Source organism: Scardinius erythrophthalmus (genome assembly GCF_964197995.2).
Source record: "Scardinius erythrophthalmus genome assembly, chromosome: 3".
NCBI classification, from domain to species: domain Eukaryota; kingdom Metazoa; phylum Chordata; class Actinopteri; order Cypriniformes; family Leuciscidae; genus Scardinius; species Scardinius erythrophthalmus.
The window spans coordinates 8,168,960-8,313,138 of record NC_138223.1 but is presented as its reverse complement, the minus strand read 5'-3'; the positions used below and the strand labels follow the sequence as shown (position 1 = coordinate 8,313,138).

Genomic DNA, 144,179 nt, shown 5'->3' with positions numbered 1-144,179 from the left:
TATGACAGAACTGTCACTCCTTTCCCAGCAAGTCACTCTCTGGACTGACGCGATGACAGTTTTAACGTGGCTCAATTCCGACTCGTGTCGCTACAAGGTCTTTGTAGGAACTAGAGTCGCAGAAATTCAAGAGCTCACTGAAAACTCGACCTGGCGGTACGTCAGCACCACTGACAATCCAGCCGATGACCTTACTCGCGGCAAACCCTTGCTCGAGCTCAGCCAGTCGAACCGGTGGAGCCAAGGTCCACCATTCCTCCGACAACATCCAGACTCCTGGCCAGTGCTTCAGTTAATAGAAGCCCAAGAAGCTGACGAGGATGAACTTCGGAAGACAGTGTTCTGTGGAGCCACCACCTGCTCTCCGACCACGACACTCAAGTCTGATATAGACAACTGGGACAGTCTTCTCAAGGCTACCCATGAGAGCCTTCACGGGGCGGCTGATGATCAGAGCAGTCCTACCATGACAGCAGCTGACGTCCAAACAGCAGAGCTCCATGTCCTCAGACAAGCCCAGAGTGAGTCCTTCCCTGAAGAGGTGGAAACTCTTGCTGCTGGTAAGTCTATCTCGAGACTGAGTCGCCTGCTCATGCTTGCTCCAGAGTATGATGAAGCTGTTGGCCTGGTGAGAGTGGGAGGTAGACTACGCAGAGCAGAAGATCTTGACCCAGATGCGATGCATCCTATCATCCTCGATCCCAAATCTCATGTTACGAAGCTGCTCATTAAGAAATATGACAGTGAACTGCTACATCCTGGTCCCGAGCGGGTTTTCGCCGAAATGAGGAGAAGATATTGGATCCTCCGGGGTAGAGAGTCCATCAAGCGTCATCAGCACGGCTGTGTTGAATGTCAGAAATGGCGCGCTACTCCAGTGGTGCCTCAGATGGCAAACTTACCCCCTGCCAGACTCCGCTTATACAAGCCACCTTTCTGGTCGACTGGAGTCGATTGTTTCGGCCCTTACAACGTCAAGGTGGGCCGGCGCACAGAGAAGCGGTGGGGTCTGATTTTCAAGTGCATGACGACGAGCTGTGTGCATCTTGACCTACTGGAGAGCATAGACACTGATGCTTTCCTGATGGCTCTCCGCCGCTTCATCGCTCGCCGTGGCAAGCCATTTGAGATCCTGTCTGACAGAGGAACCAACTTCCGAGGTGGAGCTGCGGAGCTGCAAGCCAGTTTTGCCGCTTTAGAAGTTCCTCTTCAAGAACAGCTGGCCAGACAGCAAATCGAGTTCCGTTTCAACCCCCCTGGGTCTCCACACTTTGGGGGAACGTGGGAACGAGAGATCAAGTCGATTAAGTCAGCTCTCCAAGTCATCCTTCAGGACCACACTGTCGCCGAACCTGTGCTGCAAACTGTGCTGATTGAAGTGGAGGGAATACTCAATGCTAAACCGCTTGGGTACATCTCCTCCGATGCTGCGGATCCGGATCCCGTCACACCAAATCTACTGTTGATGGGACGCCGCGACGCATCACTCCCGCAGGCTGTTTACGCATCTAGTGACCTTCTCAGCAGGAGAAGATGGCGCCACAGCCAGATCCTGGCGGACCATTTCTGGTCCAACTTCATCCGTCGCCACCTCCCGGACCTTCAGAAGCGGTCGAAGTGGCACAAGGACACAGACAATCTGACTGCTGGCCAGGTAGTGATGGTGGTTGATTCGCAGTTACCCAGAGCCCAGTGGCCCATCGGGAGAGTGGTGAAGACCTGTTCAGGTTCGGATGGACGAGTTAGGGCAGCTGAAGTTAAGATCAAGGGACAGACCTACCTACGGCCAGTCGTGCGCCTTGTGCGGCTGCCAGCCTGGGAGGATGAAGATGACGCCAACTAAGTAGACTTTCCTTTGGGATTCAAATTTATTGCTAAATTTGGGGGCGGCTATGTCGGAAAGTCTTTTATTTCCTGTCATTTTATTTTGAAACTGTAGTGACGTCATTTCTTTCCGAGCGCATCACATTCTCATTTCCGACTCCGCATTCTGTGGGATGGTGGCTCTCGTGTGCGTAACCTAAGCGAAAGTAAGTTTCATCCTGCACTAAGATGTAAATATTGCCATCGGACTTGTTTAGATGTTGTCTACTTTCACCTGTTTTCCTGTTAAGTATATTATACGCTTGGTTTTGATACTTTCGTGTGTATTTCTTTAGTTAATAGGTATCACGTGGCTATGTTATAAGCCGTGTTAGACTGAAGATTGTTTCCTTTACATTATTTCAGCCTTAAGCTATATTCTCGAGTGCCATATTTCAGTTCTTATGCCCTTTAGTCCTACCGTTAAATCGTGTTTTGCTTCTGTGTCGCTGTCAGACGCAACTAGAGTGTAGTTCGGCACTCCCAGGCCATGCGCCCCTTACGTGCTGGGCGCATGGGGTGCAGTTGCGCCCGCTTCCACTAGAGGGAAGCGAAGACCACCAAATCTATTTAGTATCTCTAAATTGCCTCATTAACCCTTTGTATGCCTGTATATTAGTTGTTTGACTCTTTTCAGGTTATTCGACCAAATTATTATATTTAAGTATTCCTATTCAATGTTTATTATTGTATTGGATATTACTTTATACTTTTGTACATTGTGATTAATATTATTTTATTCTTTGTTTCTTTTATAGACCACACACACACATACACATACATTTGTACAACAATGCCTGTACCCAAACTTCAATAATAAAGTTTGCTGGAATAATTTCTCCGTGCCCTTCTCTCTGACCGGAGCCCTGTCAAAGGAAACTGTCAGACCAGTATTATCCCCTTCAGAGTGTCCGACTCTATCACAATATGGCAGATGTATACTTAATTTAATCACTGTTAAATAACTTTTAATTCGTTGCTGCCAACTAGGGTGGCAGCAGGGGTGGCAAGGCTTTCCTTTATTTGCCACCCTATGCCACCCCAGTAGATCTGCCCCTGCGTTCAACAGAAGAAAGAAATTCATACAGGTTTGGAACAACATGACGGCGAGCAAGTGATGACATAATTATCATTTTTGGGTGAACCATACCTATATGGGATAATGATGTCTGTTATCACCGCAGTATATTGCAGGATAAACCTTAAACAAAGAATATTCTGGATCTGGGAAATGGAGAGAAATTGAGATAAAAAAAATGATGGGGAAGACATTTTTACCAGAGGAGACATTGTCACAATAGTTTGCAGGAATCACATTTGAGGAAGTTAAATAAAAGCAGTTAAAAAGATTACTATTGATTACCACAATGGCTCGATAACTTCCTCCGACCTCGGTTAGCAGCACCATAGGGTTAGCACGTAAGTTGAAAACAGTTGACCATAAATTCGAACGCGGTCGCTTTAACCAGTTTGCGTAACCACATCTTAGTCCCGCCTCCAGGTCTGCAGCCATTGGCTCAAAGTCTACGTTAGGGGAGTTTTAATTGGATGCTTAAGATGCCATTTAAAAAGTCCGGAACTAAATGCAGCTATAAACAACCGGAGCGTGTCCTTGTATACAGTTGAGGTTTTATATACATTTCAAGAGTACATGTTTTAGAATAATTTTTTTTTTGTGCTACAGTCATGCCGACATCCCCCGTGAAGACACGGATTCCGCTGACAAGTTTTGGTCATCTTATAAGCGAAGTGAAGGTACACAACAAAGAATTCATTGTTCAACATATCGCAGCCATGCATGCTGTCATATCAAATCAATAAAATATAAAGTATAAATATATAAATAAATATAAAGATATGAAATATATCCCATTGTCCTTCATAAAAACATGAGAAAGTGTCTTTACCATTAACCCTATATCAAGAGTTGCTTACAAATAGGCCTAGGCTACATCTAAATAATACACTAAATACAGTATAATGAAAATGCCATATGCATATTATGCTTATTCAGTACCATGGCATACATAGAAGTATGATATTATCATCTACCAATTAATGTATTTTCATAGTGAGAACAGAAAAGCGTGCCTGGGGATCTCCTTTTGTCATTGGACATGGTGTCAAATCTTGATATTCTGTAATGTGTATTTTTATGACAGAGACAGCTCTTCGGGATTGAAGCACCAACCCCAACAGAACTGACTGGATGGAGGAAACATTTTAACAGCTACACAATACAAGGACGCAGAAACGTAAGATCAGGTTTCTCATTACTGAAGAATTAGTATTACTAATTGCCTTGTCAATAAGAGCATGTCAGATTGTTGATTGATCAAAGACAACAGTAACATCCGTAACAACTCCTGCTCACGTCACCACTTTGTCATTGTGTAATTTTTTTCTCCCACTTATTCCCTTTTCCAGTTTGTTCTTGCCACATATGGTATTCTTGCACTCACAGCTGCTGCCTACATGCTGAGACGCAGCAGCAGGAAGGAGGAACATGAAACAGCGTCTGCCTCCTCATAAACCAAAATGGAAAGTCTAGGGGGGGTTAAAAATACAATAAAATATTTATGATCACTATATGGGAGGACTGTGGTTAATGAAGCTCATGTTTCACATGTCACCGGCCAGATGTTTTCTTTCTTTATCACGCATACAGATTGTTGTTTTAAAAAATGATTAAATTTGCAATGTTTTAACCCATTAGTCATTTGCCAGTAGAGTGCAGTGTAAGCTTGTTGTCAAGTACATTTCTTGGAAGCGCTTTGCTTTATCGGTTCAACAGGCAAATTTCGTGGTTATTTTACAGCTGTTGATTTTAGGTTAGTGAAACTAGGAGCGCAGATGGGGGACGTTTTCCTGTAAAATGAAATGTTCAGAAATTATTTCAGAAATAACTGTGCTGTTGTAATATGTCTTTTTTCTGCTTTTTGTTTCATTTTAAGTTAATAATGGTCGTGCATCATTCTGAAAGTGAAGCGTAATTTAAATCCTGCCGATTTCATTAGCCTACAATATTCCATTATTATGCCAATCAACTCATGACTGAAAAACTGAAAACCCTTTCCTTTAACAATCCAAATTTCTGCCATATGATTGGTTTCCTCTTTTAGACAGGGTATACTATTCAATTTGCATCCAGTGATTTTCAAATAGTTAAACATGAAGTGATAGTTAAAGTGCTAAAGTGAAACTGAAATGAAAGCACACCTGAATACAGGTCATCCGTTGTGATGATTTTTTTTCTCCTGTGAAGAAAGAGCAGTATTAACCAGCCGTAGTAATTTGTGAATGTGCAGGTGCTGTGGTACATCAGGCAGTTGATGTCAGTGGCACAAATGTGGGGATCATTTCAAAGGTAAAGCTGCTTCAAGTGGAAATGTATGTTTGGACTCATCTGCAGTACAGAGCAAGGTATTATTATTATTATTTTTTAAATTTGCAAACAAAACATGAAAAATATATAAATGAAAATATAATGAATGCTTAATTATGTTTTAAGCAAACACATACTTGTTAAAGATATTTTAATACTGGGAATGTATTTGGAAGTGTTTTCCGATGTTTCTGATGCCCTGAACCTAATGTATGATGAATTGTTCCAGGGATCTCTTAAATTCTGCCTTGCCTGTCAGGGATATATTTAACAGATGTTTTTAGAGATGGTCTGATTAAAGAGTCAGAAGTAATCGTAAAGACATCTATAGAGTACAGCATCTGTTTACAGTCAAAAGTGTATGTATGTATCCATTTACCAGTGAATGCTGCTCAGTTAGTTGTCAAAAAAAGACAGACCAGACATTTTAACACCTGTTTACATTTTACTTCACTATTAAATTAGTATTTAGGTATTTTCCCCAGATGCTATAGGCTATAAGATTGACTTGCATTTGCACTAAAGGATGATCTGTGTTCTTTTAGTTTATTTATAGTGTAATTTCTGCAGTCTATGGAAAATAACATTGCATTTCGTAAATGTGTGGCTCATATTTATCTGTCATATGTAATCCACGGTGTCTTTAGGCTAACAGTCTTAAACAATAAAAGTAAGCCAGGGATAAGACACGATATTTTTAACCCTTAACCTGCAAAGCCATATGAGTTGGAGAAGATCACGTGATTTAAAGTAAACCAGTGCGTCCAAAGTGAAAGTGAAACAAAATTGCACGCTTAATAGCAAGCAAAAATAATTAATTAGCAAGTATAGCCTAATTTCAGTCAGTGATTATTCTGCAGTTGTTTGCTTTTATCAGGCTTTTTATGTGCATTATTTGCTCAAATCGCCACGATCTTCGCCATTTTGAAGGCATTGAAAGAGAGTGCTGCTAAAATCCAACCGCATTCCTACATCTAGGATTTCTCTCGGCACGTTACCCACTGAGTCCAGAGAGGGATGTAAATAAGATACGTTTGGATACATTGAGACACAATGTCCTTCATCCAAACAGTTCTAGGAATAAATGACATCTGTCAGTCTCTGATGTGCAACAGGCGAGACCGCCTTTTTAAAATGTTTAGTGCAAACTTTCGCTTTCGGTATATTCTTTTGTAATGGTCATCGGGTGACAACTAAAAATGTAGCATCGCAGGAAATCTTTACACAGTTCTGGAGAAGTCTGGCTTAGTCACCATCAAACTGCATTTGCGGTAAGTTGGCTAGTGGTTTTATATCCGAGACCGGACAGCATGGAGGTGTTTCTTTCACCTTTAATTTCACAGTGACGTTCTCCATGTAGGCTATTAGACACCGTTTTATGAAAACATTTGCAGTAGAAATGTAACTTAATGGTTATTCTGAAACTCGTATGCCTATACGTGACAGATAATCGAAAATTCGTTTTGCCTGTTTTACTGGAGAAACGTTTACTTTTCATTTGGAAGTTCTTTCGAGAATACATATAGCCTAGGCTACTTGTATTTCAGATAAAGGCAGGGGCTTCACTTTTCCTCTGCTAACGGTTACAACCGACGCGTTTGTCTATAAAGAAGCTAACATCAAGACATTCAAAGAATTATGTAGCCGGTCAAATAAATTAAAGATTAAAATATGCTTAAAATATGCTTAAAAAATAAAATGTATTGATACAAATACATTTTTAAAAAATATGTAAAAAGTTCAAATCTAGCTAAGTTATTCTAAATGGCATCGTTCATCATACATTTTTCTTAAAATGTTTGTAGCCTACCATTTTCTACTGGTTTTTGATTTACAAATGTGGTGTCACCATTGCCTAACCATCAAGTAAAAAGTACTAAAATATACTTGCACTTTGGGTGCAGTAGTCATCAGTGTATAAAGTAAAAGGCTAATTAAAATTATATCAAAATTATATTCTAAGGGTTACCCCATTCGACCTGAACAAAATGTGCCTTTAAAAAAACTATGTCAGAAAGTTATTTGATACACAGTCATGAGAGGTCTGCTTTTCTGTTTTATGGTATTTTTTATCACTTGGCATCTAGTTTGTTGGTTACGCCACGCTGACTTTGATTTGGCTCACAAAACTAAAAGTATAGCCTTTATTAAAAAGATTTTTTTCTTTATTTCTTTTTTGTCTCAAGCATCATGTGCTTATAAATAGTCGAATTCTGTTTGGTTTCTGTTTCCAAGAATTTGACTTAACCCTCTGGTGCTGCTCGTTAGTCAAAAATGACAGATTTTTTTTTTCAGTGATAAAAGTACTATATTTTTGTTCAATAATGTTTTTTATTTACTATTTCGTATTTCTAGGGTATTTTTATGGTACCAAAATATATATGTAATAATTATGATCCATTTATTACCTGATAATCTTTTTTTTTTTTTTAAAGACCTGAAAATTAAATTAAATCTTGAATGCTTTTGAGCACAGACTTAAGTTTGGTTTCTTTTAAAAGAAGACTTGGCAGATTATTGTTTAAGTGAAAAAAGTTTTAAAAAAGTGAAAAAAAATTTTTTTTAAGTTTAAGTTTATTATTATGAAAAATGCATAAAATACTGTTTACAAATTTTATATGAATATATATTTTCCAAAATATGAATAAATCTAAAGTTGCGTTCCTAATTTGAGGTTGATTACTCAAACAAGCTTGGTTTGGGTGCAGTACCAAACGTTTCCACAAAATGAAATTCGCTTCCCATTAGTTTCCAGTACAAGTGTGACTGTTTTTTTCAGGACCATTTAAGCTATTCAAATCATATCCATGACTTTTTGTGTGTGTGTGTGTGTGTGTGTGTGTGTTCACATAGGACGTGCCAAAACTTTTCCCAAGTTTTGAACCATTCTGATAAAGTAAAAAATTCGAAAAGAAAAAAAAAAAACGTAAAATTTCCAAAAGTGTTAAAGCCAATCTTTGGTTATCCACTGTACATTCTCACACGTACTTGCACACTCACAGGCTTATCTCGAATGTGTCCGGACATGAGCTCTTCCCAGCTCTTGATGTTTGAACTCTTTGTTAATTTGCGCAGGCTGCAGAATCATTCATCTATGCTTTGGGACCATGGAGGAATGGTATGAGTGGGCCCCGATTCAGAATGGTCCAGCACAATGACTCTGACCATACAGTTGCGCCACAGGGCCCATCCAAGCCGGCCGAGCCCCCTAAACCCTGCTCCGACCCCCCAACACACTTTCAGCCCTTTCGGGACCAGCAGGAATGTGACCTCATCACACAGGCTGTGGATTACTTGAAAAACAGTGGATTTTACTGGGGTCCCATGGAAGCAGATGAAGCTCATGAACAACTGGCCAAACTCCCTCTGGGGACGTTCCTGATCCGGGACAGCATGCAGGCAAATGTTTTCTTCACTCTCAGCTATCGGGCTCCTGAGGGCCCGACCAGCGTGCGGGTGCTCCTAAAAGGAGGAGGATTCAGTTTAGCAGGGAGTAAACACACTTTCTCTTGCCTTTTCCAGCTGCTTGGATACTATATTGCGTCCCCAAAAAAGAGTCTGAGTATGCCGTATCGTGGAGATGCGGCGCAGAGCCTGCAAGAGCTGGCAAGAAGAGCTGTGGTACAGAGTTATGGGAAAGATAGTATTCACCAACTGCCTGTGAGCAAAAAACTTAAAGAATTTCTGTGGCTGTACCCTTTTAGTATATGAATGTGTGTTGTTTATTTGAGAATTAAGTTAAAGATGTTGGCTCTTTTAAGACAGTCATTTCATAGGATACTGTGCTTTTCATTGACCCAACTAGAACATGTATTTACTATTTATGTGTGTAGTGATCGTTTAGACTATTCTCTGATAAAAAAGCACTACAGAATGTTGTATTTGACATAATGCAGTTCAGCACAACTCCACCTTTGGCCTTCGACTGTTTTAAGACAATCACGCTGGTACTGGGTCAGTTTGTATTTGTGTTAAATGAATAATTTGACAACTAGTTACTTTTATTATTGTATTGTTTGTCTTTATGTATGAATGTAAACCACTGACCACATGATGTCGATATCAGTATGAACATTTAATGATTTTATATGGGTACATATATACAATATGTAGACTATAATCTATAGTATGTATTGTATAACAATGTCATTCTGCTATGCAGAAAAATGCATTTCACCTAAAACCTTTGGATTGCATTTTATTAATAAAGATAAATTATTTGATGTGATTTACAGCTGTTTTTGCTGTCATCTCTCTCTCTCTCTCTCTCTCTCTCTCTCTATTTCCCTTTCGCTTTGGTTTCTTGTAACTCAACCCCCCCCCCCCCCCCCCCCCAGGAATCAGGAACCTCTCACATTAGAAATTAGTTTCAGATTTTCTTACTTATTACTACACATTTTTACTCTCTTTATCTCTATAATTTTACAAGTTTACTAAATTATTTGTTTAAATATTACATGATCTGTTTTTATATTTTAAATTCACCAATTACTGCATGCCATCATGTTGTGCTTGTCAAGCCGAGCAAAACTGTGTTCATGTTGCGTGTTTTTGAGTGTATGGCCACAGCAGAAGCTGTGGAGCAGATGTGGGATCATAGATTAAAACCACAAACCATACACAGCCATACATACACAGAAACCACATCCTCTTATACAAAAACAGGAAAATGTGCCTTTTCCTTTGTAGCCTACCTATATTACTTTGACAATTCCATGGCAGAATAAAACAGGAAGACATAGTTTGTTCCAGTGAAAGATCTTGTGCATTTTTAGGACAGAAAACTGAAACAAAGACATCCATTGTGATTATACAATACTGAATACATCACATGCCGAAGAGGACGTTGATTTTTGACAAGCCAAACATTCCGTAAAACTTGTATAATTAACTATGCAAAAATAATTTCTAACGTATCCAGCATGTTTTATATTTACCGAAAAATCAAACATAGTTCACCCCTCAAGCATGTTATCACGTCTGTCAAAAACTTAGGCTGGCTGTTGTTTGGAATATTAGAAATAAAAACATTGACATAGCACACTCATGGGAATCACATTTTTCTATTACAAACAATTATTACCTTATGATCCATCGGTTTTCAATTCCACCTCATTTGAATATCACGACATCGACGTCTGTCAAAAAATAATGTGCACAATAGGCCTACACTACCAGATGTTGACTAGATGTGAGGGTGAATAAAGCATGGAGAAAAAAGTCCTATTGAAAAAAGTTTAACGTGTTAGTTTTGACAGACACTTTTTATGCACAAACTATGCATTTAGGATCGTTTAACATGTTGGTTTTGATAGACATTTTTTATGCACGAACTAAGCATTCTAATATTCCTGATTTAAATATTTTAATATTTACCTTCCCCACCTTCCCCAACACCACCTGCCTAGATCTGCTAGGCGGTTCTCCCCACTTTCGTCTCAGCAGCTCGCATTTGTGATGTGTACCGTGGTTGATAATAAAAGCATAATGCAAAACTTCCAACTAAAGCTTCTTTATTACTAAAGAGAATATATACACAAGGTTAATGTAAATTCACACAGTAACACTTAAATCACAGAAGAGAACTGACAATGAACTGAATGGAACAGGGAGTATAAATACACAGGGAAACATAATGATTAACAACTGAACATAATCTGTAGACTAATTTGGAAACAATCAAAGCTAAATTGAACTGAAGCACAAGAAACAACCACAGGAATGAAAATACAACTAACCAAAACATAATCCTATTCACCTTATTAATGTGCATGCTTCAGCATTAGCCTTCACTCCACCAAGACTAAGCCTGTGTAAATTCTATTTTTATCAATAAAATGCTATCTATTGTTTTATTGCTGGTACAGGAAGGCTCAAAATATTCTTTCCTCCTCAACGACACTTAAGATTCATTTGGCATCCAACCATCAGCAGCCAGTCTTTCATCAGAAGCCAATTTACTGAGTAGCAACATTATATATGGTTCAACCAGACATTTCAGTGAGATTTACCAGTGTTATGATTGGAAACGCTGGCCAAAGTATCCTTTTGCATGCCTTGGCATCAGCTCTCACTTTCAGGTTCATTATTCAGAAACAAAAGAACAAAACTTTCTTTGTGCTGTGTGTTATTGCTGCCCTTATAATAAAAACAAACAAATAAAAAACCCTGAAAGATAGAAAGAGAGCAAGATAAATAGCTCTTGAATGCTTAAACCACACTTCCTTCTTGCATACACACACACTTCTTTTGTATCTCAAACATGACTGTCTACATTCAGATTTCAACATAAGAAGTCAACATACATATTCTACGCAACCAAATTTACTTCTTAACATTTTCTTAACAACAAGTGAGAAAGATATTCATTGAGGGGGGGGGGGGGGATGTAGGGGTTGATTTCATCCATCGGAAATGGATTGAACCATGACAAGAGAATGTTTCACACGTTAATAGAGTCAGGTGATTGAAGGGAAGAGAATAAAAAAGTGAAAGCAATTTGTGAAAAAGGAAGTAGTGTCAGAGGAGGAAAAAAACAAAAACATGAAGACAAAACATTTATTTTAAGAAGAATAATGTGCACCAGTGAATCATGCATTTTCCTGTTGACATAATTTAGAGGGGAAAACAAGAACTGTTGGCTTCAACAGGGTTCAGGCTCCAGGGTTCAGTAATATATATATACAAATCGAGAAATATTATAATCTCTACCACAGTAAAGCATAGAGGAAAAGCTGTCATTGGTGTAATTCACTGTGAAAAGTAATTTAATGCTTTGGAGTACAGGATGATATTGCTGAATGGCCTACTTCCCATAAATGAACAATTTGTTATCAAATGAGGAATGATTAGATGTTATTTTACAACGAGACAATTCTCCTGCCCAAACTGCACAGACAACCAAGACATGGCTTGAGAACAAGTCCATCAGGGTCATGTTTTGGCCTTGTCAGAGTCCAGATTTGAACCCTATAGTGAATATTTAATCTCACATTAAACCCAAAAGAGTTTACTGGGAGACATTGTTCATGACCTGTTCATCCTGTAAAAAGCTGTCTGCAAGTTGGGGAAGTGCCAAGTTACTTTATCTACAGTTTTTGTGCCATTATCCCTAATTTTTTGACCAGTGATTTGTGATTAAAATGCTTGAGACCATTAAAAGACCACATATTTTGGCATGTTTGGCTTGGCTTGTTGTTGTTTTTTGCCCAGAAATATGTGTGTGTGTGATATTTGTTTATATTGTGTAGAATGCCTCTGATATCCAGACCAGACGGAGGACCTGCGCCTAGACACGACCCCAACGCATGATGTAGTCAGCCGAATCCAGGCCGTATCCAGACCAGACGGAGGACCTGCGCTTAGACACGACCCCAACGCATGATGTAGTCAGCCGAATCCAGGCCATATCCAGACCAGACGGAGGACCTGCGCCTAGACACGACCCCAACGCATGATGTAGTCAGCCGAATCCAGGCCGTATCCAGACCAGACGGAGGACCTGCGCCTAGACACGACCCCAACGCATGATGTAGTCAGCCGAATCCAGGCCGTATCCAGACCAGACGGAGGACCTGCGCTTGGCCACGACCACAAAGCATGATGTAGTCAGCCGAATCCAGGCCGTATCCAGACCAGACGGAGGACCTGCGCTTGGCCACGACCCCAACGCATGATGTAGTCAGCCGAATACGGGCCGTATCCAGACCAGACGGAGGACCTGCGCCTAGACACGACCCCAACGCATGATGTAGTCAGCCGAATCTGGGCCGTATCCAGACCAGACGGAGGACCTGCGCCTAGACACGACCACAACCCATGATGTAGTCAGCCGAATCCAGGCCGTATCCAGACCAGACGGAGGACCTGCGCCTAGACACGACCCCAACGCATGATGTAGTCAGCCAAATCCGGGCCGTGTCCAGACCAGACGGAGGACCTGCGTCTAGACACGACCCCAACGAATGATGTAGTCAGCCGAATCCGGGCCGTGTCCAGACCAGACGGAGGACCTGCGCCTAGACACGACCACAACGCATGATGTAGTCAGCCGAATCCGGGCCGTGTCCAGACCAGACGGAGGACCTGCGCCTTGACACGACCCCAACGCATGATGTAGTCAGCCGAATCCGGGCCGTGTCCAGACCAGACGGAGGACCTGTGCCTAGACACGACCCCAACGCATGATGTAGTCAGCCGAATCCGGGCCGTATCCAGACCAGACGGAGGACTTGCGCCTAGACACGACCCCAACGCATGATGTAGTCAGCCGAATCCGGGCCGTATCCAGACCAGACGGAGGACTTGCGCCTAGACACGACCCCAACGCATGATGTAGTCAGCCGAATCCGGGCCGTATCCAGACCAGACGGAGGACCTGTGCCTAGACACGACCCCAACGCATGATGTAGTCAGCCGAATCCGGGCTGTATCCAGACCAGACGGAGGACCTGCGCCTAGACACGACCCCAACGCATCCCTGAAGTGTCAGCAGAGATTGTGTCAACTAGACTCTCATCAAAGGCCTCATCGACACGACAGCCATCAGCACTGATCCTCAACAAACCCGTCTCCATCCCGGTGTGATGACTCCAAACCAATCTGACATCTTACCTATGAATCATAATCATACACTGTTCATTCCGAAGGGGGTGGATTGGAATCCACTGCTGCTTCAATGTATATGTAATGAGTGATTATAATCAAGGTATTAATCAATATTTTTCCTTCTAAATATCAAATGAGTTGAATGACTTCTCTGGAGATTTTACTTTGTTATATAAGTTACCAGTGTGATTACTGAAATGTTCTTTTCATCTATTCTTTAATGTCTGTATTTGATATCTGAATGCAGTAACAGTGCTTGCTCATTTAGACCGGCTTTCAGAAATGAAATATGGCCTTGGTTTGTGTTTGAGAAAGGTCTTCAACGTGTTAAAACATATAAGGGTCATTGAAGCCAATAGTTTAAGGGACCATTTCTTTGTTAAAGCCTTACTTTCCAGTTAGACTAAAGTGTTGCTCTCCTTGAGAGAAAGAACGTATTATCTTGACTACAACTCTCCTGTTTATAGTTAGAGCCAGACCAAATCCAACCTTAGAAAAGTGTCGGTGTGTGTTAGTCTTCTTGGTTACAGGTTAAGGAACCACTGGCATTATTGGAGATTGACTGAGTTGTTGTTCTGGACATGCTGGTGTCCAGCAACCCAAATCTGCAACCTGGAAGGTCACGACGTGCCTAACTTCAGAGTCCGAGTGTCAGCTGCATAATCGATGGAGATATGCTTCAGGCTATCTGTATATGTGTGGAAAATTGCTATGTTTATCTATTTATTAGCCAATCAGAAACTGCAACCTGAAGCAAGGACGTAGCTTAGACCTTGGTGAAGGGTATAACTGCTGTGATCTTTGTAACTGTAAGCGGGGCGGCCTACAAACTCCTGTATGAGTCTTGAACTGACTTCTGCTGATGAAACTGCAAACTAAAACTTTTCTTCAATTTAGTTCTTCTTTCAAACATCTGGTCCTTGGCTTCTAAACTGTTACCCCCTGAAAAGTTTGTTGTCCTGAGGAGAACTTGGCCCCCCGACTGAGCCTGGTTTCTCACAAGGTTTTTTTCCTCCATTCTGCCACCTGATGGAGTTTTGGTTCCTTGCCACTGTTGCCTTTTTCCACCTTTGTTGCCATTGGCTTGACTTGCTTAGTTGGGGACATTAAATTTACATTAAATTTAAAATTGAATTTAATATTCAACAATGACAAGTGCCTGCATTGACACTATTATACAAGAAATAAACTGAGCTGGGCGATATAAATACATACACACACACATATATAATATATATATATATATATATATGAACATAAATTTATATATAATTTTTTATATATGAATATAATATATATTTTATATATATTTATATAGGCTATATGAACTAAACTTTTTTTTTAAACAAAAATGAAACATCACTGAACTTACTTGCTGGACTGTGACGCTATTTAGTTCTGGAAAAAAAACGTTTTTGCATTATTTTCCTGTTATCTCTGTAAAGCTGCTTTGAAACAATCTGTAATTTAAAAAGCGCTATATAAATTAATGTGACTTGATTTGACTTGAGAATTGTGGATGTACATTGGCCACAAGGGGGCAGGCTTCCCTCTACACTGTTGATCTGTCAAGTTATCTGGTTGTAATTCTTAAGTGATTGAGAAGCAATTTGTAAACAAAGTTCAAATGCATATTTACAGATGTTATACCCTCATGTTTAGCTATTATATTTATAGTATTGTTTTATTGTGCACATCATTATTTATTACCTTGGGATCTGCTCAAGAAATCAAAGTAGGCTACTAAAGTGCCATCTTAGCAAAAAAAAACAAAACAAAACACTGATTCTGAACTCTTAAAAACCTAGGAGCAGCGAACAAGACCAGCTCTCATATAGAATCAAAAACTGGGGAAAGGTGGAGATATGTTGCAGTATGACAGATTTTAGTGAAGATTTATCTGCAGTTCCAATTAGGAAGAGTTTGTACATCTTGAGTTTCTTTTAGTAACAGTTATAGTGTGTACCATATGTGAGTTTGCATGCCTGACCACACCATGGCACATGTGCACAGGCCCTTGACAGAAAAATCTTAGTTGTGATAAATAATAATCTGAGAAATCGACTGTAAAAATGACCAATCCACCATAACCAAATAGGGTGTGTGATGTGTTTGTCTGTACACGTTTACAAATGATCAAACAAAAAAAGCAACTGCTGCACTTCATCAAACAACTCTACAGGACTGGTTCCACCAGAATATTGTGATTTCCCAGAAATCATAAAGCACCATTTCCATGACGGAAATCAGTCAGCACCTCTTCTTTTATTACAACTGAACGACAACTAGTTTGGATTCCTTTACCTAAATGATAGTAATTTAACCAGGCAGGTTTTCAAAGCTACCAAGCCAAATGCAATTAAATAAACGAGAAACGGATTATGCAACCAAACACTTGGAATTAACTGGAATACTTTGTGGTACATTGCTAGCGTTTTCATATGACAGGCAGGATTGCTTTAGGCTGTGTGTTTCTGTTGGAGTGATTTTATCTTGTCAATGGTTGGAGAGACACCTCAGGGTTTTCCCAGAGCAGAGAATGTTACGCCATGTCATTTGCATAAACATCACACAATATTTGTCTATATAAATAAACTTCTAGCTATGGAAATGTGATTAACTCTAATATATTACACTTATCTGATCGGTCTTACCCAAAGCGTTTTAAACCTTGTCAAAGGGTTCAAACATTTCTACGATTAACATATCTTCAAAGAATGTGGATAACCAAACAAACACTGGAACGAAAATACAACTAACCGAAACATAATCACATTTCTGATCCCCATTGACTTCCATAGTATATATATATATATTTTTTTTTTCATAATGGAAGTAAGTGGGGACCAACAACTTTATGGTTACCAACATTCTTCAAAATATCTTTTTTTGTGTTCAATAGAACAAAGTAACTCATACAGATTTGAACCAACTTGAGGGTGAGTAAATGATGACAGAACTTTTACTTTAAATTGACATTGCAGAATTTCAGTGGATCCGTGTGTTTGGTTTTCATGCACTTTGCTTTTGGACTTTCCTAGATTTTCTAGAAAGTCTCAATTAATCTTTCTATTTTTAGCTCGGTTCTGATAGCTAATATTCTAAAAACTCGAAGAACGTTCTAAGAGCATTTAGAACTGATCAAATGTATTATCTATGACAAAATATTTTTTTCCATGTGCGATTTCAACTCTGAGAATGTTTTGATTTGACCCAGATGAGTCATGTTGAGAACAAATCTGCATTCTTTAAAAAAACAATAAGATGCCCCCTTTCAGTAAGGTTACCTGATGCCCTCTGGTGGATAGTACAGTATTATGGATGTACTTAATCTTGTGGTTTTGTTTCCCCTCATGAGAGGTTCCTAAATCCATGATGGGAACCTAGATGCACTCAATGAACATTTTTCACTATTTAAATACAAAAAGATTTATGTTGATTTCCTCAGTATTGATTACAAACAGATCAGGAATTATTTTGTGTGTATTTTAACATGTTTATACAAGTCTTCAGATAAATCAGCAACATCAGCAAGTTTCAATCTGTTAAAGGTACACTGTGTAGTTTTTTAAAGTATTTCATTAGCTAAAATCAATGTCTTTATTCATAAATATGTCCTCATTGGTGTACTATTACCTCTGCCAATGATCTGAATTATCCTCGTAAACGAAGAATTTCTTATCTTTATTTACATGGGAAGGGTAAGTCCATGGAGGCTTCCATGTCTTTCCGCCATCTTGAAAAACTATAACAGCAGAGAGGGACAAAAAGCATAGCCTACCTCAACGCGTTTCCACAACGCATATTCGTTCAGAGCCAGCGTCACGTGACTGAAACCAGCTGAAACCGACAAGGAGATCAGTGAGAGGCGCTTGTCACTCCCCCGGCAAATTTGAAAGGCTGAACTGCACGGTACATCATAATGCAGGATCATAGTTATGCCAAGCCACAGGAGAAGGAATCCTCCTTGGCAAAAAAGCCAAAAATTGAAAGTAAAAGGAAATGTGACCGGCGATTTAAAAAAAACGAGGGTTAATGTCGGGATAACTTTTTCCAGGTGGAAAGAGCTAATGAAGGAGAAAGGGAGGCAGGCTAATGAAGGTGCCTGCTTTCTTCTCGACAGGTAAGTCAATACGGTCTAAATTACAAGCTTTTCTTCATTGCTTGGTTGTGTAATTCATTACATAGGCAGCATAACAGTAGAACATATAGTTAAACTCGATGAAGTGCTATTGGAAAACATGTTGTCATAGCTTCTTGGTACATAACGGCTACCGTAGTTGCAACATGCATTTGAAAAAGCGAGGCGCTATGGAGCACTATTCGTTTGAATGTAAAATACAATTTCACTGCTAGATGGGAGAAATTCCTACACAGTGTACCTTTAATTGTAAAAACAATTAAATTGAATTGGTTACAAAAAGAACAAAACTTAATTTAAACAAATCGATTTATTGATGAAAATATAAACCTGGTTATTGTGTTGTGGAGCTAACACTTTTGGTTTATTAGTAGCCTATACTTTGTATGACTGACAAATATGCATCACATTAAATGTAAAGTTTATTAGTTTGTTACAGTTGTGTAATGGGTTTATTTTATTCAAATGAATGTATTTTTTACGCAATTAAAATGCATACATCTTAAATATTAGGGGTACATGTTTGTTTTTCGAGTGTACAGTTGTCTTCCTACCTGTCCTACTTCCAACTGTTCTCCAGCCAAGTTATTCTTGCTGTTATTCCCTGCCTTAATATCTTTGCGTCATTCTGATTGGTGCATCTGCAAAAATATATATTTTTTTCCTGTTGTCTGCTTATAAGTCTATCTCTACCCCATTCCTTCACTTTCTCTCTGTAACATGTCAGTTTTGCTGCCATGGAGTCTATATGCAGATAATGATCTTAGTCATTCTCATGCAGAGAAAGAGAGAGAAGCACTGACCAGGTGAAAACAGTGTAAACTTCAATAGTGTAAAGAGAGAGACGGCAGCATTAGTGGGTTTGACACTGTCTCTCCTCACTACCCACATCTTTTAAAAAACAACTGACACTTTGCTAAGGTGTGCATGAATGTAGGATTGTTGACTGAAGGTGGCAGTTCTAGAGACATTTTTATTGACATTTAAGCAAAGGTGTATGAGCTAAATTGGGGGGTTTGAGAGAGTAAATATACGGCTGTCAATCCCACCAAGTGTGTGAATCTAACTTAGACTTAACTTGGTAACCACATCTGTGTTAAGTGATTATTGAGATGTGGACTCAAGACATGTGACTCCAATAACAGTTCTGAAGACCTGCAAGTATTTGCAATACCTTGGCAAATATTAGAATACCTGGGACTCAGACTTGAGGTGAGTCATACCTTTACAGGCTAAACATTGAGTTTTTACAGCCCACAAAAACTGCAGCAAAAATAATCAGGTACAGCTTGGCTCATCTTTGTAAAACTAACGAAGACAGGTACACATTGATTTTTGTTGTTGTCATTTTTATAGAAAAATACTGCAAATTGGTCAACATCGAATTATATGTTATTTGATCGTAAAACACTTATGGTTTTTGCAAGTAAAAGCTATGAATTACCATACAAATTATGGTGAAAAACAGCTAGGGACATTTCCTGTGTGATATCACATTTGATTATATGTTATTTATATTCTAATTTTTGGTATGAGTGATGGACATGTTTTGTTACATTTTAAGCAATTTATGTTGACTGCATTATTTTAGAGTCATGTGTTAGCCTGTTTTGTTTTTGTGTGTGTGACTCTCCGTCTGGATAAATGTATTAGCCAAGTATGGACAAGCCACTTACGATGAACTCTGATTCATCATGTGGGTTTCTGTTTTACCAAATGTATTATTAGGGTGTTTTATCTGTACTTTTTCAGGTACAATGCAGATTTTCTTAGTTTAATAGATTGTTATATTAACGTTATATCACTTATTGAAATGTAAGTTGCAAAATATACAAGCACAAATTTGTCATTCTGTAATACCTGAAACAATGTCACCATTATTTTTTCAACCACAGCTGCTGTTTCTTTTTTTCCCCATACATTTAACAGGATATTTTTTAGTGTGTGCGTTTAACAGAGGCCAGCTATCAAAGAGCTGTGCAAGTAAAACCTGACACTAGAGGCTGTAGTCTTTAGCGTCCTTGTTAGCACACCCAACTCCCATGACGCTGGTTCGAATCCCGCTCAGAGTGGTGTGAGTAGGACTAGCTACATTGGTGCTGTGACCCAGATGGGAGTGAGGTTTAGGAGGGTGAGTGTTAAGGAGGCCTGCTAAAGAGCTGTGGAAGTAAAACCTCACTCCCCTGGCCTCAAGAGGCGCACTAGCGACTGACGCTAGAGACTATGGTCTTTAGCATCCTTGTTAGCACGCCTGCCTCCCATGCAGAGGTTGTTGGTTCGAATCCTGCTCTGAGCCGTAGGAGTAGGACCAGTTTGTGGAACAGAGTTGGGGTCAAGTCCAGAATCATATTGCAGCAATTGCATTTTGTTGCAGCAATCATTTTAATAAAGTCATCACTTTATTTTCAATGTTTTCAATAACCCAAAAATTCCAATGAATTGTGGCTGATTTACAGAACATAAACGTTGTGCACCTCAAGAATGGATTTCCCTAATAAACTCAAAATGAAAACAAAGACTTTTGAAAAGATACTGTGCCAAACACTGGAAATAGACTGCGTCTGTTGTCTGAGACTGTAAGCAGCGACCCAGATCCAGACCAGGACACCATGTGATAACACCCAGACTAAAGTCATGTTTATGCAGTCTAATGAGGCTGAAGACCAAGACTACAAGGTCAAGACCGAGAGTAGATTCCCTGGGAAAACAAATATGTCTTTTTTCACCTTCGATCCTTGAGACATGACTTTTCCAGTGTGGGGTGGTTATGTTATGAAGTCTGAATTTGAAGCAGTGCCTCTGGTGTATTTTGGTATATTCAATACACTTTGTATTGCATGTCAGGAGTAGATGTAATACGACAAACATGGACTTTGTTGCAGACATCTGAGCTAGAGAAGGCCAAGGACTTTGGGGAAAACATCTGTCCCACTCAGAAATCCAAAGTAGGTTATAAAGTACAACCAAGAATCCCAAAGCAGCGCTCTGCTGAGATCCACTACACACAAAAAATCGCATATATACAGTGAGGTCCAAATATTTAAGACCTCATTGAAAACATTTTTTTGTTATTTTAACTTGGAAGTAAACAGATTTTTCTCAAATTTAGAATCATTGACCATGTCTTGCATCCACTTAAGCACAAGATGCTTTTTGGGTCATTTTCACAAAAAATAAAAAAAGTAAAAGCTTTAACACGCACACACACAAAGATGAAAGCCATGCAAGAAGAGTCATTGTCATGTACACTTCAACAGACATAACACGATACATTCATGGACACACATGAGGTTAAATGGTGGAATAATAGCCTGTGTGTCTGAATGTGTGTGGTTTCTGGCTGTTGTCGGATCTGTGGCGTATCCAGGACACCATGTGTGTGTTGCGTCAGAGTATGTGTTAGGCCCACGCGTGCTCCAGATATTGGCTCGGAGTAAAACTGTCAGTACAGAAACTGTGGAGCAAAGCACATGTTCACTACAGTGAGCCATTCAGCTTGATGAAGCTAACCATGCAACCCTAAATTAGCGGATTACACTTAGATGAATACACACACACACACACACACACGCGCGCAACCCCCCCCCCCCCACCCCCATTAGATCTGAACGTGTCTTAATAAATCATTATCAGACAGGACAGTGCATCTCCTTCCCAAACTTAACGACCAGTTGACTTTTACAAATATCCCCCTGCACATTCTCTCTCCTAATGGCTAAAGTGCAGTGACGCTGGGGTTGCGGGACTGTAAATCATTCAAGTTAGTGTCACACACTTCAGTGATTTAGTGACCCGTAGAGGGAGTCAGTTTAAGCTTTAACGAACTGACTTTTATGTTGCATGTCATGTGCTAAAATATGTTATATTGGCTTCCAATGACCTTGAAAATAGTTATTTAAGAACCTGAAACTTGTCGATGTAACAGTAAGCTGAGGAGCCAAACTCTGAACAAGTCCATTGAGTTTTGTAAAATGCCTTTGGGGCGGCAGTGGTTCAGTGGTTCATGTAGGTTGTCTACAAACCGAAAAGGTTGGTGGTTCAATCCCCGGTTCCACTTGACCAAGTGTCGAGGTGTCCATGAGCAACTAACCCCAGCTGCTCCCGATGAACTGGATGGCGCCTTGCATGGCTGACACCGCCATCGGTGTATGAATGAGTGAGTGAATGGGTGAATGTGAGGCTATGTAAAGCGCTTTGTTGGCCATTGGTCTGTGAAAGCTCTATATAAATGCAATCCATTTTAATATTATTTAAAACTTTGTGTAAATTTAGTGTCACAAACATAATTTAATAAATGAATGAATATTTATTATTTTATATTATTAAATTATATTTAATAATATTAAATATATATTCTGTTCACAAACAAGTTTCCCAAACACTCACCCTGTCTGCTAGGTAGGATGTCTGGCTCAAACAAATAGAGCCACAGCCTTTACTCTTAGGGAAATCAACCATGAATGGCTCATTTATAGCTGTCTCTGCACATTAAGCTGGGTCAGGAGAAAGTATTTTAACATTGAAAAAATTACACACATCACCTTTAAGCTGAAGTGGAGAGAGAAAGAAAGAAAGATAAAAGATTTAGATTAAAGATTAAATTTAAGAAGTTTTAAATATATGACACATGCAGACACAATTTATCATTATTCTAACTCTAATTATTATAATCACCCAAAGGCATCAAAAGTAGAATGAAAATTATATAATTTAAATATAGTGAATAATTAAAATAAAAATAGAAATCATAGGCTATATATAGTACAAAAGTTTGGGGTCTGTATTAATTGATGTTTCTGTAATAAGACGTTTAGGCTCACCACGAATGCATTTATTTGATCAAAATACAACAAAAACAGTAAATTACAATTTAAAATATCGTTTTTTTTATTTCAATATATTTTATAATGTAATTTATTCCTGATGGCAAAGCTGAATTTTCAGCATCATTACTCGTCTTCATTGTCACATGATCCTTCAGAAATCATTCAATGTGCAAATATGATTTAATACGTAGGCTACTAAATTCAAAACAGCATAAACCCCGGCACAACCTGCATATTTTAAACGCTAAAAAAACAGTCCCTTCCCCCAGCCACCAGAGGTCTCCCCCTTCAGAATGCCACAATTTAATTGAACGCACCTTTGTTTACTACTTGTATGTTTAAGTAGCCTGGCTCTACAGTCACCTGTAAGTAGGCTAATGATATTGCTATTACGAAATTCTGAATCACTTCAATGCCATATTAGTTTGTTGTATTCGTGTTTTTACCTTATTTTGATTAGTTTGCCTTCTTCAAATTGCTTTTGACTCTGCCTGCATTATTACTATGATTACTGCATAAGCATTTTACTATTTTGCTAATTCAACTGGCTGCGACGGGATTCTCACACTGTGACAGTCTGATAGGCTATGTAGCAAGGTGGGAACATTGAAAATGACCATTAGCATAGCAAATAAATCACTGAAATAGTAAGATACTGAATCACTACAGAGGTTATTGTTGTAAGCTGTGGTATTTTCCTTTGCTTAACTCTCATGTAGGCTATGTTTGATTGATGTTATGGAGGTTTTATGAGATGGAAATATGAGCATAATATTTTCTATCTGCAGTTTTTGCAATAGTGTACACCTTGCTCATTGGTATTCAGAAGAACCTTCAAATTCTCTCCTCATTCATCTCATTAATTGGATCATCTGACTGAAATTACCCCCATCAAAAAGGAAATTATCCTGTAAGTATGTTGACCAGCTGTCATTTTTCTTTGCCAGAACAGTAGGCCTATCATAAAGATGATGTTTTATATATGGGACAAAATTCAGACAAATCTAGAAACGTGATAAGGGTCTCAAATATGTTAGCCCGAGAAAAAAAAAAAAAAAATCAGGAAGTCGTCTGCTATATATGCTTTCAGTTAAAATCTTTTCACTCATCTGCAATAGCCAAAACCACAAAGCTCACTATTTTGAATACAGAATGAGAATTAACATGTAATGACCATGTGCTGCATATAGAATACGTTTTGAAAACCTCTATAATTTTGTCATCATATGTAGTACAGTATGTGTTTGTTATTGAATTGGTATCAGTGTTGGCCTGAGATGACCTCTGAGTAAAATATGTATTCTTGCTTATTTGTTTGTTCGACAGCCTCCACGTTGCATTGTAAAAGTACTGCAGTCATTATTCAACATAATTTCCACATTATATACGATATCAGACTGCATTGAGGGAAACAATGTAATGAATTGAATTGTTACAAAATTGCATTGCAAATGAATTTAGACATTTTTAAACTTTCAGGAGTGATTGTATCATTGAGTTTGAGGCAAGCTTGAAAATGCCGTTTCTGCATTATTCATTTATTGTTATGAATTAGATGAAGATTGGTTAAAAAAAATTTTTCAAACTAAACTATAGATAAATTTAAAGAAATTATAAAGCTTATGTGCAGTATGTAATTTTCATTGTACGGTATGCAAAAGCTAGCATGTGCATCAGGGCTTGTGTTTATGCATTTTATTTTTGTGTATGTAAATGGATGCATAAGGACTAAGATTAGGGTTAATTTATTCTAATGACAAATTCAAATTTTCATTATTATAGAGTAAATTCTGTCTTAGTGTTTTGCTTTTAATCACTCACTAACACTAGATGTTTGTGGGATAGTGGTGTGTTAAGAATGAAAAGTTTGCTCTTGGAGTACTTTTAATAAAAGAAAAGTCTAATTAGACAAGATGGCTATGTTTTAGAGATTATTGTGTATTAAAGTCAAAGCTAAAACTGTCATGCAATCACTGCTGTTCTGAGTGTGTGCGCACATTTGTCTGTGTGTGAAGGGGGGTGTGTTTTATGTAATGTAGCATGGTCTGTTTGGTAACAAAAGTGGTGACACTGAAAATTGGGTTACCATGGAGACAGAATTTTCCCACTTTTTTTGTGCTCATGACAGACTCGTGCTAACCTCTCTTCCAGTTCTACTTTATTTCTTAATTCCCTTATTTATTCATGAAGTTGTGCATATTTCTTTTGTTGCTGTTGGCTGTATTATGCACTAACTTGGCTTATTTTGTCTGCGTTGGAATTGGAAAAAGCAGATGTTTGTTTGTAGATGTGAGATGAAGGAAATGTAATGATGTGTTGTGTAATCTAAACAGTCCAAGGAAATGGGAGAATCTTCATTAGTCAACGTGAGCTTGTGCCGGTTGCCAAAGCATGTCATTTGTGTATAGCTCTCTCCTTTAAAGAAAATTTCAGTCGTAAAATTGTTTCATTATGAGCTTTTTGGATAATTACCTTCGACTCCTTTTAAGTCAGTTCTGGGCTTTCATTTAATAAGCAAATAACTCCTAATTTGACACAGTTTAACTCTGCATTATACACACAAATAAGTGCTTGTCTTTGAGTGATTCATATTAAAGATTTCTTAATTGTTACAGATTCTCTGGGGCTTCAATACTGCTTCCATACATACACAAACAAACCTGTGTTTTCTAATTAGACAATTAATTAATTAATTAATTAATTAATTATTTGAATGGTTAGCTAGCAGAAATCTATGGAAGCTTGTTTCCGCCACTGAATAAAACATTTTAAAAGATAATTGCGAATTTTTATCTCACAATTGCGAGTTTACATCTCGCAATTCTGACTTTATTTCTCAGAATTGCGAGATATAAAGTCAGAATTGCGTGTAATAAAGTCAGAATTCTGAGATATAAAGTCAGAATTGCGAGATATAAAGTCGCAATTGCGTCTTATAAAGTCAGAATTCAGACTTTTTTTCTCGCAATTGCGACTTTATATCACGCAATTCTGACTTTATATCTCAGAATTCTGACTTTATATCACGCAATTCTGACTTTATAACACATAATTGCGAGTTTATATCTCGCAATTCTGACTTTATAACACGCAATTGTGACTTTATATCATGCAATTCTGACTTTATATCTCCCAATTGCGTGATATAAATTCAGAATTCTGAGATATAAAGTCAGAATTGCGTGATATAAAGTCGCAATTGCGAGAAAAAAAGTCAGAATTCTGACTTTATAACACGCAATTGTGACTTTATTTCACGCAATTCTGACTTTATATCTCGCAATTCTGACTTTAAAACACGCAATTGCGACTTTATTTCACGCAATTCTGACTTTATATCTTGCAATTCTGAGAAATAAAGTCAGAATTTCAGTCAAATTAAAGTCAGAAGTCGCAATTGTGAGATAAAAAGTCGCAATTATCTTTTATTTTTATTTATTTGTGGCGGAAACAAGCTTCCATAGAAATCTCTTCCAGAAAACGTATTTCATTTTTGTTATGGAGCACTGCTAGCGTTATTCTCTACTGTTGGAGCCACAGGAATGCTTATGTTCAGATTTTAGATTTTGCTGCTGTAAATTCTTTAAAGTGCCCCTATTATGCTATTTTAACATTTCCTAATGTTGTTTTGGAGTCTCCTACAACAGGTTTACATGCATCAAAGGTAAAAAAAACTCTCAAATTTCTTTTCTCTCAAAACTCTTTAATTTCCTCATAATATACATTTGCACATCACCACATTTTCAATGATTCTCAAACGACTCGTCAGATGAATCAATCTCTCTAAATCCCGCCTTTCTGCGAGTTACTCTGCTCTGATTGGCCAGACAGCTCAGTCTGTTGTGATTGGTTTACCGTGTACAGCGCGCGCATCGAAAACAAAAACGCCCATTGCCATAACAACGTCAGCTCTGCGTGTCCTGAGGCTTCCTACACCGTAAACTAAAGACAGTAACGAACAATGACGCTGATTTTACCATATCAATGTGAGTGTGAGTCCGATGATGAAACACTGGAAGAACTAGTTATTCAACCTGAACCTCCATCGCAAGGACGACTCGAGCAGGACATTTCTCACTACTCAGTTTGAGGTACATTATGAGATGTTGCAACTGTAATTCCTCACCATCAGCATGAACAAGTTCATGTACATCAAACAAACCGATTATTTTACTTGAACTAATTTATTTACCGTGTATTTTTGTAATATATTGCGGTGAACACGTGGAAACTGTATCAATAACAGTGCATGTAACGTTATGCAATGTATACATTAGCCGAGCTCTAGCGTGAATGACTGATGTAACATAAACTTTGGTAAAACAGGTCTTGCTCCATTAATCTTTCCTCAAAGTAGTGAGAACGACAGACGATCTGCATTAATAGACACAGTTATAGGTAATAGTGGCCCACAACTGATTAGTAGTTGTATTTCAGTAAGACAGTGATAATGTGAGTTAGCCAGTTAGCAGGACCTACACAATATAAAACTCAAAACGAAGTATTTTGAACACCATCTTTCAAGAGCAAGCGGTTTGCGAATCCTGCATTGAACTCCGAGATTTGATAAGCAGTCGTCAGTAAAATAAAGGGAACACAACAAAAGTTTAGGATTATACTGCAGTGGTATTATGGTAAAGATTAATTTTAACCACTGATTCTTCACATGCTGCTCCTTGGGCAGTGGAAAAAAAACTGGCTTTACCATCACATTGTAGAGCACAGCGTCTTCTCGACATGATGCTATCCAGTATCCACAGGAATCAGCTGCAGGTTTGAGGTTCAAGTTTTCCCTGGTGTCTGCGCGCGCAATAAGTGGGCGGGCAATATGCTAATGTTTCGTCTTGACGTCACAACGAAACGGCTTATGACTCGTTTGAAAAACAATTCATTTCATTGGCACAGAGTCGACTCTTACTTTTGAAAGACAATAACTATATACGGTGCACTTTCAGATTTAAAACTTTGCAGGATGTTTTGGTTCACTTAGAGCTATGTTACACACTACATGAAAGGTCATTTTCAAAAATCCATATAGGGGCTCTTTAAAAACTTTTAGCTGTTCTGATGTGTTTTCTATCATGTTTAAACTGAAAAAAAAGAAAAGATGAATCTCTCTTGCCAAAGCAAATCAGAGTTCCCTTTGAGCCATGAATTTGCATTATTTGCTCAAGCAAGCAGATAATGGGCATAGGTTTCCAAACTTAGATACACAGACATGGATAATCACAATGGACCTGCTGTTACAAATGGTAAAGTTTATCATCTTGAAATTTGTTCAGTGGACTGTAAAACGTCCTTTTCCTGCCTATTCTGAAACATGATTGGCCGGCTGAGGAAGACAAAAAACGCTGGGGGTAACAAATAGCAGCAATGCATTATGATATGTGAATGTATAAGTTTAGATACATCAAAACTAGTTTATAGAGTTTTACATGCTTATATTCAGCAGTACATTAAAATCAATGTAATCAATGCCGGTTGTCAAAATGGGTCATCTCTAAATAAGAATTAGTATACATAAAGGTCATCTAACAGGGAATGAGTCATTATAATGCTTGTAAGGACGAACAGCAAGACTGAATGTTCCTGAGGCATATAACTTGTGTAAGCATGTTTGTTACATCATCAAATATAGTTTTCTGGTAAACATAAAATAGTAGGCTGGCCGGACTGTGTTGTTGAATAGCAGTATACAGTGCTACCAATGCTTTCAAAAATTAATTAAACTAACCCAAACATTTGAAATAAGATTTAGCTATCTCTCTTGGAATATAGAAATGTGTCATTATTCTAAATGTGTCTATGCAGGGATTAATGTGTTTATGCAGGGATGTTGTGTAACCATGCAGCTTTTTCAGGGGTACCAGTGGCAGTCCTGAAATTATTTTCAATATGGTAAAATGTGTTAAAACATAGGCTACCTAAGAGTATTATACCAATTGACAGCTAAAGAAATAATGCAATTAGGCTAAATAAATTTGTGCAGAAGGTGCGGAATAAACTTGATGAATTCTGTGTAACTCTGCAGAACTTTCTGTGGTGCTGGCATAGGTTTTGTGGGGTTAGACATGACCAGGGGCTGAATGACAGAAACATCCTCAAAATCCAATTGAATTTGTTTAGTAACCATGGTAACTTCGCTTAGGAAATATAACTTTTGCAAATCTTAAATCAAGAATTAATATAGGACGTTTTTGTAATACAGCGCCAGAAGACAAACACTTCTTCTGAAAAACCCAGCAATGCAGCTTACAAATATTTGGATTTAAAATCTGCTTGTCTCAAAAATCTGAGGGGAAACTTGCCTTCTGCATATATATACTTGTTCACACTGTCATAATCTGAAGTTTAAAAGACTTTAAATAGACTTGTCAAGCAGTTTTCATTTGACTGGGTAAATGATCTTAAAGCATAAAATCATTTGATTTAATTGCACGAGTTGGGGATCATTACGGCTCCCATGGATTTCCTACAGGGAAAGTACACAGATGGGAGCGTCTGACTCATAACGAACCACCAATTTTGGCGCAAACGGAGCAAGCTCAAAATCAGCGTTTTCTTGAGACAGACAGGAGTCGGTTCGTTGAACTGTTTTGCTCTCTTTAACACGTGGAAGCGACATGGTTTTGCAACATCGAGAGGGAAAATGAGTTGTTTACTGAGGCGTCGTGTGATTGAGAATTTTCCACAGTTTTGACGCGCCCATCATGCGCAGGGACTGTTAATGGCGCTCATTATCATTTGACTGTATTCATGTGTGTGATGTGGAGAGAGAGAGAGAGAGAGAGAGAGAGAGAGAGAGAGAGAGAGAGAGAGAGAGAGAGCGAGCGCGCCTCAATCTAACATCTACTTGATTCATGGAGTGTGCGTCTGAGAGCAATGGTCTGTAAAGTTGGGTGGAAATATGAACGAGCATAACCAAATGTTTTTCCTCAGATAAGAGATACGAATACAATCCGTCTGCGTTTACAGATAGAAAATCAGTTTATATACCCCTCTAAAACGTACATGTTTACGTTTAATTACAGGTGGCGAGGGAAGAGAATTGAGTTGAATTTGTCGCGGAGCGCGTGGGAGGCATTGGCCAGTACAGTCTGAATTCCGCGCTGAGATGTTAAGGAGCGTACACGCGCTCGACAGTTTGCCATGATGTCTCGAGTTCAGTCGATGGTGTCGCAGAGGAATCTATATCTGAAATAGATATCATCCCTGCTTTCGACGTTTTAACGTCTGAATACGGCATGTTGCAGTTTTCTCCAAAAGGATGCGATATTGACGGAATCCCCTCAGAGGAGACACGCGGACCTGTTCCTCTGCGGAAAGCTCAAGAGACCCTGAAATAAATAACATAAATATTAGGGTGAAAAATCCATGTGGTCGTTTTATGTCGACTAAAACATTGAACGTTTTTTTTCTTCCCCTTTTTCTGGCGAACCTCTGCCAGGAATGGACACGGTAAACACAAGGGCACTGGTGGAATTACGCCGTTAAGAGCGCTGAACTTGACGGATTTGTTTATAAAGAAAAAAGAGCAAGGTTATACGATGACGAGTGAGAACACGGTGTAATTCCCGACTGGTATTTTGGAAATGTATAACCAGGATATTCGGTAAGTTGTTCTCTTTTTACTTTCAATAAAACATCAAAGACCCTATTATTCACATATTAATATCCTTACCAAATGTGGGTTCGCTCTCTCATTCAAATGGGAGTCGTTGGATCCTGCCGTTGACAAAATTCGTCGGCTTATTTTCGTGATGGGAGAAATTATTTCAGCCGCCTTGATGCGCAACACCTGCTGCGCGAGCGAGCGCCCTACATAGAGACAAACCCCGCGCGCGCGTGAGGGGAATACCACACCGGCCGTTATTTAAACACACCAGGTCTCACCTTTGCATCGCTGACTATATAGGCTACCTTAGAAGCTCACTGATGGGTATTCTTTAAAATACGCGTATGTGGTATTGGTAATGTGGCAATATAAGCATCTTTGAGGTTACTTGGTTCTGTGCGGGGGACCGTTACGCTTCCACGCAGATCAGTTTGCCCACGAGCGAGAAGTTATTGAAATGCACAAAATAATGAGTTCTGTCATGTTTGTTAACATAGTGTAAGGATTTTGGTTGACTTTCTTTCAGAACATTGGATACTTAAGCTCCTGTCAAGGTGGTTCGCCGAAGGTCTGAAGAAAAAAAAAAATGCGCCGAGAAACGCGCCTTCTCTGTGAGGAAATCTTCGTGGATAACATTCACAAGACACCGGTCAGTTTCACAGATGGCACATTTCAACCACGGCGAGTCTTCTTCACTGACACCTCGTGACACGCAAGGTAAGATACGTTTTAAATATTGAACGTTTAGTAATTGGTATGAAGCGGCGGACAGGGAGATTCGACAGGGGGCGCCGTTGTTTCGTGGGTTCAGTCTAAATGGGTAATGAGGGACTTGCAGATTTTGGGTGCAGTCACGTTGTCCAAGCACATTTTTGATGTTTTCCTCTTGCTTACAGGACCAGTCCTGAAATAGTCTTTCCCGCTTTGGAGGATATACATTTAGGAGCTGAAATATATCAAAACCGCCCCCTCTCTACCCACACATGCATGTATAGAGACACTTGAAAAAATGACCTTAACTGAACACCCAGACATAAAGCAATGCATTCTTACATTTGCTATATTGAGACAACTCTTGTTACGCTTTAGGCTGGAAAAATAATTTACGCAAGTACTCAAACATACACATGAGCACTTGACCAATGACATGCCCTGTTGAACATTTTTAATGTGCTCTCTTGCTGGTAACAAACCTCAGGACTCAAGGGAGCAATGGAGTTACCTCCAAAATTTTGTGCAATTAAAAATTAAAGTTGCTATAAATATACTGATTTTAAACTTGCATGGCAGGATTCTCTTCAAACTGTTGCTTCGACAATAGTTGAAAGAGAAAACTAAATATAAAACATAAAAGAGTAATGTCAGCGGTACCAAAGTTTTCCACAAATTTCGTAAGCTTGCATGGCTAGAAGTGTCTGTGTTCACAAATTTAGGTAGAATAGGCCTTAAACAGAAGAATATATGAGCATACGTGTTGGTCAGAGAAAGAGATAGATGGGGGAGGTGGACCTAGTGCAGGTGCTTATTTTGAGAATACTCATAACTGTTGACCCCTCCGCCTTTCCACACAGTCAAACTCAGAAATCCACCCACAACCTCCCCATTCGCCTGCATAGAGAAGTGATCTCAGCGGTGATATTCTGCTAACAGAGGAGCCGATCTGCACTTCGCACTTTACGCTGTGGTTTTGAATTATGAAATATGGGCTGTGACAGACCATCAAAACTGTGGTTGGTACTTCCAGGCATATACTCAAACTTCACTCGTACAAACACTCCTATTGGCAAGATGTTTTTGGCAGTGTTGCTTAAATTTTGATGCGTAAAAGCCATGGGTCTGTTTTGTATGTCAGCGAAACGAACTGTCTTTATTTTGAACCTTGGCTGCTCTTCATTTGTATCCTGCAAGCTTAGGGTGAAGGTGATGTCTAATGTGACTGAAAACATTACCGTTTGTCCGACAAATCTGACAGTTGCACATGCAGAAGCAGTGAACGAAATGCAGATTGATGCACTACATTTGCAAACACTAAGTGCTACTCCGGGTTAGACTTAAGGGCATGGATGCTTTGCTGGGGATGAGGATGCCAATTACGGATGTTAGCGAGTATACAAAATGAGAAAGTTACAGGGACAACAGAGCACAATTGCCAGCCTCTGGAATCTTTAATGCATCCATTGAGGCATGCACGACTTTTTGACTTTCACAAACTACCAGTGCAACCATCAAAAAAGCAATTAGGCAATTATGTGATTGGCACTAATTAGTATGCTTCACAATACAGCTAAATGTTTTAGCTGTCAGAAGCTAAAACCTCTTGCTATCTGTAATAAGTGTTTGCCAACAATTGAAAACGCATCAATAAATTATTAGTTTGTCAAGTGTTGCTAACTAGTCTTGCTTCATTTATTTAAAAATTACATTGTTGGAGGAATTATATAAATACATCAGCCGATAACAGTCATCCACGTTTTTTTCTGTTCCTGCATTGATGTATTGATGTTGCGATAACATAAGTAATAAATATCAGTATATTTAATTAACTGTGTTTGGTCATATACAGACACACACATACACACACACACACACACACACACACACACACACACACACACACACACACACACACATAGGTGTGTGACATGATATACAGTACACCATCTAAAAATACATTAAATAGCATTTTGCACAGGGATTTTCCTTTTTATTATAATGCACGCTGGCTTATTACATAATTTTAATTAAAAGACTACATGGAATATTTATATTAAGTTTGTCACATTGAAGGTGATTAAATTGTAAAAATATAATTTAGTTATTATAATTATATATTTTTTTATATAAATATATTATGTCTTATAGAAATATATTTTTGTGAAGTTGAAAACCCTAGTAAATCTCAACTACCCATATAAGCATTTGCTATATATTCAGTGTAACTTTTCAGGGTAAGACTTTTTCTGTTAAGCTGTGAATTTATGAGCTTCTGTATTAAGCTTTGTCCTTTTGTCGAGGACTGGTGATATAAAATGGTAGTATTTGCTGAAGCTGATGGCAGCACATTCTTATCACATCGTTCATTGCTGAGCACACCAAGCAAACTCCCCAAATTCAAGCTGTGGAGACTGTGGGGTTCATTTCATTTAATTGATTTTTGTCATGATGAGGATTGATTTTAAATTACATGCCCTGGAACATGCAGTATATTAAGAGACAAACTGACATTATTTCATGGAGCTATATATGTCCTGTTTATGCCAGTGTGCCAATGACATCCTCAAGCAGACTTAAATAAGAAACAGAATATTTTACTATTTTTATCATAAGATAATTCTCAACATCAGAGTACTTTTTCATCTGTGGTTGGTGGCTGCCCAATAGTCAGTGAATGAAATGGAGGCATAAATGACTGATGACTGAACTCTAGGGATGAAGCAGGTGTATCCAGTGACATTTCTGAGAGTGAAAAGTTCAGAGTGAATTTGATCAATTTTGCTATCAAAGCATGTCTGATAGCAGACAGAGTATCTCTACCTTGATAAAAGAGGCCAAATGAAAAAATCTATATTTTTTAACTTTGAAGGATTAAAATCAGTCAGTCACTCACTCTTTAGTTGTTCCAAACCTGCATGGTTTATTCTGTTTTACACAAAAGGAGATGTTTTGAACTGTTCACATTGCTGTTTTCCATTCAGTGAAAATGAAAAGGAATGGGTGCAGATTGACTTTCCACTGTGAGTATGTATGGACTTACCATTATGTTGTTTGGAATAGAGCTGCTATACAGGAATGCATCTCCTTTTGTGTTCCACAGAAAAATAAGTGGTATGGAATTCCTCCATTCTGAAGTTGACTTTTACTGTACATTCAATCTCCTGAGATTGAACCATCTTTGAACCGCTGACATCAGTGCACTTAAATTTAACCATGTGTAAGCTGTTCTTTACTCATGAAGTTATAATGCACTCCAGTTAGTGCATGGTGTCATCAATTATTACTGTAATTTTAAAGAGACCGCTACACTAGCCATCTGGAATCATTCAGGCATAAAATTTTGCCTAGAATCGTAATAAACTATTGAAGAGTCCTATCAATTAGACGGGCCATTTAAATGCAACCACGCTGACAGTACATCAGAGTTAATTGCTAATAACTGAGCCACTGTTCCATTTAACTGTTTAGACTAATTGAAAAGTATTGACTTGAAATGATTGAGTAGTTGAACAGAGTACCACGCCATCTTAAACTTTAAAAGCTTGTCTTCCGCTTTCCAGACCCCCTCACTGAATCATTGCGTGCAAAGTAATAGGCCGGATGTAATTTATGTCTGTGCGATATCTGATTTTGGTCTAGTTTAGATCTAGTAACCCTGATTTGTTGCCTGATGTGATCTGATATCTGAGCGTGTTTTGCACCCTTCTAAAACTTCTCATCTTCACAGGGGCTGAAGCCAGGAATGATGGGAGCTGTAGTCTGGTTAATGGTCTTATGGGCTTTGCTGGGTTGGTCGCAGGCTGCAGAGAAGCCTCCATCCCTGAGTGTAGCTGTGATACTGGGCCAGACCCCCACCGTATCCGAATCAGCCCTGCGTCCGGCTCGTGGGATAGGTGCGCCTCTGGAAGTGACTGTACTCAGCGTCCAGGTGAACCAGACGGACCCAGGAAGCATGCTTACACACCTGTGTGAACTCATGTCCCGACAGAGACTGCACGGGCTGGTCTATGGAGACGGCACGGACCAGGAAGCAGTGGCACAAATGCTGGACTTTGTTTCCTCTCAGACTTCCATGCCCATACTGGGAATCCATGGCGGCTCTGCCATGACCATGGCCGAAAAGGTGAGCGTGCATTCCTCCCTGGCTGGCTGTATGCGCTTTATTTGTCATTTTTATTTTGCTTAGGCATTTACAGCAACCCACCGCAGAATATTTCATCATATCTGGCATCAATCAGGTGTTTTCCACCAAGGCCTAAACAGAAAGCTTCATTTCAAATATTCAATGCCATGTTTTGGACTGTCTAGCTGTGTGGCATTAAACGAGACACAATTCAGATACCTGGCAGATTTTCTTTATCATCATGCCATCTGCATCAGATATAGCCTGATAGATTGCCAGTCTTTCTGTAACTGTCCCTCTGTCTGTCTATTTGTTTCTGCAAAGTTGGCGATGAGCTGTGTTTATAGCAAAATCAATAGCAGTTGTGTGGGTGTGACAGAAACCTGTGGCCGGGTTAGTGACGGATCTGCCACAAAGAGTTTAGTGTTGAAGCTGAAAGAGTTTATGATTGCACATTGATTCACTGATTCTTTCATTTTTTACGTTAAACGTTGTCCATATTTTTAAATGGATACATTTGACTATTAGGCCATTACTACACATTGTTCATCCACATAAGCTGTAGGAACTTCTTGTAGGCGACCATGTCATCCCCTTGCATCATCTGGCTGAGTTCACTTCAAACTACCCCTCCAAAAAGTGATTTGATAATTTTAGATGAACGCACAGTCTCTTTTAACAGTGATGAAATAACCACAGAGTAAGTGGATTGTGGTATTCTGTTGTGGTTAGGAACGTTTCTCGCTTAAACCAGACAGTGTTTTGGATGTTTTTTTGGATTTTTTTAATTCTTCAGTTTAATAGATACTTTTTATGAGCTGCTTTATTTATTTTTTTAAACACAGGGTTTTTCCTGCATTGCAAAATATTTTGGTGGCCGTCAAGATTAATATTTGTCCACCAAAGATTTATTTGATAATTTAATGTGATGATATTTGCCGTTCTGCAGTACTGGCACCCGCTGATAGCCGCCCACTTTTAAAAAGCTCCCATGAGTGTTTGTGTAAGCTCTTTGTGAAGAGCGTCAAAGGTTTCTATTTTCAGTGTGTTTTTACAGCGTTGAGCAATGTAGCCAATCACAGACATCTCTGTTGAGCTCGTAAACGCAATGGTCAATCAGATGTTTTAAGTTAGTCAGAATCCGCTCAAAATGATGGGGTTATTGTTCACCATGAATTCTGCACAATCTTGAATCCTTTCATTATAATCAACAAAGTATAAACACAAAGTCAATAAGAGATTCATTACACAGCTTCATTGATTATAATGGGAGTTGCGCAAGAGTGCAGCTTTATGTATCTTGTGTTGTAATTGACAGCTTCATTGATTCTAATGGCAAATTAATGGTGATCTTTGTTCGCTTTCTGCATATAATATATTTTTCATGCTGCTAACTACACATTGCAAAGTTTCTGGATTGACAACCGTATTTAAATGAGCAATTGAATACGGCAGATTGTGAAAGCCATAGTATTGTACGGAACAAAACAATCTGATACTATATGTCAAATGATCTTGGCTGCATTTCCCGAAACCTTCTTAACGCTACGTCGTTCTTAAGTTACACCTTAAGCTGTACCTTATCGTAATACGTGTTTCCCGAAACGTTCTTGGTTAAGTATACCTTCTGTAAGTCACACGTTCGTAAGGTTGGTCTAGACCACTCTTAGCTTTACCTTATCACTGTTGCTGGTCTATACGAATATAATTCTGAAGTTTTAATACACCCAGACAGTGTTAAACTAGGCTAATTCAAGTGTTTTCATGCAAAGAATAAAATTGTCATTACACTGATTGTTGTTAGATTTTTAATTATATTATCCAAAGGTACGTCAGCTGGCAAACCATTAAAGGCTTAATAGTCTATTTAAAGGGAATGATTGTGGTGGGGACTTTGCTCAAACTATGGCAGTGATACAGCGAATAGTTGTTCTAAAAGACGGCGCCGTCCACGGAGCGCTTTTAAAGGTCAGTGAAAGCAGACTGTCAGTTAAGTCCTATTCGGACACTAATTGTTTATCATGGGCTCGTACGGTGTTTTAAACATTTACAGGGGTAAGTCGGTGATTTTAGTGCCGTCCGAATCCATAATGTCAGTGTTTTTCTCACCCAACCTGCATAAAAATCCCTGGCCAAATTAGTACCTACTGTTTTTTGACAAACAGGTCATGTGGTAATTTAACTGCCGTCTGAATCCACAACTCTGAGTTTACAAGAAGAGATTCAAAATTCACTGTTTAAATTCCTTTTTGATCACTGCCGACCACCGTACGTAAGATGTACACTTTTATTACTGAAATGCTGGAAAGTATTTACAAGAACAATATTTAATTGCAGCTCCACCTCAGCGAACAAAAATGGGAAAGAGAAGAAAGCACGTAAAAATTTGAAATGGTTATTAGCCTATGGCAGCAATATATGATACAATTTTAAAATATGTAGGCTAGGCTATTATAGTTTGGATTATTTTTTTATAATATCCCATGAATCCTAATAAATGCAATTTCAACTATTTCTGAAGTGCTTCTTTTATAAAGAACATCGCTTTCTCACATAATGCAGTGAATGCACGAGAGAATAATTGATTCTCGAGCGATCGATATCAACCAATTCAGCAGCATCGCCACGGACAGCACCGGGTAACGTCGCACATAAGAAGGTATATCTTAAGCAGCTTCCTAAGGTATAGTTCGGGGAACACGCCTAGAAATGGTATACCTTTAGTTAAGTAACATCTTAAAGGAGAACTCCGGTCAATTTTAACATTGAGCTCATTTTTTTGTACATTTGGAGTGCTGTCAATACAGAGAACAACGACAAAAATCGGTGTTGCCTACACCGAGTTATTCTATTTTTAAAATTTGCACCCTGTTGACTTCAATGGGGCAAGTTTTAAACCTGCTTTTAGCCTCTTAACATCCTTGATGTGTCATTACAAGTGCACAGAAAATGTGAGTGATTCCTTCAGAGTGATCACGGGTGAATCTGACTGCAGTAGATGTGAAAGATATGTATAAAATGATGTTATTTAAGCCAGCGCAAATACCTGTGTTTACATCCTGTTTTTCGGTCGAAGTCCAAAGTAATCGATTGCCGAGTTCACGCGCATAGGTTTAGTTACCTATGATCATGCGCGTGAACTCGGCAATCCGTTGTTCTCTGTACTCTGTATTGACAGCACTCCAAATGTACAAAAAAATGAGCTCAATGTTAAAATTGACCGGAGTTCTCCTTTAAGAGTCTTCGTAGCATGCTAAGAGACAACGTTATCGGGAAACGCAGCCCTGTGCATTAAGATTAGGAGTGTTAGAAAAAGTGGCGGTTCTATTATTTTGCACTGTTATTTGTAACTTACAAATACTTACGTTTTGTTCACTATATTCAAATCAGTCACTCTAATTTTTTATTTATTTTTTTACTTTAAAATGTACATTCTAAGCACATTTGTTTTATGATCTGTCCTGGCAGTGATTATTTTTAAATTCACAAATAGGATGAGATAAATTAATATTACAAACTTTTTTTTGTGTGTATTTATTGTCGGTGCTGAGCTCGCAGTTCACATGGGTAGGGCACTTTTTACTGTAAGTGTGGATGATCATGTTTATCCGCCGCCACCGAAGACCATTTTTGACCCTGGAGGAAAAACCCTGGAACAGTATTTTCTTATTGTGTGTATGAAGAGTTGTTTGTGATGGCAAGTATATATTGAAAGGTGTTTAGAATTCATAAGGTTCCGATTTTTTTATTATCTAATTTCCTCCGAGCGACATCCTCCAACTCCAGCTTTGACACATTAGGCCCCGGTTTTGCTGTAGAGTTTGGAGGGTAATAATTGAAGAGACTCTTCAGGAGGGAGGCACTGCTTAGGGAGTCAAATGCTGGGACTGATGTGAATGAAACTCAAACATTAAGAGGCCCCCTGCTTGCTGTTCCCACTACGCTTCTTCATCCCTTCTTTAAATCATCTCCCAGAGTTCATTTTGATACTCTGGCATTGCTGTATTGGCTGTGCAATAACATGTCAAGTACAGTGCATTTCCAAGTCTGAAATAAACAGAAATATAAAGACACATTCACCACCAGATAACACAATATCACATCTAAAATGTTTATAAAATAACTCTTTTCTATTTTTATACATTTTTAAAATGTCATTTATTCCTTTGGTGGCAAAGCTGAAGTTTTAGTCTTCAGTGTCACATGATCCTTCAGAAATCATGCTGCTCGAGAAACATTTCATATTACTCTACTATGCGGCTTAATATTTTGTAGAAACTTCTCAACGTATTTGTAAAAATGTGTTTTGAATATTTCTTTTATGAATAGAAAAACGACAACAATATTTTCTTTGCTGAATAAAAGTATTAATTTCTTTGAAATAACTATATTACTGTATTTTTGAATGGTAGTGTACACAAAAAAGCATGTATGAATTTCCTGGCATTCAGTATCAAAATAAATTTGTAAACAAATACAGTAAGCCTTTTCTCAGCATTTATATCTCAGTTAATTATATAATATCCTCTGACCGTTACATCAAGGTCAGCTTGTGAAGTTTCTGGTCTTTCTGATCAGACTGAACAGAATGAAACCGCTTCGTGTCAATTTAGGGTAAATGTGTTAACTGTGTTAAATATCCTGTTAGATATATATAATTGTAGGCTACTGTGTAATGTTTGACATTGTATAGCACAATCCTAAATTGTAACTTTTGCATGCATGATGCTATTAGCATAGTTTCTACATATAATATTTGTTTTGTCAAGAGTAATTTTTTTCACAAATTGTACTTAATGGTGAAGGTAAAGATTATAATGTTACTATACTGTCGGGAGTATTGTGAAAGTGGATTTTGGTGAACTCCTATCAATTAGACGGGCCATTTAAATGCAACCACGCTGACAGTACATCAGAGTTTTGTGGCTGCATAAACATTTACATAGGCTAAATGATGTACATTAACTATGATAAGCACTATTTATCAGTAGACCCATCACACCGATTATCAGCTGATCTCTAACTGCAGCAGCTAATATTACCCTGTTATGTGGTATACACAATTCTGTTGGTTCTCATGTATATGTACATTGATTATAAATTTAGGCCTATATATTTGAAGTATTGTTAAAAGGGATTTTTCACCCCTAAATGAAAATTGTTTACATCATTTACTTGGACTCATGGTTTTACAAACCTTTATGAATATTGCTTCTGCAGAACACAAAATATATTTTGAAGAATGTTGGTAACCAAACAGTTTTGGTGATCATTAACTTTGCATTGTGTAGACATAAATAACACTGAAACATTTCTAAAAATATATTTTTATATTCCACAGAAGAAAGAAAGTGATTCATTTTGGATACATGAGGGTGAGTAAATGATGATTAGTTACCCAAACTTAGCTGTTATTTTCTCACCCTCATAACTTGTATGCTGTTCCCCCCCCCCCCCATGAAACACAAAAGGAGAGATTTGAACAAGTAGGAGTTGGACAGGACCACGTAAAGATTATTCAAAATGTATTCTTCAGTGATCCATTGACAAAAAATGACAGATTTTAGGTTTGGAATATCTTAAAAATAATGGTAGAATTTTTGGGTGAACTATCCCTTTAAAATGTTTCAGAATGGCCTTTATCTCTCTATAGTATTATACATCCTTTCTCTCTTGTACCTCTGTGTCTCTTGGGCTGCTTTGATCAAGTTCAACTGCTTGTCTTTTTTGCTGTGCACTCATGGGGGTGCGTAAGTGTGTTTTGAGAGCATGTATGTGAGGGTCCTGGAGGATGCTTCGCTCCGCTGTAAACCCAGGATTTCCTTCTCACGTTATTAAAAATGAAGGCGCGGGGACGCATCTTTTTAACCATGTTTCCGCCTTCCATGTGGGAAGAAAAGGGCAGGGAGCACTAACGCACACTGTGGGGGCAGGACTGAATATTATATGAGCTGCTTTATGTGGTTCGCATGTTTAGTTTCTGGAATGAGGTCTGGGCTTATGCGTTTAGGGTCTATATGGTGTGCTTGAGGGGAAGAAAGAAAACAGGAGCAAAAGAAGGAAAGAGAGCCAGGGCTGAAGAGTTAAACACTAAAGCTGTTTTCTGCCCCATTGAAGCTGTTTTTATCCCATCTATATTAGAGAGGTGCATTATGGGAGAAGAGAACAAAATAGAGGGGCTGGCATATATTAAATATGTAACATACACTTACAGGCGGACGTGCACACATGCAGGGACCTTTTCTTTTTCACTTATCCATCTCCCACACACCCTCAAATTTTCTTGTTATTCATTTAACAATAGACTGAGGTTGCACTGGCACATTAGATCATATGATGTCATCAGCTGTGCCAAATAAGTGCCTATAAAAAAACACAGTAACACACAGAAAACCCACTTGAAGGGTGAAAGCCAACTCATCCCCCAACAAGCTTATAAGACACTTTGCTGATGTCACCGTGACATTAGTTTGATGATCTCAGCGACAATAAAACTCGCTGCTCTGGCTCAGTTCAATACTCCAGTCAGTGTCATATGATCCTTTAGAAATCTTTCTAATATGCTGATTTGGTGCTTAAGACATATTTCTTAGTATTATCAATGTTGAAAACAGTTGTTGCTTAATATTTTTTGTGAAAACTATGATGCTTTTCCCCCTCCATGATTATTTGATGAATAAAATGGTAAAGATACAGCATTTACAGTATTTGAAATATGGTTTTTGGTAGTAATGTATTTTCTGTCACTGTTTTGATCAATATAATGCATCCCTGCTAAAATAAATGTATCGTACTATCAGTAAAAAAAAATCTTACTGACCCCAAACTTTTAAATGGTACTAAAATATTTATAGCACGAAAATAAAGTTTGGGTGTTTCCACGTCAAATAGTTGTCAGTCTTTATTTAGCTTAGAACAGCATTCTGTGTCATTTTAAAATACTCACCCAGCTCTTGTTTACACTTTACCTGTGCTCCTGTGTTCCCAAATGCCCCCAAGGAGGGATCACAACTGCTTAAGTGAAAGTCCTGTAAACGCCAAAATAAACTTGTTCTTCGTTATTTTGTGTGATGTATTGCTGCGTTTCAGGCAGACACCACAATAAAGTCACATTGGCGAACCTACACTGGAATCTAATTTAAGATGCTTTAAAAGACTCCGGAATGGGACACAGTGGACAAACGATCTGCCATCGCTCAATACTCTGATAAATCCTTCTCTCTCCCAACAGTCCCGCCTTAATGGCCACCTTGTTATTATGGGCTGTACCAAAAGTGACTCCCAGCAGTTCTTAGATGCTGTTATAGATGCACTTTTCTTACAAAGATTTGAAATGATAAATTAATTTACAGTCGTTTAGTGTCAATAGGACACTGGATAATCGACTTAAGTCAGGTGATAGGAAAGCTCCCATGCTATATGTGGCGCTTTGAACTATAGAATCAGACGGAGCTTTACAGGTCTTTTCTTAGAATATAAAGCTTTCAGACCTTTGTGAAGTTTCAGTCTGTCCCTTCTTTTAATCTCTGCAATCCCACTATATGTGAACCCTTCCTTTCCCCCATCTCTCTCTTTCTTTCTTGTTCTATTTCATTTTCTTTCTCTATCTTTCTTCCTTCAGGGTTTATCAGAAGAGAGGGTCTGCACAAAGAATCCCTCTCCCTGGCAGACCACCAACATGTCTCTCTCGTCCTCAGTTATTTTCTTTCTTCCCATTCCTCTCGCCGCTTCTTTCCCCCGGGTTGTAAAGGACAATCGGCTAACATGGAGATTGGTGGCTGTGCTCAGGACCGAATGAGGTCATTTTCGCTCTTAGTGCTGCCTTCACTGGAAATGACAGTCTATTTGGGAGAAGAACGAGTGAAACAACTTGAAAAACCTTTGAAAGCAGCTTTTAAGGGGTCTAAGTTTAGACTCCCTGTTCCGCAGACTTCGGCGTTTTGTGCGACACTAACTTTATGAATATTGTATAGTGAAGTAGACACACAGGCTAAATCATTTTGAGTGAAACAGTAACCTCATAATTCCTTCTGTTTTTTTTTCTTTTCAGATGTGTCTTAGGCCATAGGCTTTTTGTGTGTGTGTGTGTGTGTGTGTGTGTGTGTGTGTGTGTGTGTGAGAGAGAGACTGACTTATAAAGACAGACAATGAATGTGTGGGAGATTATGCTAATATGTTGAATCTTTTATGCGCATCAGCTTAACAGGACTGCTCAAAATTTTGGGGTCAGTAAGAATTTTTTTTTTCTTGAGAGAAAGATTTCTATTTCAAATAAAACTCAACATTTCAACAAATATATTAAAAGAAATGTTTATTGAGCACCAAATCAGCACCTAGAATGATTTCTGAACTGGTGAACTGTTTTCTATGAAAAGTTATTTTTTGTAAAAATATTTCACAATGTTACTGTTTTTACTGTATTTTTGAACAAATAAATGCAGCCTTGGTGAGCATTAGAGATAGATAGATAGATAGATAGATAGATAGATAGATAGATAGATAGATAGATAGATAGATAGATAGATAGATAGATAGATAGATAGATAGATAGATAGATAGATAGATAGATAGATAGATAGATAGATAGATAGATAGATAGATAGATAGATAGATATTGTGATAAATCAGTCAAAGCCATTGTTGGAATTGGTATAGCGTATTTGCATCATTAAGCACGTCTGATCATTGGTGTTTACAATAGCACTGTTTTACTTGTGCACAGATGACTGCAACAGTATCGGTACAATTCACAAGTTGGTTTCAAACTCACACTCGATGTGTCAGCATGCACCAGGGCATGGCTTAATGTGCCTTAATGCTTGGTATTTGTCATTGAAATTACATAAATGCTTATCCAGAGACTGTGTCTTTATTTGTTTCAGGTGCTATTTCATAGAACAGCAGCAACTTTAGAGAATTTCCATGTTTGGTCATAATGGTCTAGCAGTCATCGCATGATCAAAGACTGCCTGGCGTAGGATTAGATGTAGAAATGTGTAGCTGTTCAAAGCGCTGGGCCACAGTAGCTGTGTGTGGGACTGATCACCCCTTATGATTCACTTCCATACTCTGTCTGTTCAGGCAGGATTGCATTTCTCACTTTTCTATGTCAGTACATTTACATTCTTTTTTTTTAAATCAGGTTGAGAAAGAAAGTGGTGAGATGCTATACTCTTAAAAATAAAGGTTCCTGTTAAATCCATGTACAGTTTGCCCATAGTAAAGAAATATCGCAAATGAGACCTCTTTAATATCTCAATTGTTACTCCTAGACATCTTTGAGATTAAATGTAAAGTGAAGATTGCTTAAGTCTCATTCTTAGATTTTCCTTCCTGTGAAAAAGACCCCAGTAATCTCACATGTACCACCTCAAGAGTTTCAGATGAGATCTCAGTGTCTCAGTCTGATTTCAGTATGTATTCAAACAATCTTTCTCAAAATTTCTCATCAAGAACTGCAAAATTACCATATTAAGCTCTGTACTTTTCCTGTATGTCAACAATTAGGCGCATTTCCACTGTCAGGCCAGGGCTAACAACGTGCCGGACGGGGCCAATAGACCAACATCAAGCTTCATTTCCACTGTCATGCCAGTAGCCCCGCAGCGCTACCCTAAATCCTACCTTTAATTAACATGCCTCTATATAACAATGTCTCACAATCTCACCATTTCACCAGCATTGGGCTAGCCGAGTGAAAACTAGCTAGACCTCAAAATGAGCATGACAGAAGCAAACGTTTCATCTTTGCTTAAAGACTTAAGACTCCAGCATCGATATTTGACCAATGATTTACAATAAGAAAAAATTACAGTGACAGTAATTTATTCATTTGTGTAAGGAGTGCACATAAATAATTCTGAATCAAACTGGTATTTATCATTAGCATAAAAAAACACACTTATTCAGTCGCGCCTGCTTCCATTTATTTGTAATCATAGGAATGCACAAAATAACTTTCACATATAGAAATATATTGATAAAATACCATATGTTTGTCACATTTCTTTAGAAAGAATTATAGTTTCTATTCATTTTTCATTAAACTATACGATCAGAGGAGGTTTGAGCGGTCTCTCCTGTATCACTATACTGCTATCCTTTCAGCCAGAGCAACAGAGGAACTCACAGGCAGAAAAATGGAGTTTTATGAGCAACCGGAGTATATATAATTTATGACCATATGCGGATGCTTTAGTCTGGTATCAACAAAGGCACAGGGAAGAAACAAATGAAACACAAAATTAAATAAATACATATGATTTGTTTACTTTCTTCAAGCTGTTTCTGGTATTTTCTATAATCATAAGTGTATTTATTATCGCAATTGTTTGCATAAGTAGCCTTTAGCATCGCATATAAATATATTTCTGCCTCATACGGTGAACAGAATCCCCATCAGATCACAATCAGAAGTTATTTTAAACACTCGCTGGTGTCTGAAAGGGAGTTTTGAGCTGAAAATTGTTAGCTGGTACCCTGATGTGAAAACAGCATGGCAGATGAGCAGTGCTGTTGACCCTCTCCTGAATCCGATTAACTCTGCCTTTGTTCATGACCACTTTTCAAGCCTTAGTTGGCCCACTTTGGACCAAGGAATTTGTCGGGCTAAAAACCGCTGGCCGTTGGCCTTGAGGAAGCTCCGGAAGTGACAGTGGAAACACGGCTGGCCCTGGCATACACACTAACAATAAAAAGTACCCTGCCCATGTAAACTGCAAGCCCAGAACTGACAATAAATCCGAAATAAATGCAAAGAAAATAAAGTTTGTAATAACGTATCCTATTTATTCATGAAATAAAAACTAAAAACTGTCAGGACAGATCATAAAACAAAGTGCTTAGAACTATTTTATATTTAAAAATCTGAAGTGACATTTAAAAAGTTAGTAGGCTAATTAAATGAAAAACAAAGTAACACATTACAAAAACAAGTGGCAGGTCCATTATTTTACGCCTGCACTTCAAGACTTAATGCACATTTGACATACAGTATCAGATTTATGGAGATGTATTATATATGGAGAGTGAGCAAAGATCGCTGCCATTATAATCACTGAAGCTGTCAATTACAATTAAGCTGCACTTGCGAAAACTGCCGTTATAATCAATGAAGCTGTGCAATGAATCTCTTAGTGACATTGTGTTTATACTTCGTTGATCATAATGAAATGATTCGAGATTGTGTAGAACTTATGCTGTACAAAAACCCTGCCGTTTTGAGTGGATTCTGACTGACTTAAACGCATCTTATTGGCCATTGTGTTCACGAGCTAAACAGAGATGTCTGTGTATGGTTACATTGCTCAAAGGTACAAAAACATTGTAAAAATAAACCTTTGACGCTCTTCACAGAGCACTTACAGAAACACTCAAGGGAGTGTTTTAAAGCAGGCGGCTATCAGCGGGTATAGGTACTGCAGAACGGCGGGACAAAGATTCATTTTAAGTGTAGTAAAAACCTTGAGAATTCCATAAAGTTTCTCAAGCTTTGAAAAAGGAACCTCTGAGGAATGTTTTCGTTGGATCAAAAACCAATAATAAAGAATCAAATAGCCTCAAGTGCCCCCTATAAAGTGGAAAATGATTTTTGATAAGTGGGTTCTTCACTTAATCTACAGTAAGAATCATTGAACAACCTTTTTTTGAAGAATCTATCTGAAAGACCCTGCACCTTATAACCTTCCTCCATTGTGCCCTTGAGCAAGGCACTTGAGCCCCATCTGCTCGAGGCGGGCTGCAGTTTGGCTGACCTTGTGCCTCATCCCCGTCCTCAGTCTGTGTGTGCATGTGTCTGTGTGTCTGCCAGAGATTTGCCGAAAGAGAACATTTCGTGCATAATACTTTTATGAAGCGTCATTATCGTCCTTTGCCTCATCTTCTTATCAAGTGTTTGCTCAGTGCATGTTCAACAGGAGTGTTTTTCACTATTAATTAACCAACAGTGTGCTGCGGTGTGCTACTGTCAACAAGTTTTAAATGATGATTATGTAATCAGTATTAGTTCATTACGTGCCTGATCTGTAGCTCATCAAAAGATACATACATAAATACATACACAAACACCTTGGCAGCAACATGTTTGTCCACATGTTAATTGCACAGTTGTTGCTCTACAGGTATAGCCTAGATGCTATAGATGATTTTAGTGCATAATTAAAATAATGTCAATAACTAATCAAATTGATTGTGTATATCAATATTTGCTGAGAAAATTAAGATAATTCAAAAAAGTTACATTAATGTGGCCAGCGAAAGCATTGAATAGACTTGATTAAAAGTGGCTTTATTTATTTTATTTGCATAAAATTGAACATAATTTATTTATGATCAGGGGTAATTGCATTTTTTAATCACGTTTTTTAATTAATCAAACTAAATAGAATTAAAATTGGTCTTATGTAACTTAAATAAACAGATTTAGTTAAGAGTCTCTCTAGCTACAGGATTTATTTATTTATTTTGTCCATTGGAGTGTCCTCTAAATGCCTTTAGGAGTACAAGGGAAAAAGAGAGAGTAAGCGAGAGAGAGATGCAGTTCTCCCACAATGCCTCAGGCAGAAATCTGGTTTTTATTGACAAGTGGACATTTCACCAACTAGCTTCAAAAGGTAAAATGTTCTTTTGAATTTACAAAGAAGGTCAAATGACATTCTCAGTCCAGCTGCATTATGTACTAGAGTCCTTTGAGAAGGATAAAGAAAACGTATTACATTTGCAGAAGGAATACAGATGATATATCTGCCACTGAACAGTGAGAGGATTGCATGTCTATATTCCCACAGCAGCATAATGTGGTTTGTTAGTCTTATTTGAATTATGTTTAATACACAATTCAGAGAAAACTATTGTGTAACGAAAGTTACTTACTTAAATTTTCAGTAGTCACAGCAACATTTGTGAGAAAGTTCAGTTGATAAAATGCTGTATGAACCACAGTAAGCTAGTCATTGACATGCATATGACATTAGCATGCACTTCGTGGTTTATTCTTTGCTGTCAATCACTGACATTAGGGCTGTCAGCATCTCTCCGGTTATGAAAAATGGGGTATTGTGTTTGAGAGTGAGATAAAACTGTTAGGTGGTGGGAATATAGTGAAGAAAAAAAAGCTGAACTGCACAAAAAAAAACAAAAAAACAAAAACACGCATGGTTTTACACGCATCTGAAAGAATGAAAACACCGGGAGTCGCCTGAAATGCCAAACTGTTTGGAATACAAATTATTCTTAAAGATGCCATAAAAGGTCTCATTGCTTAATTCTGGGTACTGTCACCGTGGTTACAGGTTTACTCAAGGCTGTTGCAAGCTAGAAGGGGATTGACTGCAAACATATGATCAGTATATAATCCACTTCAGTTTGTCGTTATATTATTTACAGGCCAGTCTGAGAGTCACCTCTTTAGGTGATTCCACACTTGAGTTCCATTTTAGTTATCCTCAAAAGATAAAGAATAACATTAACATAAAACAAGAATATCACTGGGCACTTTGTTTTCCCCCTAAATGAGTTCTCAGTGAGTATATTGTAGCCCTTACGCTCACCAAGGCTGCATTCATTTGATCAAAAATACAACAAAACATTAATATTGTGGAACAGAATGACAATTTAAACTGTTTTCTGTTTGCATATATTTAAATTGTCATTTATTCCTGTGATGTTAAAGCTGAATTTCAGCAGCTCCGGTCTTCAGTGTCACATTATCCTTCAGAAATCATTCTAATATGCAGATTTGGTGCTCAAAAAACATTTCTTATTCTAATATTTTTGTGGAAACCATGATAGGTTTATTTGAATAGAGCAACATTAATTTGAAACCACAATTTTAAAATTAATTTGAAACCACAAAAAAGTATTTTCTGTCACTTTTGATCAAATTAATGCATCCTTGCTGAATGCAAGTATTTATAAAAAAAAAAAAAAGATTTTTTGGAGACTGGAGACTTTATGACTCTAGACTTTTTAACGGTTTCTACATTGGGACGCTGCATTGAAATTCGATATGGTAAAGCCTGTCTAGATTCCTTTTTAGCATACTTCTCATTAATGGTTCAACAGATCTCATGCAGACACGACAGGAACTAAGCTAAACAGAACATGACTGTGACTGTGTTCACTTTATAAATTAAACAATTTAATCTTTGTTAAAGCTGTGTTTTGTTGTTTGAGTAACATTGAGCAGCAGGTATTTATAGGCTGCTGTCACTTTAAGACCTAATGCACGGGTCAAATATAATGATTCACATCCTATTTCTTTCACAATTGTTTACGTTCACTTGAAGACATCAGACATCCCAAGTCTCCCGGAAGTTCATTTTGATAGCGGCTCCCTGATGCCTGCAAATTAGTTAAAATCTCCTGTAATCTAGAGCGAGCGAGCAAGAGAGAGGGAGCGAGAGACCTTGCGTGTGTGTGCGTGTGTGCCTCATGAAGCGCATTTAAGGACCCAACCAATCAATTGTCAGCGCGGGCGGGCTTTTATCTATACTCCCGAATCGAATTAATCAGAATTAATTCTGATTAATTCAGAATCATTAATTCAGAATCATTAACCCCCTGACAAAACAACAATATAGCATTGAATAAACATACATATGTCAACTTATACACATACATGTTCAGCTAAGGTATATTGATGGAAACTCAAGAATGCACACACATCAAACAAACAATGATGTCTCGTTACAGCGGCAGATATAAACTTGTTTGTTCATGTCCCCGACTCCGCCCACATGTGATGTCACAGAATAATTCAAAATAAGAGTTCGACAGGGATTTTATACAGTGATGGTTAAACTTTAGCCTGGGAAAACCCTGACGAACTTCCGGCAAATTTGAGATTTGCTCTGCAAATCTGTCTGGCCAAGAGCCCATTCAAGCCCATTTCCAATTTTTCCAAATCTAGGCACCAATCACAAACGTTGAGGCGGGCTTTACACGATGTTGAAGCAGATTTTGTACATAAAGATGGCTGCCGCCATGGAACATCCAGAACATCACTCGTGCGAATCAGCTATCGCGTCTGTTTTAAGTGATTTGAACGTTTCCTTTTTGTTAAAAAATCACCTTCATTGCTCTGACTGGTTTTAGGTCTATCCAGTTGCGCCCAGAGGCATTTGAGCGACGTCCGTTGGTGACGCCCCTTTGGAAATGGGCTGTGAATGAACCTTCCCCAGACTCACTCTCAGTTACTACTGAGAAGGGTCTGGTGTCAACCAGGCTAGTTAAACTTTGCATTTAATCTGCGAATCACATGCGTGTTGAACCGTGAGGCCTGGAGTCACGGATCAACTACGATCCGCTTAATCCTTTCTTCTCATTCTGTCATCTCTATAAAAGTAGAAAAAGTTGCCCATCTTCTGTGTTGTTGTGTCTTTACATTCATAAGGTAAATTGTAATGCCCAAAAATATTTGCAATATTTGTCAAAGTGGCTGCCCACTGCTCTGGGTGTGTGTGTCCACGGTTTGCAGTGTGTGTGTGTGTGTGTTCACTACAAATTCCGAGCATGGGTCACCATACTTGGCCTTGCTTATGTCACTCACTCACTCATCTTTGTGTTCACAAAACATATGCTATGAGTGAACTGAACCATGAACTTAAAGCTTATTGTGCTTATCGAGGTTTGCTTATCTTCCTTTGTCGGTAATTTGGTTTTGTCATTGCTGTGTGATATTTATGTGCAGCAATTCCTGCGATCGGCTCTCCAGCATCTTTCTCCATTTTGAAAAACTGCCTATTTTATTGGTTTTAATGAAATATCTGGTTAGTAAGTGAAGAGCTTGATTTGTGTTTGTGTGTGTATTTGTGTGTTTGTATTTGTGTGTGTTTGAGAGAGAGAGTTAAAGAGGTGAGGTTCTCTTATGCAAGTCATAGGCTCACTGCGCGTGGGAAGTGTGCAGTATAAACACACACTCGCACACTTACAAAAAAAATCAGGGATGGGAGAGAGGGAGATACAGTAGCTCTGTTCCATTTCAGAACAAGAAAATTCTTCATTTATTACTAGTCTTAGAGGTGCCATTTTGCCAGCATTCCTGCTGAGTTTACTATATCGAAGTTAAACACTGTTTTATTTTATGCTCAGCTATTAATGAAAGTTTGCCAAGAAAACCCACAAGCAGTTAATTCATAATGTGCCCATGAATTTATTTTAATCAACATCAATATTTTAGGTTAAAATGTACAAGGTAATGTGTATATCTTAGCTCATTTTAACTTCCATTTAGGATTTAATCCCAAGTACCCTTATGATTAATATGCCACAGATGAACAAAGGCAGACTAATTGAGAGTTATTTGCATTATTTCAGGGTCTTTCAAAAATCACTAGTGGCATTAAATGTCTGATAGAAAATTAAAGGGATAGCGCTAATGTGCAAACCTGTATTTTTCTTCTGAGCATCATAAAAGAAAGTATTTTTAGAAATGTTACTTTTAGTGTGTTTTTTTTTTGTCCATTAAATGTAAGTCCAAACTATTATCAACGTACCAGATTGGAATGGCACGAGGGTGAGTAAATGATGACAGAATATTAAGTTTTTGGTGGACTATTGTTTTAAAAATAAATATGAAAATGAAAACTCTCTTGCTTAGATATTCTTAATGTCTGCTAGGGTGTTTGGGATGATTGCCAGGACGTTTCTGTGTGTTTGCTAATGCGTTCTGAGTGTGTTGCTGTGCAGTTGTTACGGTTAAAGAGCCTGCCCCAAAGTCTCTGATGTTCTAGTTACTAGATATGGCTCGGGTTCTTCCTTCAGTGAAAGTTTGTGGTACTTTTTTTTTCCCTTTTAAAATGCCTCAGGCAAAAACATAAATCTGATCACTTAGAAGTGTAATAGCACACCTCTCCTCCGCAACCAACATGATTTGTGGTATAATTTATTTGAAAAACCCTAACCCAAGGTACGAGCAGTAGCCTACTAGTAGTGATGCTTTGTGTGTGTATATAGCTGTTTTGATTAATTTCTGAATGTGAATGTGTGTAGTTTGGCTAGTGGTACAGCAGTTTGGCTATTTCTAATTTTCTACAGCAGAATTAGTGTAATAAATAGGTAAATATGTTAATGTTATAAATCAGTATTCAGTTTGTTTATTGTATTTAAGAGTACGTGACTCATGAAAAGAGTCAGTTCTTCAGTCTTCACTCCTACAATCACACAGTTGGTTTGACATGATTGGTTTGACCTCCACCAAACAGATACAGAGTGATATAAAAAATAAATAAACAAAAGAAAACCTTTCAAAAATGTTGCACCCCCACACAAAGACAATTTGGAAAGACAAATAACATTGCATTGTAACTTCTCCATTTGGTTCACATTAAAGTTTGTGGCTGGTCTTGAGTTCCAAACATTATGTAAAAATTTATGTTATCCTTTAAAGGGCACCTATTATGACTCTTTTCACAAGATGTAAAATAAGTCTCTGATGTCCCCAGAGTATGTATGTGAAGTTTTAGCTCAAAATACCCAACAGATCATTTTTTACAGCATGTTTAAATTGTAATTTTTTGGGGCTCAGAAAAATGCGCTGTTTTAGTGTGTGCCCTTTAAATGCAAATTAACTGCTGTTGCACGGCACAGGGGGCAGAGCCTCACGAGCTCGCGCTTCAGTCAGGACAATCTCATCTGATAATATCAGAACAGAAACTCTCAGTTGCGGTGTTCATTTCGACTCGGAGTCGGACAATAATGCCCACAGAGCCAGAGAATATATGCTGTATGGACATAGAACAGGTATAGTTTAGTTTAATTATGGTTATAACTTATTTATCATCTGCTTTTATCCACTAATACAAGCCTGCTGTAGCAAAACCCGTCCGAATGATGACCAAAATATACTGACGAGTTCAGTGAAGTTTATTGTACATCACACAAAAGATGAGCGTTAGTTTTACTCCAGAGAATCTCTGTAAGAGCTGAATAAACATAGTATAAGAAGTGCGCATTAAAGTCTTATCCATAAACTCTCTCTCTCTCTCTCCCTTTCATTATCAACAACATACACAGCGAAGTACACAAAACACTCGTTACAACTAACAGTAAACAAATATACACACCTTTTCAGTGGGTGCTAAATAAACTGGTAAACCTTATATCCGTAAAATGACTCGAAGAGCTGTCATAAAGAGCGCGCTCGCACTTTCATTTCTTCCGTGTCCAGTCACGTTAGTCCTGTCGCTCCGGAGAGTGTAAGCTTGATCACGAACAGTACAGATCCATCCTCGAGTAACAACGGGAGTAAATGAAGACTGCTATGTTCATTCTTACATCCATCAACACCATACCTCAATCGCTTAGGAGACATTCTTGTCTACCGCTGCTCAAGCGTCGAACAATGGCGGACTCTGTGTCCAGCTCACTCAGGGCGGGTCTGGGCTCAAACTGAAGTGTCACGCAACAGTCGTGGGAGGGGCCTGCTCAATTATACGTCATATTGCACCGAATCTGAGAACAGCTCATTCTGAGACAGTGATTATGATTTATTGAGATTGTAAAAAAACCACTGGGTGGATTTTTATCATTCTCGGGTGGTTTTGCTCACACACTGCCAACACACATTTATGTTCAAACACCATGTAAAAGTGAATTTTGCATAATAGGTGCCCTTTAAAGTCACCATGAAAGCAAAATAGAAAATTATTGTTTTTTTGTGTGGAATATTGCATTTTTTATTATAAATGGTTCATCTGTACACATTTTAATTCATGTGTCCTCGTAAACTTAAAAAAAACTCAAAATAAATTCCCCTCCCTCTTGCAGCGTCATCCCTTCTCCGATGACATGTTTACTGGCGTGAGGGCGGGGCAACCTGTCACTCACATGACATGACAGCAATAGCAAACCACAGTCAATGGACAAAATCAAGTCCCGCCCTAAAAATGTTCCTGTGAGAGAAGCCATTTCACTGAAATATACGTCATAATAGCAAAGAAAAGTCTATTGCAGCTTCCGTTTCATGCTGATTTTAAAATAATGGCTCAAATTGTAATTCACAATCATGTCATCTTAAACTATAACTTTGTTCATTGACTTGAGGACCAGATCTAACCTATTTGTGAGCTAATCATTTAGACCAGAAATGATTCTTGAAAGAGTAGTTTCTTCTTGTTGTTGAAGTCGAGGTGATAAAAAGAAACATTGAAGAATCATTATTTTGAACAGTGTCATGGTTCTGTCAGATGTTCTTTGATAGCCAGCTGTGCCCCAGAAATAATACATCTTGTTTAAACTAATTAAACAACTCCTCCAGGCAATACGGGAAAAAGAAAAAGACTCAAGTTCAGACCAAATAACTATAAGTAAGTGTAGTTCCCTTTATGGATGAGTGGCTCAACGATATTACACAGTTCATTAGTGACTGATCTTTGGTCCATTTACAAACTCTTGTTACAGATTTTTAGGCCATAGACAGCAACCGTTTAAAGATTTTTAATGGCTGACCACTGGCTTGCTCAATCGCTTGTCTCCTCATGCGTGGGATCCTGACTCCCACCCAAAATTATATTGCTGTTAAATGATTTTTAGTGCAGGCAGTTTAAAGAACCCTATGTGCTTTTAGTTTTTATTGTCAGTAACATTTTAGCTGTGGGGACATATTTATATTTAACATTATACTATATATTTAAACCTACATAAAAATATTATATATATAAATTGTCAATTAATTGGTGTTTTTGTCCTGACCAGCCACAACAAGCAGAGGCTTATCTTGGTTTCTGTTTTTGCTAGCTCTTTCCCACAGTAAAATCTTACTGATTCAGAATCACTCTTCACATAACTCTGTATTAAACATGAAATATTTTCTGGTTGGCTGTGATTTATGCCATGTCGTGCAGCATTTTTACTGCACGAGTGAGGAGAGACACATTACTTATTGCTGGAAACTTGTCATGTCATGACTGGTTTAGACAGGATGTTCAGTTCTTGCAAATGGATTCTAGGTGTTACCAGACATCACATCTGCCATGTCTTTTCTGTGGGTTTACTAAGAGCGGGCAATGTATTGAACAAAGTGTTTGGAAAAACAAGCTGGACTTTGATTTTAGCATTAGCAGTGATTTCTAAACTCATTTCTAAATGAGCATTTCCAAACTCTACATTTTACAAGGAGACAGCTTAAACCTGTTTAAGTTCATGAGGATGTGACTAAATTGTGTTAAATGGTACAGAAAAACAATCCGTGGAAAAGAAAAATCGGAAATGAGATTTTCTTTAATATCTCAATTGTTTCTCCTAGACAGAAAAGGGATTAAATTGAGAGCAAATGGAGATTTTTATTTATTTATTTTATTCTTTTTACTGATGAATTTGAAAGCTGTTTTTGTAAGCTGTAAAAGAATTTTAATAATAATAACCAGGGCTTGACATTAACACCCACCAAATGCGGGTGGATTTTCAGCAGTGGCGTGTAACGCAGTCACTCCTACTAGCCACTTTGGTGGGTTGACTTTTATAATAATTTTTTTTCAATAGTAGTCTTTTAAAAAGGCATCTGAAATCATAAACTAAGAAAATCATCCAATACAAAATTTTTTTTCTGCAGAATAGACATTTTTTACCAGTTGTGCTTTCTCTCTCTATCATCTCTCCAACAGAGAGTTGATACACGAACCCGCCTCTCCTCACTCACTCATTTCATTTGCTCCATATGAATTGTTGGTGTTACAGAGCTAAAATTTCACTGTGGGATTGCATGTATTGCGCATAATTTTACTCATTACCGCAGATTTTGTGCTCACACCCAAAGTGCATGCACATAAAGCCAAGTATATTGGCTGAATAAAACAGTATAATGGGTCTGTGCGTCAGGTTTTAAAATGACAGCAGCCTTATATAGTGTTTCCCCTACCATTGTTTTGGGGGGCGGCCCGAATGCATGAACTTCCTCTCCAGACTCTAGATCCGCTCTGAAAGTCACTTCGTGAGCATTTAACCGCTTCATTTGAGAAAAACTATCATGTCATAAACACACAGAAACTCAAAGGTCCTCCCGGCAACTCGTCAAAATAAAAGTTCGGTTTAACTTGACAGAAATATATTACTGTAGATATGTCCCAATGTAATAATACTAACACTAATACAAATAAATTACCATCAAAGCTTTATTTTTTTAAAAATAATACATTTTTCTTCCATGTTTTAATTTTAACAGTAAAGCTCATTTTGCAGCATGTTATTTGACAAAAAGTTTGTTTAATTTCAAATGATTAAAATAAATTAAATTAGTGTTTTTTTGTCTTCATTTGATTACCAGAAAAAAACACAACACAGAATTAGTGTGAAAAAAAAAATAGATTTAAAAAAAAAAAGTTGTATAATTTTAATGATTCATAATACATGATTTCAATTAATTAGACATGCTTTTTGATTACTAAACATTTTACACCACATATCCGTAACACGCCCGCTCCGCGACACTAGCAGTTTACCACCCCTAAAATCCTAGGTCTGACAAATTATGAGATAACTTTAAAAATATCTATATGTGACCCTGGACCACAAAACCATTTTCCATTTCACATGGGTCCATTTTTTTTTAAATTGATATTTATACATCATCAGAAAGCTGAATACATAAGCTTTCCATTGATGTATGGTTTGTTAGGGGCAATATTTGTCTGAGATACAATTTGAAAATCTGGAATCTTATGGTGCAGAAAAATCTAAACATTGAGAAAATCGCCTTTTAAAGTTGTCCATTTATGTTCGCGATTGTGCTCCATTCACTCACAAAAATAAATGTTTTATATGGTAGGAAATTTACAAAATATCTTAATGGAACATGATCACGATTTTTGGCATAAATAAAAAATCGATAATTTTGACCCATACAATGTATTTTTGGCTATTGCCACAAATATACCAGTGCGACTTGTGATTGGTTTTGTGGTCCAGGGACACATATGTCAGTTTTTCCCCATGGTATTGATGTCAAAATTGTGGCCGGTGGCTAGTAACAACCACTATCCACAGTGGCTGGTGAGCAAAAAAGTGAATATCAAGCTCTGATAATAATAATAACAGTAATGAAGATTAGCAATTCTCAATTCAGGTATATATTTATAGCCTATGATCACAGTCATTATTTATTTATTTTTATTTTAAGGCAGATTTTCTGATTGTAGTCAGTACTGGAATTATGCATGCAGGGTCAGACAGAACAAATGTCGAATGCATTAAGGATAGTCTGATTGCAGAACAGCGTATAGCATTAGCGAGCTGACCGTCTCCCCTGAGTTCACAGTGACAACTTAAATTGTTGACTTTATTTCCTTGAGTGCCCTATATCTGGTAGAGATTGGCTTCAGTTACAGGAAGTTACAAAAACAGCAAACAGACATTAGTATCAGCTAAGAGAGGCCATGAGAGAGAGAGAAAGATCTGAGCGAGAGTTTAGAGGATAAGCACAACAAACATATGGACGGAAGGAGGGAGGAAGGGAATTGGAGAACAAGACAACAGGGAGAGTGGGATGAAAAAAAAAGAAAGGAAACATGACTGCGTTGTAAAAGTTAAAGTCTTTGAGAAGAATAGCATGAGGGAACAGGGAGAATTCTGAGAGAAGTGAGGGAGTGTTCTGAGAATATGAAACACGGTTTTATTTCTCATCTGATATAAAGGATGTTACTCCTCCAAGCCACGCTTCAGTGAGGAAAAAGACACCGCAAAGGATGAATAAACAAAAGAAGTGTCATCGAATCTGAAAGCTAATTACAGCCTGACAGAATAAAGCTTGACTGTTCAACTCTCCTCCGCACCAGTGAGGGAGAGACGCAGATGAAGACGTATAGATCGAGGGCCAGATGATAAATATTAGACGATCTCCTGAGCGTCGCAGAATCATCATCTTTATAACATTGCCCAGCATTTGGATTTACTCTCAAAGGCCACATTTCCAGTTGATCACATTTTTCAACAGTAAAGCATTTCAGTTGCGTTGAAAATGAATTGAATCCAATTTATATAAAAGTAAAGCGCCAACAGTGGCACACAAGAGGGGCGATGCGAGAAGAAGGTGATGAATTTAAATGCTCCATGTCTGCGGCGTTAACCACCTCTCTTATCTCTGTCAAAAGGCTCCGTTGCCATGGTGTCACCACGGTGTTGCCAAGGCTACCGGAGTGTTAGCACAACAGTAATGGGGTGTTGTCATGGTAACCTCAGCTGTTACTGTGAAGATTGTGGAGGAATTTTCCCCAGGAAAAGGATTACATGCAACATGTGCACCCACATCCTGACACGCGTGCACTTGCAATCACACGGTTACTCTCAAAGGGCTCTCAGAACCGATAGATCAAAATCGACATGCATACAAGAAGGGATATACACTTCTGCTCGCATGTTACTCCTTTATTCGAATTTTTATATTGAAAAAGGACAAGAAACCTCTGGGACCTTCTCTGTTTCAAAGCTGTTAAACATGCACACATGGGAAAGACACGGTTGGAGATGTATAGCAGAAGAAGGGTTGAGTGAGGGAAAAATTTGTTGGTTTTGTTAGTTTGATCTTTTAATGAAGCCCCCATGGGGGCAAGGCAAACACGCATAGCATCATGGGAATTTTTTTAGCTCTATCATTCATCCCTCAAACAGCGCAGTGCACCATATACTCTTTACACTACATAATCATCTTATGAGGGATGCTTTGGACGATCCTCAAAGGCAGTGAAACCTCTGCCACGTAGATCCACATTAAGCACTCACGTTTGAGGAAAAACAGATTGTTTTTTTCTGTCAGGAATCCTGTCTGAAATTGGTTTTGTGAGTTGCATAACATTACTTTATGCTGTGTTGTTTTCTGTTTTCTTATTTCATTCAGTTCTACACTGTAAAAAAAAAAAATCCTATTAGGCTACATTTACAAAAAAACTGGCAGCTGTGATTGCCAGACATTCACCATAAAAAAAATGCTGTGACAGTATTTCCTGTATTTCACTTATTCAACTTATTTAACTATTTAACTTATTGCTGTATGCTTTTACTCAGCTTTTTACCTTAAAATGTACGAATAGCCACTGTAAACAGAAGGCCACATGATGAATACAAGTTCATTGTAAGTGGAGCACAGGGTTAAACACAGAAAGACACCATCAAGGTAACACACATGACACTAAAATAATGCAATAAACATTCGCCAGATAACAGAAAATGTAACAAATCAACATTGATAATAAAAACAAGAAGAAACAAAAGTATTTATATAAATGATAATGTAACAGGGATTTCTGGGAATGTCCTTTACTGTTTTTCACAGTAAATCATATGGTTGCAAAAAACATAAATTTGATTTATTAATTTTTTTTATTTTAAAATTACATATAATGCAACGTTAAAACCATTTCCATTTTTTCATTGTATATGGTAAGGTAACTTACATTTATCCAATTAACAGGGTTGTACTGTAGCATTTTTTGCAGTCTTTTTCTGTACAACATACATACAGTATATATATATTTTTTACTAGAGATGTACTGAATGTTCTATATGTAAAGTATAAAGGGAAACCTCTCATTTGGTACATTACTTTAATATTCAAGATTAAAATTAACAACAGAACCCAAACCATTATATTCTGGTATATATTTTCAGATATAATAATTGCACTCAAATAAAAACTGAAATGTTTGTATACAACTCAGTTGCATATAAGGTGTTTTTCATAAACACTTGTCTTCATGACAAATTTATTCAAAAAATACATATATACTGTACACCTCTCCATCTCCAAATTTATTCGAATTTTTGAATTTGAATTGAATTTCTGTTAATTGAATTTTATCAATTGCCAATGGAAAATTTTAGTTTACCAAACTGTGTCGTTGGTCCAATTAAATATTTTAAATTGTAGTAGCAGTTATTTATTTCTCACTGTCCAAAAAATAAAAACACAAATACATTAAGCAAAAACACAGACAACAAATAAATTCCAATGCGCCTTGAACTGAGGTGCTTCAACCCCTTTTGGCAGGATATAATCTGCCCCGTCTTTAAACAATCAGCCAATGGCCGATTGTAAAAAATAATTGCTTTTATCTGCTGATACCGATTCATCGGTGCATCCCTAATTTTTACTTATTCCATTGTATTCCAAAAGTTTTAGATGGTGAAGAGTTTTCTCAACCTTTTGTTCTTTTGTACCCCCACAGCCTTATAGTGAAAAACAGACTCACAAAGTAGCTTGTATTTTTTGTAAGGAACTGAATAAATCATGAGTATTGTTTTTTTTTTGTATAGATTTAATAAAGCAAAATTGAAATCTTTCCAAGGACCCCCTGGAACCTGCCTAAGTACTCAGTGTGTGGAAATCACTGCTGTAGACCATGCGATTCTGCTGCTCACATTCATTCAGATACAGATTCCAAACCATCCAAATCGCTGAAGGGTAACAAAACCTTTTTTTGACTGACATTTGTCAGTTGTGCAGTCAGCAGTGATGTCTCTGCATCAAGCAGTCGATGGTAACACCAGCTGACCTCTTTTTACTGCAGAGTAGCATGAATATAAAAAGGATATTTCATATGCAGAGAGCTCATGAAAAATGTTAAATTATTCTTGCACACAAATAAATATATCGTACCAAATGAACATGAATGATTCCTCTAACATGCTAACAGTGTTTGAATAAGTCTTTGGCTCACTGCTGTGTGTGTTTAGGCATAATACAGCAACCAGCAGTGCAGTAATGGCATGGCATTGTGTATGTGTGTGTGTGTGTGTGTGTGTTTGTATGGTAAAAGAATAAGAAAAGAGGAGAAACAGATTGAGAGAGAGACAATGGAGTGTGTGTTTTAGCAGCAGGGCTTTGTTCTAATGGCTGGGCTCACACTGTGCTTATCAATGCCTTACAAATACATTGAAAGGCAGCAGCATGTGCCAGAGTGATATGCTTACTGTCACTGCACAAATCCAATGAAATATTGATCACATACTAGCTCAGGTCACACACCCACCCCTGTCAGTCTGACATTGTTTTACATGTCCAAATATATTTGATGGATAAATGTGTTTATTACACTGCGAAGACTGTTTTCTAATCTATCAATATAATTTTGCAGTGATTAAATGTCATTATATTGAAGTATGTTTATGCGAGGTTAACATAAAGTCAACCCAAGTGAGATCTGGAGAAAAGGGACATTTTAAAGGTCAAGGGAAAGACACTCTCTGTGCTTCATATTGGTTTTAAGAAAAAAGTATATATGTATTCTGTTCAGAATAGGCTTATTTCCAGTTTATGCTAAATCTCTGCTCCCTCAAGGTGCTATCTAGCATATGAAAAAATGCTGGATTTCTTAACATATCAATGAAATATGAATAATGTTCAGATAGAATAGGCTTATATCCTGTTTATGTTAAATATCTGCCCCCTCAAGGTGCTATCTAGCATATCTAGCGAAAAAAATAAATAATTCTAACATTTCAATAAAATTGCAATGTAACGTCCAACAAATGTAAAATGAATCAAAATAATCAATATATAATACATACATTCATTGTTAGTTCATAATACATAATGCATTATCTTTATGTAAAGAATGTTATGTAGAATTTACTAATCTAGATTAATATTAAAGTTAGCATTAAGGTTTCTGAATGAACATAATTTAACAATGAACAATAACACACTCTTAGAAGAAAAGGTTCTATATGGAACCTCATAGGGTTTTGTCAAGCGTTGCATGTACAGTATAGCACATTTTAGGGGTTCCCATCATACAATTTTACGGATTTAGTTTTAATGAATTAATTTAGTTTTGATTAATTTTTAATTTCATTTTAAAATTGTATGAATTAAGCAGCTAGTAAACACACTTTAGCACAAGAAAAAATTAAATAATCATTAAACATGAAATAAAGTTTCACCTTATATAGAACCTTTTTGACATTTTTTTTTTTGAATAATCATTAACCTAGATTAATAAAGTTCATGATCTAATGCATTAACTAATTAAAACATGTTGTAAAATGTTCACAATATACAGTATTTCTTCAGTTAATATTTATTATTTCAGTGTCAAAATTTGTTATTATTAAGATATTGTTTTTTTTTCTTTTCTAAATGTGTTCTCAGTACACTCTAAAAGTTTCCCAAACTTTATTCAAATTATACAGATCAAGAGAGTGGAACTAAAAAAAGTTTTTAATCATATAATCTCCCTGGAGTAAAGATGATGATAACTTTGAAAATCCTCTGCACAATGGGGTAATTTTAAAGTCGGTCTAAAAGGAAATCATAATTCCTAAAAAATTAGTCAGGTTCTTGCCTTTGCTTTCATCTTGTGCTGCTATTGGCTGGTCAGCTCTGAACTAAGGTCTTTTGGCACAACCTTTGCATGGATTGTGCACCAATCTCAATATGTCAGAAGGTGGAAGATGAAAGCTTTAGAGCCATTAGTAACATGGGATGAAAGCAAAGCAGGTACCTGTCGGGTTACTCGATGTGTCTGTTAGATTCTGCTACAAATCTGCCATTTTATCCGCCTTTTTATTTTCAGAATACCAATTTGTGCAGGCAATTTAAAGATATTATTATCTGCTTAATTCTGCTAACAAACGAAGTCCATAAGAAGTGTGAGTCATAATATTAAGTGAATAAGAAGTGCTGACAGAGGTAATTATTCCTTTTGATGCTGATTCGTAGTGCCTATATGATATTTCAAGTGTAATTTGTGCTTGAGTGGAACGAGCTAAAACTTTAAACTTGGGATATGCACTAAACGGAGCAAAAAAATTATTTCAGGATTTGAGATATGGAACAGAAGACTGAAATTGTAGGCTACTTTAATGAAGGAAGCTTATCCTCATTTGCTGGTACATTTGGTCCAGACGGGAAACTAAAGTTGTTGGAAGCGGATTGTTCATTATTCATCAGTCCTGCTTCTAAATCTCATGTATAGTCGTAGTGTAGGCGTATGCAGGGGTCAGAATGCATAAAATGGAAGTCATAATTCATAATGCAATAACAGCAACTTAAACTGGGCAAGCGCACCAAATAAACAATTGAAAAGCTTTTTGTTTTATTTGCCCCATATGTGCATCTAGTATTGTGCAGAATGTTTTAAATGAACCGTGTTTGACAGTCTGTAATTTTATACTTGACTCTGATTAAATTTTCCAATGCTGCTTGATGTTATGCCTTGAAAATAATGAATTTAATGTCTAATCCGTTTGGAGTTTACCCAAAGGGATGGGATTTCTGGAGCACCTTAAAGAGCTCTGGATAATCTGAATGAACCAAATCATTTGCAGTGCAGAGACCCATTTCTGTGGATCCTTCAAAAATGCCCATGTCTATCATTTCCTGTTGCTAATGATTGTGTTGGTCAAAGGAAATGAGAGACGGCAAATCTTGGCCTCTGATGTTTCGGCCAGTTTGTCTTTGAAGCTGCAGAAACAACATTTGTCAAGTTGCAAAAACATTCTAATGCACCCCAGAGCCCAATGAATTATTTAGTGAGTTTGAGGTCACTTAGTGAGGACAGACATCCAGACATCCAGACATTATGATGTTGCACTACTAGAGAGCTAGAGTAAATTCAAAATAATTGGGCCAAGACCACACCAGAGCAAGTTCAAGAGCAAACTTTATGATAGAATTCAACGTGCAAAACCGCTACAACAGAACTGTATGTACTGACAAAGCGGTTTTCGTCTCATAGTAGTTCTTTGACAGTTTTATGTTAGTTTTGCAGCCTCTTTGTGGGTGTATGTGTGTAAAAAGTGTGTAAACCAAGTCATGCAGCTCCCATTAGATTCCGTATGTGTGCATGTGTGTGTGAATAGATATGCTCTTGAGTAACTTTGGTGTTTTATTCATGAGTAGCCTGCAGCAGCTATTTCTCTCCATCAGCGGAGTCTTGATGCTCTAAGAATAACACACTCATGTTTACGCACACAAACCGTCGATTTTGTACTTCACAAGAATGGAGAAATCCTCAATTTTACAGACGTAATCCTGATTGATCATTATTGAGTTCCACTCCATTGATGGATCGGTGAATACGCATGTTGTTCGTCCACTTTAATAGTATAGGATGTATATTGTGTAACCTCACTGTATGACCATCTCCAAGTTTAAAAGAGGATCGCATTATCATCTGCATCAGCACACATAGTCAACATGAAATCAAAATTGCCCCCATTTGCTTTTTTAATTCAGGTTTTTGGTCTATGGTCAGTGATTAACTTCCTTTCCCTCTAAAACAAATGTTTTTTTTTTTTTTTTGTATGATGTTATGTGGGCAGGTACAAAATATTAACCAAAAGCCAAATAGCTATATACAGTAGGTATTGTTTTAGGCTACTGGTGTAGGTAATGCAGACTAAAACCTTGCCAATAGTTAAATAGTAATTTAATGCAAGTTAATTATTAATTGAATTCATTCGTTTACATAATTCATTTAAATTAATTAATTTGATTCATAATAAATGCTATCTGTTCATCTAAGTATCCCGAGACAATGTATTATAATTTCCACAGAAATATTAAGTTCCACAACTGTTTTCAACATAAATTATAATAAGAAATGTCTCTAGAGCACCACATCAGAATTTTTGAATAATTTAAATTCTGACTTTTTTTGATGCAAGACACCTTGATTTACACTATAAGTGGACACAAAAGACTCCTGCCTTTTTGGTGAATCGAACCCAGTATATCTTATATTGTGACTGTGTTTGTGTACGAGAGGAAGAGAGATTCATAGAGCAGAGCTCAACAATAATAATGGTCCGGTGGCCCGGTGGCCCGGGGGCAGTGTGAGAGAGTTTTAGGCCATTTGACACAACTGCCAAATCTGTCGCTGCGCTGTCACTACATGATGATCATGCACATTTGTTTTAAGCCCTGCAATATCTGTTTTTATGTAAATAAAACTTACAGTAGAATTTCATAAAAGTCGAAATATAGTTCTCTTACGAGAGGTTCTCTCGTATTGCGTAAGCTTGCTTACGCTGCGGGAAAGTCTTCTTTTCTCGAGATACTGAAGCCAAAAATTATCCTTAATTTCATTTTTTGTCAACGCAGTGCAGCTGCGGGCAGCTGAGCTAGAGCGGCATACTGCGCGCTCATTGGCTGCCGCGCGGCAACTGCTTAAGCCTACCAGTGAGCCTGGCGTGACGTCACGCCCAATGAGGGCGCGCGCGCCCTAGCGCGTCACAGCCCGCCAGAATGGGCGGCGTCAGAGCATATATAAGGAAGGCTCGTAGGCTATATTCTCCGATTTCTGTCTTTTCAGCGAAGCACTCGCATCGCTGATCTCGGAGAGGAAGCCGTCGCCGTTGTCCTTCAAGGCCCAGCTAACGAGCCAGCTTAGGTCAGCCTGAGGAAGCCGGACGATCTTCGCCGCCTTCAGCCTGCCGTGCCAGCTCAGCTATCCGGCGAATATCCTTTGCAAGCTCTTTTGTGTGTGTTCTTGCTTCCGCAGCACTTTCTAAAAGAGCAGAGGCGTTGTTGCAAATGCCTCGCACCACGTGCGGCTCATGCCGCTCCGCGCTCAGCGACGGAGACCGCCATCTTCTCTGCGCTCTCTGCCTGGGCCAGGACCACGCAGCCGTCGCGCTTTCCACGGGCGGCTGCGCTTTCTGTGAAGAGCTGCCGATGTCGACCCTGCGGGCTCGACTCGCCCTCTTCGCGGAATCTGCTCCAACTGTCCTCGGGCCGCGTAAGAAGAAACGCCGCTCGCAGCGACCACCGGAGCCCGAGACTCGAGCCAAGGCCTCGCCGGAGCATCTCCCGCGAGCCTCGCTCTCTCCTTCTCCGCCCCCGCTTCCCGACGCGCAGCCGACGGCTCACGCCCTCGATGCCGTCGCCTCAGGGGATGAAGCGGATGATGACGCGCTACTGGACACGTGCTCACTAATGGCGTCGGACAGCGAGGAATGGTCCGGTTCTGTCCGCTCCGCCTCCTCCACCAGAGCGTCCAGCAGGACTCACGCCAGTGTGGACGCCGAGCTTCTCCGCCTCCTCACGGCAGCAGTCGAACACCTGGGCCTCGAATGGTCCCCGCCAGCGGTGACTCCGCCCAACAGACTCGACGGGTGCTTTCTGCCCGCCAGTCGACGAGCTCCAGTGTCCAGGCCAGCGCCTTTTCTGCCGGAGCTTCACGAGGAGCTTACCAAATCCTGGGACGCTCCAGTTTCGGCCAGACTCCGTTCTCCGGCCTCATCTACTCTCTCTCGCGTAGACGGAGCCAAGGAGAAAGGGTATGACCGGATCCCACCGGTCGAACCAGCGGTTGCAGCGCATCTTTGCCCCCCATCCGCGAGATGGCGCTCAAAGACTGCCCTCCCGTCCAAGGCCTGCAGGACTACTTCGGCGTTTGCCAGCCGCGCTTTCTCCGCTGCTGGGCAAGCCGCCTCAGCCCTGCACACAATGGCGGTTTTACAAGTTTTTCAAGCCGACCTCCTCAGCCAGCTCGACGAGGGAAAACTTGATAAATCTGCTTTGACCGACCTGCGCAGTGCGACGGATCTCTCTCTTCGCACGACGAAAACAGCAGCCCAAGCGATCGGACGATCTATGGCTGCGCTGACTGTCATTGAGCGCCACCTCTGGCTAACGCTAGCCGACATGGGAGAGCAAGAGCGGTCCGTTTTTCTCAACGCCCCGCTCTCACCCGCCGGCCTCTTCGGCCCCGCGGTAAGTGGCCTCGTGGACAGCTTCTCGGAAGTTCAGAAGGCGTCACAGGCCATGAACCTCTTCCTGCCCCGCCGCTCGAGCTCCGCTGCAGGCCGCTCTAAAACTCAGCCTCCTGCACGCAGTCCCACGCGGCGCCCCTCCCGACCTCCAGCATCGCAGCAGCGTCAGCGCGGCCGACCCAGGTCCCGCTCCACCAGCCAACACAGGCCGCCACCCCCGCGGGGTCCCCGGCCTAGAGTTTCGCTGAAAACCGAGCCTGCGAAATCCTCCTAGCACTCGCAAGGAGGAAAAGACGGTTGAGTCCCGCCGCGGCCGGACCGCCGTCGAAGCTAACCTGTATCCCTCTGCCAGTCCCCTTGATAAAGGCTACTGCAGTAGTGTCCACCGCAGCCAACGAGCCAGTTTCTCAACTCTCTCGCCTGCACACAAACGCCGTTTTTACGGCGACCCAGATAAATCGAATAAAGAGTGTAAAATCTGGTCATCCGGCTCACGCCGTCAGTGTTATGAGTGTAGTAAACATGCCCACACCCCAGTGCTCATCACTACACACAAGCACAATCCCCCCTGTGTACCCCACAGAGTGCACTCACATAAAGCGCGCTACGGCCGCTCGAGTGTTAGCTGTAGGTCACGTGCCCACAACCCAGTGCTCACACCTACACAGTGCCCGCTCTGCCTCACACATTCGGGGACGAAAGCACTCCACCGCCGGCTGTGCGTTAATAAAGAGTCCTGTGCCCGCTATACAGCACGCACGCTCTCATGTACACACTCACGAGCCCGCCCCGCTTCCGCGCCGCGAGCCGTTGCTCAAAACGCTCTCTCACAGCGTCATTCAGCCGGCTGCCGCTATCAGCGAGCCCCCGTCTCCCCTCACTGTCACTGCGCGACTCGCGCACATACCGCCACAGGCTCCCCGTCCCGCGCTGTGCGGCGGGCGGGACCCGGAGGCTATCCGACCCCTAGCTATGAGTGCGAATGCATGGAAAGCTATTCCGGGAATGTCGGAATGGGTATTAAACACAGTGATAAAGGGCTATTCGCTTCAATTCACTCGCCGCCCCCCGCGTTTTCGCGCCCGGGTCGAGACACAAGTGAAAGCAGATGCAGCCCATCTGCTTCACACAGAGATAGCGAATTTACTGCACAAAGGTGCCATAGAACGGGTTCACCCTCTGGCTGCCGAGGCAGGCTTATACAGCCGCTATTTCCTCGTACCCAAGAAGGGCGGAGCGCTCAGACCTATACTAGATCTGAGATATTTGAACAAAGCGCTCGTGAAACGACCGTTCAAAATGCTCACGACCGGTCAAATCCTCGCGCAGATTCGCCCGGGGGACTGGTTCATCTCTCTCGATCTGAAAGACGCGTATTTTCAGATTCAGATTATTCCCCGTCACAGGCCATTCTTGAGATTCGCCTTCGACGGTCAGGCATATCAGTACACCGTCCTGCCGTTCGGCTTGTCCCTGGCACCCCGTACTTTTACGAAGTGCATGGACGCGGCCCTCGCACCCCTGAGATCGAAAGGGATGCGAATTCTGAACTATCTGGACGATTGGCTCATTATAGCGCAGTCAACAGAGGAACTAGTTTCTCACAAGAAAGCGCTTCTCGGTCATTTGGAAAGCCTGGGTCTTTCCGTGAACTGGGACAAGAGCTCTCTAACCCCCAGCCAGTCTATCACTTTCCTGGGTATAGATCTGGATTCGGCGGCGATGACGGCCAGACTGTCAACACAGCGCGCGCGCCGTGTTCGGCACCTCGCCGCTTCCGTTCAGGTGGGAAAAGTTTTTCCCCTAAAAACCTTTCAGAGGCTTTTGGGCCATATGGCGTCAGCCGCAGCGGTCCTGCAGCTGGGTTTACTTCGAATGCGCCCGCTTCAGTGCTGGCTAAAGTCGGAAGTGTCCCGCAAAGCATGGATTTCGGGCCGTGCACCAGTCAGAGTGACTCAGCGCTGCGTCTCAGCCCTGCAGCCCTGGCTGGCGGCCGAATGGTTTCAGCGGGGAGTGTCGATGGGGGTCATCGCACACCGCAAAGTGGTCTCGACAGATGCGTCCAACATGGGTTGGGGAGCGACTCACGAGGGCAGTCCGATTTGCGGCCGGTGGTCGAATACGGAGAAAAGCCTTCACATAAACTGTCTAGAGATGCTGGCGGTCGAGAAAGCGCTGAAGCACTTTCTACCACTCCTACGGGGACACCATGTGCTAGTCCGCTCGGACAACATGTCAGTAGTGTCTTACGTGAACCGCCAGGGCGGAATCAGATCCAGAGCCCTGCGCGCTCTCACAGAGCGCCTCCTATCCTGGGCTCAGGGCCCGCTGCGCTCCCTAAGGGCAGCTCATGTACCCGGTCGCTTCAACGACGGCCCGGACAGACTGTCCAGGGACAACGTTCCCCCAGGGGAATGGTCTCTACACCGCCAGACGGTCCAAGCGCTTTGGCATCGCTTGGCAAAGCGGAGATCGACCTCTTCGCCGCGAGCGAGAACGCTCAGTGCCAGAGGTTTTTCTCGAAACACGAGGACGCGCTGGCCCAGACATGGCCCAGCGTTCCGCTGTATGCGTTCCCCCCGATCTCGATGCTGCCTCAAGTGCTAGCGAGGATCAGGGAGACGAACTGCGCAGCGCTCCTCATAGCCCCGCGCTGGGAAAACCAACCATGGTTTTCCGAGCTGATGAGGCTGACAGACACAGCCCCATGGCCGATCCCGGTGAGGAGAGATCTTCTCTCTCAAGCTCGAGGATCGATTCTGCATCCCCATCCAGAGCACTGGTCTCTGCATGCGTGGGAAATCAACGGATATTCGTTGATCTGCCAGAAGGGGTAATTAACACGATCACGCAGTCCAGAGCCCCCTCGACGAGGCGGCTCTATGCGTCTAAATGGTCAGTGTTTAACAAATGGTGTGTGGAAATGGGTTCTAATGCTCAGTCCTGTGGAGTCCCACAGGTATTGAACTTTCTCCAAGAGATGTTGGACGCGGGCAGGTCCCCCTCCACGCTCAAGGTTTACGTCGCGGCCATAGCAGCGTTCGCCGATTCGGCGCGCGGCCGCTCACTGGGCAGGGATGAACTCATCACCCGTTTCCTGCGAGGGGCCAGGAGGATGAACCCTCCCCGGCCCCCGTCAGTCCCTATTTGGGACCTGTCCCTGGTCCTAGAGTCCCTGAAAGTGCATCCGTTCGAGCCTTTGGACTCTGTGGAGTTGAAATACTTGACGCTTAAAACCGTTTTTCTGCTAGCTCTGGCTTCAGTCAAACGAGTGGGCGATTTGCATGCGCTGTCTGTCAGCGCGTCGTGCCTCGAGTTTGGACCTAACGACTCGTTAGCCATTCTCAAACCGAAGCACGGCTATGTCCCCAAAGTGTTAGGTACTCCCTTTAGGGCTCAAGTCATTACCCTATCGGCCCTGCCGTCATCCGGCAGTGAGGAGGGTGTCAACCGCCTTTGCCCGGTCAGGGCGTTAAGGTGTTATGTCACGCGCTCTGCAGCCTTCAGGCTCTCAGAGCAGCTTTTCGTTTCGTTTGGAGGGCGCGCTAGGGGTCGCGCCGCCTCGAAACAGACGCTATCCAGATGGATAGTGGACGCTATTGCGGCAGCATATGCGTCAAAAGACCTGCAATGTCCGTTGGGCATACGGGCTCATTCCACCAGAGGCATGGCCTCATCGTGGGCATGGTCCAGCGGGATTTCCATTCATGACATTTGTATGGCGGCGGGCTGGGCGTCCCCCTCCACTTTTGTTAGGTTTTATAACCTGGAAGTTCCCGCTCTGCAGGCGAAACTTCTGTCAGTCTAGTCGTGTTCATGTCCTGCCCATATGCGCAGGTTGTACTATTGACTAGCTTGTCTGTTGAGCTGCACGCTCAGGGTCAGTATACATAGACCGGCCTTGCCGTTCTTGCGTTCCCTAGATGTGCTTATGAACATGTGTTGGCCCGCACCGCTGGCCACCTGTTTTTCACCTCTATGCTCTTCATAGAGTCATATGTGATTGTTAGGCTCGCACGGCGTGGACAAGGGGTTCCCGCAGCGTAAGCAAGCTTACGCAATACGAGAGAACCTCTCGTAAGAGAACGATACTCGGTTACTCACGTAACCTCGGTTCTCTCTAGAGAGGGAACGAGTATTGCGTTCCCTGCCGTGCTTGAAGCCTGTAGCTCGTGTCGCTTCATTCGACAGAAAACAGAGAATATAGCCTACGAGCCTTCCTTATATATGCTCTGACGCCGCCCATTCTGGCGGGCTGTGACGCGCTAGGGCGCGCGCGCCCTCATTGGGCGTGACGTCACGCCAGGCTCACTGGTAGGCTTAAGCAGTTGCCGCGCGGCAGCCAATGAGCGCGCAGTATGCCGCTCTAGCTCAGCTGCCCGCAGCTGCACTGCGTTGACAAAAAATGAAATTAAGGATAATTTTTGGCTTCAGTATCTCGAGAAAAGAAGACTTTCCCGCAGCGTAAGCAAGCTTACGCAATACTCGTTCCCTCTCTAGAGAGAACCGAGGTTACGTGAGTAACCGAGTATCGTTTTATATGCTATGTAGTATATGCTAATATACAATGTTTAATTTTTTTGGTGGTGCTAGCTGGTGCCACGTTGGCAGAGAAAGAGCGCTGGGGCAGATGAAAAACAATCGTACTGTTTTGCCCTGTAGAAGGAATGAAATAGGCTGCATAAGCTGGCCAGCAGGACTCTAGACAACCCCTTGGTGAAAGCAAGGCACAAAGTAATGATAGGAGACAGAGAGAGAGAGACAGTGCCGCCAGTAAGGTCAAATAAAAAGGAGAGATAGTGAGAGAAAAAGGGGCTTAGTGCCACCCTCCCTTCTTTTAGACCATCTCTGCTAATGTTTTCTTCTCTTCATAAAAGAAAAGAAAGGCGTAGCAGCACAAAGCATAACCAAGCATAACCTTAAATTAAAAAAGAAATACTACTATGAAGTATTAATAAATATATATATTTTTTATATTGGGGACCACCAAGCAAACATATCGGATGTGAACTCTCCACCATGTCTGTATTTTATTTAAAAAAAGGTGGGGTCCAGAATTATTTGCTTATGGCCCTGTGTAGTGAGTTTTCACTGATTTAGCAGGACGATTACAAGAGGGAAATGCTTAATCTGCAGAATTATGCTGGTGTTTCAACTATGCCAAATTAGCTGGCTTCAAAGTGTGGAGATTTGTGCACATGCAGATATAAGCTTATATATAAAGGTGTAGTTCACTTAAAATTGGATATTCATCGACTGTCATCTACTCACCCTCATGTTGCTCAGCATATGTGATTTTATTTCTCAAAGGAACAAAAAAAGGAGATTTCGATTCAGCAGAATTTCCATACTTCTGTTTTACGCACTTAGTTGAACTTGTGAAATGCACACTATTAAAAGTAAAGCATATGACTGTGCACTATAGTCATTGTCGTCTAAAGTCATATGATAAATGTGTTTTGATTGAGAAATTTTATGCAAGAAAATAATGTAATTTATTTTGATAATATAATTATGCTTTTTTTTTGTTTATATGTTTTTAAATGTATTTAAATGATAATTATTTAAATTTTAACTACTGAATTAAGACAACCTGTACGCCTCGTTTGGGAGAGAAGTCTCAAAAAGTGAGTGACCTGAGGCTGAGGACATCTTGTCAGATTTATCATTTATTGGGTATCTATCACTTTAAATACAGTGCAAATATATGTTTCAATTTGAACAGTTGGTTTCATTTATGAACTGTGTCCACTAGGGTCCGTGTCTGCCACTGATTACTCACATAACCTTTGAAATTTTCAGTTCTCACCATATGCTCCAGAACCTCTTGGACCCTCTGTTATTGGTTTGATTCCAAATGATAAAAAGTGCAGTAAAAAGTGTGGAAATGTGCAGTTGTTGCCTAAATCCATTTCTACATGATCTGACCCTGAAAAAGTGCCTTCTCAAGGTAACCCAATATAGTCAGGTTAATTCAGACATATTAAATAATTTCTTTGACTTTTAAACCTGGACATAATTTGTGATTTAATGGGTGAGTCAGATTTAGTTGCCACTCTGAATGATTTAGGAGTCAAATACACTGGTCACATTTTATGTTTGTCACATTCAGTTAGCAGCAGTATTTTAGTGTAGAGTCCCATCGAATAGTAGATTCTCAGTCAAGGAGATTTCCCAAGCTTGGGAACTAGACGATGACGAAATATATTTTTCAGTCTAGGCAGCATTCTCATTGTCCCAGACAAACCGTACATTATTTCTCCTCTGAGTTTTCCAAAATATCAGTGTGATCTATTTCATGCACCTGCTTCTCCAATGTGTTTATTCAAACTTGAACAGAGCCAGCTGCTTCTCCATTCCTGTAATCATCTACACCCTTGCTCAGTCTTTGTTACTGCCCTTTTATCCCATTTAGTCTGAAGCATTACTCATAATAATCTTTATGATTTATCCCAATGCAGTGTTGAGTGAATCTTCTTGTATTACTTGGTGGATGTTTGCTGGCTCTAGCTCGAGAGATGACAACATGACAATATTCTAGAATGAAGATTCAGTCAGTCTTAATTTCTTTCAATATGATACTGACAGATTTTTTTATATGGTTAACATCGAGCCTCATGATAATGACTATCTTAAAACTTAGGGAGTGCAGTTTTAAGACACCAACACATTACAAGATAATTGGGCCGACTTTGGGCCCATTTCTCCCCTTCCGACAATCCTAGGTAAAGTCCCAATTATCTTGATGGTTCTACAGGTTATCTTATCAGATTTTCCTGTGGTGTGAGGTGTGTTAAGTGTGATTGAATCTGCTCAGAGAACTTTGGGGTCGCACCGATCTCAAATCGTAAATATCCAACATGTTGAATATTAAGATCAGAAATCCTGTTGTGTGGGGGAAACCCCGAGAACAAACACGCACATACTCCTTAGATTGGAACGAAAGAATCAGAAAGCAAGCTGACAGAAGACACGATAAGCATAACATGACTTCATCTAAACCTTTTTCTTTTTCACCGCAATTTTTCTTTAAAAAGCAGTCCAAACACTACTATTGCCATTTCTTCTTGCCCATCCTCCGCCATGTTTGTTTACTCTAAAGTCATGTTTGACTGAGAGATTTTGTGAGATTTTCTATGTTCACAGTTGGGATTCTGGTTGTTTGTGAATGGAATCTGTGTGGAAAATGTGTGGTGTGTTGTCTTGGTCACATTGCGGTGCTCCACAGACTATAAGAACAAAACTGTTAAAGGAAGGGTAGGCTATTTTCGGAGAGGCTAACAATAGCGAGCTAGCTTTGAAAGCATAAGATCCCACCCTCCCTTCAGAGCGCTTCCAAAGCCATGCCTCCTCCAAAACACATGAAAGCATACAGAAGGGAGCAAATAAAAGCATCACAAGGGACGGCGTTAAATTACCTCATGTCTCAGTGCACATAACATTACTATAATAATGAACATAAACAATTTAAAGAGCTCTGACCTGTACCACTGATTGCTGCAGATTCATTTCGGCATTGATAGTGTTGACATAGAAACGCATAAATTCGAGTCACGAACCACTCCGAGTATAACGCCACGGGTTTCCATCTCTTTCATCCAAATTACAGTAGTTATGGAGTGAACGCAGCACAAGCATGATGTTTTGGTTCAGGAGGAACTGTAAAAGGTGGCTGCTGATTCGTTTGCGCTGCTCAGTGACTGACATCTGTCTAACACTGCATAGCATGAAACACTCTGATGACGTGTGATGTCTGCGCGAACAGGGTGCGCGGAAGTATGGAAATACATATGTTGACAGAGAGGTAGGATATCGTATCATTGCATTCGCATCGAATTCAATGATTGGGCGAACATTTTATTTTTTCTACGCCTTCCACAGACGATATATACATATAAATAAATGTAGACCATTTAACTTAGTGATTGCTATCAGGATGTGAAAATACTTTCAACCAGCTTAACAAAAAATGTTTTTGGAACAAATCACCTACCCTGCTTTTAAATCTTAAGATTTTTTTATTTTCATCTTTGTGATGTTTCACAATTTGAAAATCTGATCAGATTTTGTACTTGATACTTGAAGATACTTAAAGTCATCTGTAATCCTGCTCGAAATCTGCTCCCACAGATTTGCCGTGAAAAGCTCTGCAGATTTTCGCAGTACACAAGGCACATCCCCTGCCCCTTTAAATGTATGTAATAAATGCACAGAAAATTTAGCTGAAGTGAAGTTATTTTCTTTCATCAGTGAAATACAAAATAATATTGCCATTTTCAATTAAAGTTTCAATGCAACCATACAAAATTGGTAATCAGTAGCATGCCACAGATGTTATTGATTGAGGTTTATAAATAGTTAAATATAACCTTTCTTGTTGTATGTTTAATCTCTGTTTTTTTAACTACAGATCACAGATAATGTCAAAGCAAGAAACTATTGTACCTTTCATTTTAATTTCTGTTAATTATTGTCAGTGTTTACATTCATACATTTTTTAGCATTGTTCTATTCATGTACAGAACACATTAATTCATATTTAGCCATGTACTATTAATGAATCTGTTGCTCAGTGCCCGGTTGCATAAAGCACCTTAAGTGTAATTTTCCCTTAAGTTCGCCCTTAGATTTTCCTGAAACTGAAAATAACCCTTAAGTGTTACTTAACGTCATATACCCTCAGAATTTCCCTTATGTATCTATTTTTCACTTAAGTAATCACTTAAAAAACGATAAGTGTTGCATAAAGCCCCTTAACTGTCATTTTACTAAGTATAACATAAGTTATAAGTGTTACATGGAGCGAGCTGGTTCAATCCAAGTCTTCTAATGAGACACGTTTGGCCGCTCTATATGATAAACAAATTTTAATTTAGCCGTTTATTTACATGTAAACATTGATCAAATTACATACGTAGCACATCTTAAATGGTGAAACAGCCTGAATAATATGGATTACTTTTATGTCTTTCAGTGATTGGACAGAGAAGAGATGAGAAAATATTAAAAACATATTTATTTGTTTCTAAAGATGAATGAAAGTCTTGACGACATGAGGGTGCGTAAATGATTTAAACAGAATTTTAAATTTTGAATTTTGAATTTCCGTCTCGTCTGGTCCTTCTCTTTCATATATGGTTTTCTTTTTTGTTTTCCTTATCCATGTTATGTTGTTTTCTGTGAAAACTTACCGCTATCTGTATATAATGTGTACATGGCAACAATTTAATTTTATAACGGCAAATCCTGAGTCGCTGTCGTGAAACACGGTTTCCCAACTAAGAACCGTTTAAAGGGGTCATCGGATGCAGTATTCACTTTTTTATGGTGTTTTCATATAAATGTGTCTTTGCACACTGTGGACACAGCCATCATACAATGAAAAAATGCATTCACTCCTTTTTTTTTTAATCCTAAAAAAGTCTAAACACTCTCAATAATCAAGCCGTTTGGATTTTGTTTCTGCCTTTAATACTAGAACTGCCATGGCGGTCATTTTGACCGTTTTGAATTTTATATCTGCAATAACTTTGTTGAAAAAATAAATAAAATCCTGCTGGTACCTGACTTTTCCTAAAAGTGTCTGTATTTTAATTCAAAATGTTTTTCATATAAATTTCACATAAGGCAAAAAAACAAATGAACATATTTACCTATTTCAGCCATAGACGGTCGTATTGACCGCACTGAATTTCGCGGTATTATTATGGGCTAAATGAAATACTTTATAAGCGAAAGTGAAAGTAAGCGGCGTTAGGCTCACGTAACTCTCTAATTAGAATCAAAATGTTTCAACATTTGCGATGTATTTGGATAGTAAACTATTCTTTATTATAGGCTTTTTTCTTCACTCACGTTCCAATATCGACGGATAAAATCATCTTCTTCACATGCGCAAAATGGTACGAATTGTACTAGGCTACTGACTGACTAGGCTATTTTATTATGGCAATAATGAACAGGCTGCAATGTCAAGATTGCAATGCTGGAATATGGTGTGTGTGTGCGTGTGTGTGTGTGTGTGTGTGTGTGTGTGTGTGTGTGTGTGTGTCGGCGGGCGCGGGCGCGATCGAACAGTGGAAACATGAAAACATAGGCTACTCCGTCATTTTGTTCAGGACATCTATGGATATTATTTATTTATAAATGTATAATTAAACTTGTTTAAATGTACAGTTTGGTGTCGTTTTGTGTTTAAAAGACATCCTAATACAATAAATGCATTAATCTCGCAATTGGGTATTTATCATTAAAGATATAGAGTTTGGAATCTAGCGGTCAAAATGACCGCTTGTGGCAGTTTTAGTAGTTATGGAATTCTGGCACTTCTAGTGTTAAGGGATTATATGCAACACCCTTAAGTCATTCCCTTAGGTAAGGGGAAATCATGCCTTAAGTCTTGTAATTAGGATAGTTCATCCAAAAATTTTAATTAGCCCATGATTTACTCACCCTGAAGTAGGGCTGGGCGATAAAACGATCACGATAATTATCGCGATATAATTTTTCTCGATAAAACGATATCAAGAGGTCGATAAATGTTCGATAATGTTTATGCGCCAAAAGCGGAACTAAACTCATTTGAACCGTGCGTCACACGGACCATTTATCCGCTCGGCTCAAAGTCCAAACGGCAGCGCAGCGCGAACTCACTAGAGCCGATGCGTTTACTCTGATCGGTTTCGGTCACGAAATCCAGTGAGAAGTGTTTGAATTCAGTGAGGAACACAAATGGTTCAGTGATTTAAACCAGTTTAAAGGCAGATGAAACAGCGCTGACAAACAGGAGAAACACTGTGCGCAGAAGGCTTTTCCGTCTACAAATTCCCATCATTTACCATGGATTAACTGTAGCATTAGCCTAGTAATATTAACTGCACCATGAAATGTGGGATATACTATACATATTGAATTGTATTATATTATTAATGTAGACAATGTATTAAAGTACTAATGAAATATAATTACAGTATTTAATAATGTATTTAGGCTACTGTTTTTCATACAAATACCATAGAAACCATAAAGTTACACTTTGCCATGATAGTGAGGTGCTACAGGGTATGCCTGGTTTCATCTGTGGTTGTCATGATCTAAATGCATGATACTGGATGACCAATGGTTAAGTTTAATAAAACTCAAACAGTCAGAATATTACATTTTACCAAAAAAAAAAAAAAAAAAATAGCACATGCAGAAACTAAGAAATTGTCCAATAAATATATTTATTTTGTTAAGGGAAAATGACAAATGTTTGAATGTTCTGCCTCAGATTTGTGAAATGTTCACCTGTTTGGCAAGTGTTTGTCATGATATGTTCTGACAATAAAGAGTAGTTTAAAACCACAGTTAACGCTCTGGTTTCTACAACTTACACTTAGGAGCAAAAATCCGCCTTTAAACTTGAAAGAAATAAAGATTTGACTTTTATCGTGATAATTATCGATATCGACTGATATAAAAAAAATTATTGTGATATTTTTTTTTTGGCCATATCGCCCAGCCCTACCCTGAAGCCATCCCAGGTGTATATGGCATTCTTCTTTCAGAATACAAAACGAATACAATCGGAATTGTATTAAAAAATGTCCTGGCTCTTCCAAGCTTTATAATGGGAGTCAATGGGTATATTTTTTTTATATAAAATATAGCCATTGACTCCCATTATAAAGCTTTTAAGAGCCAGGACATTTTTTAATATAATTGCGATTGTATTTGTCTGAAAGAAGAATGTCTTATACACCTAGGATGGCTTCAGGGTGAGTAAATCATGGGCTAATTTTCATTTTTGGGTGAACTATCCCTTTAAGAGAAAAACTTGAGGTGCTTTATGCACAGATGTTTAAATTGGAGGTTTCGGTAAGGTTTTAAAGAATTTAGTATGCAGCTCTCTGAAATTAATTGGTCAAGTGAGGCATTCTGAGGTCTAATATTTTTGTGTAATGGCCATCAAATTGAATATTTACAGCCAATTTCCTAAAGTGTGCCAGTATCATTTTTCTTATATCACACACATGGTTTAATTTTTCTTACATAATAAAATAAGTTCAGCTCAAATTAATATTTTATGTCCATGTCTTTAGTGTTAAGTTGCTCAGTAATAGTGCTGTCAAATCGATTAATCTCGATTGATCGCATCTAACATAAAATATTTTGTTTACATAATATTTATGTGTATATATTATTATTATTATATTTATAATAAGAATTATAATAAAACAAAACAATAACAAAAGCAGCATTCTCTACCTGCTTTCTTCCATATCCGATAATCCAACGCATTAACCCCAGAAATGCCAAAGCAAATGAGAGAATAGCAAATCAGTTTGACTGCGGCGCAACAGTATAAATACTCAGTACATATCATACAATTTGTAACAGACAAAGCAATAATGACACATGATAAAATTGTTACTCACACTTGTGTGTTGCGACATTGCTGTCGGATCCAATATAGTCGTCACTGCAACATCTTTTATTTTCAGTCTCTCAGAAAACCTGAGGTGTCTTGTTTAAAAACTAATTTGCAGTAAAATGAATCGATCAAACGAGCAGTGTCTTAATGACGCGATCTGGAACATTGCTAAAAATAAAGTTCATTAAGCTTAGTTTTAATAAAAGCTGTTTTTAGGCTAACAAGGAAGTTTGGAGTTCTGAAACTTACAGGATATTTTTTTTATAGTACAATGGTCACTTGTATGTCAAAAGATAAGGGAAATGTTTTTTTCTCAATTCATGACCCCTTTAATATTAGCCGTTTATCAGTTATTGGCCACAACATGAATCAGCTTATTTCGTTAGCTAGGATTTTAATATCAGCATATCCTAGTAGTTTTCTTCTTCTTTTTTATAGCAAAAACAGAAATGCAAATACTGAACTCCTGTTGCACTGTATAGTTTTGTTCAACATACTCTAGCTTGATGTCTGTCTAATATCCTGGCATTGAAATATGCAAATTATTTGTAACAGTTCAATAATCGTTTGCATAGTTGTCAGATAGCTAAATTACAGGAAGTGTTCCTTTGAAAAAGAAATGCTCCCTCAGAAGTGCTTCAGATATTGGACTTGGATGTTTTGTGGAAGTGGTTCTTAATGGGCTTTTTTAATCAAGCTCAATATACATTTTGCTTACGTTGCTGAAGCAAGATGTTGGCACAAACTGTTTAGCCCTCAGCAATCTCACCAGCAGCACTTACAAAGATTCAGTGAATGCGTTTTAGATTTCAGAAGCTAGTAACATGTCATTACCATGTGCAGACAGACTTAATACTATGGCAGATGCTCTTTTAGGAAGACAGTACAGAAGATTTTCCTTTCACCACTTTTAGCATAGTGTGTGTTTTGATCATTGTTTGATGGTCTGATTAATTAATTGGCCTATCATGTTTGGTTTATGTGTGATTGCGATGTGATGAAGAGATTGGTAAGGGTCTCATAACTAAATGTTTGTGGGGGTGTGAATGATTAAGATTAGATCAGAATGAAGCATTTTCTTCAGTCTATGAGCCATCTTGTTGAAGTGTCTGTATTTGTCTGAACTGGATAGGAGTTGGTTGTCATACACGTCTCTAGACAGAATGTTGAGAAAACATTATTCTGGGAAAGGTTAAATATTCATGAAACTCTGATCTGACTAATGTGATTTGAGTTTAACATACTTTCTGCATAAGAATGTGAAAAAATGTGTGCTTATCTTCGTGCCTGTGTGTATAAGGTTTTTATAATTTAACACTTTAAATATTTTGTAATGGTCAGTTTACAAAATTTTAATTAATTTTAATTAGTTTCAGTGTAGTTTTTTTTTTCATCGACACTGTAACAAGTTAGCTCAAAGGGGAAATATTAATAATAACTCATAATTATCAGTTATGATTAATTATTACAATTGTTACATTGATTAATCCCCACAGTATCAACTTAAAGAAGCAGCAGTAGAGGCCAGAAGAGAAGAGAGCTAAGAGGGCTGATCTTGTGATCAGTGATTTTTAAAGCGTGAAGATGTCACACCCTCTGGAGGTGTGTGAGCCAATGAGAAGATTTCCCTTTGGAGGGAAATTTTACGACCCATTGTGTTCTAGCAGGGCATTTGAATATGTAATTTCATTTGGTGTTTAAGAAAAGAATCTTCAAGATTCTTATAATACTAATGCGTCACAAAGTTAGCAAAATGTAATGTAAATGAACAAATCTGGGACGAAGAGTTTATAGAGACCAAACATGCCACGCATATGATTTTGGTTAACCATAGTATGCAAAGTCTGAAACATTAACCCAATAGAGTTTACAAGAATACAAAAGCCAAACCACATAAAAGGAAATGAGGTGGGAAAATTAGATACATGTTTACCCATTTCTCAAGTGGTTATATATAGAATATATTGGATTAACAGGGTTTATTTCTCCTTCTCAGTGAGAATTAAGTGAGAGTCACAGCTCTCTGGAATTTTCTTTCAGGGTCGTAAAACTCTTATCAGTCTCAATGTGTCCTGTAACTGGACACCGTGTTCTATGTTAGTTTTGGCGGAAGTTTCACAGGCCTTTGTTGGGAGAGTGAGTTTGCTGGATTATTCATTAAAAAAAGGAATAATTTGTGTGTGTCTGATTGGTCCAGACACTACAACACAGTTTTTTACTTGTATGTATTGTAAGCCCTATTCAGGACTATTTTCCACAGACATATTTTTTTCATAGATTTTAATTCCATCCTAAGCAAACGCATTTGTGTTTTTCTCACGTAGCGTTGGCAAATGATGTACTGTTTTTCAGCTAACTCTGGTCCTCTGAGAAATCTAATCCTGTTGGGATAGAAATGTATGTGATTGTTGTATAAAAATGGTTTCACAATGCTTCTCCTTCATTTAGTTCGACCTTTATCGAAAGCGTAGCATAACTAAGGCTGAAAACTAAAGTTGTTACAATGCCTCATGCACCTTCATTATGAACTTGAACTTTTTCCCAACTTTCTGGGAAAAGTTGGTGGTTTTAGTTGGCATCCCATCTGATTAAAAAATAGAATTAAATCAAGAAAGAGAGTCCAATCCCAAAAACTGTTCAGAGCGGCCACTGTAACAGCGTTAGGTATCAATCGAACCTTAATTAATTATGTTCCTTAGTTGTTACATTATGTGATTATATAATTTACTTTTTAAGTTTTGTGCATTTTATTATGAATGCATCCAGAGCACATGCCCTTCTTTATTGCTCATCCAGACAATAGGCACTGTATTTATTATTAGTAATAAAAAGCAGATACGTAATCACTAATATCCTATGTGAATAACTGTAATTCTTCAGTTTTTAAAACTAATCCCATAGTAATACTGCTTTAAATTCAGTTTTAAGTCTTATTAATTATAGTCAGTTAATGTACTGTTTTAGTTCCTTTGGGTATAGCATATGGGGTAAGACATGAGGGTGAGTGAACGTTCACAGTGGTGCACCTCTAAATCAAGCAAAACATTTGCATTTAAAATGAAGATGTACTTTTAAATGCACTTAAAGCGCAGGAGAAATCAGATGAGTTATTTTTTACCTACACTAGAATATAGTGCTGAGATGCAACAAAATTTAATTGCTTCCATTATAATCAACAAATTTGTGCTCGCAATGTAGAAATCTTCGTTGATTATAATTGAAGCCATCATTCGTCTGTTTATTTGCAAGGGGGTAATCCAGCATCCTGAAAGCGTAGCTTCTATGCTTGTTAGCATGTTAGCATTCCATTGACTCCCATTCATTTTGGTGTCACTTTGAATAACAAATAACTACATCTGAGGCATTTAAAGACTTTATTTGTCCACTGTTGTTTTTCTAAAGAAACACAACAATGTATAAAAGGCTCCATTACCTTGTATCTTACATTATGGCCCCGTAGAAGCAGTTTTTGTAAAAATAGGCTAACGATTGCGCCATAACCACGCAACTCTCTGTTGCACAGTAGAGAAATTACCGTATAGACAGGAGGAGAAGCTCACGCGCAATCGGGGGGACGTGGAGGCAAAATGACAAAATATTTAATCAGAATACTTACCAAAAGTTGCTCCTACTCATGCTCTCCGTCTCTGCAAGATTCGTAAGGGAATGATTCAGATTTCTCTTGGCACAGCTACTAGAAGACTTACAACTGTCAGACAGGTTGCTCACGTCACATCTACGTCGTCAAACACAGAACGCTCAGCCATCAGGAAGTGAGTGCTTCTAATTGACTTCACTTTTCTCCGTCGAAGTCTATGGGGTCGCTGTGTCCATTTCTTTTACTCTCTATGTTTCTTTGCCACTTCGTTGCTCTTCACAAATATTTAGTTAGCCTGCATCACAATATATATCGCCACCTGCAGGTGGGGAGGTTCAACCACACAGACGCACAGGTCAGAATATACTTCGAAGACAACTCAGTGCTTACAAAAATTACACTTTATTTCAGTTACTTTATCAACCACCACTAAATAAAACTTAGTTTAGTTTAGTTTTATGTCATTGAATTTGAATGTTATTTGTCTTTTTTTAATGTCTGGAATTAACCACGACGACTTCTGTTCCCATGAGGCTTTGTTTTTGTTATCAGGAGTTGCCTTTTTGCTCTCTTTTGTGTTGTTAATGTTCTGGGTCTGCTGCATGAATTTAATGTGATGTGGGAATACTGGGAAGGCTGCTTGGCATGCCAGAGCTCTACTGACAGAAGCAGAAGAAAGAGCAACAACACGGGTGCAGCCAGCCATAAATGGTGTTCCTGGCGCTGACGAGGGGTAAGGGCATAACAGCAGTGGTTATAGGTAGGCCTGCATGGAATTGGCAACCAGCAGAAACCTGGAAAGATTTCCACATAATTTGCATAGTTTTCACATAAAAAGCTCTACATATGCACATACACCTTGTTTTTCATTAGATATTTTGGCCAATTAGCCACTAGGAATTGCCGTTTTTGTAATTTTTTCATTTCGAGTACTGATAGTTCTCAAAAACAAGTACTTGAGTATTATATAATACTTGGAGTTCAAAATACAAAGTTTTGTGTTTTATATTGTGTATGTCATCGGCTAACTCACATCAGCTGTGGGCCACTATTACCTAAAACTGTGTCACTTAATTCAGATTGTCTGTCGTTCTTACTGCTTAGAGTAAAGATAATGTATTCTTATAACGTACCTCAAACTGAGTAGTGTCACTGAGAAACGTCCTGCTCAAGTCGTCCTTGCGATGGAGGTTCGGGTTGAATAACTAGTTCAATGTTTTATCTTCGAACTCACGCTCGGATTGATATGGTAAATTGACGCCATCGTTACTGTTTTTACAGTCTGTTAAATTGCTGAGCTCTAGAAAGCCTCCAGGCAAAGCTGATGTTAATGGTAATGTGTGTTGTTTCCGACGTGCGCTCTAAGTGGTAGACCAATCACAACAGACTGGGTCATCTGGCCAATCAGTAGAGTAGGCCTGCGGAAAGGAGGGACTTATTCATCCAACGAGTCATTTGAGAATCATTGAAAAATGTGGTGATGTGCAATCTATAAGTGTTTTTTTACCTTTGATTCATCTAAACCTGTTGTAAACTAAATCAGAGCCTTTAAAATAGCATAAGCACTTTAAAAATAGCAGGGGCACTTTAATTAAAAGACTGTTACGAAAATTAATGTTGACAAATAACAAAAATATATGGACAAATTTGATATGGAAATGTCTATCAAAATAGGAAAGAATGACTTGAAAAATAACTGCTAGATTATCAATAATTCACTGAAACAAGGGCAACTAAAGCATAAAGAACTTACAGCATTTTATTATAATAGTGTTCTTATTGATAATATTATGTATATGGCTGATTGGTGCTGCACATCTTGCACTTAACTGCATTTATCAAGTGATTCCACACATCACTGTGCGTTTTCAAAGCAGTGAAGAGAAATTCCTGTTTTGTTTTGGTCTATGTGATCCCACCCACTGCCAATTTACCCTATAGTATTTCGACATCCCAGGTTGCCAGTTGGCGGAAAACACAACAATGGAAGCCAGCAAACAAAAAACTGTCTCTGAGATCGCAAATTCTGCTCAACATAAAAAGCCTCGGCAGTAAAAAATTTGCAAATGTACAAGCTGAACAACTTATACTGTCAAGCTTGTTGCTTTCCAATTGTCAATTACGCTTATTTCTGTTACATGTCCTCAGTCTGGCAAAACATCGAGTCTGAGGAGGAAGGGACGGGAAAAAAACAAAACCTCTAGCTGTCAGTATTACGTAGTGCGCTTAAGGCGATAGATCTCACATGATCCACCTCCTGATAGTTAGACTCAGCAAAGTTTACATGAAATCAGAATTGACCTGCTTAATACATGTTCATGGTTTTATTGTGCATCCTTGGTCCATGTAGTTCTAATAAAAAAAAAATATATATATATATATATATACTTGCTTTGCTTCGGCTGTGAATTTGCTTCATTTTAGTTTGTAACCACTCAATTCCAGTGGATAAAATTCCATCCTACTTTTTGTTTATCCTGTAATATTCTGTTTCAGATATGCCACATTATTTAAGTAAAATAGGTTGTGAATACTGTTTCATGTTGACTTTAAATCCGTTCCGCAGATTTTCCATCACAATCAGAGCAGAAAATGTGCAAAGGCATGAAAATTCTGTGTGGGCCCAGTCATAGGTAGTGGTTAATATGGGATTTGATTTTTTTTCTCTCATAGAGCTCTCATTACGCATGATCTAATAAGGGCAGGGATTGAAAGAAATGCTTACTTTGGTTGAATGGCACTTCACGGTGTGAACTCAGTCTTCCTTAAGTCGCATGATGCTTCTGCTCTTATAAGTTTATTGGACTTTTGAGTTTTCCACAGTAATGAAGTTATAATGAATTCTGGGATTTTGAGTATTTGATGGTTTGAATGGCCTAAGGGGAGAATAATATAGACATTAAAAAGGCATTGTTTCTGCAAGCAGAAAGAATAATGTGTTTCCGCTCAAAAAGAGAGACTCAGCACCGAACTAATGTACATGCGCATGCCCATGTGTTTCTGTATGCATACTGAATACTAAATTATATAATATATCTTGCATTTTTCCAAAAGAGAGAACACATAAGTGATAAGTGACACATGTGGCAAAATATAAACCCTGCCTATATCTCTCACTCTCTATGTGTGTAAGCGTGTATCATAGTGGTATTTGATGGATGAGTGGTTGTTGTGATAAAGGGCTTTAGGAATGGAGAGATGTCAGGGTGGAGGTATGTGTGAAGTGAAAAGCGTTACGTTTTGATGGCTGAGAGTATGGTTAGGTGGATGATGGATGGTTGAAATAAACAAGTACAGTGTTCTGATGAAAGAATATTTGGGAAGAGTGGTGGAAGGAATGTACTTCATGGAGGCATTTTCAGAAAGATGTTAGAAATGAAAGAGCATTCTGATTCTAAATGAAAAAGAGAATGTTTGGGAAAAAAGTTTGAGGACAGGAGACAGGAAAAGTGACAGGAGAGACAGTGAACTTCTTTATTAGAAGACAACTTTCAAACGGATAAACGAAAAAGAAGGAATAAAAGAAGCTCTTGTGACACCTATAGTCAAAGGAATTATAACTGGTATAATGCTAGCATGAGTAAAGACATTTAGATGCCTTTGGTTATAGTCCTTGAGTGGCCCCAAAAAGAAGATGATGGATGGACAGATAGATAGATAGATAGATAGATAGATAGATAGATAGATAGATAGATAGATAGATAGATAGATAGATAGATAGATAGATAGATAGATAGATAGATAGATAGATAGATAGATAGATAGATAGATAGATAGCTGGATAGATAGCTGGATAGATAGATAGATAGATGGATGGATAGGGTGCTCCGATTGGTCGGGCACTGATCGTTATCAGCCGATAGCTTTATGTTGTTTGATTGGGGGTCTCTTTAAAGGCCGATTTGAAAAGCTGTTCAGATGACGCAAAACTCGTGAGACAATTTCTCTATGCACAGCTAAAACTGCTTCACTACATTCACCAGTCTGGCAGTTCTACCAGGTTTCTAAAAAGAACAACAAATTTGCAATGAGATTGCAACTACAGCAAACCTACGACAATGACAGCAAGAAACTATAGGGTTGTGCGAACTTGAGAGTGCATTTCTTTCCTTCACAGAAGTTGAAGGAACTTCTTAAAAGCCAAAACTTAACATTCAAATCAACTAAATCAGTGAATGTTGTAAAATCTTAAAGGGGTGGTTGATTGCTATTTCACTTTTTTCATTTTAAATACTGTGTAATGTTGCTGTTGGTGCATGAACAGTATCTGCAAAGTTGCTGCGCTGAAAGTTCAACGTAAGCAGAGATATTGTCTTTTAAAAATCAGGAAGTTTAATGCCTACAAAAACGACTCGAATGGGACTACAACGAGATACTTCCCGGGTTTTATACGTAACTAACCCATACATTTACATCAACCCTCCCTCCGGAACATGTTCTGCTGTCGAAGAGGAGGAGTTATAGTGGAGAGCTGTAGCTGTCAGGTCTTCTGTGTTCAGGCTTCCTACAGACGCTGTAGTTCGTCAACAATGGTTAAAATTTAAGTTTGATTATGTTCCTGACAATTACAATCGTAGTTTAGCTCTCTGTGCTGCGCATTTTACGGAAGACAGCTTCCAGAATCTACACGAGTTCAATGTCGGATTCAACAAGAAACTATTACTCCAACATGAAGCAGTTACAGCTTTAAAACCAGAGGCCACAACCTGCAAGTAAGATTTAATCATTTTAAATGTATTTGCCTGTATAATTTAAGACGTAATGTTTTAGTTTTATCAAGGATGTAAAAAAATGCCGGTGCTGGCTTTAGTATATGACAGATGCGTATAAACATTTTGGACCCGAATTTGTATATGTACAAATTTTGTAAACGTATTTTCTATGTATACTTTATGACGTAATTTTTTTATTTGATCAAGAACGCAAACCAATGCCAAAGCTGTTTGGTTATAGTAGCTAGTTAGTTCGATGTTATTTTGTGTGTATAAGAAACGTGTACAAACTTCAAAAAATTATCGCAACAGCGAACTTCAGCTGCTGTTATCACATGTACACCTAAAGAAAACGACAAACTGAGTAACCGGTAAGTTTTGTGAATAGTTAAACGGTTGTTCATTCTATCAATAAAACAATATCTTTAAAAAACGGTATTACTCAGTCATGTATTCAGTTATATTAAATGTTTAATCAGGGGGAAAGCATATCTCAAAAGCTAACAAACAGCAGTAGCATTTTCAAGTAACAGCGTATGGGAATTCTTTGAGAAAATAATAATAATTAAAAAAAATTACCATTCAGAAACGTTTAGTAAGAGCCGTGTTTGCGGAGGTTCTGCTTGACTCTCTTCATCACCGCTCTCTGGGTCTGATTCTGGCTCAAACTGATGAGGCAATATTGACACCATTACATTTGACCGGGTCCGGAGCACATGCAACTGTCGCCCGTAAAGGTAATGGGCGTGAAGATTCCGGACGCAGTTTAGCCAATTACAACACACCGGCCGAACTAACCAATCTGAGCTCATTGCCTCTTTCTGAGGGAGTGGTTTCATAGAATCAGGAAGTCAACCGGTCGTTCAAATGACAGAGGAGGACGCGGCTTACAATAAAGGTGAAATTTATGAAAAATAAGGCGTTTTTTAACAAACGAAACACGAAGACATGTTATATTGCAGCCCATAAACATAATCAAGCTAAGAAAAAAGGCAGTAAACCACCCCTTTAAGTGTGTATCTTAAGATTACAAATTAGTTCTTAAAATACATTGTTAAGAATAGTTGGCCTATTATTTATTTCAATCATATATATGATATAAAATAATATTTTATAAATCAGTATTACGTTGAATTTTGCACAGCACTGGAAAGCAGTATAGTTTAGCAGTTGTTCATTACCTGAAGCTAACAACTCATACTGTAGACATTGGACATGTGCCTTTGTGATGCTCTGCCAGGCTTGTACTGTTGCCACCCTCCGTGCCTCCTTGTTTGCTGTTGTTCAAATATCAAATACACACAGTTGGATTCAGATTAAACAATTGTTTTAAACATGGTTTGTTGTTTGAGCCTGAACGCTCATAGGTTGCCTTAGCAGAGTTATAGTCAAACTGCCAAATAAAGTCCCATCCAGTGATTTTTAAGGCATTTGTGTGGATAAGAGCCAACAGTCTAATCGCCAGCAGTGACAAATGAGAGAGAACCAGTTGTACCCTTATACCATTGATCCTAAGGCCATTATTCAAAGATGAAATTGTATGGTTCGGATACTGTCAGGTTCTTTTTTGCTGCACATTTTTCCTCTCTGTCATTTTGTCCTGGTCTGCCTTTATCTTATTTATCTCAGTTTTGCTAACTTAACTGGCTCATTATCTCCTACTCATGAGATTTCATCATTTGTTTTACCCTCTCAGTGCAAGAGTAATTTTATACTACTGAAATGTTCCATTGCTGCCTTCAGTGAGTCTTTATAGAAGCAGACAGTGTTATCACTACAGTTGAGTCATACAATTGATACAATGCACATTTAAATGTAATTTTTTGTGATTTATTTTCGATTTTGGTTGTTTTTGTTGTTGCTTTATCTTGAATGCAGCAAGACAGACTTTTAAACAAGATAACCAAATTGCATGGGTTGTATAGGACTTGTTTTTTCTGTGTACTGCCAAAATCAATCTACACATGATTTCAATGCAGATGAACATTTTATATTTTTGCTGACATGGCAGCGTAACTTTATACCATAAAATACCATATGAGTATTCCAAAATGTATAATGTTCGTAGCATATTTATTTTTCACCAGGGTATTATAACACAAAAATTATTTATTTTCCTCTGAACTTAACACAAAATGGCAATGCAACTACTTCAGATAGTGATACTCGGGTCAGTCTACATGAAATGATTTGAAATCATCTCACTGGTGTTCCTAGTTGCTGTGCATTGAAGTGGCAGAGGTGAAGATGGCAAGATTTGTTGGCACGCTTCCGGGTCAGTGGCTGTAGCACAGGTGGTGAGGTCAAAGGTTATCAGGTGGCCCCATGCACAAGAAATCATGTTCAGATGAGTCTGGTTTTCTATTACTATAACAGATATTATCACGGCTCCAGAACAGTACACTTGATTGCTAAGGCTTCATGTACCTCCTGTATCTGGAAAAGGGGCAGTTTCTGATTGATGGATCCAGACTCTAATATGTCTTTATGAAGGTATAGGTTGAAGTCTAGGGCTCATAGCATCAGCTCAAAGGTGGGGGCTGACAGCGTACCGAAGGTGATCTTTTCTGAGTGTCCTTTATTGATCTGATCTGAGAGGCCAATGGTGGAATAACACCCAGTGGCAGAGATAGTCATTCCAGCAGAATGCCTGTGGTGCCACTTTCATGCCAAAAAGGAAGTACGGCCTCATTCTCTCCTTCATTCATAACTGTACTCATCAGAGCAAATAAGAGCTGGGGATGCTAAAGGGTTGAACATGTTCAACCAAAAATGCAAGTTTTGTTGTTGGGTCTAAATTAGACTGGAGGAGATAATTGACCGAGTACTGTCTAAATGAATAAACATCATGGACTGTCTTTTACCCTCTCTTGCTGAAATGAGTCTAATGTGTGCATAAGCATAATTTATATATGTTCTATGTTCTATGTATCTATGTTATACCATAGTGTGTTGATACTGTTGTGCTGCATTTTCTCCTCATCCATTCAACACCTACACTGCCATTCAAAAGTTTATAGTTGGTAAGATCTCTCTTACCAACTATAAAAGAAGTCTCTCATGCTCACCAAGGATTTTAATTATTTTAACACATATTTGGCCACTTCTTTATGATTGAAATGCCACAGCCACTGTAATTTCTTGAACAAGAATATGTGGACATCATAACATGCAAATTCAGAGCAGGTTTTAAACTTTTATTTTGAGTTAGTGATTAACAGTTTGCATATTTTGAAACATATTGATGTGTTCCGCTGTGGCATAGGTTTATAAACTATTTACCTTACAAATCTGAGGAAATCGCCACAAAATTGCGTTCCCAGGTGAATGTTAAAAGCCAACCAAACTTACAGAATATACAGAGATACAGTTTGAGATGTTCCACGCATGTAAATTAAAACAGTTTGTATGGAGCAGCATTTACTGTGAACGGAGCCGCTCTGAGATGCACGCATGCAAATAAATAAAGTGTGTATATACTGAAACCGCAGTGCGGATTTTACATATAGTGAATTCAGGCTGTGTCCCACTCAACCTGAATTCACTATATATATATATATATATATATATATATATATATATATATATATATATATATATATATATATATAGAATCATAGCCTTCATGAATTCACAATATCACTATGCTATAGTATGATTTTTAAATGGTTTTAAACAATATATCTTGCAGCTTTAGAAAATGGTCTAAAAAGTTCAGTTAATGTATTCTTGTCCGTGGTATGTGACACTTCCGGTATTTTTCTGGTTAATCAACACGGGTCAATCGCAATTAAGATTTTTTTTTTAAATTGAGTACTCTAATTTAACCAAGGAATCGTGACAGCTCTGGTAAAAACTCTAAATCTTTTTTACTCAAGATTACATTTAGCATACTTTTTTTATTATCAGTGTTCAAAGATGTTATTTGCCTTTGTCATCACTAAGCACTCAATCTATGTGTAAAAATAAAGAAAATAAGCATGTACAATTAAATATCCAATAACGACCAATACTGATGATCTAAAACATTTCTAATTTGCTGATAATCAATATGTTACTGATATATTGGGCATCTTTACGTTTTTACTAAAATATTGAGAAGCAAGTCGACCCTGAAATTTCAAGACTGCTTACTACCTCCATCATTCTCCTAAATACAAAAGTAATGGGGGTGAATGCTGGTCTCTTTTTTTCCCCTGTCCTGAGGTCCTTTTTTGTCTGTTTTTTTTCTTCTGGATTGTCAGTCACACAGCTGTTCAAATCCTGGCCAGTCTCTGCTGAGTAAAAGCAGAACAGGGAGCATTTTCTCTTCTTCTACCTCTTTGATGAAGTGAGAACAGCAGGCATTTCCACCAAAAAAATGGGATTGCTTTGGGACAAACAGCATTCATTCAGAAAGATTTATTCCAAATGTCTTTAATGCCAGAATAGCTCATTACTCTCTAATGTGTTTAAACTTCTATATTTAAATATATGTATATATATAACCGTAGGACAGCAAACTCCCAAGCGTCATCTTCTAAATCATAATGCTAACAGCCATCATAAACAAATCCTATCTGTATTTTGGAAATACAAATATGAATGAGCATTTCAGGGCTGATGGTGTCTAATCAGAATGTGTGTTTAGTAAGCATCAGTAAGTGTGGATGATCAGGATAAACTCTGGAGTCTGTCCATATCCTTTGAGATTACTTCAAAAGATCCATGAGGATGTTGAATTATTGATATGATTTTTTCCATTTCTTCTATTATTAAATTTGCATGACACTCCAGAGCTGTAAAACAAAAAGTAAAACAAAAAAAGCACAAAAAAAGGAAAGATTACAGAGCGTTGCAATGATTATAATGTATATCTATAGTGGCAATCAAGTGTTTTCATTAAGCAACATTAGTATGCATGCATTATTAAGAAAATGGCTGCTCCAAGGTCAGGATGTGTGGACAAATGGATGACAAGATTGAAGAAGCACTTTAATGGAAAGATATTTTCACGCTCTGACCCTCATACCCTCTCTGATTAAAGCAATTTCCAGGCGCACACATCTTTTATGTGTTTGTTTGTGTGTGCATCTACCTGGAAACCTCTAGCTCTGCGGCTAAATCCTAACCCTCTTCACATGCTTATCAACCTCCTGCCAAACTGGAAAACCTTTCAGCACCTCAAGCACCAAAAAAACCTAACCTATTCTTATGTGTGAGTCTCTATGATTAATTTTCGAAACCTGGTCTGAAATCGGGTATTTTTGATTAGACACACTGTACGTGTGCAGATGTGTACCTTTGCCTATATTCGTTTACACCTGAGATTGGTGTGGGCCTTCGTGTATATGTGTGTGCGCATGCACCTGAATATGAGCGTGCCCGAGCTGTGTGCATACCTCTAATCCAGTTTCATCCTAGAGCCTCTTAAACCCTGAAGTGCTGCATTCATAGTGCAAAAGGGACCATCCAAAACATTGAGTGCAGCCACTACATTTGCATTGATTTATTAACTCCTCAGTGTATCTGGGACAGAGTTTTAATATCTCCTATATTGTTTGTGTGATATATATTTAGAACGTGACATAACTGATTTATGTGAATTTTGGTGCTCGCTCTGTTTTGCATCAGTGGAGATGTATTGCTTTGTGACTCAGTTACATGCCATAGATTCAATTTTCTCAGTAGGTTCAGTTACAGTGAGGAACAGTTTGGATGAGACATTTACCTCATGTAAATTCAATTGCCTTTGGCCTCTTTTTTTTTTACTCTGCTCGAAGTATGGTGCTAATCCTTGGCAAATACCTCCTCCTTACCTGTTTATTTGTGTGTCACTGTTTTCTTAAGCTCAGTATTTTAAATCTGTCACAGCACTACGGTGGACAGATCAGCGTCTGTGTGTTTGCACAGCGTGTGAACCATGATATTCATAGGTCCCATTGTCGCCCGTTTATGTGTTTTTGTATTCTGAGATATCAAGCTGTCACAGCACAAGGATGCAGTCATTATTCTTAACTCAGTCAGCGACTCCAGTGTGACAGTGTGCAGCAATTTCTGTCTTTCTCCCCTCTCCTCTATTCAACGGTTCACTGTCTGCTCCTTATCCATGCCCTTCTCTCTTGCTCATTCCTGTTCCCTCTATAGACCTTTTTCACACTTCCAAGTTTGCAAAGCTGACAGTAGGGTAAAGAAACTTCTGCTTTATCAGCGGCAGTGAGAAACAGCCGTTTTCAATTGTTTTTCAGGGGTGACGAAACAAAGCAAAATAATTTCATGTTATACGACTGGATGAAAGCAGATATTTTATGGTTTACAGGAGTACATACAGTGGCCTCAAAAAGACAAGCTTAGATACAAAATATCAAAATACACTACCATTCAAGTTTGGGATTGGTATTTTTTTTTATGTTTTTTATGAAAATCTCTTTTCTCTCATATAAAATAAATGGTATACCTATTTGATATGTTTTAAAGTGTATTTTTATTAGTCCAATGGCAAAATTGAATTTTCAGCAACCATTTCTCCAGTCTTCAGGGTCACATGATACTTCAGAAATCATTCAGATATGCTGATTTGGCGCTCAAGAAACATTTCTTATTATTATCAATGTTGAAAACAGTTGTGCTGCTTTATATTTTTGTGGAAACTTTGTTGCATTTTTTAAAGATCCTTTGATAAATAAAAAGTTCAAAAGAACAGCATATATTTGAATTGGAAACGTTTTAACATTATACTGTAAATGTTTTTATATTCACTAACAAATTTAATGCATCCTTGCAGAATAAAGGGTTATAATAAAAAAAATATCGTATTGCCAGCAAACCTTTGAGCTGCAGTGTAAGGTCACACACACACACACACACACACACACACTCTCTCTCTCTCTCTCTCTCTCTCTCTCTCTCTCTCTCTCTCTCTCTCTCTCTCTCTCTCTCTCTCTCTCTCTCTCTCTCTCTCTCTCTCTCTCTCCCCCCCCCTCTCTCATACAGGTTTTTATGTGTGAAAACAGCGGTTCAAACAGTAGTTTTTTTTATTAAGGAAATGAAAAAAATACACTATAAACAAGAAAGACCGCACATTAAACAACGTTAGATAAAGACAGTGGCATACACCACAGCCCCCCCCCCCCCAAAAAAATGTACATTTATGAGTAAAAATTGTTCTATATGTGCAATGTTATTGTTTACTGTGTGCAATGATGTTCCCATTGTTTTCATGCTCTTTTTATTCCATATACTTTCCATGGACATAAAAAAACATCAAATAAAGGGATCGTTCTAGTCCTAACCAAATGAACGTGAATGTATAATGACCAAATGTTATACAACAAGATAAATTGCAGATGTGAGTTTGGTGTAGATTTATGCAGTGTAAATAATGGCGAAGATGGAAACATTATGTCTGCAACGACATTAGGTTTGAAATAAAACGGGAGAATAATGTGCTGCAACAGCATCAGTGAAACATTAGGAGTAACATTAAAATGGTCTCTTTGTACTTGAGTTGGCTACATGAAATCCTCACACCGTGCAGCTCATAGTTTTTCCACATTTCCTTGTTCTCCCAGTAACACTGTCTGAGAATCACCTCACTATTTACCACATCATGATACGTTGCACATTTAAAATGAAATAAAAGGCTTACAGAAAGGCTTACCATGTCTTGTTAAGCTTAACATGGAAATGTTGAGGTTTTCTTGTTAAGGCTCAGCTAAGGTAGTATAGTTGATATATCAGAACTGACAACTGTCGATTGGCAAAAATGCAGGTGGAAGTACAATTACCCAACTATCAGAGTCGGATGTGACAACTGATGGTTTGTATTTCTTTATCTAACTTTCCTTTTCTGTCTTCCCTCCTACTCATGTTTCCCTTTCTCCTTTTCTTTCCCACCACCTGTTCTTTCTGGCTCTCCCTCCCTCTTGCTATCTCTCTGTCTTTCTCTCTTTTTCTTCCAGGATGCCAGTTCTTCGTTTTTCCAGTTTGGGGCCTCGCTCCAGCAGGAGGCGTTGTTGATGCTTGCTATAATGGAGGAGTACGACTGGCACATATTCTCGGTGGTCACCACCAAGTTCCCAGGTTTCCAAGAGTTCATAGCCACCGTACGTGTCACGGTGGACCACAGCTTCATTCGTTGGGACCTTCAGGGCGTAGTGACGCTTGACGGTGTTGGCGAACCTGAGGACCGAGCCCACGTGCAGCTTAAACGCATCCAGTCACCCGTCATCCTCCTCTACTGCTCCAAAGACGAAGCAGCGCTGGTAATGGATGAAGCCCGTTCGCTAGGGCTCACCGGGGCTGGCTTTGTGTGGATTGTTCCTAGTTTGACGACAGGAAATATCGTACATACCCCGGAAGCCTTTCCGACAGGGATGATTTCTGTGGCGTACGACGAATGGGATTATCCCCTGGAGAAGCGCGTGCAGGATGCTGTGGGAATTATCAGTTCTGCGGCCGCTGCCATGTTCAGAGAGGAAGGTCGAATACCCGACGGTACAGCTAGCTGCTACGGCCAATCTGAGAAGCCAGAGGTGCCGGCAAGTGCTCTGCGCAGGTAAGCTTATAGCTAGGGTGACCACCCGTCCCGCGTAGCGCGTGCGCGCACAGCGTTTGAGGCCCAATTCACGCGTCACGCAAATTGAGACCGTGTCACGCATAATCTATGCTTGCTCAAAAAAAAGTTGGTCGCTCTATATACTCGAGCCCCAAGCAGACAAACGAACATTACTTGACATTTCAGCACGCTATTGTTGTCACACAAACCCCTCAGTTGAACTGCTGACTAGGTTGTTGTCAACTTTTTCGTTGTTGTCATGACAGCGCACGCACGCGCATACCAGACACTGTCTGGAAGGAAGGAACTTTTAGATGCGCGCTTTCCAATTCGAAAAATTCGAGAAAGAGACTGAGTCTGAGAGGCAACGGCATCATCAATTAAAAAGAGATGGTGTGAGTACAAGAAACAAGAATGGGGAAATGAATATTTGTGGCTGAAAGGTGTTGAGGGGGATACCGAGAGGGCTTTTTGTGACCTTTGCAAAACGTCCTTCTCAATCGGACATGGAGGGAGGGGAATACGAGGTGAATCGTTCAATTTTTTTAAATACTTTTTTTTTAACTGTTCCTGTGGTGTTGAGCAACTACAATTCCTGTTAATCCTATAAATTTATATTATAATGTATTAATTTATTTAAAGTAAATAAATTGTAATGATAAATAAATAAAATTAAATAGTAAATCTTAAGTGGAAGTACATCTGTCAATTCATTGAATGTTCAAAATATTATGAGTCTTTATTTAGAAAAAAAATACACATTGGTTGGCTTATTCATGAGCATACATCAAAAATTACACGTTTAGGAGAATAGGGCATTATTAATACTATGCAAGGTGGTATGTGCTTGAAATTTGTTAACCACTATCAGTGAGTCTGCCAGTGGGGCACTGCCGCGCCAGCAGTGCCCCACATTGTCCCTCAGAAACATACCCCTTGTCCCCCCTTGGGCTTATTAGCAGGTGGTCACCTAGTCTCGCGTAGCCAGACCTTCAGACTGACGGCAGAAGGTCTGGAATCTATCGCAGCTTTTCTTGGCCAAGAGGACGTTTGACTGACATATAACGCAACCAATCACAGTTCGTTTTGTTCCGCGTCATGTTTAGGGGCGTGCCAATATAATGTCGATGTCCCTACAATAACAGACCGGCGTGCATTTAATAAATTATTTATTCAAGAACGTTGTGCAAGTTTACTGCAACAATGGAGCCACAAACTTCACATACTTTGAAAATCCAGCGTTTAGTTGATCCTGGTAAGCGCTCATTTGTCTCAGTTGTAAACAAAACGGCTTTCTTCTTCCACGAGGGGTTTTGGCGTCACAGCATTTGTTACCAGACGGACCGTTAAAGAACGCGACACACGCGTCTCGCGGACATCCTGTAGAATTCAACCAATCAGGTCGTGACTTCGAAACTCCTGAAGTGTTTCCAGAAAAGTGTGCCATATGCATCAGACGTTTAGCCAACGTTCCGTGGGCGTGACGTCTGAGGCTGAGACTAGTGGTCACCCTACTTATAGCTGTTTGCATAATGAAATGGATGAACATGCACAAATGTAGAAGTAAACTAAAGGAAATGTCTTAAATGTACTATGCAATGGTAGTTATACTCCAGCATCGATGTTAACATGATTCTGCATAATCTTGTTCAAACTTTGTAATCGCAACATACTTATTTAGACAATCTTTTGGCTTGCCATTTGGACTACAACTCAGCCACCTATTTCTTTGGGCAAGCAGTTCCTATTACAAGCTTGTAACTCTGACTATCAGTACTGTTTCTTGTAATTCAGTACAGCAAAGTGGCTAACATTGATTTTCAGGGTACATTATTCCACTCTGCAATAGGTGCACTTAGAAATGAGAATAGTACTTAAAGAAATTAAGTACTTTTGACAAAAGTGTCAAAATAATGTTCAGTATACGAGTGGCCTAGAAAAACCTGTTTTGTTGTACATAAGTGACCCTTTAATTGTAGCTGTCAAAACTAAAAAAAATTCCAGAGAACAATTTTTTCCAACTTACATTGTGCACACTGGTCAGTCTGCAATATAGACGCATTTGGGAGTTTTGGGGGCAACAGAGGCTAATGCCATCAAATTGGTTGTTTTGAGAGACAAATATGGACAGGCGCACAGCAAGGGGTCAAGGTTTGGCTGTTTAACATGGTCCAGTTAGCCTCTGATTGACTCGTAAACAATTGTGTCCGGAACTGAGTGGCTGTGAGCAAAGATGGCAGAATTCAAATTGCGTATTTCCGAGAAGACCGACCAACTGGCATTGAGATGAATGCTAACGGACAGCTTTCTCCAGGCATTACAGACCTCCACGCACTACAAGACACAAACTCAGCACCCTTCGCAAGGCACAAATTCGTGCGCTTGGTAACCCATATTTAGTCCATTCTTGTGACAACATTTGCACAGAATGGGGGAAAAAAAGAGCCAAACAATATGGATGAGACATTGGTGGAGCAGACGTGGGCCACTTTGATGTTTGTTTATTTTTCTGGCTTCGACTTCCCACTGCCTCGCCCTCCTCTAGCGCTGTTTCTCCTGGAAATCTTATCGGCTGTTGGTCATTGCTGCTCAGAGACGCACCAATGCACACATCTGACCGTTTGGTCAGATTTAAAAAAAAAATTGCGACTACTCTGAGTCTGTCACAAGTGTGCATGCTATGAGCATCTGTGACCATCTGGGGTTTAAAACATAATAGCATACAAGTCTTGTAGCCAAACATAAAGGTCAATTAAAAAGAAACAGCCAACAGCATTTATTTTAGTTCACTGATTTTGTGAGGTGCCGAGATAAGTTGTTCTCAAAAAGACTCTATTTAAATGTTTTAAACCTTTTACGATATGATACACAAAAAAAATCAAACGATCGCAAATCAAATAGCCGCGTTGCCATCTCTGCGTGTCTCAGAAACCAACTCTGTCAATAGAGTGATATCAACTAAGATACTGAATCATACACATTTTCTACTACTTGAAATGTCTATTTAATAGAAAATGTGTATAATGCAGTATTATAGTTACTCTTGTCAAGCTCTGATTTCTGTGAGATGCACAGAGACGGCAACGCGGCTATTTGATTCACCACACACATTCACTTAACACACTTATTATTGCTTTTGTAATTTTATGTATGTCGTGCTATTCCCTGGCTCACCTGTTATCCAGCAAACACGAGGAGTGACTGTTTACCAAATTTTTTTTCTATTATTCGGCAGAATTTGTTATTAGGGGCCAAGCACCGAAGGTGCGGAGGCACCTACGGTATTGTATCTTTTCCCATTCTTATTCTTCTTCCGACTGGGAGTGGCAGCCCATAGAACCGCTTGCGGGAAAGTTATGAAATTTGGCACACTAATAAAGGACAGTCTGAAAAGTCACCATAGCAAATTTGGAGTCTCCAACTCAATCCCTTTAGCGCCACCAACTGTCCAAAATTTCACTCATGTTTATGCTAATAACTTTTGGACCACAAGGGCTAGAAACAAAATTCTTTTGTCCTCTGATTCCTTGGCTCAAGCCGACTCGATAGCATCCTATGACGTCATTTTGCGTCATGGAAATTTGTCCGCCATTTTGAATTATCTGAAAAACCTACTTTTTCTAACTCCTCCTAGGCTGATGCTCTGATTTTCACAAAAATTGAACCAGATCATCTACAGACCATGCCGACAAAAAGTTACGGAATTCATAAAAAATTATCAAACCGTTCTCGAATACAGCGCAAATTAATTTTACAGAGCACTTGTGAAAAACAGACATAAGGCTGTATCTCTGCAACGCTTTATCGGATTCAGACCAAACTTGGTACACGTCATCACAAGCATGACCTAAGGCTACGTGCTGCGTTTCGGCGCAGTGCCACCTACTGGTCCGAATATATGAAAAATGGCTATTTTTGCTTATAACTTCTGAACAGTTGGTTCAGGGCAACATGCCGATTCGACTGATATCCAATTTTACCATATCGGCCATTTTGACTGTCAGCCATTTTGAATTTTGTGCTAAAATGCTGTATTTTAAGAACGCATGAACGGATTGTTACGAAACTTGGTATGGGTCATCAGCACGATGTCCTGAAAGACCCTGAGAAGTTTCGAAACGTTTTCGAAAAGTTATAACAAAATTTCCAAAAAGGCTAATAACTTTTGAATAAATCTGGCTATTGAAATGACACTGGTCTTAATAGATTCCTTGGTTCAAGCCGAGAACATAGATACCAAGTTTACCTTATTTGGCCAAACTTCCTGTCCGCCATCTTGATTTTCATTCAAAACCTACTTTTTCTAACTCCTCCTAGACCGTTTGTCCGATTTTCACCAAAATCGAATCGTATCATCTCCAGACCGTGCCGACTAAAAGTTATGGAGTCGTGTCGATAGACGAAACCGTTTTCGTATAGTGCAGCAGCAAAGTTGAAGCATGATGCCAAAAGCACTATTCAGGCTTTATCTCTGCAATGCCTTGACATATTGACACCAAACTTTGTATGTGTCATTGTCACTTCACTCTGACCACATCAAATCAGTTTTGTAACTGCGCCACCTATTGGTCGAAAGTGATAATCAAATCATATTTTTAAAGGTGCAGTGTGTGATTTTTAGCGGCATCTAGTGGTGAGATTTGCGAATTGCAACTGGTCAATAACTGCGGCCTTTCCTTCAAATTGCAAACTCGAATGAGAAGCTACGGTGGCCGACGTAGGATCGGAAGATGTCGTCGTCTGAGTCAGCAGAGAGTAGCAAGTCAAGCAATGAGGTTTCTCTATATTATATTTTATATTAAATTATATTTACTTAATTATTCAGTAAAATCACATGTTATTGCGATTGTTATTTTTACTTGTTTATCATTGTGTTAGTCTTTTATTCACTGACTTTACCATAGCTTGTTTCCATGGTAGTTAGTATAAGATTAGAGCATCAAAGCAGCTAACTTAGGTAAGGGGAAATAGCTAACGTTACTATGTCCGAGGCGTCGTTCAGACAGCATGTTTTTCTCCACGTTTGCAGAGTCAGGGACAACCTGAGTTTTCTGCTTCGTCTTTTTCTGCTGCTTCTCATTCAAGTTAGTGACGAAACGCGCTCTGTAGCGCTGTTTGTTCGCTGTCGGTTACGGTAGAAACATGACGTCACAATATGTCGACCTTCATAGAAGGGGGTGGCCGCGGTTATGTAGATATAAATGACTATATCTAAGGTAATAAAAACTTAAAGGTTCATTAAGTAAGGTCTTTATACACCACTGAAAGCATAGTTATGGATCTTATATTGCATTTCTGTCAATAGATCCTCAGAAATATCACACATTGCACCTTTAATTACTGTTTCTATGATTTTTCAGCCATTTCGCCTAAAATCCTCTTTAAATGTCTTTAATTGCTCATTGTTGCAGTTGATCTGACACTTTCAGCCATGTCTTGTCGTCTTATTCTGCTTGGCCCCCGGTAATTGCTGCTTGCAGCTATATTTCTTTTTGAAGCCATTATCTGTGCCTTTCTAAATAAGGTACAGTATTCGGTTTTGGTTACATCCCTACTTAAAAGTATTTAAATGTAAAAATGATTACTGAAATATAATGAAGGTTATTAATAATATGCTAAAATAATCTCTAACCTAAATTAAAATGCTAAAAAACAACTATCAATAACTAATAGATCAATAACTACTGTAATAAATAAAAATATATTGTTTTTATTGAAGAATGTACAGCTTCTGCAATCATAAAATGAATCATGGTTCATTTAATGTAATATATCAATACTCTTAGTTACTGTTAATAAAAAGTTTTTGAAAACAAGCAACTTTTTCATAATTACAGCAAAAATATCTGAAAGATTTTAGATTATATGGGGGACCATTGTATATTGTGTTGGACAGCGAGTAGCATTGTGAACCACTATAATCTAGTCAAAAAATGTGTCACAAGACCATTTTGAGTGGGACACGCAGTGTGTAGTTGAAGAAACAAAAACAACAACAACAAAACATTTCTAAATATTTTTCTGATGAGAGATTTTTAATTTGAAAGAAATGCGTGAAAGCTTTTGACTCTACTGTGCTCGTGGCACACACTCTTCAGCTGCACTTCACCTGCAATGCAACGTCGTAATTACGTTGTTAATCATGAAATTACCAAAAAAGTACCAATAAATTATGTAACTGGTACGTCGTGTGTTAGCTGGGAAGGATTTGCATAAAGGTATGATGTTCATTCTATTCATCAGGATTAGTGTCCTTATGTTTTATTAACAGTTCATGTTAGTATTGTGTATATACCATGGTAACTGTTTGTTTTCACTTTGTGTTATTTTCTATATTTTTGATGACTGGTTGCTCATACCAACTTACTAACTTCATTGTATTTTTAAAAACTAGTTAAGTAAAGTGGGATGGTACTTGTGTGTCAACCATTTTTGAGACATAAACTTGACTTAAAAATCTGAGTCGCGGGACTCGCGGCTTATGGGAAAATATGGGTCCCATAGCCAAACCAGCGGAGAACCATTGGTCTAGATCTTGTGAAACTGTGCAACTTGCATAACATAAATGAATAAAATGACTTACAATGTTCCTGCGAATCCTTAAAAGTTTTAATGTTTGAAATTCAGTTTTTCAAGCCTTACATATTTTAATCCTTTCCCTGCCACTGATGAAAATTTCCGTCATTTGTGAGACAAAATGCTGGCTGGCAACTTTTTTCAAAAATGCTGGTGGGGAAAGAGTTAAATGGTATAACAGATGTCTTAATTATAATTTTAAGAGGTAAAATTTGGGGATAGAAAAACAGGAATTGTGTCACATTTTAATATAATTATTAAACTTCAAAAGACTGTCTTAATTGAATGTTAGCGCTGCAAGCTTTAAAATAACAGCACTGCTGCACGTTCTACATGTTGTTTCAGAGCAGTTTGAATTCAATAAGTAGTGCACATTTATGCAAAGTGATTGTTTATGATACATTTTTTATGAATTATTATGACAATGTTTACTTTATGGTGTTTATACTGTAATATGTTGAAGATAGTTGTAAGAGTGCATATTTAATCTTTGGGTCAGTCAGATACATTTCAAAATAAGAGTACTGGTGTATTTCGGTGTATTTATCGATGGTCGATTAAGCAAGGTCATCATTATGGTGCATGCGACTCATGCGCAAAACACATGCAGCGGACACACCAGGAAAAATTATGCAAGCGCGCTGTAGTTGTAAGTGTATTAATGTCTTCAAGCCATGCAATGGATTAGGTAGGTTAGTCTTTTATTTCAAAACAATAAACCCTCCAAACAAGGGATTTTACTGAACATAAGAACTACTTATGTACACGCCACAGTGAAGGTACATAGAATAAACAAGCAATAAGATCCTGGTTGATGATTGATTATCTTCCAGCGCTGTTTCAGCTGTGTGCTCATATTATATGGTGCATGGTAAATCAAGACCTGTCAATCTGAGCAACAAACCAAACCAATCCAACCGCTCTTCAGTTGTAAAACATCGTCCGATTGGTCTCTACACATCATCCCTACCCACCATACCTGAGATCTGGTTTCCATTTACTGTTTTGCTAAGTTTCAAACCAAAACGTGACACAAAAGCATCATGTGTTTACTTTTCATACATGCGTTGGCTGCGCTTTTTTCCATACAAATACATACAAATATACTTGTATTCTGCTATCTGAGACATTTTCAGCGATACATGACACAAGTCTGCTATGTACTATGATTATGTCAGCATATATGTCAGCATTATGTCTAATATGTCAGCAATTTTTAAGGGCACTTGTTAAGTGATGGTCATATTCCCTATATTCACTGTAAAGCCACGCTTAAGCTTTAAAATTATGCCTTTTTTGTGTTGGTAAAGCAAGTGGTTAAGTGAGATGATTACTTGGTAGCGGCCACACTTCGGATTTGAGAGGTTAAAGTTTACGATTAATCAATTAATTTAATTTAAACAATGATCGATTATGGGAATATATGTAAATTGACATCCCTAGTTTGGACATATTGATTTTATTTGTGCAGGTCATAAAAAATATCTAAAAAAGTCTTCAATTGGAAACTGCAGATACCATGCATGAACTGTTGCTTTAATCTCCTTATTTTTCTTGTCTTTTATGTCTGTAAATGTTTTTCTTTCTGGTTCTCAGCTTACTAAGCAGTGACAAACAATGAGTTTTTTCAGGCAACACATTTTCTTGCTCCATTTGAGAGGTGCTGGATATTTAAGGAAGCACAAAGATTGCTATTTTGGATCCCATTTAATTCCTCCTGCCCAGTTCCTTTTATATCTCAATGATTGAATTGGTTTTCAGTTCCGTTCTGAGCTGCGAGGGCAACCTTGGGATGTCTACATTGGCTGTGAAGATGTCCGTATCGCACACGGTAGTCTGAAACAAAATCTACTGTTAGTTTAGATTGCGAAGGCACTTGCTGTTTTTTTTTTTTTTTTTCAGAATGCACAGTTATCAGGAGTTGCCATGGGTTACCATCAGTAGCTGTTTGCAGCGTTGGTATCCGTCTGCTCCGAGTAGGTGTTCCTTTTGATCTCTCCCTCGTTGCTAAGGCTGTCTGTATCTGGGACACTGCAGACTCTTCAATGTGGGAGCATTTTGTATGACGCCACCATCCACAGAGCTAGAATTAACCTTCGAAATGCCTCCAAGAAAGATGGATAGATGTGTTGTGATACTTGCTATAGCCAAGTATACACATACAGTAATGTGAGCAGTGGTATTTTATATAACAGAATGATAATTTAAGAGAATTAGACTTCGTGTTGTAATCGAAAACGCTGGTGTAATGTTCGGTAAGATGTCAGTGAAAGTTGGAAAATATAAAACAGTTGGCTCTCTATCTCAAGGCAATCATACATATACATATACATATACACATACACATACACATACACATACACATACACATACAAACCTAAAATGCTGCATCTGAGTAGCAGGTGTAGTTCTGGCCCTTGTCCTTCTGTCTGCCCAGGGGCTAAACCCATTTCTGACTAAGTACTGTATGTGTTGTCTTAATTAAGTCTGTTAATAATATCATGCACACACGCATACAGTATATATAGCCTACATACAGCTGCCCTCTATGGCTGCAATTAGTCCCTATATTCATATGTAGTTAGTATTGTAGAAATACACAGATATAGAACCTTTTTTATGTTATGGCTGAATTTATATGTAAGCGATATCACACAAGCAAATAAGTGCTGCTGTTACCGGTATATACAATTGTATAAAAATTGTATAAATTATATAAAAAGTTAGTTTCCGTTCTCGAATTTGGTTGGTCAAGCAGAGTTCCAACTTTTTATTGTTTGCATCACTTCACTTGTCTGTGTTTGCGCTTTCTAGACTTTCTATAGAGCTGGTAAGTCCCGCCCATCCGTAAAACCCCAAGTGGACCTCTAGGTTGAAAAATCGTCAATGCAAATGAATGGGAGAAAATAATTATTTTCTGGTCCCGTTTGAACTGTGCCATGAATGTGAACATATGTTGTTTGTGAATTTTTTATATAATTTTTCATGTTACGAGTTTGACAGTATATGGTATGATTCTTCGGCTAGCAGTTGTGGAAAAGACATAACGAGAAAGACTACATGTCACCCCATAAAGTTGACTTACCCGTGGTTTTCGCCAACCTCAACGATTTTGTCCTCTCCCTGAAATAAGGCGGTGAAGTGCACCAAAGACAGCCTGTTTAGCGGGATCCGTGAGCTAGTGTCCGTATGCGAGTTGTGGTGACGTTTCAAACGCGTCGAAAGCAGCGAAGAGTTGTAGTCCACAAAGTGCTCTCACACAGTCTAAACGTATCAAACTTCTACCCGCTAAATTGTAGCATTCTTTACACGAAAAGTTATACAAAATTTCACAGACAACATATGTTCACATTCATGGCACAATTCAAACGGGACCAGAAAATAATTATTTTCTCCCATTCACTTGCACTGACGATTTTTCAACCTAGAGGTCCAGTGGGGTTAGCGGAAGGGGCGGGACTTACCAGCTCTTTATGTTAGTGGTGGGGTTTCAGTAACATAAGTGATTTGTTCAAAAACATTGATTCATTCTGGAATGAAACAAGTGAATGTCTTTAATGAGTGAATCATTCTTTTTCATTTATATTATTGTTAATATTGTTATTGGCCAAATTTTCCAATTTTTTTGTGATCGGTATTGGCAAAATATATTATTGGTCGACCGCTAACCATTATTATTTAATAATCTGAAGGTTCCTGTTTTCGTGAGGGCTTTGATTTTTGGATGTGATGAATTAGATTTAATTACAGTTTTTGTGCAATAAAAGTTATAGCAATTTAGTCAACTTATATTTTAATAAATGACATTTAACTAGGGTTGGGTATCGTTTGAATTTTAACGATTTTGATTCCGACTCTGCTTATCGATTTGGATTCTTATCGATTCCTAATTTTGATTCCAACGAGGTAAAAAAATCTTAGATATCATTCACATTATTTCTAAGTCTTATTACACAACATATAATTGTAGCTGAATACCATGAACAAAAATCAACAGGCTAAAGAACACTTACACAAGAAACCTTTGCCTATAGTTTAAAAATACCTTAGCAAAAACAACCAGCCTAACTAATAAAATGTCCGGCATTATTAAAGACAAGTAAATGTATTTCACAAATAAATACAACTGAAAAAATATATGACTGAAATAAACAGTGTTTTAAGAAACAGAAACTGTAATCAAGTGTAAAAAATAAACTTTATAAATAAAATATACATTACAAATATAGTTACAAAATGTATTCAGTCAAGAACAGCGAGTGAATTTTCTGTCTTTTGTGGTTTGATTAATGTTATTATAGAGACGGTAGCAGGAATATTAGACTGCAGTCACTTTAAAGGGGTCATGAACTGAGAAATAAAATTTTCCTTGAGGTTTTGACATACAAGAAGTCATCGTATTATAAGAATATTATTTATTCGTATTTGGTAAATTCACATTGTTTTTCGTAGTAGGGTGTAAATAATCTGTTATTTAAACTGATTGAATTACAGAAAGCGATCAAAGAACGCTCCGTTTACAATAGCTGGAGCTGTCAATCAAACAGCGCTTGTTTATCAGTTCTGGACTCGCGCCAAAACTCCCGTAATAATCAACGAATCTCTTATTTACATTGTGTTTGCACTGTCAGTTATGATGAAAGCTTTCATTAGTGTGCAGAAATCGAATTGCAATGACTATGCATGTCTGTGATTGGGTATGCTCATCAATGCAACCTTTCATACCACAATCTAAATATAATGCCAATAGATCTAATTGTAATGCTATAATTATCACTTTTCATCAGTAGTTAACATTGAGAGCTGTAATAGCAAAAACGTGCTTAAAGTTTTTGAGAGGGTTCCACGTGAATTACTAGCTATTTCATAATATGCAAAGCTGTTAGCCAATCATAGCAGTGGGCGTTTACACTGAGGTCTCACAGCAGACACGCCCCTTCAAACAGAGCTTTCAAATCAGAGGCTAAAATCAGGGTAGGAAAAATGCCTTTTATTTCTAAATTCTGACAATTTTTGAAGCAAAAATCATACTAACAATATAAGTGCACCCCAGGAAACATTATGAAACAATAAAACAATGCAGTTCATGACCCCTTTAAGAGCTGCACGGATCCAATATATTGCACATGCGTTTTCTTTGTCAACTGTTTGCATTCACTTGAGACATAACCGACTGTGTTTACGAGGATATTTTGACATATTTGTGTGTGTTTGTCCGTTCAAGTGCAAAAAGACTTGGAAGAGAACTCAGTTCATATCGCATACTATACTGTAAGAGAGGCGGCTTGCGCTTGTCGTTTTGGATGTGTGCGCAGCACAGAAAACAGAGTGTGAATCTCATTGCGCTTGAATGGTTTAAAATCACATCAAAATCACATTTTCTGTGTGCTCACTTTGGATGCGCACGCAGATTTTTGTATAGTTTTGCACATCCTTAGTCAATACAGTGATACGGTCTCTGTTAAATCATGCAAAAATAAAGGGTAAACTTTATTTAGTTGGAGAGTTCTGTAAGCTCTGTCTGTGTTAGTGTTTATCTCACTGTTTGTTGTGAGCCCAACCCAGACTTGCAGTGCCTGCTCAATCACAAACGCAACAACTCCTTTCATAAGCACCTCCTGCAACATTATCACCTTTACACAGAAGACGCTGCCATGAGGCTGACAAGCGCTTGAGTGATTTCACAGCCTAAGGCAAAAGTGTCTGCCTTTTGTTTTGCCAGAGTTGTGGCAACTCCTTTACTCCAAATTATTCACAGTCTGACACATTAACTAAATGGCATCGATTACCATCAGCTCTTCTTGAGTACTGCTGTTTGGTTTTGTGGGTTTTTTTTTTTTCTTTCCCTCGCTCAGGTTGATTTTAAGTCACACATATTGTATTTCTCACTGTACAGATTTGAAGTCGACTTCATCTGCACTGTAAAAATAAAAGGTGCCTGGAGGAACCTTTTGGGGTTCTTCACTTCGCCACACCGGCGGAACCGTCTGAAGATCCTCTAGGCACCCTTTAAAAAGGGCCGGTTCTCTGAGGAACCACACAGGTTTCCTGAGGAACTCTTATATTAGGCACTGTGTGGAACCACTTTGGGTGCCTCCAGGAACCAAATTTCATTTTTTTTAAATATTTAATTTCATGTTACTATGGTTACCTTTGACTTCTATTATAATAAACAAATTGAACCAAATACAAAATAAGAATTGTTTATTACATATTTGATATTCATTTTTATACATACACTTCCATGCACATGGGGAAAAAAATTTAACTACAGATTAATATCAATGAATACACAAAAAAATAGTATAATACATAAGCAACATGAATAATCAACCATGTATATACAATAGATAAACAAGAAAAGACATCAACAAAATGCATGGAAACACATATGTTCCACTAAATAAATCAATGTAAAAAAATTACATTTGAACTAATTAAAAATGTCCATCATACTTAACTTTAAAACATTTGTGTTTCAGTCCGATGGTTAGTCTGACATCACTGTTTCCAAGTCCAAAAGCTCTATCAGATGCCAAAAACAAACAACAGTGCTAATATACACTCATTGTGCTGTAACCTTTATCTCTATACTGAAATCTCTGATGGTTAGTTATTCAGCTATTTTGAATCATAAAATGTTGAAGTCTGGTATGCCGTTAGACTGGAGACTGTAATGTACAATATGGCTTTTGAAAAGCTTAAATGTGTGACTTGAATCAACAGTGTTCATAAATGGTTGTTGAGTATTCTCATGAAACAAGATAGAGGAAGTAGAAGTAGAGGCTTCGACCCGAAACAGAGTTAAGGTGCAGTAAAATGATCTGTTGTTCTGTGAATGTTCACTGGTGAATTCAGTCATTTCAATATGAATTCACACGATCAGCAATTTCGTTTGTGGTCAAAAATGTCACTATGGGACCAAGTTGGTGTGAGGTACTTAACGAGTTAGAAAAGTGAAAAGGTACAGCATCGTTTTCCGTTTGTTTTTCCTCTTTTCTGGTGGATGGTCCAGGCACTTCAATGATTTTTCTACAGGAGGATTTTTATTCTTGATCAAACTTGTATTTCAGCTTTCCGAGATCCCTGCAAAGTACAAAATTTACTGTTAGTAATGTTATTAAAGTGATAGTTGTGAAATTTAAATAATTTCCTCAGCCTTGTGACGTTCCAAACCTGTTTGACTTTCTGTCTGTGGAACCCAAAAGCAGATCTCAGGCATAATGCAACCCCAGTCACCGATCACTTACACTGCATGAAACACAAGCAGAAAACAATTGTGTAAATCATTCATGAAACCATTCTTATGCACACTTGTCTAGTTCAATTCAATGCAACAATTTATGTAAAAATGGTTAAGCTCCAAAAATGTCCCAGAAAAGATCCTAAAAATAATCAATGAGTTCACAACTCATGTGTTATGGGTTGTGTTGCAAGTCTTCTGAAGCCTAATTGCTTTTTCATATTTATTTATTTTTTTTGTCGAAAAAGACTAAACTTGAAGTTATAATTCAGAGTTAAAATGTCTATAGCATTTTTTGTGAATCAAATATTATTTTTCTGAGTAACATGAATGAGATTTGAGATCATGAGAAAAGATTTTCAGAGAGTAACTGATTAAAAAACACAAGTACACAGTCAAACAATACAATTTCACACAGAGAAAGTTCATAGTAATAAAGTACTTGCATGTGGTGCAGGTAACTTACTGTAATTCAATGTTGCCACTGAAATGTTCAGATTATTTTAGAAATGTAATGGTTGTTCTGGGGAAACAAAAGAACAAAGCTGATTATTCACAACATAATATTTATTGACCAGTAAATGGCTTTAAAATGGTATTTGAGAGAATGAGGGCACCTGTAGTAAGTAAAGTTAACGTTAGGCTAAACAAAAACAGAGCAAACTACAACCTGTTTTTGTTATTCATAACAAACGCCAAGAATCAGAGAATTTTCTAAATTAGTTAGGCTATATCAGCAATTTGAAGACACAGTTGTACAAAATATGTTGAATTGAATGACTAAATCAATCTAAGACAATAAGTCAATCATTTCCATTTGTTCATTAGATCAACGTAGTTAGCATCGCGGCTAAAACCTTCATACCAGATACTGTGCAATAAACGAGTGGTAAACACTGTAAAAACGTAGTAATGTATAATAAATTTAGTTTATATATATGTGTGTTTAAATATATAGTGAATAGACTCTGTATTTATATTTATTTGGCGAGTTTACAAACCTTGTAATGGAGAGCCGAACAAACGGCGGAAGCTTTGATGAGAGGAGCCGTTACTTTCTGACGTCGATCAGCTGATCTTTGTTGCGCGCGAGCAGCGCGAGGATCACTGAAGCGACGACAGCGGAGGAATAGCAGCAGTTTCGTGACAGAATAATACTTCTCTCCTCCTGCTTCTTCTTCTTCATATAATATTATTATTATTTAGTGTTGTTGTTTAAGGTTTAAATGACTTAATAAAATAGGCCTATACTAAATATATGTAAGCTACCCAAGTAAAAAAGACTATAGTTACTGTTAAATGTATTAAAAATGCATTAAAGTATATTTGTATTGTAGGTCTACTAAAAACACACTCAAGTACATTTTTAATACATTTAATAGTACATCTTTTTCACCTGGGTATGTATACTGAATCAAACTTGCCTATAATAATAATAATAATAAAAATGCATTAAAGTAGGCTATATTTGTATTGTAGGTCTACTAAAAACACACTCAAGTACATTTTTAATACATTTAATAGTACGTCTTTTTCACCTGGGTATGTATACTGAATCAAACTTAAGTAGCCTATAATAATAATAATAATAGGATAATAATAATAATAATAGAATAATAATCTAATTCGGGCCTCACTGAACCATTGGGTTCCTCCAGATGCTGGCTTTAACATAAGAGATCTTCCAGGAACCACTTAAATGTTAAAAGATCTTCCAATAACCCTTTTATCGCATTTAAGTTCCTCTATTTTCCCCCAAAGCACTTCGAGGTCTCATGGTAATGAAAAGGTGACTCCAGAACCTCTGAAGTAAATACAAAGTGCTTAAAGGATCCCATAAGTTCCAGCAAGAACCTCAAAGATTGTCAATGCTCTTCCAGTTACCCTTCTATAGGAAAAAGAGCTTTGAGGCACCAAAATTACATTTTGAAGTTCCTTGAGTATCCAACAGGATACTTGAGGCTCCTTTAGTTTTTACAGTGTGGGGGTATGTACCACGTTTGATATACTTTTAAAACATTAAACACCTTAGCGGTAGCAGCGCTGTATTATGTGAACACCAATCTGTTTTTCATCAGACATTTTCCTCAGTGCTTGCTGTCCTTTGATTCTGGCCTTGTTTACTTGCTTCGCTTGTAGGCAAGGCAAGATCTCTGAAAATCGATTCTGAAGCATTATGTTGTAGCTTTCCCTCGTTGTTGACCTCATATTTATTATCTTTCGGCACACAAAACAACGTAATAACTGCTGGGCCAGTTCTTTGGTTGCATTGGATATATGTCAGCCTGTGTATTATTACTGACAAACCTGTGTTCGCTTACATAGTCTGTGCTAGCGAAATGCCATTTAAAGGTCTCTGTTATTCAGTTAATAATGCATTATTTTTTGCTGAAAAATTATCATGAGTTTGGTAACACTTTCTATGAAGTCCATGCTTATAATGAATTATAGCCCCATTTATATTTATTTATAAGTAAGTATTACTATTCTATAAATATATTTATAAAGACTCATTAAGACCCATACTGCATTATAAGAACAGTTATAGAACATTTATATTATTTTTTATAATTATAAGTCATGCATTTGCTTTTTCAATGTGCATGCTCATAATCTATTATACACTGATTTAAAATCGTTCCAGAGACACTTGTTTGCTGTACCAATTAGATATCAATTGTCTTTAATGGCTAATGTTTGCCTTAGAGGTCATGAATGGTATTTTGATTTGTTAAAATCTATATCTCCTCAGCCATATACATGGTATTGCTTATAGCAGTTTGAAATTATACGTAAAAAAAATTTTTTGCAGTGTTTTTGCTAGTTATGTAACATTAAAAAAATATATTTTTTTATTTTTAACATTAATGATTTCTGTGGGGGGTTTTTTTGCCATTATTTTATTACAGGAATTATTGTTTATTAGTTACATTTACAAATAATGAGCACATCTTCATGATTTCTTAACATTTGCTTTAAGAAAATTGCATCCTTTGTTTGCACTGTACTTAAAGCCATCAATGATGCATTTATAGAGGTTAGTAACTGTATTATAAAAACACAACACGGCTATTAATAACAATATATTCACTTAATTTGACATGAATAAATCTAAAATACTAAAAAGTCATTGTAATTAGAATATAATAACAATATAACAATGCAGGCTGCATCTTTATAAATACATTCATAGAACCACAAGACTAATTAATACTTATAAATCAGTGTATAATGGATTATGAAAAAGCACATTGAAAAAGCAAATGCATGACTTAAGTAATTATAAAAATAATATAAATGTAAATATAACTGTTCTTGTAATACAGTATATGTCTTAATGAATCTTTATTAACATATTTATAGAATAGTAATACTTATAAATAAGTACAAATGGAGCTATAATTCATTACTCATGGTCTTCATAGAAAGTGTTACCATGAGTTTTAGCACATGTGGTTGCTAGGGTATTTATGGTTGTTTCTAGGTTTTAATTCCCAATTTGTGATTGGCCTGTCAGGATTATTACATAAATGCCTGATCACAGTTATTTGTGATAACCATGCTTTAAATTTAAAAGGCTTAACATGCTAGGTGAACATAAAGTGCTGCAGTGCTACTTAATCCATATAATTGCAAATCTTTTTTATGTTATCATCCAAAGTCAATGACACACCACTGAAGAGATAAACCACTTGCTCTTTTTCTAAGGGAATGAAGAATTTGTTGAAAAACTATCATGAAGAACACTAAGAAATTCAAAGGTCTTCTTTCATGTGAAATAAAAGCTTATGGTTTTATTGAACTGCCTTAATATGATGTATGAAAGAAATGAGCACAGAAATGTATTACTTATGCATAATAAAAAATAAATATTACTGTAATATTACAGTAATATTACAATATTACAGTATAACAGTTTAGCTGGTTTCCAAAAAACAACATTGTGGACATAATATATTTGTAACTCATGCAAATATATTTTATTTTATCCTAAATATTTATTGTAAATGTAGGCTATTTTAGTTTATACATCTGTGTGATATTTGTATTACAAAGACTTAAAGTCCCCCTGTAGTCAATAATTGTATCCCTTAAAACTCATCTTTGATCACCAAAATGATATATTTAAACATTTTTTTCTGTGAATTTTTTTTCATACCTTAAAATAGCTTGAATGCAACACTACACCCTTACTTCATTTAGTATACGCGGACCATGAATATGCTAATTAGCCCTGCCTCCACTCACGCCAGCTCACAGATTCACTCGGCTAACTTACTGAGGTAAACGCTGCACAATGGTATTGCTCTTTACTACATCAGACACATAACTGTAATTAATATGATTAGCCTTTTGCTTGACTACGTTATCAAACAGCTTATAATGAGTTGCTAATATTACACAAACTATGTTTCCGTTCGCCATCTCAGTCTGCCTTCTAAAAATCATCAGAAATGCTTTGAACAACCCAGAACGTCAGTGGAGAAAGGCATGAAGTTCATCATAACATCGTCATATACATCATACACCCGCTATATTGCTAAATCTAACCGATTTTTCATATCAACAAAAAAATATATCAGGATAACCTGGCTTCTATTGAGACTTCGCTGTTAATGATATGCTAAAGCCCGCCGGCACGTTGACGTAATTGGTTACAAGGTAGTTTATAACGTTAGAAACTATGGAAGCATTTGGGTAATATTCAATTTGAAATGTAATATGCAAAATGACAATACATTTCTGTATTTAAATTTACATTTTCCATTACATTTGTGCAACGTTTAGTGCAAAATGAAAATGATAATTCAATGATATAATTCACATTTGCCATTTCATACACTACTTTTAATATGTAAATTGAATACATGTTTGAATGCTTTTTAAGTTGCAAAATTAAAATTAAAATGTATTTCAGAAATGATTAGAATGTTCAAGCAAGAACTGTAGCAAAATGATTATTTAAAAGTTATTTATCTTAATTGCATTTACACTCACTGTTAAGACACTTGCGATTGCATTTTCATTAAATGTCCCGCAATGAATGTTGCGAAATTCAATATGCAAATTGAGAATGCATTCCGATCACGTCCCCACCCCCTCCCGCCCTGTCAAGGTTGGCTCCGCCCCCACCCAATGCAAAACGTCGGCAAAATAGGCTCAATCGTTTTTACTTCGTTTGTGATGGTTTGTGCTGTAAAAATTTTTGTTTGTGCTGCTTCGATTTTTTAGATATTAAAATAATATTTATTGGTCATTCTGAGGTCACTCAGTTGGTCACTCACCACATGCTCCAAATTCATGCAAAATAGTCTCGATTGTTTGTGCTATTTTGTGCCGGTAAAAAAATCGTTTGTGCTGCTTCGTTTTTTTAAATATTAGACACTGAATTATAGACAATGACATCACCAGCCCCCGACCTGTTCCACATTCACCCAAAAAAGGCTAGTCTTATATGAATTTGACCCGTCAGATTCTGTGACCCTACTGTAATGTTACCAATTTATCAATATCTGATCAATCTGCTTTATAAAATAGAAATGGGAGATGGTCATACATCACATGAGTCACTTTATTGAACATTGCAGTTATGAAGAAATAAAGAGCGGTCACATTTTTCGGTAGCTACGAATTTGATCCGTCATATTCTGTAATCTCAGAGTAATAGGCCTATGCATTTTTAAGGAAAAGCTGTATGATCTCCAACATTATTGGGTAATTATAGTTAATAGTAATAAGAATAAAGATAAGCATATGTGTATCAGACAATGAGAATATTTTATACAAAACGAAACCATCATTAACACAGTCCACCATCAGAAAACAACAGCGCAACATAATGTTGACACCAAACAGGTGTTGACGCCTGATTAGGCAGAAAATTATCCCAGACGTTCCAACATCGTACTGGTTCTATCACCTGCAGACGCGTAATAATCTTCAGAAACACTACCATTTCTCTGTTCACGCTCCACTTCATCTGCCAGTGAATTTAACTCTCGTATTAGCTCTGCCGCCACCGCGTTTCATTCCAACACCTCAAAACACGTAACACATAGCCTATGTTTACCTGTTGCCAAGCCTCGCCTTCACGCAGTGATTGACAGGGCGGGAGGGGGCGGGGTTGTGATCGGCTCGGAATGCATTTTCAATTTGCACATTGAATTTTGCAACATTTATTGCGGGACATTTAATGAAAATGCAGTCGTGCAAGTGTCTTAAATGTGAGTGTAAATGCAATTAAGGAAAATAACATTTAAAAGATCATTTTGCTACAGTTTTTGCTTGAACATGTTAGACATATCTTATCATTTCTGTAATACATTTTCATTTTAATTTTGCAACTTATAAAGCGTTAAAATATGTATTAAATTTACATATTAAAACTAGTGTATGAAATGGCAAATGTAAATTATATCACTGATTTTTCATTTTGCACCAGTGTTGCACTAATGGAAAATGTAAATTTAAATACAGAAATGCATTGCAGAAATTTGCATATTGCATTGTCATTTTGCATATTACATTCATTTTTGAGACAGTCTTTTTTTCACTGCAGTTTTAAGGAGAAGATATCCAGCAATGGTGTTGTTGACTTATGAATTTGCACATGGTTTGTCTTAAAGCACATTAAAAACACCACATAGACATATAAACAACATTAAAAACTTGATTTTCACCACAGGGGGACTTTAATATATTGCAGTCTATTGCAATAATTTGTCACGATTAGCACAGCACTAACAAAGACCTGACCAGAGAAAGATTAATTGTAATTGCGTCTCCATGTGGAACTATCATCACCTAATATGCATTTACTACCTCTAATCTCGGACTAACATTTCACTGTTAATTGAGATCATAAAGAGGCTCTGTGTACAGAAAGCCATTTGAAATGACATTTTATAAACCACTAACTGTCAGTGACATAATTAGTCATAAGCTTTTGATAATTTTCAGAAGACTATGGAAAATAAAGGTCACCCTGTGTAGAGTCTATTACATTACCCCGTCTCTCTATTTCTTAATCAGTGAGATGAGATGCACAGAATGATTTATTTATTAAAGGGAATACTATGTGACAGCTATGACAAAAATCCATTTTCAATTTGTGCTGTGGAAATCTCTAATATAAGAATAAGACACACTTACAAACAAACACGCACAACATAAGCTGTATTTGAGTAGCAGGTGTAGCTCTGACCCTGTTCTTTTCATTTCTGCCTGAAGCTAAACCTCATTTCCTAGTTATTTTCCTGTTTCTTAATTAAATTCCGAAGAGAGTGTGTATGTTTGTGCCATCTGAGTAGTGCACAGCTGAGCTAATCTTTATTGTGCGTTACATGGAGAAGACAGAGATATAGTACTGAGCTTCTGTTGTTCAGTGGAGTGTATGTGATTGAAAAGGGCTGTGCGAAAGTATTCAGACCCTTCAAGGATTAGTTCACCCAAAAATGTACATTCTGTCATTATTTACTCACCCTCATGTCGAGCAATGTGACACAGATGGAGATATTTTGAATAACGGGATTGCCATGCCTTTACAATGAATGGGGACTGAAGCGTTCAGGCTTCAAAGGATGCAAAAGTACTGTTCATGTATTATTGTAGTAGTCCATAAAACTGGTATTCCAAGTTTTCTGAAGCCATATGTGTAATGATAATCTTCCCCTCCTGTGAACTGTTGAGTCAGACTAGTTTTGTGAACTGGATCAACAATTAATTGAAAAGATGCTGATTGTTTTTTTTCCAGGAGATTTAGGGCAGATGTCAAGATGTTCATTTCATTTTATTTTCCATGGAAGAAAGAAAATTATACAGGTTTGGAGCAACATGAAGGTAAATAACAGAAAATAACTTTAACCAAACCGTATTTTTACAATCATTCTGTAAGTATCTGAGACATTTTTACTTTATGCACCGAAACATTAAATTAATGAGTATAATCAATGTGTCATTATTCTTTATACAAACTAAAATGTGACCCCGCCTGTGAAACCCCGGCTAAAGTCGCAGAATCGAATTATGAGTTAACGAGCGTCAAAGTAGTCATAGCCATAAAAATGACAAAAATAGGCCATGTGTGTTTATTGCTGTAAATGATAGATTATACCAATGGTTTTGAGATGCAATACTTACATTTTCATTTATAACATGATAAATACTGAAATTAATGATTTTATTGACACTACGTTATACTTTTGCGCAAAAAAAAAAACGGACGTGGGCTTCCTAAACATTGATTTCAATCGTCTCTGGGTTTATTTCGCGCAACAACACTACTGATTCGTATATCATTCGGTTCAGGAACTTCTTTTCTGTGTCTTTTCTATTAGAAAGAGTAAAAACAGACTTTAATATCAATCCGCGAGCGCCGGTAATCAGGTCAACACAATGAAAAAAAAAAAGAGAGAGATTTAAGCCGTGTTTAGATGTCTGTGGTGATTTTTTTCTTGTCCTAGCCAATATTTTAAGAACTGCTTATTTGTTTTGTAGCTTAGTATTCTGCCAATAATATTAAACTTATTGTATGGAAGTCAATGGGTGCCGTCAACTGTCTGGTCACAAACATTCTTTAAAATATCTTATTTTGTGTTCAGCAGAAGAAAGAAACTCATACAGGTTTGGAACAACATCAGGGTGAATAAATGATGACAGAATTGTAATTTTTGGGTAAACTATCCCTTGAAATTTTATTTATTTATTTATTTTTTACTCCAGATTTACTCAATGTTACACCGTGGGCCAGTAAGAGAATGATAATTTCAGAGAATGAGAAATGTTATGTTATTTAATTGATATATTATTGACATTTCACTGATATTACATTTTACTAATAAAGTTATACAAATCATTCCACTGAATTGACATGGTAATTGTTGCTACGATCAAGCTCTTGTGGTACCCCCATTCGTTTCAATGTTTTTATGCTTTTAGCTTTTTTGACATGCACAACATAATAAATAGACCTGTTTTACAAAACTTTAAGAATTTTTCCACTGATGTGTCATATATCACTAAAAAGGGGAGAATCTCAGCTTTAATGTGTTATAAAGCACATATGCAGGATAACTATAGATCAGATGTGTTGCAGTTTTAACAAATAACTTATTTTTAAATTGGAATTTCTCAAAAATATGATTTTCTGAGCCCAAATTTTAGCAAATCTTTGACATGGCCTTACTCAGTCAATATTAAAGATATCAAGGTTATATTTTCACAGAATGTTCTTTACATTGTGTAGGATGATTTTATGTAGAAAACATTGAATCACAAAAAAATGACTTTAGCTGGGTTTTCTCAGCAATGTCCAATGTCCAGGTCACAAATATGCTTTATGCGTATACAGTGTCCAATAAGTTGGAGATGCTTCAAGTCGACAAATTATATGGTTGCCAATTTAGTACAGTTAATCATAAAAAAAAAAACAATGCATTAAGAATCACATTTAATCATGTCCCCTGACCCGTACACTACACACATCTTTAAGATTATATCATCCAGTGTTATTTTAGTATTATGCATTGTAGTATTTATTTATGTTTTGAATAAGCTTTTATTTTTTACATTTTCAGTGCTCATTTTAATTTGTTTTAGTAATTTTATGTGCTTTTGTAATTTGTATTATTTTTGTTAATATTTCTGTTTAGCTTCAAATTATTTTTATTTCACTTTTAGTTTGTTGTTTTAGTACTTCATCTTATGTGAATAAGTAAGTTGACAAGGCAACATTTCTAATTTTATGTTTTAAAATTTTATATATTTGATTTTATTCCAGTTGCCAAAAACATTTGTAATAGTTTTAGTTAATAAATTGCGGTTTGTTTGAGTTAAAGTTAAACATTTAAAAGTCAAAACAAATTTCATGGACGAGGATGTAAACATGTTCAACTGGATTATACCTGTGAGTCATTATAACCTTTCCTAGATAAACAAAATTGTCACGGTTGCGGTATAATTATTCAGCTTGTTAATCGAAAGGACAGCTGTGAAAATGAAGACTAAAGCGCATTCTAAATATGTCAGAAATAATGTTAGACAAATGCTTTAGGAAAAGGTTAGAAAACAATGTCCAAGTCTTTGGATGTCCCAGTGGTGTTTGTTCAATTATGAAGAAGTGAAAACTATCACAAACCCCTCCAGACACCATCTAGAAAAGGTCATTCCTCAAAACTCTGCACAAACAAGCAGATATGTGAGAGAGGCCAGTGATCGCTTTGAAAGAGTTACAGAGTTCAGCAGTTGAGAACACAGTAAAATGGGCAGTCAAGCATTATCATAGCGCCATATGGGAGGATGATGTTGCAAAAGAAACCAATTTGTCAGATTTTAGAATGTGTTTTTTTTAAGGTAATGTTTTAATTAGTGTCTGAACGTTTTAGGAAAAAAATAATTCAATGAATAGTTCACCCAAACATGAAAATTCTGTCATGTTGTTCCAAACTTGTGCAACCTTCTTTCTTCCGTCGAACCCGAAAGGTGAATTTTTAAAGAATATTAAGGCTTTGAAAGGGAACTGGTTTTGTTGAGCCCCTGCAAGTCTGTGCACTCTGTGGGCGTATTTGCAACACCTATAGACAGCCATTTCAGGGCATCCAAGACCTAGTCATATTTACTTGAATGGGGGAGTCCTGAAATCTCAAAAACTGCTTGCCGAACTCACAATTAAATAGCATATTTCAAAATAAATTAGTGGCAAAATTTTACATGAACTGACCCGTAAATGTTGTTTCTTATGCTCAAAGGCTACGTTCACACTGTCGGTTTTTGACACTGACAACTACATTTACTTACAAGTGTGAGTCTGAAAATGTCCTGTTCAACAGCAGCTTGCAGTAGAGTCTGTATGCAACAGGAGTGAAGCCCATATTCTCTAAGTAATTCTAAGTAATATAAAAGATGGCGACATCCGTAAAACTGAAAAGTCTTATCACTTCTGACACGACAAGGGTCCATTCGAGACGCGAGTTCATCCGTCAAATTTGTATTAACTGACGGCAGCTTTTATATCTTGGAGGAAAGGGGAGCATTTGAGTCGCACTTATAACACAAATCTGACTGGAGCAGCTCTGGTGGAGAACAGTGACTGGATCTAAAACCTTCAGATGACATATACAGCTCATATCTCTGTCGCTGTAAGTTCTCGAAACCACACATGAAACCCTGCAACACATGGTAGACACGCGCCTGTACAGTGCAGAGCGGCTCACTCAGACTGTATGATGTGACACAACTAGTGTTCTGGTTGTGTTCACACAGCGCGGATTTTCAGATGAGAGATGCGATGACTTTAACAATTAGCGATTGGCTCTTATATTTAGAAGGCGGGACTTATTATGTCATATTGCAAGTTGCATTTTCTCCCATTCATAAGTAATGTAAGTGCACCTTCTTTGTGTTTATAAAGTCTTTGACTCCTGTCAAGAAGCTCCCTGAAAGCAGTCCATGCAGAGGTGAATATTTATGGGTGAATAACTTGGTGTTAATTTGTTACTTGTACAGTACAAAGCTATCGTTTGGCTACAGAATGGATGAAAAAGAAATGCTGAAAAATATAGGGTAACACTGTTTCTGCAACAAAAAAGCCATTGTTGATCCCAAAAAATAATCAAAAACTTCAGAGAGGTTTAAGAACATAAAGTCGAATGTCCTACAATGTCAGTCTGTGAATCTTATTTTTCAAACGGCATCCTATTAACCTGAACAACCTGGACTAAATCTGCCAGAATTAAATTAAAGGGCAAATTAACACCTGCAGACTCAGAGTGTGTGAAGCTCTTTCAAACACACCCCAGAAAGTGTTTGTCTTTGGAGAAAAGGGTGTTTCTACAAAATAATAAATTGTGGAGATTGAATAAAATAATAATGTATTGTTTTTGTTGTGTGTGTGTGTGTGTGTGTGTGTGTGTGTGTGTGTGTGTGTGTGTGTGTGTGTGTGTGTGTGTGTGTGTGTGTGTGTGTGTGTGTGTGTTTGAGAATACTTTTACATTAATTTCACATTAAAATACTTTAATTGTAATGCTTTGAAAGACAGCATAGAAAAAAAAGCAACAATGCATAATTTGTCCATTTAAAATGAATTAGTTGGGAGTCTAAATGCATATGTAGGACATTGTTCATGTGCTTGCTCATTGAATTTGGGGTTTTGGCTACAAAAACATGGAACTGGGATAGATCAATTTGTCTAAGTAATTTAAGATCTCAAAAGTAATTTAATGTCTTTGTAAAATAGATAAGACACCAAATTGCATTCAATCAGATGTGATTTATATTGCTTACCTTTGAGCCTTTCACTTATATTTCATTAAATGACTTGCATGCCCCTAAACGCTTTGGTCTGAACGCAATATGACAAGTAAACATTGAAGCATCTAATACCCTTGTTGAGTTTAAACTGTTTGTGGTTTCTGTGTCTATGTGTGTTGCAGATATATGATGGGAGTCAATCTAGGGGGTAAAGATCATTCATTCATGGACGATGGCTACCAAGTCAATCCCAAACTGGTTGTCATTGTTCTGAACACGCAGAGGGAATGGGAGAAGGTAAGATTAAGAGCCTTTAATCTTTATATCCCTCCCGAATCTTCATTTTCTTCTGTTAGCTTTGCCTTTAAGGGGATTCAGGAACCATAAGTAATCAATATTCTGTTTACTAGCTCAAAGCCTTTTTGTGACTGTGACTGAAAATGCACTGGGCTTTGCTATTAGTGAAAAAGAACATTTCATTTGTACTTCCCATTTCACAGCCTGGGGTTTTCTCATGCACATGACTTAAAACATTGTTTACTTAGTCATAAACAGTCAAAATAGCCCTTATTAACGCAATGGTTTCATTACTGATTTATTGTGAAATTATTCCCAGCATTAAATTGGAGAAGAGTGCACATGTGTCTCCATCCAATTCGATTGTGCTGCTTATTGCCCTTTTTCGTTTCTCTCTCTATTTTGGCTATTAGCATATATTATTTGCTTGTTTTTTGTACAGTAATCTATTCTCTGTCTTTGCTCTCTTTCTCTAATTAGCTTTACATGTTCTCCTATTCTATCTCGGTGCTTCACACACTCGTTTTCGTAATCGTTTGCTCACTCATGCGTTCTTTTAATGAGTTGTTATTTCTCTGAGGTGTGTGTTGGATGCTGTGTGTTTTGACAGTGCCCTGCAGTGTGTGTGAAGACACACACACTCACATTAAAACCCTGCAGTGATTGTGTGAAAAGTGTGACACTAATCATTTCTCACTGCAGCGGGGCTAGAACAGGGTGTGAGCCGATCGTGTTATCGGAGCTTATAGACGAGCACACGTACATGACGGCACACACGACCATTGCGCAAAGACTACAGAGCACACACATGGGGTAAACTTGATACATTATGTTGTTACATTGGTTAGCTGACATGACATTTCAAGCAGTAACAGCGGTTAGGTGTGCTATCTAAAACTACTTTAAACAGCATTTTTCTGTTGTAATCAGTACGCATGCAGTTTTTAAGGCACAGTATGTAATTTTTGCCGCTAGAGGGCACATATTCAAAACAATAACAAAGGCGTAGCTTGATGACGCTGTGAAGGAGCGTGGAATGATGGGAGTTGTCGTCTTCACCTCCACTACTGATGGAAATCAATCCGCTGGGACTCACAAATCATGTTCATGGATGAGGTAATGAAATGAAGTTTTACAACCGTTAAGTTTGATCACATGATTTTATTTCATTCTAATAAATTAGCTGCAAGTAACGTAATGTCTAATGCTAAATTACTACTCTACATGTCACATTATTTGTCGAATTAAATGGTGGGGTAACGCAGCGCAATTTTACACATTCAAAACAATCATACTAACGGTACATTTGAACGAACCCACAGCATTTTCCTTACTATTTATGTATAACATACTGTAGGCTATTTAGTTACACTGCCATAGACTTGTTCACTTGTTAGACTTGTAACAGTCCCCTTGTAGTCAATAATTGTATCCCTTAAAACTCATCTTTGATCACTAAAGTGACATATTTAAAAGTTTTTTCCTTGGAAAAAAATTTCTTCATGCCTTAAAATAGCTTGAATGTAACTACAACCTCGTTCCCACTCACCGTTCCCAATCACTCACACCAGCTCAGAGATCCACTCGTTTATGATCACATGGTAGTTTTTGACGTCAGAAACACCAGCGATTTCAAACCGAGTTTTTGAGACTGTCTTTGATTCACTGCACTTTTAAGGAGAAAATACTCAATTTTAAAGCAATGGTGTTGACTTATGAATTTACTCATTTACAACATTAAATGCTTGATTTTCACCACAGGGGGACTTTAAACTGTTAATTACCTAAGCACAAACCAAGTGCAATAATACTGTATGTCTAGTTGCATCAGTATAAATTTATTACTAATCTTACTAATATTACTTACTAATACTAATATTACTAAACTAATCAGATTATCTGTACTTGATTATTAATTGGCCAATAAATATATACATGTTACTTGCAGTTAATTAAGAAAACAAGACTTTCAAACAATTAGACTAACTTTGTTAAGGTTTATAACAAATCCAAACAGTGGCTCAATTATCTGATAAAACCAAGCGGCAACCTCCCTGTCTCTTTCTTGAAACCAACACGGAAGTGACTTAAACTGCAATTCATCGATTGGCCACATGAGGCTGGTTGCGGAAGGGATTCAAATCTGTATCTCCCCCATGTTAAAATGGCCAACTTTACAGCAGAAATTTTTTTTTTAATAACTTTTTTTTAAAAAGATTTTTTTATAACTCATCCGTTCAAATTATATTAAGCCTTAAAGTTCTGCATAATTAAGGGCGTGGCCACTTGAGTGACAGGGGGATTGCCGCTGCTGTCACTACTAGCCGCTTGTCTGCTGTCTGTTAGCGTCACGTTACGACCTCAGCTAATTCCAGCTGCTGAACTTGGTATCTCTGGCGTTTTTGCTTTTTTCAGCATTATTTCATACAATTTAATACATGCATTATACCTTCGCCCACGCCTTTGGATTCCGTCGTTATCGAGTATCGAGAGAACCAGCGCTGTTTTTAAGTTGTTTTCCTCTGTGAACTGTCTACTGATCCGTGTTTGATTTCTCCTCTTGTCCAAATCTCTCTTGGGTCATTTGATTCACCCATACATTTACTTTACGTTTCTTACCAACTTATCTTTGGCGACAGAACCTTCTGCAAACAATAACGAGTAATTGTGGTCCATGACGACAACAATAGCGAAACAACAACAGTGGTGTGCTAGGAATTACTACTACCGCATATTTTCATGAGACTCACTGTGTCACCGTAGCAGTAAAAGCAGAAACTGAGGACATGACTCCATCGACAGGTGACGCAATGAGGAGGGACGTTACACTGGTTAAAATTGCAAATTTCTCTGGATTTAAACGGTTGGAAACATTTGGGATAATGTAAATACACAAGTGAACAAAATATATAACTCTGTGCTAGTATTTTTATGCAAAAATCTTACATATTGTGCCTTTAAGACACTTATTATCCTGATATTTTTTATCCCGCAGGACCATTTAGACCCTAATATTATCTTGTTGCAACCAAAATTGTTTATTGTACAAAAGTTAAAAAACAAAAAATTCTTGAAATCCAACACTGACATTGATTAATATTAGCATGAATCACAGAGGCCAAACAATGTGCAAAATTATTAACATGACATAGGCTGAATAAGGAAAACTGAGAATTTTGCGATTGCATAAACAGCAGACCAAGTGTGATTTACCAGCCTAACACATGGAACAAATACAGGGCCAAATATAATATTGGTATTAGTCATATTACCAAGAGACAGATGAATTTGCATCAAAATACCATAAAGTTTGATTGGTCGGCCTTTAAAGTCATCAACAAAATATGTGACCCTGGACCACAAAACCAGTCTTATATGTAATTTTTTTTTAAATTGAGATTTATACATCATCTGAAAGCTGAATACATAATCTTTCCATTGATGTATGGTTTGTTAGGATAGGACAATATGTGGCCAAGATACAATTATTTGAAAATCCGGAATCTGAGGGTACAGAAAAATTTAAATATTGAGAAAATCGCCTTTAAAGTTGTTTAAAGTTCTATTGGCGATAGTGCTGCATCCATTCACAAAAATAAATGTTTTATATATTTAAGGTGGGAAATTTACAAAATATCTTCATGGAACATGATCTTTACTTAATATCCTAATGATTTTTGGCATAAAAGAAAAATCTATAATTTTGACCCATACAATGTTTTGTTGGCTATTGCCACAAATATACCCGTGCAACATAAGACTGGTTTTGTCACGATACCACACACGGGAAACAGGGGATCCAATAGCAGTATGTTATTTTAATGGGCAATCCAAATCGTAGTCATCAGGTAGGGGTCACAATCCATATAATCAATCCAATAAACAAGAAACAAGAACAGGCTCGGAACAAAGTGAAAACAGACCTCAGAAGTGGTGGACATTAAACAAGGACTCCGTGACAAACACTGAAACAACCAGGGTATATATACACACAGAGAACTAACAATGAAACAGGGAACAGCTGGGAACAATGATGACATGGAACAGCTGAACACAATGAACACTCAGTGACAGACAGGAATTGTGGGGAATGCAGTTCATGAATGTGGATGACACCGTGGGGAAGAGGACCTCTAGTGGACACCAGGAATACACAAACCAGACACTGTGACATAACCCCCCCTCTACGGAGCGGATACCAGACGCTCCAAGAACACACTACAAAACAAAAAGTCCAGGAGGGAGGTGGACTGGTGGAGGATCAGGGGGAGGGATGGGGGGCCAGGTCCATGAAGGGGAACAGAAACAGGAGGTGATGACTTAGCCGGGGGCCAGGGCAAAGCAGACGGCCCCTCGGGCGGCCATGGCGAAGACGACCCATCGGGCGGCCAGGGCGGAGACAACAGTCCATCGGGCGGCAAGGGCGGAGACTTTCCCTCGGGCGGCCAGGGCGGAGAAAACCCCTCGGGCGGCCACGGCGGAGACTTTCCCTCGGGCGGCCAGGGCGGTGAAGACCCCTCGGGCGGCCAGGGCGAAGACGACCCATCGGGCGGCCACGGCGCAGGAACTGGAACAGACACCAATGGCTCTGGAACTGGAACTGGCACCAACGGCTCAGGCACTGGAACTGGTACCACCCGCTCAGGCACTGGAACTACTGGAACTGGCACCACCGGCTCAGGCACTGGAACTACTGGAACTGGCACCACCGGCTCAGGCACTGGAACTACTGGAACTGGCACCACCGGCTCAGGCACTGGAACTGGCACCACCGGCTCAGGCACTGGAACTGGCACCACCGGCTCAGGCACTGGAACTGGCACCACCGGCTCAGGCACTGGAACTGGCACCACAGGCTCAGGCACTGGAACTGGCACCACAGGCTCAGGTTCAGGAACAGACACAAACACAGACACAGACACAGACACAAACACAGACACAGACACAGACACAGACACAGGCTCAGGAACAGACACAGGCTCAGGAACAGGAACAGGCACAGGCTCAGGAACAGACACTGGCTCAGGAACAGACACTGGCTCCGGCTCAGGAACAGACACTGGCTCCGGCTCAGGAACAGACACTGGCTCCGGCTCAGGAACAGACACTGGCTCCGGCTCAGGAACAGACACTGGCTCCGGCTCAGGAACAGACACTGGCTCCGGCTCAGGAACAGACACTGGCTCCGGCTCAGGAACAGACACTGGCTCCGGCTCAGGAACAGACACTGGCTCCGGCTCAGGAACAGACACTGGCTCCGGCTCAGGAACAGACACTGGCTCCGGCTCAGGAACAGACACTGGCTCCGGCTCAGGAACAGACACTGGCTCCGGCTCAGGAACAGACACTGGCTCCGGCTCAGGAACAGACACTGGCTCCGGCTCAGGAACAGACACTGGCTCCGGCTCAGGAACAGACACTGGCTCCGGCTCGGCAGCGGCCATCTTGTCCAAAGACCCAGGCTCGGCAAATGTGACGTGAACAGGCTCGGCGGCGGCCATCTTGTCCGAAGACACAGGCTCGGCGGCGGCCATCTTGTCCGAAGACACAGGCTCGGCGGCGGCCATCTTGTCCCCTCTCCGTCCGCGACGGCGAGACGGTGGCACCACTTGATCCTCCACCATCCCAGAGTCGAAGGGGGGCCATGGTGGAGAGCGGTGCTGGACTCCCCCTCGACCCACCAGTCCTCCGCGACCTCCACGGGTCCCACGGAAAACTACCAGGCGGGTTCCCCTAAACAAATCTCTCCTCTCCCGCTCGGCGGCCGGGGAAGAGAAGCCCGAAAACATACCGCTGGATCCTTCTGTGACGGAGTCCTTCTGTCACGATACCACACACGGGAAACAGGGGATCCAATAGCAGTATGTTATTTTAATGGGCAATCCAAATCGTAGTCATCAGGTAGGGGTCACAATCCATATAATCAATCCAATAAACAAGAAACAAGAACAGGCTCGGAACAAAGTGAAAACAGACCTCAGAAGTGGTGGACATTAAACAAGGACTCCGTGACAAACACTGAAACAACCAGGGTATATATACACACAGAGAACTAACAATGAAACAGGGAACAGCTGGGAACAATGATGACATGGAACAGCTGAACACAATGAACACTCAGTGACAGACAGGAATTGTGGGGAATGCAGTTCATGAATGTGGATGACACCGTGGGGAAGAGGACCTCTAGTGGACACCAGGAATACACAAACCAGACACTGTGACAGGTTTTGTGATCCAGGGTCACATATATAGAAAGAATTTTCTCCACCCTTTTAAAAATTGATAAGCACATTTTTATTTTTCTATCCTGACTGGGGTCGATTATATGGTTAGGTTAGTATTTTATTACCATATTTGCATTTAGGATTGTTTTTTTGTTTGTTTGTTTTCCTGCTAAAAGTAAAACCTCATCCATCAGAAAAGACCTGCAACTAATTTCTGGGACAAAAATCACTAGTTGAGAACCTCTGATTTAAATGTACTGCAAAAAAATTTAAAATGAAAAATAAAAATTGAAATTGAAATCTTGATTAGTTACAGAAATGAAAATATAAATAATGAAATAGAACAACAGACGAAAAAAATAATAATATCTAAATATTGAAAAAACATTCTTGGATAAGAATGTCAACTAATTATAAGCAGATAGTAAATAAAGAGAGAATGAGATGACATATGAGGAGGAAGACTGAAGGAAAGACAGTTCCCAGTGTTTGAATGTGGCTTACTTGCGTGCCGGATAAAATATGCAGTGTTTTCCTAATAACAATTTTTAGGTTTGCTTTGAAGAGCGGAAAATCACATTTTCATCCCAAAACATAATAATGGAGGGCACTTGAGAAGAACCTTCAAACCTTGTTTATTTGAGAGTCAATGTTTGTTTGTGTATTTCTACAGATGGGACGATGGGAAAACCACACACTGAAGTTGAAGTTTCCAGTGTGGCCGCGCTATAATTCGTTCGGGGATGCGGACGCTGATGAGAACCACTTGAGCATTGTGACTCTAGAGGAAAGACCCTTTGTTATAGTGGATGATGTGGACATTCTTACTGGCACATGTATGCGTAACTCTGTACCTTGCAGGAAACACATTAAAGAGTGAGTTATTTATTTATTTATTTATTTAACTTTAAAGAACAATTTAGCAGATAATACCAGTTTTGAATAAACCAATTGGTTCCGCAGGCATTATACATCCTGTCTTAACCTTCAGCATGAGAGCTTTCTTTTACTGGGGAATAGTGGAATAATTGTGTTGTCTCTAATGTGGTTATGAACTTTTTAGTGTGTTATATTTAGAACTTATTAGATTGAGCTCTCTTCAATCTTTCTCAGTATCAGCTGTGTTTCTAAATCTCTGTGCCTGTATATGCTGCAGTAATGTCACGGACGGCTCCTATGTCAAGAAGTGCTGCAAGGGCTTTTGTATAGACATCCTGAAGAAGATTGCCAGAAATGTAAAGTTCACCTATGATCTTTACCTGGTCTCAAATGGCAAACATGGCAAGAAGATCAATAATGTTTGGAACGGCATGGTGGGGGAGGTCAGTCGCGCTAAAAAACCTAACGAGCGAATTATCTATCTATCTATCCATCTGTCTATCTATCTGTCTATCTATCTATCTATCTATCTATCTATCGTTCTATCTATCTATCTATCGTTCTATCGTTCTATCGTTCTATTTGTCCATCTATTGTACTATCTACTGTTCTATTTGTCTCTATCTATCCATCTATCTATCTATCTATCTATCTATCTATCTATCTATCTATCTATCTATCTATCTATCTATCTATCTATCTATCTATCTATCGTTCTATCTATCGTTCTATCGTTCTATCGTTCTATCGTTCTATTTGTCCATCTATTGTACTATCTACCGTTCTATTTGTCTCTATCTATCCATCTATCTATCTATCTATCTATCTATCTATCTATCTATCTATCATCTATCTATCTATCTATCTATCTATCTATCTATCTATCTATCTATCTATCTATCTATCTATCTATCTATCTATCTATCTATCTATCTATCTATCTATCTATCTATCTATCTATCTATCGTTCTATTGTTGTATCTATCTATCTATCTGTCTGTCTATCTATCTATCTATCTATCTATCTATCTATCTATCTATCTATCTATCTATCTATCTATCTATCTATCTATCTATCTATCTATCTATCTATCTATCGTTCTATCATTCTATCTATCGTTCTATCGTTGTATCCATCCATCCATCCATCCATCCATCCATCCATCCATCCATCCATCCATCCATCCATCCATCCATCCATCCATCCATCCATCCATCCATCCATCCATCCATCCATCGTTCTATTTGTCCATCTATTGTTCTATCTACCGTTCTATTTGTCTCTATCTATCTATCTATCTATCTATCTATCTATCTATCTATCTATCTATCTATCTATCTATCTATCTATCTATCTATCTATCTATCTATCTATCTATCTATCTATCTATCTATCTATCTATCTATCTATCTATCTATCGTTCTATCTATCTATCTATCTATCGTTCTATCGTTGTATCTATCTATCTATCCATCCATCCATCCATCTATCGTTCTATTTGTCCATCTATTGTTCTATCTATCTATCCATCCATCTATCTATCCATCCATCCATCGTTCTATCTATCTATCTATCTATCTATCTATCTATCTATCTATCTATCTATCTATCTATCTATCTATCTATCTATCTATCTATCTATCTATCTATCTATCTATCTATCTATCTATCTATCTATCTATCTATCTATCTATCTATCTATCTATCTATCTATCTATCTATCTATCTATCTATCTATCTATCTATCTATCGTTGTATCTATCTATTGTTGTATTGTTCTATCTACCGTTCTATTTGTTTCTATCTATCTATCCATCTGGGGAAGGTTAGTCGCTTTAAAAAGACCTAATGAGCGAATCTATCTATCTGTTGTTATATCGTTCTATTTGTCTATATAACGGTTATTGTATCGATCTATTGTTCTATCTATCGTTCTACCTATTGGTCTATCTATTATATATCCATCTGTCTATCAGTCATTCTGTCGTTCCGTCTATCAATCATTCTATTAATCTGTCTGTCTATCTATCGATCAGTCTATATATTGGTCTGTCTATCATCTTTTTATGGTATCCATCCATCCATCCATCCACTTTTGTGTATTTCTGTTTCATTCAGTGTGTTTTCTTTTTCTTGAGGTGTTTTCTTTCCCCTGCTCTGTAGGTATACAATAAAAAGGCGATAATGGCCGTGGGCTCATTGACCATAAATGAAGAGCGGTCAGAGGTCATAGACTTCTCTGTCCCATTTGTCGAGACAGGCATCAGCGTGATGGTGTCACGTAGCAATGGAACAGTGTCGCCCTCTGCGTTTCTAGGTATTAGATGAAATAATATCTTTGAAATCCCTCTGGAATCAGTGTTTTTCTTATCTTTGCCTTCCTCCATGTATTTTCTCAATTCTCTCTCCTCCCTCAGAACCCTTCAGTGCTTCAGTGTGGGTTATGATGTTTGTCATGTTACTCATCGTCACAGCAATCGCTGTTTTCCTCTTTGAATTCATCAGTCCACTCGGTTTCAATAGAAACCTGGCGCAGGGCAAAGGTATGATACACAACATCAACCATACAGTCAAAAACCCTCTGCTATAAGATGATCTAAAACAGACAGGATACTTGATTAAAATAAAAAAATCTGAACATTAAGCATTTAAACAATTAGCACCTTGAGTACCTGTAGATCCACGATTCTCTTTTAACTTGCTCCTCACTCCTCACTTCTACACACTACTTTCCCTCTTTCTGTTATACATTTCTAAAGACCCTCATGGACCCTCCTTCACCATTGGTAAAGCAGTCTGGCTGCTGTGGGGTCTGGTGTTCAACAACTCTGTCCCAGTACAGAACCCCAGGGGCACTACCAGTAAATTTATTGTATCTGTATGGGCCTTTTTCGCTGTGATCTTCCTGGCCAGCTACACTGCCAACTTGGCTGCCTTTATGATCCAAGAGGAATTTGTGGACCAAGTCACTGGCCTCAGTGACAGAAAGGTAATTTTTTTGTGTCTTGAAATATAGTAAGCTGTCTTACTGTCTACTGCTTCTCTAACCTATATACGTATGTATACCTGTGCCTGTAATTTAGGATGAAACTAAAATATGTGACTGGATTATTCTGTCTGACACATCATTGTTCCAAAGTTTGGGGTCATTTACATTTTGTAAAGTTTTTGAATATTTGTATATATTTTTTGATATTATTAGTGTTTTCTTCTTTGATATATTTTCCCATGTCGGTAATAACTGCACGCTATGAATCATTAGTTAAGCATTAGTAAACATTAGTTAATTCATCATTTCTAAAGCATTAATAGACATTAATAAGCAGTTTATAAATACAGCTATAAATGCTTTATTCTTGATTTATAAGCATATCTATAATGTGTTTAATAATTGTATTTTCATACTTTATTAATGATCAATTTCTAAATGAAGTATTGCATTAGCTACAAACCAGTTATTTATGAGTTGTCAGTGGTTCATAAGATCACTTAGAAAGTATTCCCATTAATAAATTATTTAAATGTACATTCATATATCTTAAATATTTCTATGTTTTGTATCACTGTTGTTTTGTTTCCTTTTTCTGTTTAGAAGATAACTGAGCCTTTAAATCTCCTTTATAAATGCTTTACAAGGCATAAATAGTCCTCACTTTAGATGAGCTTTTTATAGAAACATGTTTATATTTTTATCAAGAATAAAGCATTATTTATAAACTGCTTATTAATGTATATTAATGCTTTATAAATGATGAATTAACTGTTTACTAATGCTTAACTAATGATTAACAGCATGCAGTTATTATAAAATGTTACCATCACTCTAATATGCTGATTTGGTGCTCAAGCAACATTTCTTATAAATAATTTTGAAAAAAGTTGTGCTGCTTAATATTTTTATGGAAAGCGTGATTAAAAAAATTAAGATTCTTTGATGAAAGTTCAAAAGAACAGTTATTTATAGTTTTTTCTTGCATTATAAATGTCTTTTTAGTAACACTTATCAATTGAATGTGTCTTTGCATAATAAAAGTATGCATTTCTTTATAAACATATATTTTTCTGACCCATATATTTTTTGAACTATATATACACATTTATAAACAACATCTTTGGCTCTGTCAGCCATCTTGCCTATGATTTGTTGCTTAGCTCATCACAAATCCGTTGTGAGATTACCTTATCCATTGAGTGCATGCTTAAAATTCCCCGTAAAAAAGTAAAAATATACATTTGGTGATATAGGAAGCTATTTCTACATTAAAAACATTTTTGGTGTAACCTAATGTATTCCATTTGTTTCAGTAAATAATTTCTCTGTTTTGAATAAAGCCAGTTAATTGAGATGTTACAGCATGAAGAACAGTTTTTAGGCTACCTGACAAAATATATTTTCCAGTGCACTGTCTAGTTGTCAGCTCACTAGGTTTTAAGAGAGCATCCGTATGTCATTATACATTTACAAGATGGAGTGTCTGAACTACACCAGTTACTAGGTTTATCTTGCTGGATTTATTTCTGTATTTGAGCTTGTATTGATTCTCTCCATGTATCTGTTTAAGCTGCCTCACAGCTCTCTTCTCTATGTAATTGATGTATGTCTTTCTCTTTCATAGTTTCAGAGTCCCTATTCCTATTCACCACCGTTTCGCTTTGGGACCGTGCCTAATGGGAGCACAGAGCGAAACATCAGGAAAAACTACCCAGACATGCACCAGTACATGGTGAAATACCATCAAACTGGAGTTCAGGATGCACTGGTCAGCCTCAAGACTGGGTATGGCTGGGATATGCAATTTTCTTGCATGGTCAAAAAGGTTCATTTTTGGTAGTCATAATTCTTCTGTAAAAGTATATAAGCCAATAATTGTGCTTTATTGGTTTATACAGTAAACTGGATGCTTTCATATATGATGCGGCTGTGCTCAACTACATGGCAGGGCGTGATGATGGCTGTAAGCTAGTAACTATTGGCAGTGGCTACATCTTTGCCACAACAGGATATGGCATTGCCCTGCAGAAAGGATCCTATTGGAAACGGCTGGTCGACCTTGCTATCCTCGGGATCATAGGAGATGGTATAAGTGTTTTTCTGCATTTCTCTCTTGTTATTTCACTTATTTCATGACCTCTGTTTTAAACAATATCTCTGTTCCAAACCTTAGTGAGATTCCTTGCTCTCTACAGCATTCTAAATGAAATGAAATTTCATAAATTATTTATTTAAAACACACTACATAAGAATCAAATCTGTTAACGCTCACCCAGATGCCACATAAATAGCATGAAGTGCATGATTTGGATATATTTTAACTTGGCGCATGTTATTGGTGCAATACTCTGATGAGCACAAAACTTTCATAGCACACACAAATATGTAAGGGATCTTGTACAGTTAGTCGTCATTATCGCAAAATAAACCCTGTTAGGGTGATCTGATGAATAGAATGTACTAGGTAACAGTATATCCCACATATTGCACAACAATAGAATTTAAAAAAAGCACACACACAGACATATATATATATATATATATATATATATATATATATATATATATATATATATACTGTATATATAATATGATAAAAGACTATTTAAAATAAGTTGTTCACTTTGACATTGAAGACTTGAGTGATGTTGAACTGTTTTTTAAAATTATTTTAACATATATTTCACACAATACTACTGTTTCACTTGATGAAGTTAATGCAGCCTTGGTGAGTATAAGAGACTTGCAAACTCCACATTTCTGAATGGTAGAACAAAGTGAGCGAAACTACTACAGTGTAGGAGATTGATTGCCAGGAACAGCAGTCAAATATGCAAATTAGCAGTCATTAAATAAAAACATTTTACAGCAGAGTGCTGTTATCGACAGATCAGAATGAAATATTCCAGGTGTGAAATAATGGTTAAAGAAGTTAATTTAGATTTAATTATTGTACTATTTTCTTATTTTGGAGGATAAATTTCATAAATCTTGTAGTGCTTTATCCATAAAAGTGTTAGAGATCCTGCTTTAAAATATATAGCCTTTCTGTTGGGAAGTTGCCTGAAATGCTTAAAAATGCTTCCCAGGTAAACAGCTCGCAGCGTTTTTTTCTATGCATAACCATTAACTGTAATTTTGTGTTGTGTATTAGGTGAGATGGAGGAGCTGGAGGCTCAGTGGCTAACTGGTATCTGTCATAATGAGAAGAATGAAGTGATGAGCAGTCAACTGGATGTGGATAATATGGCTGGTGTGTTCTATATGCTTGCGGCTGCCATGGCTCTGTCGCTAATTACTTTTGTCTGGGAGCACCTCTTCTACTGGAGGCTACGTTACTGTTTCACTGGTCTCTGTTCGGGTCGGCCAGGAATTCTCTTCACTATCAGCAGGGTATGTCACAGAAACACTACGGTAAATTAACTAGAGAGATTCCGTTGCTGAAGGCAACCATTATCTGCTCAATCTTGAAATATTAACATGTCATGGTGGCTGTTTACCACAGTCTTCTTAAAGCATCATCAGAGTAGGGATTGCTGCTTATGTGCTGACAAACACATTTTTTGCTGTGAAATAAGAAAGAGCTTATATAACAGAATATAATAGCACCAGCCACCGTCTCTGGAATAAAGTTACAGGGTGCGGTTGTTTGTCACAGCAGGATATATTACTTTATTCCATCGGTTTATAGAATTTCAGATCCTAGAAAAAATACAGAGAGACTATATTGAGAAATATTGTGCTAATATATACTTTTTGGTGTTAGCCTCCACTTATGAACTTCTTTCTGTTAACATTTCCGTCTCCATTCCACCTATAGGGGATTTGGAGTTGCATTCACGGTGTCCATATCGAAATGAAGAAAGCCCCAGAGTTGGGCTTCAGCCCTCAGGCCAACATGCTGCACCTTCTGAAATCGGCTAAAGAGATCACCACCCTTGGAGTTACCTCACCCAAACGCCCTGTGAGTAGCATTCTCCCACCTACCCAGGGCTTGCTGGAAATTATGGGCGGAGGAAAAGGCAACAGCCTCACCCAGAAGAACATGCCCTATAGCAATACCAGCACCATGCTCAGCAACCGTCACAAAGAGCCACTTAACAACACTCTCTTGCCAGGGCAACGTGCCCTGAGCTTGACGGATGCTCAGCCAGGTGTTGCTGGAAATGGGGGCTCAGGAGGCGGAGGTGAGACCACACGACCTCCTGCCTCCAAGCCACGTGCTCTGTGGAAGAAGTCTGTGGAGACCCTACGGCAGAACCCAGAACCTGGGGGAAATTCCCCACCATCTGCCCCGCAGCCTACCGAGACCCTACCAATGAAGAGCCAGCGCTACCTGCCCGAAGATGCACCTACCCGTTCGGATATGTCAGATTGCTCTGGTCGGGTGGACTTGCAGAAGCAGCACAAGTTAAAAGAAACGGTCCGAAAACGGAACCGCCTACCGCGGGACCTGAGCGACGTGGAGCTTTCAACATTGCGGAGCCAACCCAGCCAGCAGAGCAACCACAGCGCTCAGATATACTCTCAGAGCAGCCAGGGGAGTCAGATTTATACCATTGACTCCATTGACCAGGAGCATGGGCTGCACTACCCAGATATCTTCAGCGACCACCGTGACACTAAGCACCGGCCACCTTCTTCCTCCGAGCAGCAGCCAATTTTGCAGCTGAACAGCAGTCTGCTCTCTCAGGCCCATGAACCAGACGTGATGCAAACCGCCGTTGCGAAGGATAAAAAATACAACACATATGGAAAGTCCGGCGGGGCAGGGAGCATCGCCGGCGGGCCTGCTTCTACTCAGGATCCACGACAGACGCACTGCAGAAGCTGCCTGTCGAAAGTGTCAAGTTACTCCGGGCTTTACACTGTACGGTCCCCTCAGTATCGCTGCGATGCCTGCCTGCACTCTGGAAACCTGTACGACATCAGCGAAGACCAGTTCCTCCATCCAGATGGACGGGGCACCGGCGGCGGAAGTGTTGACAGGTCCTTTTCTCCTTTTCTCCCCCAGCCTGATGCTTCCTTCACAGCCTATCTTCCCCAGAGTGACCAAGAGGGCGACGGTCTTATTAGTCACTACCAGAACGAGGGCGTGATCATCCGCCAGCATTCGTATGAGAACCTGCCACAGAAGAGTAACTCGCGGCGGGTGAGCCTGCAGGACAGCACGCCGTATGCCAACATGCCCTCTGCGACTTTGATCCCAGACAAGCCCCTAAAAAATCAGTCTGTGCACCTAAACCACACCCTCGGGGGGGTGGGTGTCAGTGGACTCGGGATTGGTCGTCGCAGCAAGTCGATGTATCCAGCGCGCCCGACGGAAAACCCCTTTCTCCAGACGCTTCGTGACGACCAGCGTCTAGCTCACGGCCGCAGCTCCACAGACATTTATAAGCAGCTGGTGCCGCTCACATTAGGCCAGGCTGATGGCAATATGCTCGGTGTGGGGATGGTGACCCCTGACCTCTATTACCCCGAGCATGTGATGCCTTATGTAGCCCCTCCCCCTGTCGGCACATACACTGCCCCCAGGGCGATGAGCGCTGGGGGCGCTCGGCGTGTCTACAAGAGGATGCCGAGCATCGAGTCTGATGTCTGATAGAGAGAGAGGTCTGAGAGACTATGAAAAGACATGCATGGATATTTCCACCAGGATATGGCTTAACCGTGGAACTCTTGGCAGGATTGTAAGGCTTTATGACTATAAGGCAAGCAAGTTTGGAATATATTTTGTTTCCCTTCTTGGACTTAATCTGTCTGAACAGAAACCAGAGTTCAACTTTACATCAGGTCCTCCCCTCTAGTTGAGCGGCAGCTCTGTGTCTTCCAGAAAACATCAGAAATGGTGGGCAGGACGCTCTCGCGCCTTCGAGCGAAGGAAGAGCAGCGAAAGCTGCTTGGAAGTACAGGGGCAGCTCCAAAGAGTTTCCTTTTTCACGCAACACGAGCAACCAAAAAATTGAATAAATAAAACATACGTGAATATCCACATTCTGCACTTTTACACACACACACACACACACACACAAATACACATGCACATGCAAGAGGCACAAACAATACATGATCTCGAACCACAGAAAGGACAACGTTAGGTATAATAATAGAATCTCTCTTGACCAAAAAACGAATACCACATACAATGTAATGGCATAAATGACAGGTGTGCACTTGCACACATTGACATGCTCTGAAATAAATAATTGCTTAGCAGATCCAAACCTGATTGAGTTTTTGGAAAGGTGGCAGAACATCTGTTATAAATGCGTGTACGAATGCATTTTCGGTGTAAAAGCTGCGCTGAGGCACAGTCCAAAAAGACTGCTTATAGTACTAAGATTAGATTTCCATTCCAACCTGAACTGTGACTAAATGCACTACCTGAATGATTAGTCTCGAGTGTAATCTCTGAAATCAAGTACACTAGAGAATTTCAGAGAAGGAAACCTCGGTGCACACAAGGCCTGCGACTCCTTTGTGTCTCTGAGGACACCAAGAGGAAAAAGTCAGTGACCCTCCCCACCCTTGAATCTGTCCGTACCTTGCCTGCATGCAGAGCGCAAATGCAGGAAGACACTCCTCTGCTCACAGCACAACAGTGTAGTAAGTGTCAGTGTTCATTCATCTAAATTTTATCATCTTGAGCATATTTCTATAGTTGTCTAGAATATTGAGAAAAGTGGTAGTCAGTTTTTACACAGTTTTATACACTGCCAAATATTTGAAAGGTGTGCAAAGTATATTTATTGTGACGGGAGGAAAGAAATGCAGGGAAGTGACAGAAAAAGAGGTATAATGTCTTTCTTGTGGTCGTAAGGGACGCCTGAGAAGGCGTAGACCATAAAAAAGCCCTCACCAACTAATGATGTCAGAACAGAACCACAGAGATATTAAAAGTACCTGTTTGCCTCGAACACACAAACACATCACTTCCTGTAGAATCCAACCACAAACTCATACTTCACGAATATTTTTGGTTGTTTTGAATTATAATGGTCGTTCCAGCGATATGCACAATATCAGGTTGCAATATTATATTTATGTATGAAATTTCCTAGTTTTAATATGTTTTATTATTAGTTCCTTTCATTTTATGAATTGTTATACACGTGGAATTAATTTATTAATGTGATTTAATTGCGTATATATTTAAAAGAAAAAAGATAGCAGCATGTTAATCTTCTCTATGGTCAAACTTTTAGAATTGTTCCTTTTTGATTTTGATGTGAATGGGAGTATATGTTTATAGTGAATGTGAAAATATGGATTCATCTCAGATGTAATTTTGATTTTCATTTGAATACAAACATAAAACTGTCGTATGACCAAATGTTAACTGGATCAACTTTCTTTGCTGTGTTTTCAGTAAATGCTGTGTCTGAAGCAAGTGAGGTTAACATTTGAGGGTGTATTCAGAATTACCACACAAACACAGTTTGAAAATAATAAAAGAGTATATATTGTGGCTTTAGAAAAGAAAAGCATTTTTCATAAGGTTAGTCTGTCATATGCTACACGCTTGCCTCCAACCATTTTGGTTCTGCCGATGTATCCGGACTGGCATTCTTGTGTTTACACTCCCAAGAAATATTCAAATTAGCTGTTTGTTTTTAACCTCATTAATGTCTACGAAATACTAGCATATTCATATTTCATATTTCATATCAGCCTCCATGGAGAAGGCCTTGGCTGTGTGCATCAACATCTCACTTGTGAACATCTGAATGTAGACAACAACATCCAGATCCAAGACACCGTGGGATATTTCAATGTCAAGAGTAGATGGGTTGTGGTTAGATTTTAGTGGTTTACGCAACCAATATGAGTTTGTATTTACAGGTAGATTTGACCATCTGAATAAATCTATTTGCACATTGACCTGTTTTACATCATTTGCATCGCTTCCATTATGCAAATTTAAACTAATTTACACTTGCTTGATCCCCTGTCTACAAATGATTATATTAAAATGTAATAATAATGTGTAATAATGTTAAATTATGATAATGTTGCGTTTCATTTCTCACAAAAATTGCACTGTATTCCTGCAATTCCTACCATTGTGGAATTTGAATTTGTCATAAAAAAAAATAACAATAATTGTGTGTTAAAACCATGCGTAGACCTGTGTGTATAGAGTCAGCTTAAAGGGATGGTTCGGAGTAAATTCAACCTAGGGTCCTTTGCACCATGACCTCGAGCCAAACACCCCACAGAAACCTTTTTTCCCTTGGTCGAACATTATTACAGTTAGAGCTTATTTAGAGAAATCAGCCGGATGGCTTAGTGCAGGTGCTAATGGATCCAAGGATGTATCTCGTAAATTACCCCACTAATAATGCCCAGAATGGTACCAAACTTCTACAGTAGTACAAATAGGTTCTGTACTCATAAAACGAGGCATTGGAAAGTTTGTAAGTACATCAGTAGTTTATTTAAATAACACTTGCCTGATGGCTTATGCTACCGCTAACCCGGACGTCGACGTCACTTCAGTGATTTGGTAAAAGCACGTAAAAGTCCTGGCAGAAAGCGATGCATAAGGATGTAGTGTAACGATGGCCAGTTCCAGGAATGCACTAATATTTTGTTGGTAGTACCAGTTTGCAACAATTATTAGTTAACACTAAGTTGTCAACACTTCGGAAATTCGTCGTTACACTACATCCTTATGCATCGCTTTCTGCCAGGACTTTTACGTGCTTTTCCCAAAGCACTGAAGCGACGTCCGGGTTAGCGGCAAGCAAGTGACAACTGAGCCGTCAGGCAAGTGTTATTTAAATAAACTCCTGATGTACTTACAAACTTTCCAATGCCTCGTTTTATGAGTACAGAACCTATTTGTACTACTGTAGAAGTGTGGTACCATTCTGGGCATTATTAGTGGGGTAATTTACGAGATAGCCTACATCCTTGGATCCATTAGCACCTGCACTGCGCCATCCGGCTGATTTCTCTAAATAAGCTCTAACTTTAATAATGTTCAACCAAGGGAAAAAAGGCTTCTGTGGGGTGTTTGGCTCGAGGTCATGGTGCAAAGGACCCTAGGTTGATTTTACTCTGAACCATCCCTTTAAAACAGACTTGATAGCCAAATGAGTGCAACATATTATTTGGTCTTATTATTCGTATTGTTTCTACATGCATTCATTTCACTGGATGAGAAAGTTTGATTTATTTTTCTATTTATTTATTTTCCAGCAGGTTGTTTACAGCAAGTCATTTATGTACTGAAGAAGAAAATGTTCAAGTCAAATGGTAATGGTGAGATGTAACCGTTTAAAGTTTTCCTTTAAATATATTTTTACTGTCACTTGAGACTATTTACCCCCAAGTTTTCCTTTAAATATATTTTTACTGTCACTTGAGACTATTTACCCCCAATTTCCACCAACTGCGGAACGGCTGCGGATCCGCTCCGGAGCGGCGGCGGAGTCAATAGGTTTCCATTAAAGTCAATGTGTGTATTTTCACTGACTGCGGAACGGCTGCGTTCCGACTCCGGCGATCCGCAGCCCTCCGGAGCAGATACGCAGAGCTTCTATTTTTGCCGGATGCCGGAGAGCTCCGCAGCAATTCAGCACTTATATCGCGCGATCATACGTGAATTCGCGAGATCTCGTGGGTCCTCCTGACTTCAGCTGTTAGTCATGGCCGCAGCCGTTCCGCAACTAATCCGGACCTGGTGCGTATTGAAGGACAGCGGAGCACGGAGCCGTCACGCAGCCGTTCCGCAGTTGGTGGAAATCCGGGGTCAGACTAATTTAAAATGGCCAGTAACATTCATTTCATTCTTTTAGGTGAAATTTAACTATGCAAGTAAAATTTCAAAGATCAAACTGACAGGTTGGCAGACGAGTAGTCCCCTGCTAGTGAAGCTAAAAGGTAGAATTTCACATATTTTGGTCAAAAGAGCATAACAATGGATTTTTGTTTTATAAAATTAAGCTTGATATGTAGATTTGTAGTGCATATTTTCTTAGAACTCAATTGCAGAAAACCACAGTTTTTTTTGCCAAGTTAATCAGCTTACTTATAATCACTGGAAAATTGCTAATTACATTAGCACTTGTCAAATAGCAAACAGGAAATATTGTGTGCTTCTTATCCATGCAGAAAGCAGTGCCATAATGTCAGGCTATTGTGAGTGGTTTCTGAATGGCATCCTGACCCAAGTCTCTGTGATCGAGTCCTGTCTGTAGATTGGCTCGGGTCCCTCCTTCAATGTCAAAGGGAAATTTCCGCCAAATGTAGCCTATCGTCCATCTGATGAAAATTGTAAGCATGACCGGTTCCAAAAAATTATTTTCAGCTCTGCTTAATAATTCAAATGATTTGTGGTTTATCATTTGTGCCCATAGCACAAATCAAAGAGACCTCTGTGAGGACCACAGTGATTCTGTATGCAACAAAGGCGAACATATTGGTAGTATCAGTAACTGATATTTAATCCTGACGATCTGCAGCAAAATAAAATAAATATTACCAATACTGTACATAATTTGCATCTGCTATCAGCCTGGTCATGTTGTTACAGAGAAATATAGCCCATTCCAGTTAAACGAAACAAAATGATGTTGATACATGATGGGCTTTTGGCAGATCTTTCAAAACAACTTTGCATTGGATTTTATTATTTCTTTTCTGTAATATGTAGTTGCCAAAAGACCCTGACAAATCTGGCATCTCATAGGCACAACAATTGGCTCAGAGAAGTAAGAAATGCTCTGAATCCAGCACTAGTATTGCTAATATTATTACTATTACTAGTATTCATAAATTCATATATATAAGCAAGTCAGAATATTTGTGCAATATAGTTAGTTAGGCTGATGCACTGTAGTGTGTGTGTGTGTGTGTGTGTGTGTGTGTGTGTGTGTGTGTGTGTGTGTGTGTGTGTGTGCACTGTCAGTTGACAAATGCTGTTTATGTTCACTTGTTCCTTCAGATGTCCAAGACTATATGTGAAGACTGTATGTGACTTTTTGGGTAGATAAGAAAGTGTGTCTAAGTAAGACAATGTCTCTGATTTATCATTTAGATTAATATAATTAAACATCCCAACTGTCCTGGTTTAAGTTGAAGTGTGTAACTTTATTAGATTTGCTTTCAAAACATTTCTCTGTTCCTTGAGTTTTCAGGAAACCTGTTTGAATACAATTATTTTTTACAATAATCATTTGTTGGCACAGAAATCACACACTTCAGCTTTAAATCTATCTATCTATCTATCTATCTATCTATCTATCTATCTATCTATCTATCTATCTATCTATCTATCTATCTATCTATCTATCTATCTATCTATCTATCTATCTATCTATCTATTTATTTATTAGCATTTTAATATGCAGCCAAGGTGAGTTCTACAATATCATAGAGCTGAATTGATTTAAAAATATATATATTTGAAATCAATATTTATATCCAAAATGTTACTTAAAATCCAATTTTTTTCTTTTTCTCAAATCAAATATGTAATACAATTCAGAAAAAGGCAATTAGACGTGTTTAGCAAGAATGTTTTAACAAGCAT

At 38.4% G+C, this 144,179-nt stretch overlaps 2 protein-coding genes across 3 annotated transcripts; both read left to right on the top strand.

Annotated features, from left to right (window-relative positions):
• Positions 1-3,445: 3,445 nt before the first annotated feature.
• socs1b (suppressor of cytokine signaling 1b) lies at positions 3,446-9,478 on the top strand. 2 transcript variants are annotated; one of them, XM_081360862.1, is made up of 4 exons: positions 3,446-3,618; positions 4,026-4,118; positions 4,291-5,286; positions 8,324-9,475. In XM_081360862.1, the coding sequence occupies exons 1-3, from the start codon at positions 3,550-3,552 to the stop codon at positions 4,393-4,395; spliced, it is 267 nt and encodes an 88-aa protein (XP_081216988.1). In that variant the 5' UTR covers positions 3,446-3,549; the 3' UTR covers positions 4,396-5,286; positions 8,324-9,475. The 2 variants fall into 2 exon arrangements, with proteins under 2 accessions (XP_081216988.1, XP_081216987.1); XM_081360861.1 differs by lacking the exons at positions 3,446-3,618; positions 4,026-4,118; positions 4,291-5,286 and adding an exon at positions 6,023-6,519 and having other exon boundaries at positions 8,324-9,478.
• A 20,113-nt stretch (positions 9,479-29,591) lies between these two features.
• Positions 29,592-139,970, top strand: grin2ab (glutamate receptor, ionotropic, N-methyl D-aspartate 2A, b). Its single transcript, XM_081362244.1, has 14 exons — positions 29,592-30,434; positions 30,964-31,154; positions 34,879-35,274; positions 95,584-96,179; positions 122,427-122,541; positions 129,442-129,644; positions 129,925-130,090; positions 131,812-131,965; positions 132,066-132,191; positions 132,408-132,637; positions 134,265-134,425; positions 134,539-134,726; positions 135,795-136,033; positions 136,461-139,970. Exons 3-14 carry the CDS (start codon positions 34,894-34,896, stop codon positions 138,240-138,242), a joined length of 4,341 nt encoding a protein of 1,446 aa, XP_081218370.1. The 5' UTR covers positions 29,592-30,434; positions 30,964-31,154; positions 34,879-34,893; the 3' UTR covers positions 138,243-139,970.
• Positions 139,971-144,179: the final 4,209 nt, after the last annotated feature.

What these genes read in the sequence shown, in the direction of transcription:
- socs1b (XM_081360861.1), top strand. Translation starts at nt 8,369, where the DNA reads ATGAGTGGGCCCCGATTCAGAATGGTCCAGCACAATGACTCTGACCAT.
- grin2ab (XM_081362244.1), top strand. Translation starts at nt 34,894, where the DNA reads ATGATGGGAGCTGTAGTCTGGTTAATGGTCTTATGGGCTTTGCTGGGT. An exon ending in CCATGACCATGGCCGAAAAG is followed by an intron (nt 35,275 to 95,583) that starts GTGAGCGTGCAT and finishes TTTTTCTTCCAG; the next exon opens with GATGCCAGTTCTTCGTTTTT. An exon ending in CTGGCCTCAGTGACAGAAAG is followed by an intron (nt 132,638 to 134,264) that starts GTAATTTTTTTG and finishes TCTCTTTCATAG; the next exon opens with TTTCAGAGTCCCTATTCCTA.